The sequence below is a fragment of the Homo sapiens genome, chromosome 7, assembly GCF_000001405.40.
Source record: "Homo sapiens chromosome 7, GRCh38.p14 Primary Assembly".
NCBI classification, from domain to species: Eukaryota; Metazoa; Chordata; class Mammalia; order Primates; family Hominidae; genus Homo; species Homo sapiens.
In genome coordinates, this window is record NC_000007.14 from 46,992,602 (window position 1) to 47,136,780 (window position 144,179).

General features: G+C 40.2%; 2 long non-coding RNA genes and 2 pseudogenes across 2 annotated transcripts, besides 3 other annotated features; 2 read left to right on the forward strand and 2 right to left on the reverse strand.

The window, feature by feature from the left end:
- Positions 1-8,018: 8,018 nt before the first annotated feature.
- LOC105375268 (uncharacterized) lies at positions 8,019-87,208 on the reverse strand. The gene is made up of 4 exons (XR_927249.1): positions 87,165-87,208; positions 86,476-86,552; positions 8,701-8,760; positions 8,019-8,170 (listed from the first exon to the last, which is right to left on the reverse strand). It is a non-coding gene; the product is annotated as an uncharacterized LOC105375268 (long non-coding RNA).
- On the reverse strand, positions 33,521-33,871 carry MRPL42P4 (mitochondrial ribosomal protein L42 pseudogene 4; annotated as a pseudogene).
- Positions 33,536-34,827, forward strand: LOC124901627 (uncharacterized). The gene is made up of 2 exons (XR_007060317.1): positions 33,536-33,645; positions 34,592-34,827. It is a non-coding gene; the product is annotated as an uncharacterized LOC124901627 (long non-coding RNA).
- Positions 46,495-47,277: an enhancer, noted in NCBI's record as "NANOG hESC enhancer chr7:47078694-47079476 (GRCh37/hg19 assembly coordinates)". NCBI's record gives its function as "activates a minimal SCP1, AML or CMV promoter by ChIP-STARR-seq in primed H9 embryonic stem cells {active_cell/tissue: H9 hESC(primed)}" and the evidence as "EXISTENCE:reporter gene assay evidence [ECO:0000049][PMID:30033119]".
- Positions 59,843-62,432, forward strand: SRSF8CP (serine and arginine rich splicing factor 8C, pseudogene; annotated as a pseudogene).
- Positions 82,317-82,517: a silencer, noted in NCBI's record as "peak6510 fragment used in MPRA reporter construct". NCBI's record gives its function as "represses an SCP1 promoter by STARR-seq MPRAs in K562 erythroleukemia cells {active_cell/tissue: K562}" and the evidence as "EXISTENCE:reporter gene assay evidence [ECO:0000049][PMID:32103011]".
- Positions 129,816-130,315: an enhancer, noted in NCBI's record as "H3K27ac hESC enhancer chr7:47162015-47162514 (GRCh37/hg19 assembly coordinates)". NCBI's record gives its function as "activates a minimal SCP1, AML or CMV promoter by ChIP-STARR-seq in naive H9 embryonic stem cells {active_cell/tissue: H9 hESC(naive)}" and the evidence as "EXISTENCE:reporter gene assay evidence [ECO:0000049][PMID:30033119]".

Genomic DNA, 144,179 nt, shown 5'->3' on the forward strand with positions numbered 1-144,179 from the left:
GTGGGATGGGTGTAGTGGAAATCTACGGTTAGGAGAGACTGAGAGGCTCTTTAACGTAAAATAAGCTTTAAAAGGTCAGTTGACCCAGTTAAACAACATCAGTCATTAGATGGAAGCAATTATTTTGAGTTCCTATGGGGTAGCTGCTACACAGGTATGACCATAGCCTGGATACCCTTGCCAAAATGGTTTATGTTTGGATGTCAAGGAGAGGGCGAGTGTGGTTCTGAACTCAAAGAACTTATGGTGACTTTCTTGAGCCCTCTGGCACATTAGGCCACCCATCAGCAGTGCCTTTGGAACCCAGAATGATGAAGCTCTAACATGTAAAGGGGGAATGGATGCTTTCTTGACCCTGAAGTAAACGCAGCTCTGGCGTCTAGAAGGTTCCAGCACACAAGAAAACAGCAACCGAGAGGAGCAACATCCTCCAGTGGATGCCACAATGATGTCCAAGGAGTGCCCAAGTGGTATCCTAAAAATAAAGGCCCATTTGCCAGATGACACTGCTGTGACACCTGGTAGAAATGGTCACGGTGCCTAGTAAAGTTATTCCCAGGATGAGCCAGGAGCCAGGTAGTGCCCAGTGGAAACCCTGGGGCTGGGGAGTGGGGAAGCAGTGAGAGGTTATCCAGAGTAGACGACGTGAGAGCAGGTCGCTCACATTCACGTAACCTGTTCCCTCCTTTGTAACGTGGGACTGCTAACACCACCAGGTTGTCAGGGACGAAATGAAGCCGCACACTTCATTCACGTGACAACATGGATTCCTGGGTAGTCTGGTGAGGGCCACAGATTCTCTATGCTCAAATATATCCTGAATCATGTTGTTCCCACCTTTTGCAGCCTCTCTTTTTATACATTCATCTCTCTTTAGGTAGAAGTATTTCCAGTCATGTTTAAACAGGCTGTTTTTACTTGGTCAGCTTCCAAGGCTGGGCTGAGCCCACGTTGAGCAATGGTGCTGAGGGCCTCTCTCTGTGCAGGAAAAGCAGGCTCCCAAGCTGAAATGCACAATCAGAATTCCATGTGCAGGAGAAGATGTGCAGCACAGCACGAGAGAGTTCTGGAAGCCTTCATTCCTCAGATCTCCAGGCTTAGGGAGCATATAAATGTCATCGGCCCCTTGGTGTAGATCTAACTTTCTCAGTCAGCAGCAACTTAAAATAGAATGTGGAAGCTACTCCTCCACTTACTTTCTATGCGATCTTCAGCAAAGTTCCCTAACCTCACCAGGGTTAGAGGAAGGAGAATAATGGAGTGCCTGTGAAGACCTGTGTAGGATTTAGCCTGATGGTCAGGAACACATCTGAATACTTTATATCTCTGTTAGCCTATTCCACCCTCTAAAACATCCTCTGAGATTGAGGGTCTAATTAAATTCTACCATTATTCCCATAATAATAATATAATAGTAATAATAGTTATTGGAATATAATAGCATTTATGTCATAGGATTATGGGGAAGATTCTAAAAACACAAACAGCTTACCTGGCAGACAGTAAATGAATATTTGCTCCATTAAGAAGTTGCTGCAATTAGCTTTGTTTATTTTTTCTTTTTTCTTTTCTTTTTTGGAGTCAGAGTCTTACTCTATTGCCCAGAATGGAATGCAGTGGCGCTATCTCAGCTCACTGCAACCTCCGCATCTCCGGTTCAAGAGATTCTCCTGCCTCAGCCTCCCAAGTAGCTGGGATTACAGATGTGTGCCACCATGTCTGGCTAATTTTTGTATTTTAAGTAGAGACAGGGTTTCACCATGTTGGCCAGGCTGGTCTTGAACTCTTGACCTCAGGTGATCCACCCACCTTGGCTTCCCAAAGTTCCGGAATTACAGGCATGAGCCACCATGCCAGGCTAAGCTTTGTTATTTTTTAAAGATGGCTTAAGCTCTTGTTGCTGTTGGCCCTCCCCTGACTATGCCAGTCTACATTCATCCCTCCCTTCTCAACTTCCTTTGATAACTGAAAGCCTTTTTGATTATATGCCTCAGAGATATTGATGCTCCTTGCAGACTGGCCTGACTTTCCAGAGCCCGCCTGGCCCAGTGAAAGCTAAAGACATAAAGCCTTGAGGACACAGCTTCCCTATACCCAGGGCCATGCAGCCCATGGAAGACCTCCTAACTCATATTTGAGAACCCCCCCCCCCTCCATTCCACGCCAGAGTGGAGGGTGTGTGTTCTCGCAGCCTCCTCTTCATCCCAAGTCTTTGCTGGAAAAGTGTATATTCCATTTTCTACTTCCAACTACCAATTCACTTTATTCACTACAGGCTCCCAATACAAGCAGCATTATAATGAAACTAAAGTTTTCACGTCTGATAAATGCTTTACATACGAGTATATAGAGAAATACTCCATATTTTGTTATACATATGAGTATATGGAGAAAAAAGAACCCTTGTACACTGTTGGTAGAAGTGTAAATTTGTGCAGCCATTATGGAAAATAGTATGAAAGTTCCTCATAAAATTAAAAATAGAAATACCATATAATCCAGAAATCTCATTTCTAGCTATATATCTGAAAAAAATGAAACCTGAGTCTCAAAGATATATCTGTACTCCCATGTGCAATACTAAATAGATAAAGAACGTGTGTTATATACACACAATGGGATATTAGCCACCTTTAAAAAAAGGAAATCTTGCTATTTGTGACAACATGGATGAACCTGGAGGGAATTATGCTTAGTGAAATAAGTCAGACACAGAAAAATAAATACTGCATAATCTCACTTATATGTGGAATCTAAAAAAGTTGAAGTCATAGAAACCAAACAGAATGGCGGTTGCTGAACGTTGGTGTGGGGGATTGGCAAGATGTTGGTCAAGGATATAAACTTTCAGTTATAAGATGAATAAGTTCTGGAGATTAGGGTGACCATAGTTAAGAATCATGTAGGCCAGGTGCAGTGGCTCATGACTGTAATCCCAACGCTTTGGGAGGCCAAGGCAGGAGGATTGCTTAAGGCCGGGAGTTCGAGACAAGTGTGAGCAGCATAGTGAAACTCCAACTTTACAAAAAAAATTTTTTTGTTAATTATTCACGTGTGGTCGCACACATCTGTGGGCTCAGCTACTCAGGATACTGAGGCAGGTGGACTGCTGGAGCCCAGGAGGTTGAGGCTGCAGTAAGCCATGATTGTACCACTGCCTTCCAGATGGGATGACAGAGCGAGACCTTGTCTCAAAAAAAAAAAAAAAAAAAGAAAGAAAAATGTATTTTATACTTGAATTTGTCTGAGAATAGATCTTAAATAGTCTCACAACACACAAAAATATGAAACTGTGAGATGTGAGATGATGGATATGTCAATTAGCTTGATGGTGGTAATCATTTCACAACAAATACCTGTATTGCAATATCATGCTGCGTACCTTAAAAATTATTCATTAGCTATACCTCAATAAAGCCAGAAAAAATAAAATCAGTTGGTAGAGAAACAATAAAAAAAAAGAACCAGGAATTCTTGCATGCAGAAATCTCTGAATAGAGATGAAGAAGGAGGAAGAAACCCTGCTGCTTCAGGTTCCCAGGGTTCTGTCCCTGATTCGGAGACTTGGGGAACACCTGCCTTCCTCCACAGACCACTGGGCCCAGGGAACGACTAACGCCTGAAGCTCTTGTTCCAGCTGGAACCCAACCTTAAGATCTTAAAAACATCGGTGAAAAGGTCAAAGTAGGAACTAAAAGCTGACATTTCTAAGATGGTTCCCTACTTAAGATGTGTCTTTTGAAAAATAAGGAGAGAAATTCTAGCTGTGGTGTAGCCTTCTCCTTGGTTCTGGGAAATGTCACACAAATGGATCATAGTTATCTAATATAGAAATGTCAAGGCCAGTGTGTTCCACTCACAAGTCTGATCTCTATTCTGAGATTCTTTCTTGTTTGGGGGCTAAAAGGTGTCCTTTCTTTTACTATCTTTTTAAATACTTTGGTAATTTGATCATACATTGGTGGAGGCAGATGACAAGTATTAATAATTGGTTGGGTGCCTGGAATATGAAGGGAGAATGACAAGCACTTGGAGATGAGAGTATTAAATTAGTCTTGGGAGTTAAACTATTATATCCACATGTGTGGCTTGAGGCCGAACACCTCCATAGGAACCGATCTAAAAAAAAAATCATATAACTAGAAATAATCCTTCAGCATGAGCTGAATTAGGCACTCTGTTATGCTTCATCTCATTTAATCCTCCTATCAACCTTAGGAAAAAGGGAATATCAACAAATCTATTTTCTGCATGGGGAACGTAGCCACTAAGAGGTTAAGAATTCCAAGAAAATGTGTGACCCATCAGAGGTCATTGTCAGCAAAAGCACATAAAAAGGGCAACTAAAGATGGCAATTTAAGCATCTTTATATCTCCCTTCACTGTTTAGGAGAAACAAAATTGTATGTAGAAGATCACGGCATCTTGGGTATGGGACAGTTGTTCTCTATTCTGACTATCTCCAAGGTCACCATGACATGGCGAGTCACCTCCCAGTTCACTTCCTTCTACAACCTCATTAATCCAACAAGTTTCTGGGCCCTGTAGTCTGAGTGGGGAAGGGCAGGAAAACTAGGAAGCTGGAGTGGACCCAGGGGACCAACCAGGAGATGACTGCCAAAGTCCAGATAAGAGGTGGCTGATGCGAGGCCTGTTTGAAAAGCTTGCTTGCAGGAGAGACCAAGTGTGGCATTGAGGCTGTGGGCCTCAGCAACCAGGTGACTTGTGTTACTCTCATGAATAAGTTTGGAGCTTGCTAAATGTGGATGTCTATTGGAGAACCAAACAGAAGTATTAAATGAGAATTTGGGAATGTAACACTAGGCCTCAAAGGAGAGGTTAGAGCTTCAGATATAAATATGAGAGCTATGTGGATTGCTGGTATTTACAGGCTCTGAGTGGAGGAGCATAACTAGAAAGAGTGTTGATTTAAAAAAAAAAAAGAGAAATAGCAAAAATAAAGACTACTGTGGCTCATAAACCAAATGAAAAAGAAAAGCATTTTTTAAAAGTAGGGAATGGGCATCTCTGTTGCTGAGAGTCTAAGTAATAGAATTGACCAAGGATTTGATAGGTCATATGATTTGCAATTACTTTGGAAATTATACTGATTGGCAGAAAGAATCAGGATCGTTTTTCATCTTTTCTAATGCTTTATGCTTTTCATAACTTTCAAATGTTTTGGCTTGGCATTGGTGACTTTTCCTGTTTTGACTTTATGGCCCCATTTAATTTTCAGAACATTTTCTAAATTTCAAAATATGCTAACCATTGAAGGATTTTAACATTGAGCAATGAGAAAACAAAGCTAGAATTATATATTCTCACTCTTATACATGTTTTATTACTGTGAGATAACCACATCTCTCTTCTAATTATATAGTATACAACCTGAGTTAAAAAAGAATTTTGACTGATAACGTGTATTTGGGGTTTAATAATTAAAATTCAGTTTCTTACTATAGTTTAGAATACCATTGCAATTCTATTTTTATTGCCTGTATTATTCTTTATCCTGCCTCATTTGAGAAATGACATTGGGCTACTTATGTTTCCATTTGCTAAGCTACCAGGCTGCCGTTGAATTAGTTCTCTTTGGCATTATTAGTGCTATGCACTGAATTGTGCACTCTGCCAAATTCATACACTGAAGCCCTAACTCTCTAACTGATTGCATTTGGTGACAGGGCCTATCGAGAAGTAATTAAGGTTAAATGAGGTCATAAAGGCAGAGCCTGGATATGATAGGATTTGTGTTCTTATAAAAGGCACCACACTTCTTCCTGAAAACCAAGAAAAGAGTTCTCGCCAGAAACCAAACTCTTCAAGAGCCTTGATCTTGAATTTTACAGCCTCCAGAACTGTAAGAAATAAATTTCTGTTGTTAAAGCTACCTATTCTGTGGGATTTTGTTATAGTAGCCCAAGCAGGCTACATGTGAAAATAAGATAATTATGTTCTAATTCCACCACCACTTACCCCCATATTTATAAGATATTTTATATTCACCGAATCTTTTTACTTTGTAAATCTTGTGCTGTTTCACCCATTCAACAAATGTATTAACAAATATTTATTGTGCGCTTATTATGTGCCAGGCACTTTTCTGGTGCTAGAGGTATAGAAGTGAGCAAAACTTATGTGGCATTTATGTTGTAACACACATAGAAAACAAATGAGGAAACAAAGGCAACGATTTAATTAAGGTCACACATCACTACCTACAGAACCAGAATTCAAACCTGGGATTTTGATTTCTAGTCCAGTGTTCTTTCAGTTTCAATCAGTCTTTCTTTCATGCTTAGGGAAGATTTTCCACAAATGATTGCTCAAACTTCACCCTCCAATAAACACAACAACCAAAAATTCCTTCACTAGGGCTACATTTGCTCAACTTCTTTTTACTTTATCTTATATTCTGTCAGAGTCCAATATAAAAATCACTTAATAATTTTTTAGAAATTTTGTTTAGAAATTAGAAGAGTATGTTTTTGTCTCCTTTCATCATTTGGCATACTTTCTTATTTCAGATACTTACAAACATATATGTTGGTAGTCAGGCCTTTTTTTGATTTTCATAAAGCTTGAAACCAAGTTTTAGAATCACTTATGGCAAATACTGTCACCCTATATAGTGTGTATAATTTCATTGTTCCTATTTTGACCTGATTTTCTTCTTGTGCTTTAATTTCCTCTGGTCCAGGGTATTTATTTCCATGTGTTGAGGCACCTTTATTTAGAATCTTGTAACTGGTACTGTCACCCCTGCTTGGAATAGTGGTGATAAAAGTCCAATCTTCTCCATTATAATAGAATGTTATAGTTCTCATGTTTACAGAGTTGACACACTTACAAATGAAATTTTTATATTGTCTAATCTATCAATGCTGGTAGAGGAACTAACAGTGCCATTGCAGTCAAGATGATGAATAAAGACAACATTCGTGTTTGCAGACAGAGAGTAGACCAAATAAAAAAGAAATGCTAAAAGCTTTCAAGGAGGAGCATGGAGGAGATGATCTCTCAGGGTAATCATCCAGCCTCATATGACTGAGTTTTCATATGTCTTTTAGAAACATTGCTCCAAACCAAGCCATTTGGTGTGGATTTGTAGGTATCTGGAGGCAGAGAGTGGGGTGAACTATTGAAGAGATTGCAAAATTTTGCACTAGGGGAAGGGGCTTTCTTTCTTGTCCAGATCTCTACTTTGGAGTTGAAGTGGAGACAGCTACGCCCTAGTTCCACACACTCTAGCCAAACCTCACAGCCACAGTGAAATTTCCCAAGTTTCTACAAGTCAGTGCCATCTTGATTTTATTAAAGTTGCCTCAGGACCAATAGTGCCATGGCAACAAATAAGAACATCTCAGCAAGATCACAGGGTTGTCTTGATTACATGTTGAGTTGTTGAGTAAACCTATACTGGGCTGCTATGGCAGGGTAACAGGTGCTCACCAAGAAGACACCTGGAGGGCCAGCCATCTGTTCTTTGGAATTGGCCCTTTCCCTTTTACAGTCCTTTCATTTGCTTTTCCCAGGCACTCTCTCCCCACCAGAAGGATGTTGAATCAGTTAAGAGCAGTCCCTAAGAGTTAGTAGGCATCTTTAAAAGAGGAAGGATAATATTTATCCCCTTGAATTATAGTAAGGATAAAGATGGAAAGCAAATGAGGTTGTTTTTTGGCAAACAGTAAGTGTCTGATAAGTGGCTATGGCTTATGAATCCAATTGCCCTTTCCATTTGCAAACCAAAATTCCCTTTCAGACTAGAGCTAGAAAAGTGAGTTCTGGGCTCAAGCATCCATCTGAACTGGAACTGAGGAAAGGCTGGAGAATAGCAGCAGTTGAGAATAGCACAGATTTCCCCAGTGCACATACTGTTTTCCTTTGGACCAATAATTATCTCTTGATTTATAAGCCTCAGGGCAAACACAGGCACAGATACAGACACAAGTATATCCAATCTGTGACTAAGGCACTAATGAGCTCCCAAATAAAAATGCATTTATTATATTCAATTTTTATGAATAAAAATTGTGGTCTTTTATTATTTTAGTTACTGTACAGAGGAAATACTCTAACTCTTGAAACTTCTCTACAACTCACTAGGGCTCTGAGATATGGGCGTGGCAGCTGCTTGCAGAAGACTTCTATGTTTTGCAACAGAAGCCTGCAGGGGAACAGAAATTAGAAAAATTATTAAGAGCCTTTATGTGGTTTTAGGCCTGACATTTTGTACTTGGCTTTTCTCATTGAGTTTACATATTGCAACCCATTATAAACATTGGGGAGGATGGTCAATATAATTAATGTTGTGAAACAGTTTCCACTATAAGCTTTAATTTGAAGACACTTGAATTTTATGAATAATTTTCCTTTGGTTGAAATTTTCCATTGTCAGTTTTTACTCAAAGGCGATTTCTTTGTTTGTTTGTTTTTGTTTGTTTGTTTTGGAAAAATTTGACATTTAACTGTTTACAGATCAGGACATGAAAATATTCATTCTCTAATTGATTTTGTTGGATACTTTTATAAATATGTTCCAAAGGATTTAAACTGCCTGAATTTAAAATTACAAACTTAGAAAGTAAAGCAAGCTTTAGTGAGAAATCTTAGAAACTAAACATTATTAATGAATGATTAAGATCTTAGAGAAACAAATATATAGAAAGCATTTAGAAAAAAATAATTTCAACTCACATTCTCTCTTTTGCATCTATGAAATTTAACGAACATGTTGTCTTGGGTTATGTCAAACTTCTGTAAGTGAAAGACAAGTTAATTCTATGCTATTGCAATTTCCCTACCTGCTTATATTCAGATGGAAAATAGACCTGATCTTCTGAAATATTAGTTCTTGATTTTCAAAAACAAAATAACAACAACAAAAAAAAAATTCTTTCATCCCTCCTTTTATCAATGTAACTTGTAGAGAAATTGGTGACATGAACATTTTTTAAAGGAAACTATAGAAGACTTCCGGTTTCAGTTCCTATAAAATGCTTGAATTTAATCACCCTAATCCTTACAATTAAAAAAATCAGAACAAATTAAACATCAATAACTTTTCTTGTTACCATCAACAAAATGAGCTGTAGAGCAAACTGCCCCCCCAAAATCCAAAGAAACAGGGGAATCCAGAGAATCATGGCTGAGGCCTGTTGGCCAAGATCTGAAATCTCTGAAGCCACTGAAAGCGCTGGAGCCAAAACTGGTAGGAATATCTCAATAACAATTTTGACAAATTGCTGGAGGCTTTGTGGACTACTGGAGAGTGATTAAAGTCCTGGATGTTGCAGCGTGACGGCTCCTTCAAGCTTTCTTGAGTTTTACCTCCAAGCATCTCATGAGGTTCCCATAGTAAAGATTAAAAAGAAAAAAAGACTCCTCATGTCTCTGACAGGAGAAAGTGATCTGTAAAATTATTGTGAAATAACCCCAGAGCATTCTCCATAACAATAGACTGCTCCCCAAGGTGAAAAACTTTGCTAAAGCATCATCCCAGGTGGAGCAGGGGCATTGCTCCCACTCTAGCCCCCTCCAGCCTTGCTGTCTCAGCTAGGAAGACAAAAAAGACTGTGAAGGTCACAGCCCAGGGACACGGACACAGTAAAAGGCTGAGACTCAGTCATAGGATTATAGATTCCAATGCTTGCCCATCTCTACTCCTCACCACTGCACCAACAGGGTTCCTGTGTAATAACAGTGGACTACAGCTTGAAGAGCTACAGACTCCCCCTAAGAAAAGCATCCAGGAGAGCCCAGAGTCAGGAGGGGAGAAAAAGATAAGGACAGAGGAGCAATTTAAAGCCTCTAGCGTCTGCAGTTAAAAGGTAAATACACTGGGGTGGATTTAACTGTTACAGCCTTCTTCTTGGGAGGCCAAAGAGATTAACACAAATCCTTACACTAATAGCCTGTGTTCTTTAGTGACTATTACTCAATACAACATGTCTAGTGTTCAGTGAAAAAGGTACAAGACATGCCAAAAATTAATGAAAAAAATTAAGAACACAAATGAACATCCAAGAATTATAGGATAATATCCAAATATGTGAGATAGACATACCAGGAATATCTGGAATACCAGGAGGAAAAAGTAGAGAACAGAGCAGGAAAAATATTAAATTATAATGCCAAGAATTTTCATTAAATTTTTCTTTGAGACAGGGTCTCACTCTGTCACCCAGGCTGCAGTGCTATGGAACCATCATAGCTCACTGCACCCTTGAACTCCTAGGCTCAGGCAATCCTTCCATCTCAGCCTCCCTAGCAGGTCCAACTAAACGTGGGCACCACCATGTCTCTCTAATTGTTTTTTTTTTAGATGGGGTCTCACAATGTTGCCCAGGCTGGTCTCAAATTTCTGGCCTTAAGTGATTCTTCTGTCTTGGCCTCCAAAAGTTCTAGGATTACAGGCATGAGCCACCATGCCCAGCCAAGAGTTTTCCAAAGTTACAATAGACATCAAACCACAGGTCGAGCTAACTCAGAAAGCATCAAACAGATTAAATACTGAAAACCTTCATTTAGAAGTATCATAATCAAACTACATAAAATCAAAGGCAAAGAAAATAAATCTCAAAAGAAGCCAGAAAAAATAAATACCCTATCTATAGAGGAATAAAGAAAAGAATTACAGTAGGTTTTCTGTCAAAATCCATGCAAGAAAGAGGAATGCAGTCAAACATTTAAAATGTTGAAATAAAAAAATTCAGCCTGGAATTTTATACCTATCTGTACTAGAATGGAATAATAACTCCCCACTAAACATAGTGACCCACCAGCTCTACATGAGGGCCCCCATGTTACTATACCTTTACAATCCTCCTAACACTTTTATTATGCCTGGAAAGTTGATTTAAAAAATTGTGTTTGTTTTTATTTAGTTAGTTATGGATAAGGCTGAGTATCTTTTCACATGTATGTAAGCTGTCTATGTGCCTTTTTCCATTAAGTTATTTGTGAGTTTGTGTATCTATTTTGCTTTAAAATTCTCTCCCATGCTAAGATTATTTATGTAAGTATATGTATAAGCATATTTAAAATGTTTTATTATAGTAATTTAGTTTTTTAAATATTTATATTATGAAGTCTTTTAGCATACAAAAATGTTTAGACCTTCACTGTCTAATACAGTAACCTCAAGCCATGTATGACTACTGAGCACTTGAAATACAGGTAGTATAAATTAACATGGGTTGTGAGTGTAAAATAAACAACAGATGTCAAAGAACTAATATCAATAAAAGAAATATAATATACTATATAATTTATAATTCTATATTGATTACATGGTAAAATGATAATATTTAAATATATTGAGTCAAACTATATTACTAAAATTAATTTTACTTTTAAATATTTAATTGACAAGTAAAAATTGTATATATTCAAGCTGTACAATGTGATGATTTGATATGCATATATATTGTGCACTGATTACCACTGTCAAATTAACTAATATAGACATAATCACCCATATTTACCATTACTTTTAGCTTTTTAAACATGGGAATTAAAACATTTAAAATTACATATAGTCCACATTACATTTCTATTGGATAACTCTACGCTTACCATTTAATTTACAAATTTTAATTTTCTGTGAAATTTATTTCATATCTTTATAGAATGCTCAAAAAACATCAAGCAGGATAAATGTCAGAATGTCTACACCTAAACATATCATATTCAAATCATGAAAAATCAAAGATAAAGAAATCCTCAAAGAAGCCAGAGGGGAAAAAAATTTACCTATATAGGAACAGGGGCAAAAATTATATCAGACTTTGTCTCAAAAATTATACAAGCAAGAAGAGAATGCAATAAAATATTTAAGATGTTGAGAGAAAAAAACCACCAACCTAAAATCCCATATCCAGTAAAATTATCTTTCAAACATGAAAAAGAAATAAAGACTTTCAGACAACAAAAACTTAAGGGAATTTATTGCCGATAGAGTCTTCCTGAGGGATATGTTAAAGGAAATTATTTGAGAAAAGGATAGATAGAGAAAAGGATAGAAAATCAGATCTATATAAAGAAAGGAAGAGTATTAAGGAAGGAATAAGCAAAAGTAAAATTTTGAAAATTTGCTTTTTTAAATTCTTAATCTGACAGATAATAGTTTGTTAAAAATAATAGTAGTAACAATGCATTCACTGATTATAGTTTAAGAATAAGTAAAATTAATGCCAGCAATGATACAAAGGACAAGCAAGAGATATTAGAAAAGCTTTATTATAGGAACTTTTACTACCTAGAAAGTAGTATAGTGTTATGTGAAGATGGAGTTGGATTAGTTGTAAATATGTATTGCAAACACTAGGGTAACCACTAAAAGAATGGGGGGAGGGGAGAGGTATAATTGATGTGCGAAGAAAGGAAAGAAAATAAAGTCATATAAAATGCCCAATTTAAACCACAGAAAGCAGAAACAAAGACAAAGAGAGTCAATAGAAAAGAGTAACAAATAGGGTAGATATTAATTCAACTACATCAATAATCACCGTAAATCCTACTGGTCTAAATATACAATCAAAAGACAGAGACTGTCAGAGTGAAACAACAGCCAACTATATGTCATCTAAAAGAAATCAACTTCAAATATAAAAATACAGATAGATTGAAAATAAGGGGATGGAGGAAGATACATCATGCTAACACTAATCAAATGAAAGGTGGAGTTGTTATATTGATGTCAGACAGAGCCGACTTCAGAGCAAGGAAAATTGGCAAAGATAAAGAAGGGCATCACATAACGATAAATTAGTCAAGTCTCCAAGAAGACATAGCAATCCTTAATGTGTATGTACCTTGCAACAGAGTGTCAATACATGTGAGCCACAAAGTGAAATAACTTCAATGGGAAACAGATAAATTTACTATTACACTGGAGAATTCAACACCCCTCCATCCGTTAGACCAGCAGGCAGAAAATCAGTAAGGCCACAGTTGAACTCAATAGCATCATTAATTAATTCACTTTAATTAACATGTATAAAATTATGCACATTGTCTTCAAGCCTACATGAAATACTAACCAAGATAAACTGTATTCTGAAAAAAAAAAAAACCACTTAACAAATTTAAAAGAATAGCAATCATGCAATGTTTGCTCTCAGGCCATTAAGGCCACAGAGGAATTAAACTGGAAATCAACAATAGGAAGATAGTGGAAAATCCCAACCTGGAAGTTAAACAGCACATTTCTAGGAAACACATGGGAAATCTTAAGAGAAATTTAAAAATTTTTGAAATAAATAAAAATTCAACTTTTCAAAATTTGTGGAAGGCATTGAAAGCAGAGGAAAATTTATAGCACTGAATGCATATATTAAAGAAGAAAATCTGAACTCAATAACCTAAGTTTCCACTTAGGAAACTAGAAAAAGAAGAGCAAATTAAATTTGAAGTAAGCAGAAGAAAACAAGTAATAAAAATTGGAACTGAAATCAATAAAACTGAAAATAGGATACCAGTTAAAAAAATCAGTGAAACCAAAAGATGACTCTTTTAAAAATTCAATAAAATTAGTAACACTCTAGCCAGAGTAACTAAGAAAAATAGAGATATAACAAATTACTAATATCAGAAATGAAAGAGGTCATCACCACATATTCTGTGGATATTAAAACGATAACAATGAGCTACTCAGGATGCTGAGGCAGGAGAATCGCTTGAACCCAAGGAAGCGGAGGTTGTGGTGAGCCGAGATCACGCCACTGCACTCCAGCCTGGGCAACAGAGCAAGACTCTGTCTCAAAAAAAAATAAATAAATAAATAAATATATATATATATATATGTAGAACAATCTTATGCTCACAAATTCAAAAACCTAGATGAAATTGAACAATTTTTGAAAGACACAATCTGCCAAAACTCACACAAGAAGAAATAGACAATCTGAATAGTCATATATATTTTATATATATACATATATATATATACATACATTTAATCAAATCAATTTCAGCAAAGAATAATGGGATTTTGAGAAAAAAACAAAATATCATTTATAATAGCACCCCCAAAATAAAATAGTTATAAATTTAACAAAGTATTTATAAGATTTAGCTGAGGAAAACTATTAAACTCTGGTGAAAGAAATCAAAGAACTAAATAAATGGAGATATGATCAATTTCTGGAAAGACTCAGCATTAGTAAGATGTCAGCTCTTCCCAACTCGACCTATAGATTCAATGCCATCCCAATGAAACTCCCAGAAATTTATTTTGAGGATATAGGCAAACTTGTTCTAAAGTTTATTTGAAGAGACAAAAGACCAAGAACAGCCAATACAATACTGAAGCTACAGTAATCAAGACAGTGTGGCATAAGATAAATAGATTAAAGGAACAGACTAGAAACCAGAGATAGAACCACAAACATGAAGTCAACTGATCTTTGATGAAGGAGAAAAGACAATACAGTGGAGAAAGAATTATTTTTACAACAAATGATGCTAGAACAACTAGACACCCACATATAGAAAAGTGAACCTAGACACTGAACTTACATCCTTAATTCAAAATGAGTCATAGGCCTAAATGCAAAATGCAAAATTATGAAACTTACAGAAGATAACATAGAAAAAAGTTAGATGACCTTAAGCTTGATCATGATTTTTAACTCTACACCAAAAACATGATCCATGAAATAAATAATTTATAAACTGGAGTTCACTAAAATTACAAAATTTTTTCTCTAAAAGACAGTATCAAGAGAATAAAAAGATAAGCCACAGACTGGGAGAATATATTTGCAAATACATACCTTGTATCTCATAAATAACCCACATAATGCAAAATATGTTTTTAAAAAAACTTAAAATTCAACAAGGAGCAAAAAATGGAATCGATTTGAAGACATCTCATCAAAGAAGATATATAGACGACAAACAAGAATGTGAAAACATACTCAACATCATATGTCATTTGAGAATTGCAAATTAAAACAATGACAGGCGTGCATGTGGTTAAAATAAAAAACCCTAACACCATCAAAAGCTGTAGAGAATGGGAAACGAGCAAATGCTCGTGGGAATGCAAAATGGTGCAGCTGTTAAGCTATTTCTTACAAAACTAAACATATGTTATCATATGGTCCAGAAATTGCATCCGTTGCTATTTACTGAAATGAATTGAAAATGTATGTCCACATAATAACTTATACATAGATATCTGTTACAGCTTTATTCATAATTGCCAGAATTTGGAAGCAACTTAGATGTCTTTCCATAGCAGAGTAGGTAAATGATCTGGCACATCTAAATAATGGGATGTTACTTAGGGCTAAAAAGAAATGAGCCATCAAGCCATGGGAAGACGTAGAGAAAAATTAAATGTGTATGAGAGGGAAGCCAATCTGAAAACAGTAATATACTGTATGATTTTAGTTATATGCATTCCAGAAAAGGAAAAACTATGGACACAGTAAAAAGATCAGGTTGCCAGGGGTTTGGATATAGGGAACAAAAAATAGGTTGAGCACAGGGGATTTTTAGGCCAGTGAAACTACTCTGTATGATACTGCAATGATGGATACTAGACATTATGCATTTGTCACAACCCATAGGACTGTACTGCACTAAGTGTGAACCCTAATGTAAACTATATAGTTAATAATAATAATGTGTCAATGTTGATTCATCAAATGTAACAAATGCTCCCTACTAATTCAAGACGAAAACTGTCAGGTGGGAGAGGTTGATGCATGAGAATTCTTTGTACTTTTGCACCATTTTGCTGTGAACCTAAAACTGCTCTAAAAAAATCATATTTTTTAAAAAATAAAATAGTTCATTACAAATTATGATAGATTAGATTATTTTTCAAAAATATTTGTCTTTCCTGCATGGGTAGAGAATAATTTGCCCTCACTTACCTGACTTTGGACTTGGACGAATGACTTGCTTTGGCCAATGGAATGTTAGCAGGCACTGCTTTTTAAGGCTTAAAAAGCACTCATATGATTGGGCTTTTACTCTTACACTTCTGTCATTGTCATGAGAAAAATATGCCCTGACTATTCTCAGCAGGGGATGAGCATGAAACAGAGTTGCCCTGGCCAAGTCAGTCCAGCTGAGCCTAACCACTCACATCTGACCTGCAGATGTATGAATAAGCCCAAGATCCACAGAACCACCTAGGTGAACCCAGTCTAGACCAACTGGCACTCAGCTGACCCACAGATTTGTGAACTAAATAAGTTTATATTGTTGTATGCCACTGCAATATTCTCATTTTTCATTATGTAGCAATATTTAATAAAGACAAATAGGTACATGGAAGTGGGATGATACCATAATAAAACCTCGAAGATGTAAGTTTGGTTTGAGAACCAGAAAATGGGTAGTGAGAAAACTATTATAGGAGGCTGAAAATGGTGTTACGTAGCCATGAAATATTTAGTAAAGCTATTGCCTGAAGTAAATTGGAAGAAATATTTATTTGCATTTACACCAAATTTTAGAAATACTGTGTCAATTTCTGCACATGCACACACACAACAAAACTTGTCTAGAGTTCGACCAATATTGCATTAAACTATGATAATTTTAAAAGAATTGAGTTCTGTACAATAATGTGTCTCCCATTTCACGAACATAGTACGTTCTTTCATTTATTTTGGTCTTTTAAAAATATTTTTTTTCTCAAGGCCAGGCACACTGGCTCACACCTATAATGGCAGCACCTTGGGAGGCTGAGATGGGTGGATCAGATTGGCCCAGGAATTTGAGAACAGCTGGGCAACATGGCAAACCCTGCCTCTACATAAAATGCAAAAAATTAGTCGGGCATAGTGGCACATGCCTGTAGGCCCCACTGTGGCAGGCCAGGTCTCACTAATGCAGGCTTCCATAACAACTGTTTCAGTACTGACTGGGTGGTTAAGTTAAATATTAAAAGCCAGCCCCCTTATACAAAGGCTGGGATGTAACAAAAGCCCACCGAGAGTTTTGCCAAGGCCTTTCCTGGGCCTTAAAGCATGACAAAATAATGAAGGAATTCTTAGCAGGACCCATTTAGAATTAAACAAGCTTATTGTGGGTCTGAAGAAACTCCCCAGGCCTCCACAAACAAGTTTATTGAGGGTCTGAAGGAAATCCCCAAACCTCTGTGATTTAGCAGGAGACAAGATAAGGGTAATCACCCCAGCACCTGGATCCATTTAGATTAAGTAAATTTACTGAGGCACCAGAGGAAGATCTTCAGGACTCAGACCTTAGTTACAGATTAAAAGAAGTTAATCACTTATGCCTTTAGATGAATGCACACTTATATGTAGACATATAGCTTAGAAGGTATGTAAGTTCTGGAAAACTTTGTAATTTTGAGTTGGTCTGGTGATAATTTCCAGGCCTTCTCCCTGTAACCAGTTGCAGAAATAAAAACTATCTTCCTCCCCAGTTCATCTGCATCTTATTTTGGGGCCACGAGAAATAGCAGCCTGACCCTCAGTTTGGTCCGGGACACCACTACTTGGGAGGCTGAGGTGGAGGTTTGCTCGAGCCCGGCAGGTTAAGGCCGCAGTGAGTCATGATTGCGCCACTGCAATCTAGCCTGGGCAACAGAGCAAGACCTTGTCTCAAATAGAAATTAGTATACATATTTATAAAACATATATATTCTCAACTATCTTTTATACTTTTCGGTATAAATATTTTACATCTTTTTTATAGATTTATTCTTAGTTATTTGATTTTTTAATGTTAAATTACATATTTTTAAATTTTCATTTTCTTTTTGTTTGCCACTGATGTATCAAATACAACGGGTTTTTATATGATGGTGTTGAACCAGGTGGCCTTGCTAAATTCACTTACCTAATAGTTTATCTGTAATGCTGAAAAGATTTTTTATAATTACAATTATGTTGAATTAGAATAATTACACTTTTACTTTTTCTGTTATAATCTTTTTACCTTTATTTTCTTGTCTTCCCTTATTGTACTAGCTCCAGTAAAATGGCCCTCAACAAACAAGAGATTGAGAAGATCACACAATTCAAAATTCATGTAAAAGTCTAACTAGCTCTAAGCCAATGCTTTCTTTTATATGTTTTTTTAAAGTTCAGTTTAACTTCGCAGCACATTTTTCATAACTTTGTCTGCTATACAAATTGTTCTGAGTCTCACTGAAATGAACAGCTATGTGAACATCAAACACAAACTGTTTTATTGGAAATTACCAATTACATCATTAGGAAAACCAAGAGACCAAAGAAAGACTTGGGAGTAATGAAACAAATGCACTTCTAGCCAGCTTCTATGTTAGATTTTTTTGGCCAAATCCATGGGCAAATCATAAAGATTGACACCAAAATGCTGCAACAATCAATTACAAGTTCTCTTGAAACAAATGGAAAAATTTTAAAAAAAACTGCAAATAAATAGTTTCTAAAAAAAAAAAAAGAACCAAGTGGAAATTATAGAAGTAAAAAATACAATAATATAATATTTTTTGTTTTCAGTTGACACCATGCTCCTACTAGTAAAGACAGGGGATACAATGAGTGAATTTGAAGACAGAACAATTTAATTTACCTAACCTGAACAACCAAAAGAAAATAGTCTGGAAAGAAAAAACAAGAGTGAACAGAGCCTAAGAAACCTCAGCGACAACAACAAAAGTTGCAACACCCATAAACTAAGAGTCCAGATGTAGGCCCTAACATATCAATAATTACCTTAAATACACCAATTAAAAGATTGGTGAGGTGGTAAAAACAAATACAGATAGTCCAACTGCGTGCTACTTACAAGAAACTCACTTCAAATTCCACAACATAGGTTAGTTGAAAGTAAAAGGATGGAGAAAGATATGCTGGTAAATTTTATAACTTAGAAAGTATAGACCAACTCCTCAAAACCCCAAACTACCAAAACTCACCTGAGATGAAATGATAATCTTAATAAACCTATAACCACCAAATTCATAATTTAAAAGCTCCCTAAAAGGAAATGTCCAGGCCCAAAAGGTTGACCTGAAGAGCTCTTCAAAACATTTTTTACAAAACATAATAGCCATTTTACACAGTGTCTGGCAGAAAATAGGAAACAGGGAAATCTTGTCAACTCATTTTATGAGGCCAACATTACCTTTCTATCAACACTGGACACAGTCAATGCTAGAAATACTGCTACAGGTCAATATTTCTTATGGACTTAGACACAAAAGCTATCTACAACATATTAGCAAACTAAATTCTGCAGTGTCCAATCAAACCACCATAACCAAGTAAGATTTATTCCAAGTACACAAGCCTGGTTTGACATCTGAAAATCAATCCACATAATTTACCATACAAACAAGAGGAAGACAAGTCATATGATCTTATCAATTGATGCAGGAAAAGCATTTCAAGAAAATATAACACCCATTCCTAATAAAAACTCTCAACAAGATAGAAACAGAAGAGAATTACTTCAAATTTATAAGAGTATCTACAAAAAAAAACACCTACCTCTAACATCATAGTTAATGGTGAAAGACTGAAGGTTTTCTCCCTAAGAAGGGAGCAGGCAGAGATGTCCACTCTCACCACTCGTATTCAACACAGTGCTGGAAGTTCTTGCCATTGCATGAAGGCAAGAAAAATAAAGACATACAGATTGGAAAGGAAGAAACAAAATTATCTCTATTTGCAGAAGAAAATTGTCCACGTAGAAATTCCCAAGGAATTTACTTAAAATAAAAAATCCAAAAACCTCCCAGTAATAATAAATGAGTTGAGTAAAGTCACAGGACACAGAATCAATTATCTCATCTCTATCTACTAACAATGAACATGTAGAAATGGAAATTTAACCAAAGGTTACCTACTGTATGATTTCATTTATATAACATTTTCAAGTTGACAAAATTTTAAGAATAGAGAACAGATCAGTGATTGCCAGAGTGGGGCATTGGGTGAAGGGAAGGAGGTGTGCAGGTGTGGTTGTAAAAGGGTAACACAGGGATCCTTTTGGTGTTGGAACTATTCAGATATTGACTATGTTGAATACATGAGCCTACACAAGTGACAAAATATACAGAACTTAATACACACATACAGAATGAATACAGGTAAAACTGGGGAAATCTTAATAAGATTAGTGGATTATGTCAATACCTATATCCTGGCTGTAATACTAGAGTTTTGCAAAAATGCTACCTTTGTGGGGAACAGGACAATGAGTGCAATGGATCTCTCCATATAAATTTTTTTTAAATGTTTCTTTTTTAATTTTTTTAATTGACAGATAAAATTATATGTATTTCCGATGTACAACATGATGTTTTGTAGTGGTTATACATTGTGGAATGACTAAATCTAGCCAATTAACATATGCAATATCTCACATAGTTATCATTTTTGTGAGAATACTTTATATCCACCCAGCATTTTTCAAGAATGTAATTTATTATAAACTACAGTAACCATGTTGTATGATAGATGTCTCTATTAATTCTTACAATTGCATGTGAATCTACAATTATCCCAATTTAATAATTGATCATGTTATACTTCTACACTTTCTTATTCACAATTCTAGTATCCGGAATTTTTTAAAAACAAACAAAAAATTATAATTTATTCAGTCTTAAGGTTTGACTTGATTTGAAAACATTTAGCTGTGAATGCTAAACTGAAGAGAGGATATTTATAGTCTTTATCCCACATAATAGGTATACATTATATACATATCTTATAAGGTTCTGAAAATTTGTAAATTCTGAAATAGAGCTTTGTCTCAAAATTTTCAATGAAGGACTGTGTGGTCTTTGTTGATTACTGAGCTGTAATCAACCCAAATCAATAGCTATTGAGTACAGTAGGGTTTGGCTGTTGACCAGGGTTAGAACCCCGTAAAGTCCATTCAAACCTTTTTATGACCAAGATACAGAAAGACTAAAAGTATCAAAATTGCATGTTTCCTTTAAAAAAGCAATAAAAAACTTTATTCATTCTTCTCTATTCACTCACGCACTCATTTATTCATTCAACAAGGATTCACTGAATGTTGATTGTGTTCGGTTATGAGCTGTGTCCTTTGATGAACATTAAATTATTTCATATTCTTAGCAGAAGTCCTCAAAATGAGCATCACGCCTCCATTTTATAGAAGAGGAGACTGAAACCTAGACAATTTAAATATCACCCTAGGTCAGATAGCAGATACTTAAAGCCAGGACTCTATCTCATGTCTGTCTGGCTCTAAAGCCTGCTTTTTTTATCTTCACCAAAGGGAAAATTCAGACATGTAAGACTAATCTTGTATCTCTAACTCTTACCTGTTTCAAAAGGTCTAGAATGATACACAAAGGCACCAAGTAGCAATTTTACAAGAATTGAATTAATCTTGAAAAAGAATGTAACTCAATGCAGGTTAGAAATTTGAATACACATTTTTCAAAAAGTAGAAAACTTAAAATGAATACCTTAGATGAAAGTGAATATTTTTAGGAAAAAGAAATATAAGTGAAGTTGAGACTAAAAGAAATTTCTAGCAAATAAGAAAGAGTCTACAGTAAAATTACTATCTGATTTGGGTAATTTTTCAGTAACAGTGTGATTATTACTTAAAAGGCAAGATTTTCTTCGTTCTGTAGAGAAGGCTATTATCCACCTCTTCTTTGAATTGGCAGGATATCAGTATAGCTTGACATATGAAAGGTAGCATCCTATCAGTTAACATAACGCAATGTGATTCAATGCACTGCAATGAAAATAAAGTTAAGGTCCAGGTATTTGTATCTATTCCTCTTTTTTCTTCTCAGGATCCTTCTCTTTGGTGTTTGTTGGGCTGCCCAGCATTTATTTAACTGTGCAGGTAACCTCACTCAAGAAACTGAGGAAAGCTAAACCCCTCCACAGTGGCAAAAATGAGGGACACACTCTGAGAAAAAGAACCAGGATTGTGAAAGAGGCCACAGGATGATCCAGTAAGATAGGAGGGGAGCATGAGGAAGAAGGCTCCCTGAGGGCTGGGGTGAGGGTGAAACAGTTGTGGGCAGGACCCCTGGTAGCCGCCTTCAAGGCTGGAACACGAGGGAGGCGGCGGTACACTATGGTAGGGTTTCTGAAGGTTTCTTTCAGATACATTATATAACCCATTCTTCAGTGACCCAGAACTTCTCTCAGGACCCGTAATGCTATTGCTTGTATCTGGCAATAAGTAAGTGTTTACTTGTCTACGGAAATTTTTTTTGGATGGATTTTCTAGATCATATGTGTTGTTTTTTTGAAGCTGTGATGTGCTGCTATTGGCCATAAAGCAAAAGAACAAATTTTTGGTTTTATATGGGTCTCTAAAGATCTGCCATTGAAAGAATCATCTCCTACAAAAGTTTCAAACAATGATTATTCTGTTTAATACGAATTTTCAAGGCACAACCTTTAGAGTAGACAGTTTATTCTAACCCCTCCCTCAGTCTATTTCCCAAAGTATTGCTTGATTGAATGAACACTAATTGTGTAATAGAAACAACACTTTGAGAAGTTCTAGTAGTCGGGTTATAAGAAATGGTTAGGAAAGGAAGTCAGTAACCGTGTGCACAAGAACAATAATTAGCTGGATAGCAGGAAGCTGCCGGGTTCTCACACAAAAGCTTTCAGGCTCATCTTTTCCCTCTTACTTCCTCTCTTAAGGTGTCACCAACATACATATAGTCTCCTTTAAAAAGATTTGGCATCCTAAAGTGAGTTATTATTTTTAAAGTCAAGTAAAAATACAGTAACCCAGAATGAGAAAGACTCTGTAATAAGTCATTCAGGCATTTACATACAGACTAAGCATAATAGGATGACATCTATAATCTTACGAAGAGTGTGAATCTGCTGGGTGCAGTGGCTCATGCCTGTAATCCCAGCACTTTGAGAGGGTGAGGCGGGTGGATTGCTTGAGGTCAGGAGTTCGAAACCAGCCTGGCCAACATGGCAAAACACTGTCTCTACTAAAAATACAAAAAAAAAAGTAACCAGGCATGGTGGTGCCTGTAGTCCCAGCTACTCAAGAGGTTGAGGCAGGAGAATCTCTTGAACCCAGGAGACGAGGTTGCAGTGAGCTGAGATCACGCCTCTGCACTCCAGCCTGGGTGACAGAGTGAGACTCTGTTTCAAAGAAAAAAAGAGTGTGAATCTTTTCTCCCCTTGCTTTATAGCATAAGAGAAAGGCCATCAAGTTGGGGGCACATTTCTCATTCTGAGTGAGGCTGACTTTGCCTTCACAATGTAAATCATGGACACACATGGGAGATGAGGTCTTCCCATACAACTGTATGTAGTTTTCAATCTCACAACAATAATCAGGCAACATCCTAGAGAATAATTATAAGTGGATTTGTTGGAAGTAGGAGGGAGAATGAAGCTTCATCATGCATACAACCAGTTTGTCTTGTGTAATGTAAGATGCATCCTAGTTATTCTGAAACAGTATTTAAAGCAAAAGGTTTGCTCAAGATAGAAAAAAATAGATAAAGCTTAGTCTCATGGAATGATCTATGGGTTACTCATCCAAGCTCTCACTTTCTCCCCTTCTCTATCCATATTAACTACACATGTGGGCTTGATAGTGCACAAGATAGCCTCAATTCACAAGATAACTTTCTTTCTTTTAGCAAACACTCAGCCTTCTCACACTATTCTCATATCTAGAAGATTGACCTAAAATCTCAGTTAATCAACTTATGCCTAAAAGCAGATATCAGTGCAAAAACCTTAGCAATGTCTAGGAGGAAATAATCAATGAGATGACAATGGAAAGAAAGCCTATATATCCTATTGTAAACTAAAAAGTACCTGAGACAAGTCTCAATCAGTTTAAAAGCTTATTTTGCCAAAGCTAAGGAAATGCCTGTGACACAGCCTCAGGAGGTCCTGATGACATGTGCCTAAGGTGATTGGGTTACAACTAGGTTTTATACATTTCAGGGAGACAAGACATTAATCAATACATGCAAGATGTACATTGCTTTGGTCCAGAAACGTGGGAAAACTGGAAACGGGGGCTTCCACGTCATAGATGGATTCAAAGATTTTCTTATTGACAATTGGTTGAAAGAGTTATTATCTAAAGACCTGGAATCAGGCCAGGTGCAGTGGCTCATGCCTGTAATCCAAACACTTCGGGAGGCCGAGGCAGGAGAATCAGTTGAGGTCAGGAGTTCAAGACCTGCCCAGCTAATATAATGAAATCCCATCTCTACTAGAATTACAAAAATTAGCTGGGCATGGTGGTGCACACCTGTAGTCCCAGCTACTTGGGAGGCTGAGGCAGGAGAATTGCTTAAACTCAGGAGGCAGGGGTAGTAGTGAACCAAGATTGCACCACTGCACTCCAGCCTGGGTGACGAGTGAGACGCTGTGTCAAAAATAAAGTAAAATAAAATAAGACCTGGAATTAATAGAAAGAATAGTCTGGGCTACAATAAGGGGTTGTGGAGGTCAATGTTTTATCATGCAGATGAAGCCTTCAGATAGCAGGCTTCAGAGAGAATGGATTGTAAATGTTTCTTATCAGACTTAAAGAGTCTGTTCTATCAGTCTTCAGGCTTGTGTTGATTTTAATGCTTGTCAGCTGTGCCTGAATAACAAAAGGGAAGATGGTATAATGAGACATGCCCAACTTCCCCTTTCCATCATGGCCTGAACAAGTTTTTCTGGTTACCTTTGGAATGCTCTTGGCTAAGAGGAGGGGTCTGATCCATTCAGATGGTTAGAGGCTTAAAATTTTATTTTTGGTTTTTACTACCAAGAGTTGCCTTATTCTTTCAGACAAGAAAACAAAGACCCAAGGATAAAATGAAACATGATAGTGGTCAAATAAATATCTGTATTGAAAAAAATGTAACTTATGACATCAGTAAGAAGATATTATAGAAGTATTATAGATATAAATATGAAAGATGAAATAATAAACTTGCAGATAATACGTAGGAGACTAGCTTCATGACCTTGGTGAGGTGAAAACATACTAAGCAGGGGAAAAAGAGCAATACATAGGAAAAGAGAAATAATTTTGACCATATTAAATTAAGAGCTTCTATTCATCAAAAGACACCAAAAAGAGTATGGAAAAGGAAGCCACAAACTGGGATAATTTCTTCTTGTTAAGCCATATAACCAGCAATGATAACAATTTCTAAAACACAAAGCAAACTCCTATGAGTCAATAATAAAAGAGAGGAAAAGAAAAATGAGCAGGAGACCTAAACTAACATGTCAAATGAAGAAGATGATCAGCTCAAAAATGAACTTCCTAGCACAAACCCAAACTCATTAGTCATTAGGAAATGCAGATTAAAATTGTATGGGATACAGATACAGCCAAAACAATGGTTAAATCTAAAGATGGAAAATATAAGTGTTGACAAGGACTTGGAACAGTGCGAGTTTTATTATAATCTTTAAGGAAGTGTGGCATGGTGTAGCCACTTTGAAAAGTCTTTGGAATTATCTGCTGTCATGAACGATGTGCTTCATTTTCTGGGCCATGGACCCCAACACAACGTTGGATAGAAGAGATAATTTTAGGTATCATTTTTGGTTTCCTAATTTTAGGAAAATTTTTATACCTTTAAGGATGATGTGTGCTGTAGAATTTTTGTGAATACATTTTTTATGTTAAAAATATTTTGTTTTTTTAATTTTTAATTCACCACAAGTTTTTATCCTTAACACATGTATTAGTCTATTCTCACGCTGCTAATAAAAACATACCTGAGACTGTGTAATTTATAAAGAAAAAAGGTTTAACTGACTCACAGTTCCACATGGCTGGGGAGGCCTCACAACCATGGCAGAAGGCAAATGAGGAGCAAAGTCATGTCTTACATGGTAACAGGTAAGAGAAAGCATGTGCAGGGCAACTTCCCTTTATAAAACCATCATATGTCGTGAGACTTATTCGCTATCATGAGAATAGCATGGGAAAGACCTGCCCCCATGATTCAATTACCTTCCACCAGGTCCCTCCCATGACACATGGGAATTATGGGAGCTACAATTCAAGGTGAGATTTGGGTGGGGACACAGCCAAACCATATCAATACACAGTGTATATTGATTTTTATCAAATGCCTTTTATTCCTTTTTTGAGATCATATTTTTTCTCCTTTTTCTCTTAATGTTTGAATCAGATTGATTGATTTTTGAATGTCAATTCCAAACTTCAATTCCTAGAATGACTTCAATTCGGTTATGACATTTTGTTATTTGTGTATATTTGCCATGGTAATATTTTCTTTCATGTTTTTTATATGTTTCTTGCATTGTCTTTGTCAAGAGTATTCTTGTCCTCAAAATACAAGTTGGTTTTATTTCAATTAATACAAAAATTTGCATTTTTATACAAAAGTTTAAATAGCTAAGAGTTCCATGGTTTTATCATTTGGAATTGTTTTTAATGTCTTTTTTAAAAAGTACTCAAAAATAATGATACCTGAGTTGATACTAAAAAATACATAGATGTGTTATAAGCACAGATATGTGAAAGGTAAAAGATAATGGGACATGAATAATGCTGGGGTGAGGTGTTAATATTTCCACCAAAAGGGATAAGAGCTCCATGGGATACTACTTTTCACTATTTATTGAAATAAGACTAAGTCTAACATGATCTTATAATATCTGGTAGTTTCCAAAAAGCAAATTTTTTTTTTACTATTTCTGAAATAGTTTTGAAATAATACAGGACCTGCATTTTCAAGTTTGACAATTTTACGTTAAAAACAGGTAAATAGTTAATTGAGCCAATTCCACCCCCACTCTGAATCTTAGATTCAGCCATCTGAAAAGAGTAAAATGCTCTCTACTGTGTCAGAGTCTGTGTGTCCAGGGAAGGTATAGAAATAGGACAGAATAGGATGCTAACTCAAATTAAACCCATAGAATTAATGCTTTTGAGTTGCATTGATTAACAGGTAAATTCCCAATCAATACTACCATTCATGTGTGGTTTTTTTCTTATTCAAGGTGAGTGAAGTGTTTATGAGAATCTAACCATGTTGCTGGGTCTCCCTCCATTTTTTGATGTTGGACTGCTGCTGACATCTATTAAGCCCCAACCTTTCTTCTTCTCCTTGTGCCCCACATCTGGGCAAGATAAGATGCCTGGGCGCTCCTTCCTTTGGCACCAGTGCAAGATTAAAACCATGCAAGTGCCTGTCTGCTTGAGAGAACTTTCATCCCAGCCCCAGCCCTGGCCACAGCCCTACACAGCAGGAGCCATGTAGGACCTGCTTGAGAAACCTGCTCTGCTCTCCCCAGAGATCTCGATTTTGACTTTTTCATACTCTCTTGGTGTATGTGTGTGTGTGTGTGTATTCAATTACCTTCCACCAGGTCCCTCCTATGACACATGGGAATTATGGGAGCTACAATTCAAGGTGAGATTTGGGTGGGGACACAGCCAAACCATATCAATACACAATGTATATTGATTTTTATCAAATGCCTTTTATTCCTTTTTTGAGATCATATGTGTGTGTAGTACCAACAGTCTTGACATCCAAACCAAATTTTGGATGGAGTCCATCTGCCTCTGAAAGTGGCCATAACACTGACAAAATAGAAAACCTGTTATTTAAATTCTTGGTTATAATTTGAAATGTTTAATAGAAACTGACATCACAGAATGGTACTGCAATTTAAAAATGTGACTGAATACAATTGTATTATAAACAGTGTCTAAATGCTTAGTCCAGTATTGTTGTTATAATTGTAAGCTCAGGTGCACTAGGCTGGTAACAGTGTTACTGGTAGAAGGTGTCCAGGTTCTTGGCATCTCGAACAAAGAATTGGAAAAAATGCACAAACAAAGCAAGGACAGCAAATACAGGGATTTATTGAGAATGAAAGTACACTCCACAATGTGGGGGTGGGCCTGAGCATAGAGGCTCACGGGCCCGCTTACAGAATTTTCTGGGGTTTCAATACTCTAGAGGTTTCCCATTGGTTACTTGGTGTACATTCTACGTACATGAAGAGAATGAAGTGAAGTCACAGAGTCGTTTACTTGGAATGCACCCTATTGTAAATGGAGAGGACATTACTTGGTTTGTGTGATCTAGGTAAATGGAGAGGATGAATGTGAAGTTACAAAGTGTAAATGGAGAGGACGTTACTTGGTGTGTGTGGTCTACTTCAATGGAGAGGATGAAGTGAAGTTACAAAGCTATTCACGTTCCTGTCATGGCTGAGGGGCTTTCACTTGATTTAGTTCTAGGAAGTCAGCGTGCATCGGCCTTATGTTCTCTACCTCCAAGCCCTATTCTCCTGCCTCAGTAGCACTGCAACCTAGAGAGCATTTGTCTGTTTGACTGTTAAGGCTTCCATGTTCGAGATGTGTGGTGAGTCGACCAGAAACATTGTTGTAATTTCAGTTTGATAAAGTTGAAGAAGTACATATGCTTGCAGATGAAGGTAAATTTTTAGGGGTTCAATCTGTAATTGAATATTAAACAAATAACACAAAATTGACTAGATTCATATGTAAAGTAAAATATGCCCTAAAAAATAAGAAATGCTGTTTTTAAAACTGTAGGCTAGCTAATAAACTGGATATTATTTTAAACTCAAATACCTATAAACAGTCTCATCTATAAACATCCTCCCCACCCTAACTGAAACCCAACTGACATAAGGAAGAGCCTAGAGAGGGAGGAGAGGAGGAAGAAGCTTGAGAGAGAAGAAGCTGTAGGGAAGACAAGCTTGAGAGAAGAGAAGTTTGAGAAAGAAGAAGCTGAGGGAGGAGAAACTTGAGAGTGGGCGGAAGATCACTGAGATGGTGGAGAGTCACAGGTGTGTGAGTAAGGAGAAGATAGGGAGACAGTGGGCAAAGGAGACTTGTGAATCAAGGAGGTTGCAAACATGATAAAAAAGACCTGTGGAGCATCTTCATGAGCAACAGAAACAGCAGTCGTGCTGTCCATGTATGTCTAGAAAGAGAGGGAGTTGAACCATCCTCAAGGTTTCCAGTAGCCTTAGGCAGTATACAAGAGCATTTGAGAATATTCTTGTCTTGAAAGAGACAAGCAAGTTACTGATACTGCTCGAACTAAGGAGCTCTGACATTGGAAGAGATGGCAAGACCCCTGGGAAGACCTGATGATAGGGACAAAGAAGGCACCAAAAACACCAAAAGAGACTCCCAACCAATGCCAGCACAGATGAGTTACACCTCAGCCGGTGATAGTAGAAGACAGAGGGTGCCCACAAAAATATCTCCAATGCCTTAATACTCCACCAGCAGCCCGATGACACCTTTCAGAGAAGAAAAGGCAATTCTAAAGTGTTGAAGAAATCCCTGTTGTATCTGAGATTAGCCTGAATTGGTAAGATCAGGTAATTGGCCACTAGGTTGTTTGGGACTCTAAATAGGTTAGTCGTATAAACAACAGAAAGTTTATTTGACCTTTATGCCCATCTGAAAAGCCAAAGCCCACATATAATTCTTGGCAATGAGTTATGACTTAATAAAAGTTATTTCCATTATACTGATCATAAAAGTCTTTTTCCAGTGTGAAGTACTAAGTACCATAAAGTATTAAGCAGCTTTGTCATCAACAGCAGCATTCTGAATTTCCAGGCTCTTGATAAGTTGTGGTTACACACCTTGAAACAATCACATCTGGAACCTGTCCTAGGAGTTAGGGCAGTTGGACTTATCTCCAATAATAATCCTTCCTGAATTAATTCAACATCCACAATGTTTGTCATCAATTAATAAAAGGAAACATAGAATTAAACAAATCCCACATGGCAATTATGAGAAAGGCCATAAAAGGGAAACATATTATTTTCTAAGAAACAAAGAAATACAGAACGCCTCTTATGTTATAAGCACAGATATGTGAAAGATAAAAGATAATGGGACATGAATAGTGCTGGGGTGAGGTGTTAACATTTCTACCAAAGGGATAAGAGCTCCATGGGGGTACTACTTTTCACTATTTATTGAAATAAGACAGTCTAAGATGATCTTATAATATATGGTAGTTTCCAAAAAGCAATTTTTTTTTTTTACTATTTCTGAAATAGCTTTGAAATAATATAGGACGAGACTGAATGGCCACTGGCTGGTTGGGAAGGAATTCCTCTCTCCTGCAATGTTCTCAGATACAGATGCTTTTACATTTCTTTATCCACAGCCTGGCCACAGTGGATAAAGAAATGCAAAAGCATCTGTATCTGAGCACATCGCAGGAGAGAGGAATTCCTTCCCAACCAGCTAGTGGCCCTACAGTCTTGTCCCTTACGTCCCCAGGAGAGCTCATCTGGTGAACTCGGCTTATGCACGTTTCAAGCTTCCCCAAGAAAGGGAAAGGTCAAGAATATTCTTGAGGCAAAAGATCCTGATTAGGAGCAAGTATTTCAGAAAAAGCTGTGAGGTCTGAAATACACTGACAGAAAGTATAAGAAGTTTGTGTCCTGTTTCTATCACTGACAAGCTATGTAAGTTTGTACAATTCTCTTAGGTCATTCAAACCTCAGTTTCCCCATCTGTAAAACGGAAAAAAATGATAATGGTCCCTTCCTGGCAGACATGGCTTATTGGCTCATTCTCTGATGAAGCACTTCCTACCATCGTCATTTTGTCACTGTCCACTCTCCAGAAAATAAAAGCAGATATTCACTTCACAGCTGAGAGTGGCCAAGAAATATGGAGGAAAAGTGCATGGGTGCTTCTGATAGGCTTTAAACTGAGCCTTTTCTCCCTTTTACCCATCTTGTGCCCAGTAATTATTTCAAAATCCAAAGCAATCACATTGCAACCGTGAGTGAGGCATCAGTGTGAGCACAATTGGCCAATGTGATAAGAACGGTTTAGAAAGTCCAGCTTCTGAATGGCACTGCTGAGCAGCTCCAGCAACAGCAGGCACTGCAATTCTTCAGATTTCCTGTTGTAGATTAAAAATGAATCCATATTTGTTTAAGTCACTATAAAGTAAATTTTTGATTACTTGCAGCTAAAAGCATTCCTAACCACCAAGCCATGTTAAAATTGTTTTTAATTAATAAGCATTTTAGAAATATTATTTATTCTTTTTATACTTAAAAATACATACCACATGATAGCATGTACATTTTATTTAATTTTTACTGAATGAAATTAAATGGTATTTATTCACTCATCAGATGAATCACATATATTAGAAATAAAGGAGAATCATGTAAAAATTGCATTGCTAAAAAGAATAAAAAGATGAATTTCTCCCAAAGTTTTTGAACCACAGGCAGTAGTACATCAGCAAAATGATTATTTTATTTAAAATGTATAATTTATTATTTATTATTAAGTAAATTATTTATTTTTATTTAAAATTTTTAAAAAATTAGTCTTGTTGGAGCCATGGAGTAGAAAAAATGATATTTTGTACTGTCACTATATCTTTTCTCAGGGAACTTGCCCTGAAAAAACAAAGGCCCACCTTAGGAGAAGAACACGGGCCAGAGGCACCCTGTTTCTGAGCTACCCTCAACCAGCCACCTCTGGAAGCACTGGCAACTCATCCCCAGGGGCTGTTGCCCAGCGACTGGGTTTGGCACACCAAGTGAAATCCACTAGAGGCTGGCTCAGCTGACCTATCCACTCCATTTTCTGTCATTTCCCTCAGCACTACCTGTACTCCAGCCACAGAGAACTATGCAATCATCTCTGAACAGATAGTTCAGCTGTCTGCTTATTTTCCCTACAGATCACCCTTCCTCTGTGTCTGCCAGGAATACCCCTCTTACCCAGCAAGGTCCTACTAGAACATTTACTCCTCACTGACGCTCTTACCCGCAAAATATATGGACCCACCTATGGTTTCCTCATGATGGTCAGCACATATCTCTGTTGTAGGCACTGGCCAAAATGTTACTTTTTATCTGATTGTGTAGCTTTTTCCCCATTTAAATGTGAATCCAGACCCTATCCCCTTGGTATCCTGAAAATCAGGTGGATCATGATCCTCTAGTTGACTGGGATTGGCTTTCAAGTGGATAGATTTAGGTTTATCCAAGTGCTAATGGATGGCAGGTTGCAAAGAGGTCATAGGGGGAGCATTTGGAAGATTGGGGCAGAGGTTTCAAACACTTTTTTTAACAATTATTTTGACCTGTCTGCACGCTGGTTTTATTTACCACTTATGTATACTTTACTTCACTGAAGAAAGAACTTTTGTCTGTTCACTATGGATGGAGAGCAAAGATTTGATTCAGCTGAACAACAGCCCCCAGTATTTGCACATATACAATCTCCTGAGAAGAGATTCAGGAACTGTCTTCCATATTTAGAAACAGCTCAAAGGTTCAATTGATCTTGGATGCCCAGTGGGCTCCAGGATAAATAAAAACCTTTGATTCCCCTAGGGCTTTCTGGTTTCCATTTTTATCCCTTAGTGTTTGACTAAACACCACATGAAAATGAAAAACGTATACCAACTTTCCTAATTGAAGCTGTGTCTGATTATGGAAACACTTAAAACATAAAAATGGGTTGCACATGGCTTGCTCCTGGCGCTGAGCTCAGGAACTACTTCCTGCTGTCAATCCAATGAATTCAACACTGCACTATGGATGGTAACAATATTCATCTTCAACTGACAATACTTCACAATATTCAGTTTAAAATCATTTTCCTGGCTAGGTCACTTTAACTTTGTAAGTAAACACTGCCAAAATTCCCACGGTCTAGCTAAGACTTTGAGTTTATATATAAACTGAATTTGTACAAGAGGCTGAAGGATATGGTCACAGACTCTTTTTTCTACTAGCAGAAGGAAGTCGGCTTCAGCCTGAAGCTTTCTCAATAATAAGAACTATAGGACTATCATGTCCTATTTTCTACAATTTTCAAGTACGGAAACCTAAAGTCTAAAAACAAAACAAAACACAAGGATAACAAGGCTGGGTTAGGCCATACCCGTACTTTGTACTCATATCCAGACCATACTTCATTTGGAGGGTCATGGGAAGCTGTTTTTGTTCATATTGATGTTCTACTGGAAATTAAAATTTTATGAAAATTACAGTTCAAGGTACTGACTCTGATAAGGCTAATGAAGATAATCAGAAAAAATCAACTTTAGAACCCTAAACGGCTTAGTTAATCTTAAATTACCCATAAGAGGTAAGGGAAGGTATTTCAGCCACAATGGGGATCTGTGGAATCATGCTTTCTATGCATGTCAGTCGGCTAATACTATTGAAAGTCTTCCCAGTACCGGGGAAACACTTCTCCTGCCTTTGCATCCTGGGCCAGCATCTCCCTGGTCTCAGCCTGTGAAGAGCAGAGGCAAAATGTGTGCTCCATAATACAGAGAATAAGCCCTTTAGAAGCGCCCAAATGGGTTTCAAATCTCAGCTCTGCTGCTTACTAGAATTTTGCATCTGGAATTTGCATCTTCTTTTTTTAAAATATATGAAAATACATTTTATTATTATTTCAGTGTATAATATATTAGTGAATACACCAGATTGCATTTTCTCAAATGGCCCATAAATTACACGATAACATTTCTCTTTGATTCCTGAGATCTTCAATATTGTTTGTCTTTCAGACCATCTACATTCTTACCATGACTGTGAGACTGATACTGCCCACAACGATACCAGTACTGAGTGATGAAGAACATTTTGCTAAGTTGTTCTATCGTGGTCCTTGCTTAAGGTACTGACCTTTTTTTTGCTAATCTATTTTTCAGCACTTGAGCATGTGTTTCTTCATTGTCACGTACAGGATCTGGTTGAGGGAGAGGTTTTATGTGTTCATCTGCAATGTCCACAGAAGCGGTGCAGCTTACTATTGTGCTGCCATCAGATGTCAAGAAAAGCTCTACTTTGTGGCCTAACAGTGAAGAATACATAGATTTATAAAAAACAATACAGAGCTCCATCATAATTTATCTATCCCTTTTGATTGGCATCCAAGTTTTCTCCCCTTTTCCACTATTGCAATCTCCTTTTGGTTTGGAAATACACGTTTCAAGATAGTTTGCTATCACTTGTTTTACTGCTGCTGATCACTGACACTTACACAGAAGTTAATGTGTGTCAGATAATGTTCTATGTGCTGATGTATATCACCCCTAAATCTTCACAAAACCCCATCAAGTACATATTTTTATTACCGCTGTTTCATGCCTGTGAAAACAGGTGCAGAGAGGTCCAATGGTGTGAGCAAGGTCACAAAACAGGTTACGGTGGAGTGGAGCAAAAGCTGCAGCTTCTGCTCCAGAGCCAGGCTCTTAACAAGGGCACCTGCTGTCCCTGCCTCGAGCAGGTTCCAAGGTTTTGCTGTTGTTGGGGTGTTTTGTTTGTTGTGCTGTTCCAGCATCGTAATAATATCAGACACAAGAGCTGCCTGGCTGTCTTCCCGGGATTAGAGGTAAACACTGAGGCTACATTTTGTGAGTGAAGATAACTAGTCCTTTGGGGAGAAGGCAAGCCAATGGCCCTGGCCTCATTTGTTAGCCATCTAATTTTCGAGCATGAGTTTGCTTGAGTAGGACCACCTGGTATTAGAACATTTCCTGTGTTCATAGAAATTTAAAATTGTGTATTTATAAAACATTTATCAAACTGAGTGACATCATTCAACAATTTGGTACTTTCAGGGGATTGTTGGACGGATGTTGTGGGAACTGAACTTGAAGAAGGAAGAGCCCATCATTTGGACACATCTTAGGGCTTCCCAGCTGCACCAGGTTATGGACAAGGGACCTGGAACCCCAACCCTTCCAGTCACTAACCACATGGCCTGAGATGTCATTTCATGCAGCTGGGCTCTTTGTGCTCATCAGCAAGTGATGTAAATAAAGCATGTGAGGTTAGCACACCGTATATTCTCAAATCCTGGAGCTACTGGTCCTCTTGTGACTATTATTATTATTAATATTATAATGAACTTTTGAAAAAATTATTTAGTGTGTTGCAAAGTTTCTCTACACCTGGAAGTAAATGCAGTCAAATTTGGGTGAGGCAGGAATTTCCAATCTTGAGTCTGCCCCTTTGCAGACCCTTCCTAGAGGCTGAGACCCTGTAGCTGTGGCCTGAGCCCACCGGATATGCAGCCAAGTATGGGCATCTGTCAACTACAGCAATGCATAAGGGATGCCACCCAAATAGCTGCACTTTTCTGAAAATCATCACTTCTGTTCTGCAAAGAGCTACACATTCCTCTCCCTTTTTCCCTACTTTTGAGTTCTTTATTTTCCAATATGCATGACGCCAAGGGGCCATGAGGATTTGTGAGCATGCAACACCCCTGGGAGAAGGTAGTCTTTTGTGCCACAATCAGTCGAAGGACCAGACCTGGAACCACTGATTCCCAAGCTGTTGACTGCAGAGTCACCACCAGCTCCTTGAGAATCTGATGGTTGATTCAGCTCCTCTTGGATGGGTTGATGGAAAATGCATTTATATTTGGCAAATGCCAATATAATTGGGCTTTTTAAAATTCCAGAAGATTTTAATTGCAGAAAATTACTTAAGTCCTTTATTGTCTTTTTTTTTTTTTTTGCTCTTAAAGCTGAGCAATGAAGTGAGACCAAACTAGAGTTTAATAAAAACTAATTCCCACTAGAATTTAGAGCACATCTTTAAACCTTAAATCTTCTGTTCATGACACTTTGCCCAGTTAACTGCTAGAGCCTGCAGGCTGTTTTTAATTTACAGTTTTTACTCCCATCAGAAGATGGAAGGAAAAATAACCGAAAATAATGTCTGCAGAATAGTCCCAGTGCCTAGCTGTCCTGCACAACTGCCAGGCTCTGTTCAACTTGTGAGAGAGGAGAAATTTCTCTCTGAAAGAAGGGCATTAGGATCCCCAAGGGCTTCTGTGCAAAAAAGGAGAACTGCCTGGTTAGGCCCCTCCTATATGCCCAGGATGCATAAACATGATCTCCCTCAGACCTCAGGGCAGCATCTTGATACATGAGCAAGCATCCCTGTGCTGCTGAGAAGACATTTAGAGAGGTGCGGCCATCACACACTAATAAAGTGCAAATCCAATGCATTGTGCAATTCAAATTGGATCTGCCTCTTTCCCGAATCAATTATTTTGCCTTGAGGGGTTGCCAGATAAAATACTGAATGCTGAGTTCTGTTTAAGTTTCAGGTAACCAAGAGTCATGTTTCCATGTAAGTATGTCCTAGATATTGCATGGAACTTAGATATACTGAAAAATTATTGATTTTTTTAATCTGAAATTTTGATTGAAGTGGGCTTTCTATAATTTTATTGTTAAATCTGGAACACTAGGCGATTTCTCTTCATAAGAACCAAATGTTGACTATCTGTTCTTTTATTGGTGTAGATCCCAATTCAATTTTCATTAAAATTAATGTATATTTGCAAAAAATTAGCCAGGAGTGGTGGTGGGCACCTGTGGTCCCAGCTGCTCGGGAGGCTGAAGCAGAAGAATGGTGTGAACCGGGGAGGCGGAGCTTGCATGAGCCGAGATGGCGCCACTGCACTCCAGCCCGGGTGACAGAGTGAGACTCTGTCTCAAAAAAAAAAAAAATTAATGTATATTCGGCAGGATGTTTGGGACATTGATGCCTAGCCTTTTATTTCAGGCCTATGAGAAGAAAGGGGAAAAGGATGGAAGAGGATAAAGAAGGAGGGAGAGCAGGAGGGAAGAGTGGGAATGAAGGAAGAAGGAAAGAAAAACTTAAAGTAGAAGAAAAAGGAAGAAATCAATATTTTTCTGAACATTTTCTATTTTTATTTTTTATTTTTTTTTTATTTTTTATTTTTTATTTTTGGAGATGGAGTTTCACTCTTGTTGCCCAGGTTGGAGTGCAATGGCACGATCTTAGCTCACTGCAACCTCCCCTCCTGGGTTCAAGCAGTTCTCCTACCTTGGCCTCCCGAGTAGCTGAGATTACAGGCACCTGCCACCATGCCTAGCTAATTTTGACATTTTTAGTAGAGACAGGGTTTCACCATGTTGGCCAGGCTGGTCTCAAACTCCTGACCTCAGGTGATCCACCTGCCTCAACCTCCCAAAGTCCTGGGATTGCAGGGCATGAGCCATGGCACCTGGCCCATTTTCTATTTTTAAAAAAGAGCACCCCTGCTATATCAGAATCACAGGCAATTATAAAGTAATTTAACTTAAAACTGAAATGAATAATAATTCCCTACAGGGGACATCTCTTTAGGAAGACAACTTGTAAAATATTACATTATTACACTTCAATTTGCATATGCGTACATTTCATTAACTAAATTATAACTATTAATGTCAGGTTTATCAACCAATTATCAGCCAATTATTATCACCAAGGAGATCTAGAATAATTAGATGACAGTTAACCAACTAAATCATATGCAAATAAATTCAGTTTTTATCCACTGAAAATCAGATCCTGCAAGACTCAAAACATCTGGATATCTGTAAGCATCTAAAACTTTGGCATTTTTATAGGCAAAATAATTCACTGGTTTATTTTTATTTGTAATATTTACTCAGAGGTTTTATCTCTATACACACACAGTCACATTTCTCATTAATTTAAAAAAGTCATCTGACCTCTTCAGACCCTGGCTGTTGCCCACACTTGGGCCACAGGACCCTGACAGATCTTCTCACTCTGAGGTTGAATGACTCTCAGAATCAGCCATTAAATGGGTAACTGCAAGTAAGAGATTTAAACATTGCCTTTCTCTGTTGAAAGGTAGGCACAGAATACAAATATACACTTCCTTCTTTCTTATTTAGGCTTCCAGGAATATAATACACGGTATTTTATACCCCACATATGTGACGACTAATCCCAAGTAAGCACAAGGTGAGAGAGTTTTAACTGACATGGGGCTAGGAGACAGTAAGATCACACTACAGTCTTCTCTGGTTACTTAAAGCTTCTTGCATTTATTTGAAAATACTAAGATATATTCCAATGGGAACAGGGACTTGGGAAAATAAAATTGCACATCAGGGCTGACTTCACAAAGAATTAACGATAAAATCTCTTCCTTGTCATCTTTTAATTCTTGATCTGTGTGCCTCTGTGCTTAAGAGGAATGGCTGTATGACAGGGGTGGATAGCATTCCTACATCCCAGGGACATTTGCTGGCTCTGGGGCCCTCACGTCTGGAAAGACATAGTTCCTACCTTCAATCAGTAGGGTACACATGAGCATACCCAAGCACTGCACAACACAGCTGGTTTTATAATAGCCATCATGGAGAGGCAGAAGACAGAGAGGGAAAATCCTTCCAAGGACCTGGTTAGGATCCTCAGAGGAGGAGGTAAAAGAGCTTGGGAACATCAGAGATGGTGGCAAAGCAAAACTGGCGCGAGGGTAGTGTTGCTTCAGGGACCATGCACCATGGGGCTCTGCTGCTGTGTCTAGGGCGAGCGTGTTTGAAAATGCAGTGTATTGATAGAAAATGTGATGCATGGTGAAGCCAACAGATCAGGAAATGATTGCCTTTGAAAAGACAGCTTGAGAGGAGTGGGGATCCTCAGACCACGGGGAGCCACACAAGGCAGTACCAGGGTCGCCAGGAGGCAGAGGGAGAATAGGAAATGTGGGCAAGAGCCTTTACCATCGCTTCTGCAGAAATGCATGGGAGAGGCCAGGTAGGCAGGTTCAGGATCGGCTGGTCCGAATAATTTCCGGGCTCTGGGGCAGAAGGGCTGTCTCTAATTGTCTGATATCTGGCCCTGAGGGTGATAGCCCCATAAGTGGAGGGGCTTGGAGCTGTGGGATGCAGAGACACACACAGAGGGAAGACTATGAGAAAAGACACAGGGAGAAGATGGCCATCCACAAGCCAAGGAGAGAGGCCTCAGAAGACGCCAACCCTGACAACACCTTGCTCTCAGACTCTGGGCCTCCAGGACAGTGAAGTAATCAGTTCCTATGGCTTATGCCACCCAGTTTGTGGTTCCTTGTCACAGCAGCCCTAGCAAACGGACACAGACACATATCCAACATATGAGGCACTGTTTTACATCCACTACTCACTTATACTGTATCTCACCCAAAGCTGTGAAGTGTGGTCGGTGGGCACAGCATAGTAGGAGACAAATTTGTCCTATGAGAAAAAAATGTTTCTAAATGTATAGTGAGCAAACAGGTTAGATTTCATAGCCTTCAATTAAAGCATTATGATGTTAATCAAGCATGACATTGTTTATATAGCCACACAAAATAAAAATTCAAGTGATTTTTCATCTATTGACAAGTATTCATCTAAATATTTGAGACTGCATAAATAGGTTTTACCTAAGTAGAATATTCCATATTCTGTTATCATCTTAGGCTTACTTATTATTGAGAAAGGAGTATACAGGGGATAAAGAGCTGGGGGAGTAAACCAGTTAAGTTCCTCATTACTTCATAAAACGTACAGATGTGAAAACTGATGTACATCCAAGAGACCCGACCCTTGCTTTACCCTCGGGAACCCACCAGTGGTACAATATCAGGATTACAAGTTTGTATTTTTGCACTATTATGAAGCTATTCTTTAACACACGCCCTTCTTATGAAAAAGCAAAATAAAAATCTGAAGGTGTACCAGTATAATTCCTCTACTTACTGACTTTTACTCTAATATTTTTCATTTGGAGTGAGAAGAATAACTTTTATAAGATGTTCTATGGCAAAAGTTCTTCCCTGGAATCTTTTCAGAATGAAGCATTGAGAAAGAATCCGCCGGGGGACCTCCTCTTTCAGCTTTGGAGCCCCCCTCCCTCTGTCTCTGTAAGGGGGAGCTTCTTCCTTCTGTCTTCTCCCTTCACTTCTTGCCTATTAAACTCTCCACTCCTTAAAACCAAAAAAAAAACAAAAACAAAAAAAAGAGAATCTGCCAAACAAACAGCTGTAAGGTTTACACAGTAGAGCAATATGGATATTTTTGGAAGGAAACACATGGGAACCATCTCTGAAGCACTTCTGGAGAGTGATTCACATTAAAACAATAAAATATTAACCATAAAAACTTAAGAAGGTACAAATCATGGGGATAAAAAATCTCTTTAGTTCGGCCACACACTTTAAGAGAGGGTGTTAGGTAGATTATGAGGCACTGGATTCCCATTCCATAAAATCTAGGACACAGTTTGGGACAAAAAAGAGTGTATTTGACTGATGGAGGTTAGAGGGTTGGCTTGCAAGCAAGCAGATCCTAACGCTCAGAGCACAGCAGCCGTCACGTGTGCTTTATCCAGATCCATCAGTTCTACAGAAAGAGGTTGGTGATGGAGACCAAAACCAAAAATCTTACAAAGCCAAGCTACAACAAAGATCATGAAAATAATGATGAGAGCTACCACTAGGCATCAGTCACAACTCCCCTCTCCCCTAACAAAGCATAGCTGGCTTTTGAAAAGTAACTTTGATCTGTATCTTATTCCAACTAAGATTTTTTTTTTTCTTTTTGAAACAGAGTCTTGCTCTGTCGCCCAGGCTAGAAAGCAGTGGCAGGATCATAGCTCACTGCAGCCTGAAACTCCTGGCCTCAAGCAATCTTACCACTCCAGCCTCTGAAGTAGCTGAGATTATAGGCATATGCTGCCACCACACTTAGCTAATTTTTTTTTTTTTTTTTTTGAGACAGAGTTTCACTTTTGTTGCCCAGGCTGGAGTGCAATGGCTCGATCTTGGCTCACTGCAACCTCCACCTCCTCTGTTCAAGCGATTCTCCTGCCTCAGCCTCCTGAGTAGTTGGGATTACAAGCATGGACCACCATGCCCGGTTAATTTTTTTGTATTTTTAGTAGAGATGGGATTTCTCCATGTTGGTCAGGCTGGTCTCAAACTCCCGACCTCAGGTGATCCGCCCGCCTCGGCCTCCCAAAGTGATGGGATTACAGGCGTGAGCCATCGTGCCTGGTCAATTTTTATTTTTATTTTTTGTACGGTCAGGGTTTTGCTGTGTTGCTCAGGCTGGTCTCGAACTCCTGACTTCAAGAGCTCCTCTTGCGTTGGCTTCCCAAAGCACTGGGATTACAGACGTGAGCCATCACACCCAACCAGATGTTTTCTAAAGATCACAAATTGTTGTATTTGCTCATCTGCTGGGAAGATTGGGCTCAAACTATGGCATGATAATGGTTAACAATATAACTCCCCTATGTAACAATTCCCTTACGACTTCCTCTTGACCTTGGGCAAGGCTCAAAGCCCTTAGCCTAGCTGTTAAGGCACTTTGAAACCTGACCTTGAAGGCCCAGGGTACAGGAGAGAGAAGGAACTTGAAGAGGACACACTTGGGCTGAAGTGTACATTTTGAATCATAGAATTTGTGTTCTAAATCCCGGAAATCAGAACCAGAAATCTTAGGCAGTATCTCAGCTGGATCAATAAAAGAATAGATGAATGAGCATATTACTTCGAGCTATGGAGTTGCTGAAAAACTAAACCAGATTGTTAAGAGAATAAAACTTGCTTCCCTCTGCAGAGTGAAACTGTAAGTGGAAAGAATGAGGCAGAAATTTTGCTTTTTATTACTAGCTCTTCATTACTATCTTTAAAATCATAAATATGTATTACCTTGACAAATTTCTAAAATACGGCACAAAAAGCAAACCGAAAACAGGTTTTTGAGCATTTTATGATATGTGAGACTCTCAAGTCTTTGTGCCATGTACAACCTTAAATGATTATAAAAGAACCTCAAAAAGCAGCGCAGTGGCAGATGCCACTTCTCAGATTAGGACACTCAACAACTGGCATAAAGTCCCAGAGTTCAGCAACTGTCCAAGCCCAAAGCTGAGGCAGCTGCACTAGGCCACACTGAATCCTCATATGTGGCCTTTTCCTGGGGCTCTCACACTCATCCTGCCTCCATCACACCCAGCCCCAGACATTCACTGCCACAAGGATGAATCACTCACTACTGTGTCCTGGGCTGGTAGGACATGGACACTGGGAAACAGGGATGGAAGGAATGCCACCCCCATGTCAGGGGGCCTTAGTTCTCCCTGCACGCCTGGTTCCAGGGCACTCCCAACCCAGACTCCACCCTGACTTTAGGTGATGTTGCTGTGAATAACTCCATAGCGGGTTTGAACCATTTTCAGATGACTTCCAGCAAGTGTGGCTCCTATAAGATAAAGCTCACACTTCCACATGAGTACCATCTGCAGCCCCCAAACACGTATACCCTCATGTGGGAGCAACTCAGGAAAGTGCTGGAGGGATGCAGCAAATCAGCATTTATTTATTTAATTTTAATTTTTGAGTTAGAGTTTTGCTCTGTCACCCAGGCTGGAGTGTAGTGGCACAATCTCGGCTCACTGCAACCTCTGCCTCCTGGGTTCAAGCGATTCTCCTGCCTCAGACTCCTGAGTAGCTGGGATTACAGGTGCCCGCCACCACACCCAGCTAATTTCGGTATTTTTAGTAGAGATGGGTTTTCACCATGTTGGCCAGGCTGGTCTCAAACTCCTGACCTCAGGTGATCTGCCCACCTCTGCCTCCCAAAGTGCTGGGATTACAGTCGTGAGCCACCAGGTCCAGCCATTTATTAAATAACCTCTATGTGCCAGGCACTGAACCCAATTTTCACCTGCATTAATTCATTTCATCTCACAACAACTTTATTCACTAGATTCTTATTACTATTCATAGTTTTACTGGTAAGAAAAGAGAGCCTCAGAGAAACTAAGGAAAATGGCCAGAGTCCCAGAGCCACTTCGTTGGAGGATTGGACTTTAATTCTAGATTATTCTAATCTCAAGTTTATTCTACCACGTCAGATGACATCTAAAAAGAGACACTTTGGAAAGATAGGCTCTTCTATACGGCTCTGGAGAACTGACTGTTCTTTTTTCATTTGAAAACTTGTCTTCCCAAGAGTCGGAGGTTCCCCGTGAATACAGAGAATTCCCTTAGATGTGTGACCCTTGGTGATCTCTAGCTAAGCACCAATGCACGGGAAAGTGAACTGCCCGAACTCTGATGCCTTGTGTTGGGTTTATGCAACAGAATGCTTTTGTTCTGTAATCTGCACTCCCAGGAGAAAAAAAAGACCGAACAAAATCCTGTCTTCTTTAACCTGCAAAAGCCATGACTTGCAGCAGTATTCCATCTACAATATGAGACCTTGAAATGCAGGCTTTAGAAAAATGTGTTTTCCATTCTTCTTCATAGCCAAGTCATTACAACATGTCCATTCTCTAAATGAGATGAAACAGGAAACTTCCTGTTGGAAAATTTTCTGCATCCTTGACCCTGCCCCTGGATTTCAGAGTTTACAGAAGGCTAAAGCTGGCGGAAGCCATGAAGATGTCCCATTGCCCCTCTCACTTCTCACTGGCCTTCATCATTTATGTCTTCATTTGACAGTTTGTGTTGTCTCTGCATTTGTTCATATCCCAGGATATACCGCTACACACCTCCAGGTATGTCATCCTAGGAAACAAACGGGCTCAAGCCATTTCCAAACCTTCAACACCCCAAGGCAATTAAAACAAGACAAAACGAAGTCCCTGGTAACTTCTGCATGGTACAGGGCCGGTTGTTTCCAGCATGGTTCACAAGCCCTTAACATATGACCACAGTATTGCTACCTTACACACCTCCGCTTTCCCCCTGGCCTCAAAATTTTTGGTTCTAACTTCTTGCCCTTCACCAAGTACTGTGTCATTTTTCACGTGCCTAAGTCCTTACATGCGCTCTTTTCTCTGCCTAGATTGTCCTTCCCCTTATATTGTGCTCAAGAAATAACAAAATGCATGAATGAGTCAGAGCACAGGGTATCTAAGAGCTTCCCCAATAGTTGGCTCCAGGCTTCCTACGTGTGCCCATTGGAGGCCAACCATACATCATTCTGCAGAACTCACACACTGTGTGCTACTTCCCCTGACTTGCTGTGTCATCCATCCCTGCTGGACCCTGAAGTACAGAAGGGCCACCAATCTTTAATCAAACACATATATTGAAATGTGCTCCTGTTTATTAATGGGAGAGCTTTGATTCTGATGATGGGCTCTGACTTGTATCAGCTGGACGAGCTTAGGCTAGTTGCCTAACAATATCTGCCTTCATGTTCTCCTCTATGAACCAGGAACAATAACACACCTGGCAAAGGGCTGTAGTGAGGATTGATATTTGTAAATACTTAGCACTGTCTGTCATAAAGAAACTCTTCCATGAGTGAGTGATCAAAGGGTATGGCCCTGGGGTTAGAGCACAATTGAACTAACTGGAGGCCCTACTGCTTAGTGACTGGATAAACTTGTCAAAGTAAACCATTTAAGCCTCAGTTTCCCCACCTATTAAATAGGAGTGAGGTGGTTGCATTTTCCTTGGGATTATGCATATTAGACACATAGCACTTACAAGGTACTTTGAGTGGAAGCTAACATGCAACAATAATAGCAGCTGCAGCATGCACCATGCTTATCAGCATAGGAGCTGCTCCATGCAGTCTCACTTCAGTCTGTGCTCAGGAATGCTTACTCTTAGTAGCACCAATTCTGCTGTCATCACCGTCATTGTCATCATTATTCCTTTCCTAATCATCGTCACTGTCATCAGCAGCAGCATCATTATCACCATTGCCATCATCATCTTCATCATCATCGTTGTCATCGTCAACATCAACATCCTCATCATCACACATTCACCCTGACTCCTCAGTCTTCTCATCTTCGTTCCTCACCTCATTACTACACTTTGGTAATGTGTGGTAGGCCCCAGAGAATCCAGCCTTGGCCCCTCCAGCCGTGATAAGCACAGTTTGAAGGATCCTGGCCACTCTGCACCACAATTTATGACACCATTCCTTCGAATCAGGATAGGTGGTTGGGCTCGTCACATCTAGCTCACTCTCCTCTAATTCTCCCACAAAATACTAGTCTTATGAGATGCTTTAAAAATTAAAAAATAATACCCTTTGGACATAGTATGAACTATATATTATATCTTTTCCTTGAGATATGTTAATTCCTTTTAGCATATTAAAGGACTGGAGAAATCCCACAGTAAAGAAATATATTTAACTAGTTAATCTATTTAACTGAAATAAAACAAATAACCTTTATCATCAATGATTTCCTAAACCGACTATGAACCTTTCCCCGTGTTTGTGTACATGTGTGTAAAATGCAACAAGAAGGGCTGTGTGCATGCTCTCCCCTTTCTATGTAGACATATGTGTGTGTGTGCATATGTGTGGGGTGCTTCATGCCTTTTTTCTCAGTGTGTGCATGCATGTAATTATGTACTAAGACATACCGAGTGTGTGCCACGTGCTTTCTTTCTGTACATGTGCATGCACATATATACATGTGCTAAGCCATGGGAAGGAGGTATTACACGCCTTTTTCGTTCTGTGCAGTCATGTGGGTGTGTGTAAGTGCATGTGTGCTATACTCCATGCCGTTTGCTTTATAACATTTCTTCCACCCTCACCTCTTTGCCTTCTGTGCTTAGAGTTTCTTTCTTGTTTCAAATGGTTGAATATCAATGTTTCTGTTCTTTCTGACTCTTTCCATCTTTTTCTTCTATTCTATTAGCAAAAGAAAAGTTACCACAAGGGATGGGAACAAGAAAGATAACATTGTGTGCCAAATTGTTTTCCTGCTCTGTTTTTACTCTGTGGGCTCATCTGGATGTCAGTTTTGTTGTTGAACTCATAGGGTTAATTACCTTCCCCTGTCCCTCTTATCTCTTTAAAATCTCCTGAAATCTTTCCATTCTTGGAAAATGCACACACACACATACACGCACTCACTCTTACTCACATACATGTCCTTAGATGTCATGTCCATGGGCCCCAGGTTAAGTGAGATGCTTCACAAGTACAGCGGCTGCCACATTGGTCCCTGAATCCTCAATGCCAGCACAGGGCCAGGCAGACAGTAGGTGAATGTGGAATGAATATGTGAATTAATCAGGAGGGCCAGTGGGGGTCCATTTATCTTTAAGATCATGTGTTGTGTTACTTGGTCAGCAACATGTTTAGGTGGAAAAAGTTAATCTGCTTCAGGTTTCTTGAAACATCCAGGAATACTTTCCCTCAGTCTCTTTTAAAAATGTTTGTTATTATTCACATAAATTCATCCTGCTTCTTTTAATAATTCAGGCTTCTACCACCTAAGGTCAGTATGTACAGTTGCATAGGCTGTGCACTGTTTTTGTTCAGGGTGTCTGGCCAAAGAGAGGAGAGAGAGCTAAAATTCAAGCTTCTTTGCTGGGGCAGGGTAGGTCTGCCTTGAGGAGGAAGCACCTGCCTGCAGTGCTGTGCTTCCCCAGGGGGATGCTTGCTGTAATCTGCACAAAGAAGCAGGGTGGATTCGCCGTGAGCCGCCTACAGGTTACGTAAATCCCTGGGCTACCGTTCTCCAAACTCTAGGTCAAGTTGAGGAAGATGGACACATGCCACCTTTTCATTATGACTTGCTGCGTAGATCAGAATGGGAAAATATTCTGGAAAGAACATCAGCAACAGACACTAGATTTAAGTAGACTATTTCAATCTCCTTTGGTGCTTTCCTACCTGAGCACAGAGTGGGTGAGATGTGGATTTGTGTTGAGGACAGAGAGCCTGAGAGCAATGAAAAGGAAATCAGGAACAGAGGCTGAGCCAGCCACGGGTGGCCCCAGGGGACATCATCATGAACATGAAGCTTTCTGGAAGGCTAGAAGTCGCACTCAGTGGGTGTTTGGGTCTTTATTGCACATCTGTAGTTCCAACCCTTTTCCCTCCCAGGAACTCATGGTGTCCTGTAGTTCTTGTTTACTTTTTCCAAGTGAGAAATCATTCTGCCTTTCTGCCTGCTAACTCCTTTCCTGATGTGAAAGCTCTTTCCCCAATATCAGATTCTCGCTGGCCTTTGTCTTAAAGCAGCCACCATGGAGAACAGGTAGGAACTCGGCTCCCATTCACATGGCCCCTAGCCTCAAAGAAGTAAATTATATCTGTGGGAATCCCTGCTCAGGAGCCCTGCTGACCACACATCTCGCATCTCAGGGCTCTGTTGTGGAAAGGTCCCTCGCAGGCATGACCCACCAAGAATGTTGCCTTTGTTAATTACACCAGTTAACATTGTTAAATGTTTACCATGCCCCAGGCATTGAAATGGGCATTTTACCTTCATTCTTTCATTTGTCACCACAACCCTCTCAGAAGTTACTTAGCATCAGTCTACCTCAGCTTTCTCTTTTATAAAAGAAGAAAACAACACCTGTATTGTGTGGCAAGATTGCTATGATAATAAGAACACCACATTAAAAATACCCAGCAGGGCACCTGGGGTGCACCCAGCTCTCAGCGAGCTGTAGGAACTTCTTTGCTATGACTGGGGCCCTCTGTAAAGTCACATAAGAACAAAATGCAGACATCTGGGCTATATTCAAACAACAGCAAAAGATTGTTCAACATTGGAAGAGCTGGGTTTAGGTGATTTTTTGATATTTTCCTCTTGTGGCCAAATCATATTTGCTGGGTTAATTTTCAAAACTTAGAACAAATTGTCATCTAGTAACTTTTAATGATCTCAGCTTGAGTGTGTTTCCTGCTGTTAGTTCACTCGGAATGTTCTGGGCTGTGTATCAAATGCATTCTCATTGTGTGGTTGCCAGAGAGGAAAAATGCCCATTGTCTTGGCTGTGGCTATTTTTATTTAAATTGCAGTCCAACTTTTAGAAAGTCTTAAGGGTCATAAATGTGAAATGGTGGACAAAGTGCTTTTGAAAAAAAATACATTGTTTTTATTTAAAACAAAAAGTAATGCATGCTCATAAGAGCAAATTTAGGAGACACATAGTATAAAAGAAAAAAAATTAGTTCCATATAGGCCTTTTTCTAAACACAACCACTATTAACTTTTTGGTGAGTTTTTTAATGCAGTTATATAGACAGATATATAGATAGACAACCGATATACAAACAGATTAGATATATATATATATGTGCATGGGTATATGCATATAAATGACAATATATCTCTGGGTAGCTAGTTAGTTATAAATTACTTGCTATGTATAACTGGGGATATGCATATACGTGTGTTGTCAGTGTCATCTGTGTATATATGCTCCTTACAGAAGGTAGTTAGGCATGAGAAGGGCAGGAGAGGCCCCCCACCACCACCCACCAGGAATGTCAGGTGATAGGCGGTTGTTAAACTATCTTTCTAAAATCATAATTGGCCGAAGCCAATGCTCTGTGGTTGTTAAAACTGTTTCTCTAAAATAACAATTGGTCGAAGCCAATGCCAGGGAAAGGCAGTCTCCTAATAGATAGAAAACACCTGAAACAGGTGATCAGCAGCTTCCCGATAAGATCTCAGGAGTTGGGCGAGCGTGCTCAAGCATGTGCATTAAGAGGCAGAATGGCAGACTTTAACTGGAATATGACCTTCCTCTGGGAACTCTCGACTGGTGAGGGAAAGACGCCTCAAGTGAGCATGTGCATAACTTCAGTAAACACACTGCACATGCGCCCCCTCCCAAGTGCTGGCAGGCCACTGCACGTGCAGACAGTCCACGCAGGGGAAGAATCAGGGGAGAAGTAATGCAACCCCAGAAGAATTGCTAACATATAAGACCCCAAGTCAAAGGTCAAACCATGCTTTTAAATCTCTCAAGTCATCCACTTGGCCCTCTTCCAAGGGTACTTCCTTCCGTTCCAGCTCTAAAACTTTTTAGTAAACTTTCACTCTTGCTCTAAAACTTGCCTGGGTCTCTAACTCTGCCTTATGCCCCTTAAGTTGAATTCTTTTTTCTGAGGAGGCAAGAATTGAGATTGCTGCAGACTCATACAGATTCGCAACTGCTAACATGCACACACACACAAATATAAATAATATAAATGACTGGATGTTTGGAGATAGAGACGTAGAGCTAGATGTGTTGAATTACCTTATGAACCTATGTTTTTAAACCTAAAGTTCTAGCAAAAGCATTATTTTATATATTATAATGCTTTTCACGATTGTCATTTCAACATCTGCAATAATAAATGCAATACCCAAAATAATAATATTTCATAGTTTGGAAAAATCACAATTCCAATGACACCTTTTTCTACAATTGGAACTTGAAGTATTTCTCTGGCCAATATTTCTTTAAAGTGCAGAAATAACATCTCTTGCACAAAGGTTTTTAAACTATTTCTTCTTTAGTACCTAAGTTGCTGGATGAAAGAACATGGTCACTTTGGGGGATCCTAGATACATCATAATAAACACTGATTAATCATTGATTTCATTGTTTCTAATATTGTTTGACTATTCTCGTCAGTACACTGACACTTCATTTCCTGCATTCTCCCAAATGCAATTCCTATAATTTTCAAATGAGAATGCTTTTGTGTTTACAATATTAATATATATTCAGTAGGGTTTAAATGCATTAAAGTAGAGTCAAGCAGTCGAGAAAGATTTACTGATAATCTATGTCATGCAAGCCACTTTGCACCTTAAGAAAGAATTCAAGGAAGTGTTGCAGACATACCTCTTCCACTCAAGATTACGGTCTTGTGAGAAGTTTGCCACATAGCCATACCCCATGACGGAAGGGCATTCACAGTACTTACCAGCATCACAGTCTCTTCAAGTTTTCAGAGTCAGAGAATATTCCCTGAAAGACCCCAAACCCAAATGGTGGGTTTTCAAAGACTGGAGAATGTGACAAGAAAAATTGCCTACAGAAGTTCATGGAGAGCGACCATGAACTTCATGAGGAGTGACCTCATGAGCTGAGGATTGACAGGAAGGTTTAAACAGCAATGGATGAGGACAGGTGGCCGAGGGATCAGCACACCCAGGAAGGGTGTAGACTCTATCATTTGGGCTGCAGGGAAGGATGGGGAGCAGCATCTTGAGGGGCTTCCTGAGGGTACTGGGAGCCTGAGAACTTCTGTGGGGCTGCGATGTCAGGGGACTGTCAGAGCAGGAGCTACAGAACAGGCTTTAGCTCAAAGAGCACCACTGGTCATAGTCCACAAGTCCCCAGTTAGGAACATGGAGGGAGGAACCAGTGTGGTAAGTGACACATCCAGGACAGGAGGAAAGAGAAGGCTAGAGAGGCAAAGTGTAGAGCACAAGGGAGTTGAGCTTCCCTGGGCCGCAGCATGAGGAGGCATCCAGCATGGGTCCCAACATGGACATGCCAGAACACAGTCCACCGGCAGATGATCTGGTGAGTTTCCTGAAGTGATTTTCCCTCACAGACTTAACTACAGGGTATTTAAGAACTCACAGAAACTCTTGGCCTCCTGCTTCCCTGTTACCAGCTGAGCCCTGAATCACTGGGCTCATGAACCTGCTTGGTCAGAATCACATCTGGGTGATGCAGAACAGCAGTCCCCAACCCGGAAAATTAGACCTTAGCCTCTTTAGTCACTGCATTGCAAGCCATCCTACAGGCCACCCCTGTTTGTCCAGAACGAGCAGGTCCCTGGTGTGGAGGACTTGGAGGACTGACCTGTCCTGAGCACCATTACCAGGATGAGGTGGCTGTATCCCCAGTTTCTCATCTAGGTAAATGGACTATGGGACTTACTATACAGGGTTATGGTGAGCATTAAAGCATAGAAGGTTTGAAGTGGCTCAGAGTGGAGCTAAATGGAAGTCCATTCCTTTCTTTATCTTTCACAGAAATCTGTTGTTATTTTAGTCATAGCAGCAAGGAATAAAAGCATCTTTTTTCCCACCCTGTCTGGGAAGAAAAATTAAATGTGGCTGAAGAAAAGAGGCCAAGAGTGGATAACTAAAATGATTGTCACAGTTACTTCTTTCCTGAGCAATTCTCCTAGTTCTGCTTAGGAAGTTAATTGTATCCCAACCACCTAAAAACCTCTTGCATATTCAAGTTGCAACAAGGTTGCCGTAAGCAACATGTTTTTTGAGACTGTCAAGTGTGTGACCCATTGGCCACTAGGATTCTCAAAGAGCTTGTTGGAGACACCAGAGGGATGGCAGGAGAGGCTGCTGCAATCTACATCTGAGTGCATAGAAGAGTTCAGTAGAGTCACTCCCTAACTGCAACAAGGAAACCAGAGAGCATGCATTATTCGTGGGAGAATATGAATACAGTTGTAGGAGGAGTCACAGCAATGTAAAATATTTGTGAATGATAAAGGAGTCACTTTGAGTTATTCCCAGGACAAAGCAAGTTTTCTTCCTATCCAAATCCTGTCAGATGTGCCCCATCCTCTGGTGTTGGTGCCCGCCTGGACCTAAGGTGCATTACGCTGATGCCACCTGTGCACTTTCTTCTTCACTGGACCTACGGTAGAAAGGCTGTGCTTGTCCACTGATGTGCCCTCCAGGCCACGCACCCTGCACTCTTCCAAAGACGGGTCCCATGAATCTTTGTTGAGAGAAGGAGCAAACAGATAGCCTGGCAATACATCCTGAGTCTCTTTCTCTGCTGCACAGAAAAGTTGGGGAGTCAAGGAGGAAAGGGGAAATGTACTAGGCATTTCATAGACTATATGAGAGAGGAGGTGGGTGTCTGCAAGACACAAGGATGTAGCCTTTAGCAAATCAGAGAAGGAAGAGCTAAAGATATAGACTCTTCTATGAGCAATGATGGAGAAGTTGAGATTATGCTATAGGTAAGAAATTAATCTGTCCAGTGGGAACCACTATACTCCTGCCTGGAATGCTCCATACAAGCAGACCTGGTGAGATACAAAAGAAAAAAATAATAACATAGAGAATCTGCAAAGAAACACCAAAGCAAATATATCTGTTCCTCTTGTAGGTACACATGTATGCACACACACATACTCACGAACATACATGCATACAAACACACATAAAAACATACCCACAAACATGCACAAAAATATACAGAAATTCAAAAACACAGGCATACACGTACACACTCACATATGCACATATCTGTGAACACACACATGTGCATGCATACATACATATACAAATATATGGTTTATCCTACAGTTTGCCTTCTGTTCTTTTCAGCTAATTTTTTTATTGTTGTTTAAGAAAAACAAAGGGTAAACAACAAATACTAATTTAATTTAAAACACTTAGAAGTGTTACGAAGAAAAAGGACCCTAGTTTGGGGCACCAAGTGAAAGGTAGGAAAAGTTCACTGTTTCCCTGAGTGGGAAGACCAGGTGAGCTGCCTCACTCACAGTCAGGCCTGCGGATGTCCTCTTCTATTAAAAGGGTCAAGATAATTGTTGTTACTTAGCAATAAGCCAGGGATGATCATGTTAATGGATTTGCACTTTCAAGTCTTTCACTGTGGTCTGTGGTTTAACTCCTAGGCCAGGACCAGCGGTGGCTGTGACTTAGCAAGGGCCTCTGATGCAGAAGACAGCACCAGCTGGCTCCATTAGACCTTAGACCACCTGCCAGCCATGTTTCTGTGCAGCAAACGTTCAGTTGTTATGTGGAATTAGTTTTGCTTTTTTCACTTGGCTGTTGTGAACATCAAGTAAGATCATCCACAAAATGGTCCAATAAAACATAATGATGCTGAACAATCATTTTGAACAATGTATGCATATTTGATGCATCAACATGCATTGGCCAGGTATGTGTAAAGTGCTGTGTCACTTATTTTTAAATGAATAATCACAAAAAGAAAACTTCTGGAATAAAATATCATGATACAAAATAAATATCTAGAACAAAATATGGGATAGGATAAAGTCTGCTTTATCATCAAATGTCCAATTTCTTGGGAAAATGAGAGACAGAAAGCCTGCAGCCAGGGCAGGATGTCACATGTATAATTAGTGCTCGGCCCAAGTTCCAGAGCCTCTGCCCTTTGACACAGGGGCCAGTGCTCTCTTGAGCGACTCTCCAGCTTTCTGCTTCCCAGAAACAAGCCTGGGAGGCAGAAGCAGATACAGAAGGTCACAGAAGAACATATGAGAAAGTAAACACAGCGAGATTCTCTGCCAGGCCCTGGCAGCCGGACTTGCAGCCTTCTTGGCTCCAAGGGATTAATTCTGAAGGGCAGGGGGAAGGAGGAGAGTAGACTGCATAAAATCACATTATCTCTGTCCCTTTTCCTTCAATTCCTGTGAGGAATAAACCTCAATTATATATTACAAGTAGGGCATCGTATTATCTAAGTGGATGCAATGGTGCAGCATTTACTAGGGCTTCTGTTTATCCATGCACCATGACACAGGGCCCTGACATGCCAGAGCCCTCGAAGTGCTTGCTGATTGTTAGTAGGATAGAAAATGGAATCCAGGCAGACACAGCTTCCGAGCACAGCTCTGACTTCTGCACCCAAGTTTGGATTCTGAATTCCACCTCGTACTTGGTGCCTGAGATTACTTCACCTTCTCAAGCCTGTTTCCTCACTTGCAAAATGAGGATGGTAACCGCAGTGCCCTGGGGATTAAATAAGATAATACAGGAAAACGCCTTAACCCCTGTAGCACTCAGTGTATGAGCTGTCACTCTTGTGACTCCATGCTGTCTGCCTAGGAAAAATGCAGAGCTGGCTGGAAAAAACCGATTATCAGAGAAACCAAATGCAATTTCTAAACACAGGGGCCAGTGCAAGGTTGAGTTTAGGAGTCATAGAAACAGAGGGTTAGGCTGAGGAAGTCATGGACAGAGAGAGAGAATTTTGCATGCATTTGAGAACATGTAAGTTTCTGGGGCTGGAGGAAAATCTTCCCTACCTTTAACCCATTTTCAATCGTACTTGATCATTGAAAGTAATCCCATTACAGAAAATGGTTGTTAAGATGCTTATAATCAATCAGAAAGAAAACTATATACCAAAACTTGGGGTAGATGACACCCTACCCTGCTAACTGGTAAAGTTTCAGCTAATTTGGAGTGAGGAGGAAGAAAGTTGCAATGAAAAAAACAGGGAACCCAAACGCTCTTGCTGATGAAAGAGCCTCAGTCATTGACTGCAGCACATCAAAGAGCACAAGATGGGTTCTGCATCTTTGTCTCCCATTTTGTTTTGTGCTGATTTCTCACAGGGCCTGTGTCTGACAAGTTTTGCACACTTAGCTGACAAAGGGGAAGGCCAGTCAGAGCCAAGAATTTTGGGCAAAAATAGGCATAATAATGAGACGGACACCTCAAGTCCTTCCAGGTATCAAGAAAAGTATCAAATCCATTTTAAAATATATTTTCAGACAGATAAAATATTAAGTCCAGATGTGGAAGCTGCAGTAGAGGGTGCAAGGAGCTGAGGCAGGGCAGGCTGATTACAGGTCAGGAAAACATGATTTCTTGCTTCATTTTTATGCCCTTGTTTAAAAAAAAAAGAAAAAGAAAGCAGGGTCTCAAGTCTTGTGAAATCAGCCATCCTACTCAAGGAATACACAGCTACTGGGTGCTTTTGTCATTTGCAGAATGGTACACATATGCGCTGATAATATTTTATTTTTAAATATCAATAAACTAAATGTTGAATATTCTTACAATAATTCTGTAAGAAAGGTGATTCTCAAGACGTGAAATAAATGAGGAGCTGAGGCTCACAGGTTGTGTGACCTTTCTGGAGTCTCAAAAAGAGCCAGGATCTGGCAGGGAAGGAGGCTCTGCAGCCAGAATCCTTGAGAAGCACAAAGTATGAACTTGGCGTCAGAGGCTGAGTGGGAACATGGGCAGGAGCTGTGGGCTGGGCAGAAGAGGCAGTCACACTGGAAAGGCTGGATCGCGAGAGCACACTGCCACACGGGGACCAGGCAGGAGAAGCCGCTGCACCTAGCTCACCTGCTTCACGCTCAGCACCAGGACTTGTCCCGGAGGGGCCAACCCCCAGCAGAAACACTCAAGTGCCCTTTACGAAAAACATCAGAAGGGGCTAATCTCCCATGAAGGCAATTTGCAAACAAACAAACAAGCAAACAAACAAAAACAAGGTTTCAAAATATACTCAGAGACCATCGGTAAGATTATCTCTGCTGCACAGCTAAATAATTTCTTACTGTTTCTCCTGTCTCAGCCTGTGTGCCTCCAGAGATAGCTATAGAGTCTTGGCTGAGCTAAGACTGAACTGATAGGAGCTTGCTGCCAAAAAATTAATAAAATACTTACACTCATCCCACAGGGGAACCTCAACAAGGAAGGTTAGGCAAATGATTTATTTGGCTTTCTGGACTGAGCCCCAGGAAAGCACATAAAAATGCTAATTAGAAGCTGAGAGAACATAATGAGTTCTTGAGAAACCAGGAAGGTGTCACCCTGCTTAGGCAAGACTTAGCTCTAAACCATCAGAGGCAAAAAATGACCCTTCTTTTTAAAAAGGACCCAGAGAAAGGGATTCCGCAGGTACCTCTTGGTGCCTCGTCATTGTATACATTTATAGTACAAGCGTTATTTTGTTACATGCAAATACTGTGTAGTGGTCAAGTCGTGGCTTTTAGGGCATCCATCATCTGAACAACATACATTGTACCCACTGAGTCATTTCTCAACACCCATTCCCCACCCCCTCAATACCTGGCTTTTTTCGGCTAACTTAGCCCATCTGTCTCTCTCTCTTTTTTTTTTTTTTTTGTTGTTGTTGTCGTTGTCGTTGCTGTTGTTGAGACGGAGTCTCGCCCTGTCGCCCAGGCTGGAGTGCAATGGCGGGATCTCGGCTCACCACGACCTCTGCCTCCCAGGTTCAAGGGATTTTCCTGCCTCAGCTTCCCGAGTAGCTGGGATTACAGTCACGCATCTCCACGCCCAGCTAATTTTTGTATCATTAGTAGAGACGGGGTTTCACCATGTTGGCCAGGCTGGTCTCAAACTCCTGACCTCATGATCCACCCGTCTCAGCCTCCCAAAGTGCTGGGACTACAGGCGTGAGTCACACTGCCCGGCCCATCTCTTTCTTGTATGTAACCTTTCTCTTGTATGTAACCCTCATATCAGTTTCTTTCTGTTTCTTTTACAGACTGAAACACCCCACAGGATGAAGGATGGAAGAGCAGGATAAAGTTGTGTTAGAAAACAAGACACAGCCAGGACAGAGCAGTGATAACAGCTCCCCCATGTCTGGTCAAAGCTAGGAGTAACATGAAACCATTCAGAAGCCCATGTGAGGGCAAGGTCACCAAATTCATGTGACCACTGGAAGAAAGGTGAGGTCTTCTTCATCACAGGGAATGCATGGGCTGGGCTATTGGAGGCTGAAGGATGTCTCAAGTGCCCAGCTGACACACTTGCTGGAGCTGTGGGAGCCCAAAGACGTGGCAATTGTGCGTCTGTAGAAATCTGCTCAAACTCCCTTTGGCTTCCTGGCCAGGGTCCCTGCCCTCCCTCCTGTCCCAGACATCCAGTGCCTTCCTTGATCCTCCCCACAGCTTCATTCCCTGACTCTCAGAGTTGCTCCCACCAGGATACTGTACTCATGCCTGACTCTCAAACTTATTTCTACCTTTGGGCTCTTCAGTGTTACAGATTCTTTCAGACACATTTTAGCGCTAACTGCCTATATTTGACACAATGTATGAAAAAGAAGTTTTATTAACTGCAGTAGGGTACAATAAAAGCTACATAGGTTTGAATCCTGGCTCTGACACCATCTGTGCTAGTCAGAACCTCTGAGCATCTGGCCCTCCCTGTGCTCTTCTGTAAAATGTAATAAGCTGACCTCACAGAGTTGGGTTCAGAAAAAGACATACGATTATACCTGAAAAGACTCTGGCATGTAGTAAGCACAGAAACTTGACTAATTCCTTTATTCTTCTTCTTATTCACCTTTCCACGGAAGTGACTTTTCAAGTAGGAGCGAGCCAATTCTCCTGGCAGGGACACCCTGAACACCACAAACCTCCTCTACTATGCCGATCTGAACCTGTTAATTCTAACATCCAGATTTCCCAGGGCCCAGAAAGCCACGCTGATGGTTCCAGAAGTTCTTCTATTAGGCTCTCGGTCACAGGCAAAAACAACAGCACCATCTTAAGTCATGCAAAGATGAGCAGAATGAGTACTTACGCAACCGCAAGAGCAGGACCCCAAAAGGATGGTCCTGAAGTTTACATGAGATCAGTTCGGGAGTCTGGGGTTTGGAGTGGGGCTCGTATCACAGTGAGCGGTGGAGCAAGGAAAGGGCTTGGCAAAGAACTGTGTTTACGAGGACTGGGGTCAGCGAGCTGGCAGAGAACTTCCAAGGGAGTCAGGCTCCACAATTCCTGAGGATTGTCACCCAACCCAGTGCCAGCCTAACACAAACCTCAAGAGCTTGCAACCCCGGACATTCGTTTGCTTCTTCTACTAGTGTTCCAAAGGGTTGTATGACAGCAATAGGAATTACGTTCATACAAAAGATAACACAGCTTCTTAAAGTATCTAAAACCAAGTAGTAGCAGATTAAAATTCTGAGGAAATCTTGAAAAAATATGGGTTATCTTACTACTTAATGCTTAGTCAATATCAGGTACCTTCTAAGTATTTTAACTATATTAACTCATTTAATCTTCAAAATAATTCTGCAGGTAGGCACCACTATACGGAACCATATTACAGAAGAGGAAAGCTTGATAGGTTAAGGAGTTTTCCCAAGGTCACAAAGCCAGTAGTAAGTCATAGAATCTAGAACGAAACCCAAACAGCCTGGCTTCTAAGTCCTTGCTCTTAATCATCTCTTACAGAATATTCACATTTTTAAAAGTGTGCCTTATATTTGGCAATAAAAAAAATTGCAGGTTTCTGCAAAGTTACTTTAGCTTTAAAACATTTCAATGACAATTCAACTTTGAGTTCACCTAATGTTAACTGTTAAAAAAATTATTCAAGGGTCAAACACACTTTAATTCAAATTACTATTATATAATTGTAGATTTAAATGAAGTTATAAGGAACAATACAGAGAGATCCCTAGTAGCTTTTACTTAGTTTCTCCCATACATAACATTTGCAAAACTATAACACAATATCACAGCCAGAATACTGACATTGACATAATCCACCAACCAGAGTTCCCCAGTTTTATTTGCACTCATTTGTGTGTGTATGTGTTTAGTTCTACGCAATTCTATCACATGTATAAATTTGTGTGACTGCCACCACAGTCCAGATACAGAACAGCTCCATCACCACAAAGATCCCGCATTTTGCCATTTAACACCCACACTCATAATCCCTCTTCCCTCATTCAACCCTCATTCATGGCAACAACTAATATATTCTCCATTTCTAAAACTGCCATTTTGAAAACATTATATAAATGCAATGCCCAAAGTGTGTAATCTTTTGAGATTGGCTCTTTTCGCTCAGTATAATTTCCTGGAGATTTACAGAAGTTGTATTCACTCCTCCTATTGCTGAGTGGCATTCTATGATGTGGATGTACTAGAGTTTGTTCAATTATTCACCCACTGAAGGACATCTAGATTGTATCCAGTTCTGGACTATTAAGAATAAAGATGCTATAAAGATTTGTACACAAGTTTTTATGTGAACATAAGTTTTTCTCACTCTGGAATAAATGCCCAAGGGTAAAATAGCTGGGTTATATGATAGTCAAATGTTCACTTTTATAAGCAAGTATCAAACTGTTTTCTAGGGTTTCTACACCAGTATACATTACCACTACTAATAAATGAATGATCCAGTCTCTCTACATCCTCATCAGCATTTGGTGCTATCACTATTTTTTATTTTAATAATTCTAATGGATGTGCAGTGATATCCCATTGTGGTTTTAATTTGCATTTTTAATAATTAATGATGTTGAACACTTTTCACTTGCTGTCTGTGTATCCTCTTTGGTGAAATATCTCTTTGTGTATTTTGCCCATTTTCTAATTGAATAGTTTGGGGTTTTTTACTGTTGAGTTTTGAGATTTTTAACATATTCTAGATACTAGTCCTACATTGAACACATGATTTGTGAATATTTTTCCCAGTCTGTATCTTGTATCTTTATCCTCTTTTTATCAGCTTCTGCAGAGCAAAAGTTTTAGGTTTTAATGAGGTCCAAAATATAAATTTTCACTTTCATGAATTGTACTTTTTGTGACAACTCTAAGAATTCTGCCTAGCTGTGAACCCTGAAGATTTGTTCCTATTTTTTCATAAAAAGTATCCTAATTTTATGTTTTAAAGCTAAGTACATGATCCAATTTGAGGGTTTTTAAAAATAAATTATGGGCTGGGCGCGGTGGCTCACGCTTGTAATTCCAGCACTGTGGAAGGCTGAGGCGGGCAGATCACGAAGTCAGGAGTTCAAGACCAGCCTGGCTAACATGGTGAAACCCCATCTCTACTAAAAATACAAAAATTAGCCGGGCGTGGTGGCACGTGCCTGTAATCCCAGCTACTTGGGAGGCTGAGGCAGGAGAATCACTTGAACCCAGGAGGCGGAGATTGCAGTGAGCCGAGACCGTGCCACTGCACTCCAGCCTGGCAACAGAGCGAGACTCTGTCTCAATAAATAAATAAATAAATAAATAAATAAATAAATAAATAAATAAAGACGTTTACATCAAGGTTCATTCTCTTTGCCAGTGAATGTTCAGTAGCTCAAGAACCACTTCTTGAAAAGTCCCTTCCTCATTGAGTTGGTTTTGCACCTTTGTCAAAAATCTGTTGAGCACATTTGTGTGGGTTTATTTTTGTATCCTTAATTCTGTCCAAGTAGACTGTGTGTCTGTTCCTCCACCACCATAAAACTATCTTGAAAAACCAACATCTCCTATGATGATTGCAGACTTTTCAGTTTTACCATCTAAGTCTGAGTCTTGGCTCTCTATGTGTCAGTGCCATGTGGTTAGGTGCATAAAGTTCATTACTGTAATATTGTAATATTTTCCTATGAAATTTCATTAACTATAAAATGTGCTTCTTTGATCCTATCAATACACTGGATATTAGTATTGCTACCCTAGGTTTCTTTTGTTTAATATTTGTCTGGATTGCCTGTTCCCATAAATTGACTTTTAATCACTTAGCGTTGTTCTAAGATTGATTTAAAATGTAGAATAAAAGGGAAGGTTATGGGAGGGTGGAACGTCTAATGTAAACCCAGCCCAGTGATTACATTAGCTGGGCGCTGATTAGGTTAGGATGTTGCCCAGGTATAAAGCCAGGATCTTCGGGACCTGGCTTCATTTGGAGTTCAGCTACCAAAAGGAAACCTTCCTCTGGGTCCTGGAGTATTTGGCCTGAAATTGGGAATTTGGGAATTGCTGCTCTAGAGCGCTCCCTGCGGAGTCGGCCGCCCGCCTCTCCCCCAGGTCTCTCCCGACGTCCCCACGCGGGGCGCAACCGCGAGAGAGGAACGCAGGTCGCCCCGCCAGCGCCCAGTGCAGCGCCAGTTTCCGGGCCGGGGCTGCTCTCGGAGCCATGAGCTGCGGCCGCCCCCCTCCCGACGTGGATGGCATGATCACCCTCAAGGTGGACAACCTGACCTACCGCACCTCTCCCGACTGCTTGAGGCGCGTGTTCGAGAAGTACGGGCGCGTGGGCGACGTGTACATCCCGCGGGAGCCCCACACCAAGGCGCCCCGGGGCTTCGCCTTCGTCCGGTTTCACTACCGGAGCGACGCGCAAGACGCCGAGGCCGCCATGGACTGGGCGGTGCTGGACGGACGCGAGCTGCGGGTGCAGATGGCGCGCTATGGCCGCCGGGACCTGCCTCGCAGCAGCCAGGAAGAGCCAAGCGGCAGGTCCTGGGGCGGCCGCTACGGACGGCGGAGCCGCAGCCCCAGGGAGCGACACCGCAGCCAATCCCGGGGTCCCAGCTACTCTAGGTCCCGCAGCAGATCTCACTATGGGGGGTCTCGCTATAGCCCGTCTCCCTACAGGAGATCTCGCTACAGCCGATCTCCCTACAGACGATCTCATTACAGGGGATCTCGCTACGGCCCATCTCCCTACAGTCGATCTTACAGCTGGCATCACTACAGCCGATCTCCCTACAGGGAATCTCACTACAGGGAATCTCGCTACAGGAGGTCTCCCTACATCCGGTCTTCCCGCAACAGGTCTCCCTACCGCCGCTCTCACTCGAAGTCTGGGTCTCGCTCTCGATCTCCATCAATCTCCAAATCCAGCTCTCCACGAAGATCCAAGTCCTCCTCCGTCTCCAGATCCTGCTCACGGTCCATGTCTAGATCTACGTCCGGGAGTCCTCCCCCCACATCCAAGAGGGAATCCAAGTCCAGGTCGCGATCCAAGAGTCCTCCCAAGTCTCCTGAAGGGGAAAAAGGACAAGTGCCCTCCTAGGAAAATGATCATCAGCTAACGCGTGATGGAGGACTTGGAAAAGGACTACATACTCAGTCCATGGAAGCAGAGTCACTGGAAGAAGCGACTGCCTAATGAAACGGTTGGGTGACATTTGTCTACCTTTTTTACCAGTTTGAAGCGTTGCATCAGATGGCAAGATTCATTTTATGTGCCATTTTGTTGTTTTCAAATTTTCTTGTAATTTAGTGAGGTGAACGACTTTAGATTGGATATGGATATTTGAGGGGAAAATTTATATTTGTCTTTTTTGTTTGTTTTTTATTTTTGAAATGTAGTCTAGCTCTGCTGCCCATGCTGGAGTGCAGCGGCGCCATCTGCATCTTTCACCTCCTGGGTTCAAGCAATTCTCAGGCCTCAGTCTCTGGAGTAGGTGGAATTACAGACGCCAGCCACCACGGAGGGCTAATTTTTGGATTTTTGGATTTTTGGTAGAGACGGGGTTTCGCCATGTTGGCCAGCCTACCCTCAAACTCCTGGGCTCAAGTGATCTGCTCACCTTGGCCTCCTAAAGTTCTGCGATTACAGGTGTGAGCCCCTTCGCCCAGCGTATATTTGATTCTATAGTGCTGATATTTTTGGTTTGAAATGAACAGGTTGGTAACCTAATTTGTGGCCTCCTGTCTCTTAAGAAATGTGTGCAGCCATTACACACAGCCCAACGCTGTCATGACATTGCCTCAAAACTGCCTTCATTCCTTAAAGTTAAAAACTTACAAAAGGTGGTATAAATGTATATGTGTAATATTATTACCTTTAAATCTAACTGGTAATATGACCCAAATTTGTATAAAGATTTTTCAGGTGAAAAGACCGGGTTTTGAGCAAACACAATTCTAATCTCTTCTGTGTTTTTGTGTACCAGGCCCGGCTGCATAGCAGTTGAGTGATGCTGGTTAGCTGTTAAGGTGGCCTGTTGCAGTGCAGAGTGCTGAGCTGTTTCCTGTTTTCTTCTGATTGCTCCTGAAAAAAGAAGCCCTGTCCTGAAGAACAAATGGCTTTTCAGTTTATTAAAATGCCTGTCAACTGCCCTTCCAGTCACCCAGGCCTGGAAGAGAAATAATAGAGCATGCAGTGAGCACATCTAGCTGATATGATAATCACACCTCTTCCCCCTCCCTATTCTGTTAAATGGCAAATCTGATCATGTCAACATACATGAACTTAAAATATGGGGAATGTTATTGAAGAAATGGTTTGTAAGTGTAGGTACTTATAACATGGTGTATGTTTTTGATTATGAATATTTCTTACTATAACCATGTTTCTATCATTGAATTAAAATGTTTTCTTGGTGTTACCTTTTCTCAAAATAAAACTAGAAATATTTTGTAGAAAAAAACTATCTTGACTACTGTAGTTATATAGTAAGCCTTAGTAATGTATAAATTTATTTTTTCCTCTTTACTCTTCCTTATCAAGAATGTTTTAGCTATTTTAGGACCTGTGCCTTTCCACATACATTTTAGAATAATCTTATCTATGTTTACAAAAAAACTTTGCTAGGATATTGGCAGGAACTGCATTCAACTTATAGATTAATTTGAAGTGAATTGACCTTTATAATAAGTTGAGGTTTTGATTCATGAACATGGTATGTCTATTTATTATAGTTAGGTCTTCTTTGATTTATTTCTCTCTTTCTTCTTCTTCTACTCCTCTCTCTTGCTGCCCCTCCTCCTCCTCCTCCTTCTCCTTCCCCTTCTCCTACTCCTTCATCTTCATCTTCTTCTTTTTACAAGACCAGGTCTCCTTCTGCCACCCAGGCTGGAGTGCAGTGGTGCAATCATGACTTACTGTGGCTGCCTCAAATCCCTGAGCTCAACGGATCCTCCTGCCTCAGCCTCCTGAGTAGCTGAGACTACAGGCACATGCCACTGTGCCCAGCTAACTTATTTATTTGCTTTTTTGATAGAGGCAGAGTCTTGCTATGTTGCCCAGGCTGGACTTCCTGGCTTCAAGTCATCCTCCCACCTCGGGCTTCCAAAGTGCTGAGATTACAGGTTGATTTCTTTCATCAACATTTTATAATTTTCACCACACAGATGCTATATATTACATATTTTGTCAAGTGTATAGCTAAGTATTTCATTCTATTTGGAGTGATTATAGATTATATTTTGTTTTAAATTTCCATTGCCAGTTATTGTCAGTAAAGTGTGATTTAATTTGTGTGTGTGTGTGGATCTTGCATCTCACAACCTTGTTGAACTCATTTATTACTTCTAAGAATTTTTTAGTAGACCCTTTGGGATTTTCTGTTGACAACCCTGTCATCTGTAAATAGAGTCACTTTTCTTATTTTCTTTCCAACACATATGCCTTTTTTTCTTATCCTTCTCTTATTGACGTATTACCTTATTACTAAAACTTCCAATACTTTATTTAGTAAGAGTTGTGAGAGCAGATATCTTTGTCTCATTCCAGATCTTAAAGGTAAATCATTGTTTTCATTAGCAAGTATGATGTTAGCTGTAGGTATTGTATAGATGCTCTTTTTCAAGTTGAGAGTTCCCTGTATTCCTAGCTTGCTGAGAGATTTTATCATGATGGATGTTGGACATTTTTAAGTGATTTTTCTGAATTATATGATTTTTTTATGTTGGACTTTCTTGCATACTTCAAATAAATTCCACTTGATCACAGTGCATAATTCTCTTTACACACTATTAAACTCAATTTGCTAATAGTTCATTGATAATTTTTGTGCCTAAGTTCATGAAAGATACTGTTGTGGAGTTTAGGTGTGTGTGTGTGTGTGTGCTGTCTTTGTCAGGTTTTCACTTCATAAAGTAACTTGTGAGTGTTTATGCCTCTTCTATTTTTGGAAAAGAATGTATTAAATCATTGGTTATTCTTCCTTAAATATTTCATAAAATTCTCCTGTACACATTTCTGAGCCAGGAAGTTTCTTCTTCGGGAGATTTGGGCAGGAGTCTGTGGGCAGGAGTGGGGAAATCTCCCCTGTCCCTTTTTATTTGCTTGATGTAGTCTACAGGGTTCCCATTTAGTCAGAGATAAGAGTGGGCTTCACTGGCCCCCCTCCACTGCTAGGCTGTGTTTTAAGAAACACCAGACCTGGATCCTCTTCTTCTGTTGGCTGAGGAGACATAAGATGCCCTTTCACTATGTCTTTAGTCAGGGCCCCAGACCAGTTTGCCTTCTTCTTACTACCTTTCAGAGCCCTCTTTTGGTTATCTTTGCTATGATTTTCAGTGTTTATCGTTGTACTTAGTTGGGGTGGAGGGAGCAGGGAGAAACAGGTCTAGCAACTTATCCATTGAAAGCCTCCAGAACACACTTTTGACTTTATAATGTTTTACCATGCAGGACAAAAACGAGAAACTTGGCTATAATTTAATGAAATAACCAATAACATGTTCAGACAGTGGGATCTATTTGCCCCATTTTCTTCAGCAATTATTTTCTGAGTACCCAATGTGTGCCAATAACAGGTCTAGGAATCTGTGTGTGCAGCTATGAACAAGACAGACAGTGTGCCCTTTGGAGCTAATACTTTAGTGGAGAAGCCAGCCAATAAGCAAGCACAAAATATATGTAAAAGATGAATTTTGGGTCATACTGAATGTCATTATGAAAAAAAAAAGCAATTTCAGAAGCTGGTATAAGGCAGGAGCAAGGGGTGAGCAACTGGGTACAAATTTTATATTCTGCCATTTCTCACTGATGAGGCCCATGGATACATCTCACTGTCTCACCATGCTTCAGAAAATGTGATATCCAGCTGGACGCAGTGGCTCACACTTGTAATCCCAGCACTTTGGGAGGCCGAGGCGGGCGGATCACGAGGTCAGGAGATCGAGACCACGGTGAAACCCCGTCTCTACTAAAAATATAAAAAATTAGCCGGGCGTGGCGGCGGGCGCCTGTAGTCCCAGCTATTCGGAAAGGCTGAGGCAGGAGAATGGCGTGAACCTGGGAGGCGGAGCTTGCAGTGAGCTGAGGTCGCGCCACTGCACTCCAGCCTGGGCGACACAGCGAGACTCCGTCTCAAAAAAAAAAAACAAAAAAAAAAAAAAAGAAGAAGAAGAAAATGTGATATCCTTGGGAACTGTACTATGACAGAAATATAAATCCTAAGGTAGCAAAGGTTTGGGTGTCTAATCCTGGCCTTGCCATTTAACAACTATGGAGCTTAGGCAAATCACTTCCTTAACTACAGTTTTCTCTGTAATATGAGTATAATCATGAAACATGATGTGAATATTTCCGTAAGTTCTAAAGAATGAGATACAGATTATATTCATTTGAAGCAAGCTGGTAAAAGATCATATTGGTATTGGATAGAAAATGTTTAATTCAACACTCTGTGATTTGTTCTAATTAAATATCATCCAATATTTCAGCCATTATACTCCACAGGAATCCTATACATTACCCTAAGGCCAAAGGGTACAGTTATCAAAAAAAAAAGTCAGTTTACTTCAATAAAATAATCAAACCTGTATTATTTTGAATGCTTCGTTAAAGAAAGACAAATTACACATATAGAATTAATAATATCAAGAAGAAAACTCTATGGGAAGAGCAGGGTCTCAAACATCCTATGTGCAGAACATATGCTCGGTTGGTGTGAATATAAGAGTGAGTGAGGCTTAATGCCTCCCTCAAAGAAGGGGAAAAAAGGGGGAAAAGGGGAAAAAGGGTAATTCGTATTCCTTAAGTTAGGGTTCAGGAAGAAAGACTGGCCTTCGGGAGCCCACAGTGGAAAGGTAAGGTAGGAGTAAACAGAGAGACTAAGGCCAACACAGGCTACATTATCATAGCTTGACCAATGGGTGAAATGTCTCACCTGGGGATACACAAATGGGAAACAGAAAGGATGAAATCCAAATGCATGTCTGCCAGAAGCCAAGAACTGTATTCTTTCTCCTTGCAGCTCAATAGAAGAGAAAAGAACAAGCAAAACTATCCGTATAAGTAAAAATAATGTAAGATGTAGTGGTTGGTGGCGTAAGAAAGTGATGCTATTACACTTTACCTACGTCTGCTCCTGGAAAACTGCAAATGTGGTACATATACACCATGGAATACTAGGCAGCCATAAAAAAAAGAATGAGGTCATGTCCGTTGCAGGGATATGGATGAAGCCAGAGGCCATTATCCTTAGCAAACTAATGGAGGATCAGAAAACCAAATACCGCATGTTCTCATTTATAAGTGGGAGCTAAATGATGAGAACACCTGAACATATAGAGGGGAACAACACACACTGGGGCCTATCAGAGAGTGGAGGGTGGGACAAGGGAGAGGATCAGGAAAAATAACTAATAGGTAATAGACTTAATACCCAGGTAATGAAATAATCTGCACACCAATCCCCCCATGACACACGTTTACCTATGCAACAAACCTGCACATGTACCCCTGAACTTAAAACTTAAATAGATAAATAAATAAATAAATAAAATTGTCATCATGGAAAGAAATTCCTCCATCCATCCTTTTTGTTCCAGAAAATGGCTCATTGTGTTCCTGGAAATGAACATTCTTCTGTGACCCCACTGACCAAACTAGACACAATGCCTGCTAAAGTGACTTAACCAACTTTAGTCAGGACCTCCTTCCCCAGGTCCCTAAACTTTGGCCCATTCAGCTTTGAACATTGGAATGAGAAACAGACCCTCTTTCTTTAATAACCTCTCCCAACAATTGGCTGATCTCAGGGAAATACATTCCCCGATCAACTGTTCAATCACTTGCTCATCCTACGTACCCACGTCAGGTTCTTTCAAGCCTTATTAATCCTCCCTGTAAAAGACAGCTCCCTTCTGCCTGACCTTTAAGACTCTTGCAGACCTTATAATCAAAATCTTTCCTATTCAAATGGCTCCCCACTCCTACCACAATTGCTCACTCCCCCTATTGTAACAGTTCCCTTCTCCCATTACAATAGTCCCTCCACCTATTTTAATAATCCCCTTTCTCTTTTGCAACAATCCTCTTGAATATGGTTTTTTGTTGTCTAAGACTGGATTTAATTTTTATTTGATGAAAGTTATAAGGTAGAGCTAAGAACACACCCAGCCAGCAGGGCCAGGAAGGTGAAAGGAAGCACTTGAATTTTAGCGAGAACTGAAGACATTTCACTGGAGAAACCAAAGGAAAATGCTTTGGCAGATAGGCGTGATTGTACATGGGGATGAGTTTTGAAGCTGTTGTAAATGGTTAGTGAGAACGTTCAGGAGGCTTGATTTTCAGGTTTGTAAGGGAGCAGTAAGGGCTGACCACTGCAGTGATAAAGGGCCAGGACATCTTGGCAGAACCAGTCTTTACTAAAAATTAGAAATAAGTAAGAATCAGTTAAATGCTTGAAATATCCAACAGTACATCTAATGATGCAGCAGCACTGCAAACAATGTAGTGGAGTCTACTGGAAATTTTCCCCACTAGGTAAATGTTTTCAGTAGTTAAATGAACACATGCAGAGAAAGAGATGCATGAAAAGAAACGAACAAATATTGACAAATAAGGTAATTCAATACCACAATAACAAAAAACACATTTGTACTTAAACGTAAAATGGATATTGCCTGGCCTAAATGTTTGTGTAACCCTAAAATTCATATGTTAAAATTCTAACTGTTTAGCTGATGATATTAGGTGGTGGGGTGTTTTAGAGGTGACTAGTTCGTAAGGGCTTTGCCTAGATACGTAAATATCTAAAAAGTGGAAGCAGTTTTGAAAGGGAGTAATTGGCAGAGGCTGGAAGCCTTTTCAGGTGTATGCTAGAAAAGCCTGTATTGCTGTAAATGACACAGCACAGGCCATGGTCTCATCCGACCAGGGAGCACAAGTGGTAAACATAGGTGTCATTATGTGGGGCCATCTCCACCAGTACACATCGTGCATGAGTCATAAGATCATAGTGGCCTCCACCCAGATTTTGAAGATGGAACTTCCGGGAGCTTTGGGTGGATGATCCAGGCAGAGGGACACCACGAGGATGGGGTTACCAGAGAGAGCCCCCACTAGAGCAATGCCCAATGGAGCCGTAGGGGCAGGACCAACCTCACAGTGGGATTAGTCCCCTTCTAAAAGAGACTTCAGAGAGCTGCCTTGCCTTTTCCACCATATGAGGGCACAGGGAGAATACTCAGTCTATGAACCTGGAAGCAGGCCCTCATTAGACATCAAATCTGTCTGTGTCTTCACCTAGGACTTCCCAGGCTCCAGAACTGTGGGAAATAGGGAAATAAGGCTCTGTTGTTTGTAAGCCACCCAGTCTATGGTATTTTCTTATAGTAGCCCAAACAAATTAAAAAGAAAATTGGTGCCAAGAAGTGGGCATGCTGCTGCAACAAATACCTAAAACATGGACGCAGTTTTGGAACTGGGTAATAGGTAGAAGCTGGAAGAGTTTTGAAGCATATGCTAGAAAAGCCTGTATTGCTGTTAATGAACTGTAAAGGGCAATTTTGGTGAGGGTGCAGAAGAGGAGTGCTGTAGAGAAAGCCTCAGCCTTCTTAGAGATTACTGAAGTGGTTAAGAATGGAATGTTAGTAGAAATATGGTCAGTAAAGATCATTCTGATGAGGTCTCAGACGGAAAAGAGAAACATATTATTGGGAACTGGAGGAAAGGCGATCCTTGCTATGAAGCCACAGATAATTTGGTTTACTCGTGTTTGTGTCCTTGTGTTTTGTAGAAGATAGAACTTTGAAGCAATGATATAGGATATTTGGCTGAAGAAATGTCTAAACAAAGTGTTCAAGGTATGGCTTAGCTTCTCTTAAGGTCTTCTAATAAAATGTGAGAAGTGAGAAATGATTTAAGAATGAAATTTTAATTAATTTAGTTATTTTACTTTTAATGTTTTAGAGACAGGGTCTCACTCTTTCACTCACCAGAGTGTGGTTCCAGCCTGGAAGAGTCACAGGCACCCAGCTGCAACCAATGAGAGTTGTGGCTTGGGCTGCACCAGCAAAGGTCTGAGGGTGGGGATGCCTGGAGCCTTCAGGGCCAATGCCAACCCCAGTGCATCCAGAAGATGGGATATTGAGTCAAAGAAGTTTATTCTTGAGCTTTACGATTTCATGTTGTTTGCCCTGTTGGATTTTGGACTTGGAACTTGTTAACCCTTTATTTTTTTCTCTCTTTTGGAATGAGAATGCCTATCCGATGTCCACCCCACCATTGTATTTTGGAAGCACATAACTTGTTTGATTTCACAGATTCGCAGCTGGAGAGCAGCTTAACTCAGGAAGAATAGTTCCTGGAGTCTCACCCGTATCTGATTTAGATGACGCTTCACTGAGAATTTGGACTTAGACTTTAAAGTTGTTGCTGGAATGAGTTATGACATGGGGGCTATCAGGATGAAATAAATGCATTTTGCATGTAAAAAGAACATGCATACTGGGGAGCCAGGGATGGAATGCTATGATTTGACTATTTGTATCCCCTAAAAATTCACCAATCACCAATATGAAATATTAGAAGTTGGGGCCTTTGGGAGGTAATTAGGTCATGAAGGCAGAGCCCTCATGAATGGAAGATGAATTAGCACCTTTATAAAAGCAGCCCCAGAGAGTTGCCTTGCCCCTTCCACCACGTGAGTACATCGCGAGAAGGTGCTGCCTATGAACCCTCACCAGGGGAAATGAGCCCTCACCAGACACCCAAACCAAACTGCTGGCATCTTGATCTTGGACTTCCCAGCCTCCAGAACTCTGAGAAGTAAATTTCTGTTGTTTATAAGCTACTTAGTTTACGGTATTTTCTTAGAGACACCCAAATGGACTAAGGCAGATATATTTGTGAAGAAGGGAAACATTTAAAAACGATAATAAAATAAATGAAAAATAATTTTTAAAATAATAGGTTTTTTTAAAACAAGAAAAGAATCAAATATTAAGAATGGAGCAAATAGCAGCAAGTCTTAAAGAGAAGAATGTAGCTTCTAAAAGAAAGAGTTTTAGGAAGGCAAGGAGGAATTTGCTCCATATTTGTCATCCAGACTGTCATCCAAATACACATTCTTTCTTTTCAGTGTAACCCTCTTTAATTTGGAATAAAATTTTAAAAAAAAAACATATTTTGCCAAAAAACATTTCACCAATTAATTTTTGCTTCTGAAATCTTGAATAAAATCTGGATCTTTTCATATTTAGTTATTTGTTTTTGGCAAAACATAACTTCTATTTAAAATAGAATATTTAAAGAAACATTAAAAAGCTCAAAAAAGTTAAATTTTCCTTAAATTAGTAAGCTCATTCAAGTGCAAATAAATAAGAAAAACATAACTAAAGTTTTGCTTTATGTCACATTTCTTTAAAATTTCAGGGAAGGAATGAATTCAGGCATATTGATTAGTGTAACACAAATCCCGAAAATAATGAATCCTCAAAGATTTTAAATGCACCCATATATGCTATTATATTGAGAAGAAGGCTATCTATACTTAAATTACATGTTGTAGATTTTGAAATTTTGTATCTCTAGTTTTCTTTTAACTCTTCAAAATGAGTACCAGTAGGATGAAATAAAATAAATATGAATTAATGGAGATAGAGGGCATGGGAAATATCTTATTTCTAAATATTCTATGTTGATCTTTTTAAAATCTGCCTTAACATGTGTGTCTCTGCTCATCATCATATTTTCAATATCCATAATTTGTTTAGCCAAACACATTTATTTCATATTCTGTATTTAAAAATGACAAAATCTGACTTTTCCACAGCTATCATTCTATGAATTGATGTTTCTCTTGACACTTGCTTATGGTGATTTCTTTCTTCCTCCTTATAATTTTTTTAATTGTAAAACCATATTCTTTAGAATTCTATGTGTAAAAATCCTGTGAATCTTGTAAGGCCAATGTCTTCCTTCGAAGAGAATATGTTTTTTACCAAGAAACTACTAGCACAGGACAATCTTAAATTGAATTTTAGCTTAGTTTTCAGGGTGCACAGAGAATGAATGTAGGCACTAGCCTACACAAAATCAGAATGGAATTTCTTGATGACTTATTTTTTTCCCCACCCGGTTTGAAAGTCAAGACCAAATCAAGCATGCATCCCATATCTCCATCTGAAGGGTGGACCATTTCTATAACTTGACCCCTGCAACTGTTACTCTTCTGGCAGCCTGGCCTGTACAGGGTATCTGGTTTCTCATTCTACTCAGGCAAGTCTTGGGTTTTTCTTGCCTCCCTCCCCCTCCTCCTCTCCCTCCACCTCCTCCTCCTCTTCCTCTACTCCTCCTCTCCCTCCACCTCTTCCTCCTCCTCCTCTACTCCTCCTTTCCCTCCACCTCCTCCTCCTCCTCTACTCCTTCTCTCCCTCCACCTCCTCCTCCTCCTCTACTCCTCCTCTCCCTCCCCCTCCTCCTCCCCCTCTACTCCTCCTCTTCCTCCACCTCCTCCTCCTCTACTTCTCCTCTCTTTACTCCTCTCCTCCTCCTCTCCCTCCTCTCCTCCTCTTCCTCCTCCACCTCTTCGTCTGCTTCTTCTTCTCTCTCTCTCTGTCTCTCTTTCTCTCTCTCTCTCTCTCCACCCCCCCATTCTTGAATGATTATATTCCTTCTCATGGCTTTGGAGATAGGGCCATGTGTATAGCAAGTTAACCCAGAATCAAGAGTTCTTACTAAAGTAAACTCCCAGCACTGTTCACATTTCACCACCCTAGATCTTATTTTTCTCATCGCCTTTAGCATCTGAGGATTTACTTAACATTCCCACCTATTCAGACATTATTTTAAAATAAGCATGTGTATTTCACAAGTATTTTAGGTATTCTGTACTAGCAGTGTTTTCACATGTCCAGTCTACCATATCTTTGCACAATGTTCATCCTTTTAATCTTTTTGTGTCCACTGTCCTATAGGAAGTGTTCTTGCCAAAGCAGCAATTACTTCCATGCTACTAAATCCATGAAACTTTTCTAGACTTCCTGGCAGAATTTGACACAGTTGTCCAATAGCACTTTCTCAGAGCATTCTCTTGGATTTCTCTGAGGCTTCTCTTGCACTTCACGGCACAACATTTCCGCTTGTCTACCTTCTATATCTCTGGTTGTTCCTCTTTTGTCTGTGAGTGGAGACCCTCTTTCTTTACCTGATAGTAAAGTTCATAAAGAATGATAAATAATGCTCATAAAGATCATAATTATATTATAAGGGCATAAGTAAACTCTTGGAGTTTTCCTTCTCCTCCTCCTCCTCCTCTACTCCTCCTCTCCCTCCACCTCCTCCTCCTCCTCTACTTCTCTTCTCCTTACTCCTCTCCTCCTCTCCCTCCTCCTCCTCTTCTTCTTCTCCTCCTCCTCCTCTTCTTCTTCTTCTCTCTCTCTTTCTCTCTCTGTCTCTCTCTCTCTCTCTCCACCCCCCATTCTTGAATGATTATATTCCTTCTCATGGCTTTGGAGATAGGGCCTTTAAGGATGAGACTAACTTAAAATGAGGTTGTTAGGGTGGGCCCTAATCTAATATCACCGGTATCCTTATAACAAGAGGAGATTTGGGCACACATAGAGACACAGAAATGGGCGAGCAAAGAGGAATGACCATGTGAAGACACAGAGAAAAGATGACCATCTGCATTCCATGGCCAGAGGCCTCAGAAGGAGCCAACACTGCCCACACCTTGATCTCAGAATTCCAGCCTCCAGAACTATGCGAAAATAAATTTATGTTGTTTAAGCCACACAGTCTGTGCTATTTTGTTATGGCAGCCTGAGCTGACTAACACAAGGTCCAACTGTCTATTTGACAACTACATTGGAGATCCCTCCGGCATCTCAAAACAAACTTGCCTCAAACTGAGCTTCTCCCAAACCTGTTCTTTCTCAATCTTTGGCAGAGGAGTAGATAATGGAAGAGTGATATTATTCCGCCTTTAAAAAAAGGTATATCCTGCCATTTGACACAGCATGGATGGTCCTGGAGGACATTATGCTAAGTGAAATAAGCCAGACACAGAAAGAAAAATACCACATAATTGCACTTACGTGTGGAATCTAACAGAGTTGATCTCAGAGACAGAGAGTAGAATAGAGGTTACCACAGGTAAGGAGGTAGGAGAAGGTGAGATGCATGTTGAAGAGCATAGAGTTGCAGCTGTGTAGGAGGAATAAGTCTAGGAATCTGATGTACAGGAGGACTATAGTTCATAATACTGTATTGCATTCTGGCGCTCTTACCACACTCACATACAAAGGGTAACTCTGTGAGAAGATGGAGAAGTTAATTTGCTTAACTGTAGTAATCATTTCAGTGTGTCTAGGTATTTTAAAACATCATGTTGTGAACCTTAAAAATATACGGTAAATTAGAAGTAAAAAAAGATCCTCTCCCTATTAAATGTCCCCACCATTCAACTGTGTGACCAAAATTAAAAATCAGGAGTAATTCTTACTCTGCTTACTCTCCATTCAGTGTTAGCAAACCCTGACAATTATTTCTCAAATATTTATTTTCATTGCTACCATTATGGTTCAAGTCACTGTTATTTCTTGCCTGGCCTAGTAAATAAGCCCATACATTACCACTTTGCTTCCATTCTTCTTTCACTACAGCATGTTCTCCACTCAGCAGCTGGAGTGACCTGGTTAAGGATTTTGTGCAGCCTTTCTATTGTCCTCCAAGGGAAAGTTGGTCCAAATTTTCTATCCTGACATCATGTTCAAATCCAGAGTCCCAACATAATGACTTTTTACCTCTTTTCCTTCTGTCTTTTGACTTTGCCTCTGTCTTCATCTCCTCCTTATCTCTTTCCAGTGATATACTTCTTAGAAATTTAATTTCCCCATTACACCAAATTCCTGGGCTGAGGATGTTCCTGATCAGCACTCTTGGCGATGGGGATGGGTTAGTCTTGGTCATGGATCCGTCAGCCTCAAAAGTGAGCATGAGCTTCAGTACTTCCGGAAGCAACAGGGGACTTGTCCCTGAAGTATTCTCCCCTAGTATTCAAGTCCTGGATACTTTGAAGTCTGACACATGGACTTCACAGGTACGGGGACCTTGTAATTGAAGGCAAAGGGAGAGGAGGAAACATGCTTTTCTGCCCCTGTTCTCCTCTTCCTCTTTTGTCTTCCTATGTTTTACCCCCACTACACTTCCTGACTGCTACCCCTTTCTATAACATTCCTACATGGAAATAATGCTTCCCTTGCCTACCTTTGCACTACACTAGGAGGCAAGGGAGGGTTAGAAATATGCCTCGATCATCCAGTTGTCCTCAGGCTTCAGCACTGAGCACAGACCTTGATGATAAGCACCACAACATGTGCTTAAGGATTTTTTGTTCACTTGAAAACGATGCCTTGACAAAATTTAAGGATTTCTGCAAGATTAAAAATACTGCCAGGCATGAAGTCAAGCTCACAACGCGGTGCCAGATTAGAGAAGAAGAGCAGTCTTCTGAGCATGCAAACCACAGGGCTGCACACAGAGCCCAGCTTACCCTTCTTACCCTTCCATGGTCCAGCCCCTGCATGAATGGGGACCCTCCCTGCCTGTGCCTCGAGCCGCTTGCAGGGCCAAGTGGCTGTGGGATTTAACACTCATAGAGCACTCTTTATACAAAGGGGCCTTTTACTTAACAACTCCTGGAAGCTGCTCGGGGGCCCCATAAAACTCCTTGCACAAAGGAAGAAACTGAGAAAGAGGATGAGTAACATGTCACAATCACACTGCTGATAAGGGGTTGATCACAAATTCAAGCTCTGGCCATCTGGCTCCTGTGACTATGCTGTCAGCCACTATTCTAGGGGGTGTCATAAATCCACCAACTCACAGCCCCAGGAGTGGAGCTTCGAGCTCCCCTGGCCTCACTCGCCTCAGCACTGCTGAGCGAGGAGATCAAGATCTTAATTGATCCAGGCACTTAATTAACTCTTCTGTTACTTGCCTTTCAAGACAGGCTTACAGATGGAATGACTGCACTATTATTACCAGCTGACCCATTCTATAAGACAAGGGCAGGCCCGAGGTCATTTCCCATCTCATGCCCCTTGCTGTACACGTCACACATTCTTTGTCCAGAGAAGGTTATGAGAGTAAATCAGAATAGGATTTATAAATAGTAATAAATAAGTAAATGAAATATCTTTAAAATATTAGGATGTTCACCTAGAAGCAAAACTATTTTAACTTTTATTTATAGAATAAGTTAATCTAGAAAAAAACAATATGGAAAAATGGCTGATCTATCAGAAAGTTTAAAAAATATATTTGAAAATTTTTTCTATTTTTTCTAGATTGTCTATGAAACGAGAAAATTAAATTACATATAACTCTTCTGAAATTCGTTAACCCCCCTGCAACTGAGTTAGATGGAAGGAAAGAACCCTTGAGCACTTCACAGCTCATGCTGTGTAAGGATCTCAATGTGTAAATAAATTCCCGACAAACCCTCATATCAGCAATCAAGTCTTTGTTCACATATCAATAAACTGAAGTGTACAATTGAGTTTGCACTCCACATATAAACCGTATCCAGGACACAATTAACAAAATAACAAGAAGTAAACCATAGAGTTCTTGAAGTGTTTAAGAATTACAGGAACTTCCTAAGAAAGAAACAAAAATATTATGCTTTGTAAAACATCACTAAAAGTTGCTTTTAGAGTTGTTTTGTTTGGTGCGTAAATGTGATAATATTTTAATTCTGAAGACGTTGGCTCAAATCCTAAGTGTGACTGAGTTGCAAAATTTTTAATGAAGAGGTTCTGCATAAGGCTGCCTACCCTGTACCTGTGAGAACCACAATGAAAATGGGGAGAGAGGGTGCATGCAGCTCATAGGTGCTGGGCGCTTACTACAGGCCAACCGTTGAAAACTTGTCCCCACATAAGTAAGTCAAAAGAAATGTCTTGGTTGCACTATTTACATTAACGTCAATATGAACAAGAAGGCAGAGATCATGAGTATGGGGATTAGGCACTCCCTAAAGCATCCTGTCTTGCTCCCGCTTCTTTAGCATGGTAAGCATTTGTGCCAGGACTGCTGGAGTTTTTGTTTTGAGTGATTTTAACAAGCACTCCATGAGGCATACTTTTTTTCATTCATCAACTCATGTTGAGTACCAGCGGGTGTTGTGCACAGTGCGCTTATAAATAAGCTGGTGCTCAAAGACCTTGTATGATCTTCTGAAGGTCACACAGCTAGCGGAGCAATGAGAAACTGATCTCAGATGGTATTGACTGACTGTGTCTCCCTCCTCAATTTCGTATGCGGAAATCCTAACCCCCAATATGATTGCATTAGGAGGTGAGGCTTTTGGGAGGTGATTAGGTCATTAGGATGGAGCCCGACTAATGGTATTAGCACCTTTATAAAAGGGGCCCCAGAAAGCCCTCTCACCTTCTTTCCACCACATAAGGACACAGCCAGAAGATGGCAGTCTACAAAGTGGAAGAAAACCCTCACCAGAAACCGACCCTGCGGACTCCCTGATCTCGGATTTCCAGCCTCCAGAACTGTGAGAAACAAACATCTGTGGTTTATAAGCCACCCTGTCTAGATTACTTTATTACAACAGCTTGAACTGGTTGAGATCATCTGACTTCAAATTATGTGCTCTTTAGGCTACTACAGAGAACCGTTAAGCAATGTCAACTTTAAATGAGTGCATGTGATAGAAGTCATTGATCATGGTATTAGGAAAAGCTGCTCAAGAAGCTGTGAAAGACTCTGGTACCCCCAAAAAGGTCTCCCTGGCATGTAGGATTGGGCAGCACAGGAAGCCATTCAAGAAGACAAGGCTTTCTGGGAGGGATGACCCCCTTGCCGGAGTCTCTGCTGACCAATATGCACAGGCATTGCTTTCCATTATGGCATTTCCAATCCGCAAAGCTTCCCCTGCCTTTGCCCGACCTCGGCCCATGTTCAGCAGTGATGCGCCATGAGAAAACAATGGCCTTGCCCAGGAAATTTCTGGTCGCGACCCTTAGGGAGAGTTGTGAAAAGCTGTCTGACCACAGTGGTTTTCTATGGCAAGTAAAAACTAGAATGCTGTGGAAAATGCCAAGAGAAGAAATCCAGAAAAAGTTGCAGACAGAACTTCTGACTTAGGGGAAAAATATTGGGAATTGCCAACAACATATCTGGGAAATGGGCCACTTAGTTTGAAGCCTCAGACACAACAAATGCCTGGGAGAACTTAGACCAACCCCATGAAACAGGACCAGATCGTTCACACGGGAACAAGCCTGCGGCCACCGCTCCTGGGAGCTGTGCTTACTCGTGGCAACATCAGGGAAACATTCTGCACGATTCAGAAAGGCTTGGAAGGAAACTTCACTACGATCAAGAATGTACTGTTCTTTGAGCTATTTCCTTTAACAACTTGGAAGAAATAATAATTAATATAAACAGTAGCCACTGGACTGGGCTGGATGCAGGAGAAACGAGGGCAGGTTTTGCAGTCAAAAGATTCAGCTTCATGCACCAGTTTTCCTCAACTGTTCTCTATGAACAAGTCATTAATGAACAAGTCATTAAAGCTCTCTCAGCCTCAGTTTTCTCATCTGTAACATAAGCAGATACTTGCATTGCAGGGCTATGAATCAGCTTAAATTCCCTATGGGTATAGAAATAATGCTTGTGCTTCCTCATTATTCTAAATAGCTTTATAATTTGCAATTATATGATTCTCAAAGACCTAGAAGAAATAATAATCGAAACTAAGAAGGGGGACCAAGGAGAAATTTCTAGTCTCCAAAGTGATTTTAGTCACTAGGAGTTCAAAACATTAAATTCACCTATATTTTTTAAAAACATAAAAACTCTTCCATAATATAACATCAAAAAACACTTATTTTTCCAAGCAAACTTAACCCTGATATCAAACTATAACCAATGTAGACCAGAAAGGAAAACCTGTAGAACCAGTCTCACAAAATAGTGATTGAGATGCTAAATTAATAGTAAATAGAATTCAAACGTCAAGACTAGGAACAAAATGACATTTTGCCTAACACAAAGAAGAATACCCATTTCAAAGCCGTTGCTCTTAACTTGGAAACATTAGATGATTCTCACTAATGTGAAGAATATGACAGAAAGAGAGACATGCCCAATGCCACCATGATGATTCAACACTGTTGAGGAAGTTATTGTCATATAGTGGGACATTAAATATCAATGTTTGACTGGAAAAAAATAAAACAATTTATCTGTATATTTGATTATATAGATAAAAATACAAAGATAAGAACTGAAAACATTTTGGGGACAGATCAGAATCACAGGAAACAGCAGCAATGACAAGTTCTTGGATTTCCTGGAGGCCCCCTAAGAACACATCCAGTGGGACTCGACAGCAAACCTAAAAACCACAGACTATGTGCCCAGCAAAACAGATAAGCCCTGACACAGAAGCAGGAGAGGACACTGCCCAACATAGCAAAGCCCTGAGCCAGGGAAACAAGAGAGGAGAGGGGGTTCTTGAAGGGCCTGGGAAGCAGAGAACCCACCATCTATCAGTTTCTCTTTGGAGAAACGGGGTGCAGGCCTGCCAAGAGCAGTCCAAAGGAATGAGGTTCCCTGCTCGGATATGTGGGTGAAATGAGAGACGTCCCTACCATTCAGATGGGCTACTGCAGTCCCTGCCTGTGAATCCTGCAATCTCACAAATCAGTGACACTCAGGACAATGCCAGAAGACACTGAGCCAAGGCCTCTGGGAGTAGGAGCCCAGTGGAGCCCAGCAGGGAAAGTGGCGGACAAGAAAGTCTAGATTAAAACAAAATTGACTAGCACTGAATGATCATGAAAATGGAGAGGAGAGTACAGAGTGCTCTGAGCTCTAGCAACTCTCATAAACGGGGGGCTCATGGGAGGGCTCCGGGAAGGTCAAACTGGCTCTCAGATGCCTTGTGGCATTCACTGAGAATAAAAGGAAGGGAGCCAAGACGCGAGGAGGTAGAAGCACTAGTTATTTTCAACACTGTTCATAGTAGAAAATTATAGTCATCCCCAGATAAACCATGACAGAGAGAGCTCAGAGATAGCAGACCCACCTAGAAGGAACACTAAATGAAGTCCTTCAAGTGAAAAGGAAAGGACCCCAGAAAGACAGCAGTCCAAACCACAAACAGAAGAAGTGCACCATCAGGAGTTATGCAGGTACATCCAACGGACTGAAAAAATGTATAGATTTTTTTCTCTTCATAAGTATGTGCTTTAGAAAGCATAAGATTGCTTAAAATATTCCTAATGATTATTACATGGTATTGTTGGGTTTATAACACATAGGTGTATTGTATATACATCTATCACTATAATAGAGCATTGAGGGAAAGGAAATGGAATGCATTGAGCATCCTCATTCAGCATAGAGCACATCAGATGCAGACTCTCACAGCCGCACGTGGCAGAAGGCAGCAGTAGCAGATGTCACTGCCCTAGCATCAGTACACCACCAAGAGCAGCAGCAAGAACAGAAGCCAAGCCAGTGCCCCTGAGCCCCAAGAGGCAAGTAGGCATCTCCCACGATTGGAAAGCTTTTCCTTTTAGCCAAAAACATATGGCAGGCATTAAATGAGAAGTGACTGATAGCAGGTACCACCCTCTTATTATTGACAATTTGTCCACATTTGAATTACTGTAGCAACTGTTGATGTTTCCCAGATATAAGAAGCTAATAGCATCTCAGAATGATTGCACAAGCTTGGGGTTGTCAGGCACATACCTGGACCACAACAGAAGCTGATCTCTGGTTCACACAGGAAAAGGGCTCCCACAGGGCCTCAAGGAGGGCCAGGGTATCGAGGCCCTCTTCTTATCATGAGGTATTCATTGATTCGGCCTGGGCTGACCATATTGTGCAGATAAACATTTAAGACTCAAGATCATGGGGTTCCACTGAGGTCATTCTTTTCTTTCTTTCTTTCTTTCTTTCTTTCTTTCTTTCTTTCTTTCTTTCTTTCTTCTTTCTCTTTCTTCTTTTTTTCTTCCTTCCTTCCTTTCTTCCTTTCTTTCTTTCTTTCTATTTTTCTTGTCTTCATTAAGTCTTAAATTAAACCCTCTTCCAATTGTGGTTATGGGTAGACATGTGGGCCCAGAGGTTGCTTCGTGATGCCTAAATCATAAGTTCAGAAAGAGCCTGATCTTTTTTTTTTTTTTTTTTTAAGATGGAGTTTCGCTCTTGTCACCCAGTCTGCAGTGCAATGGTGCAATCTCGGCTCACTGCAACCTCCGCCTCCTCAGTTAAAGCAATTGTCCTGCCTCAGCCTCCCTAGTAGCTAGGATTACAGACATGCCCCACCACGCCCAGCTAATTTTTTGTATTTTTAGCAGAGATAGGGTTTTGCCATGTTGGCCAGGCTGGTCTCAAACTCCTAACCTCAGGTGATCTGCCCACCTCGGCCTCCCAAATTGCTGGGATTACAGGCATGAGCCACTGCACCTGGCCAAGAGCCTGACCTTTACCTGGGCCATGCAGGGACCCACAATGAGGCCCAAGATCTCCCCGGTAAAGAGCCTGATCTTTACGGGGGGGATCCTGGGCCTTGCTGTGTGTTCCTATTTTTAGTTTCGTTATGATGCCAGGCATCATAAAGTACATGAAATGGACATATCTTCATTGAAAGATTTGTAAAAATTTGGTTATTTTTTATTTTGGTCTTTTGGTTCTGTTTCACTTAAAATCCAATAAAAATGATACTAAAGTCTAGTTTGATATTTTATGCTCCCCCAAGTGTTTTCCTTGATAGCTCATGGGAAGCATGTTCTGTGGTATGGCACACCGGCCGCTCCTGACACTCAGTGCTGGGGAGGGGCTGCTGTGTCGGGGGCTGCCTCATCCTCTCTTCTCCACCACCCCTGACACTTGCAGACACAGGGAAGTCACAGGCTCCCTGATTCCCCTGGGGTGTCACCGAGGCCCAGCATGGGTAACGTACGTGGATCTATAAGTCAAGTGGCAGATCGTGTTGTTTCTACTCTCAGTCCAGCACTTGTCTTCCCTCTCACATTTAAACTGAGCATTTGATTTGAGAGGTTACACAATTTTAAAACTTATCTGAAGACATAGACAAAGTCTCATAAATATTTTCTCCTATTTTTAATTGGCAAATTAAAAGTTTAGATTTTCTTTTTAGTTCTATGACTGCCATGGACGAAAAGTGCCCTCACATCCTGAGAGAGTTAACTTGCCTTGCTGATCAGGAAACCACCTGCAGTGGGCTTGCGGCAGATGAGAAACTGGCTTTGATCCCCACAGAGGGCTGCCTTACTACATGCAAATGTTGGATGTTGGCAGGATACTGGGCTTGGAGCATGGGCAGGATCTTGGAACCCTAACTCTGAGATCTGTGGAGCCCCTAACTTCCTGACTCCATACTCAGTGATCTAACAGCCTGACCTGGGCAGCTTTGGGGAAAGTACTAGAGGACTTCACGCTCTGAAGAATAAGGTAAGCATGCAATGTCCTTTCTTCTGCCTGAGGAATGAATATTGCCAGATGTGACGGATTCACCCAAAGGCAGCTTCTTCAACTAGTCTTCTTGGAAAAAGAAAGATATGACTGTAGGTGAGCTATTTCTTCAATTAAGACTTAAAAAAATAAACAGTCTGAATTAGTGCATTTTAATGGAAACTGGTAGATTCTATTATTTGGGCAGAGTGATAATTGGCATCATATTGTAGGAAAGTAAAAAGGCATCACTCAAGTTCATTTTCAAACATGAAAAACCAGGTTAATTTGTCAACGGCATAATGCTTAGCCACTTAGAGATTCAGATTGCAGCTCCTGCATTTTATGGTCATTTTACTTTAATTAAAAACTGAATATGAGAGGATAGAACAATTTTCCTTGGATTTTTTCCTATCTGGTGTTAGCTTCCCAATCACTGGCTCTGTGCTAATGTGGCTGATTCCAGGCCTGTTGACCACCAATGCACCTCTGATATCTCTCCTCATCTGTAAAGTGGACATTCTATTAGAACCTACTTCACAAGGGTGCTCTAAAAATTAAATTGAAGAACTACATGATGAACATTTGCTGAGGGCTTGCACACCATAAGCAGTTGCCAAATTTCAGTCCTCATTCTCTCCTCTCTACACTCCTGGCACTTAAAGACACAGGGAAGTCAGAGGCTCTCTGGTTCTCCTGGGGAGTCACCAAGGCCCAGCGTGGGTGAAGGACTTGCTAACAGCCACCTGAAGCCCACACTTTATCTCCTATGCTCTGTGATCAGGCCTCTTGCAATGATATTACAGCTGCTTTGTATGCCCTCCCCCACACACACACAAAAAATTGTTTGAGAAAAGACAGAGGCAACTTTGTATGACTCTAATCTTTGCTCCACTTAAAAATCCCAGCTAGTCTCTGTGTGTTAAGATAAACTCTCCTGGAAGGCGTCTGAAGGAAAAGCAAATATTTTGACCATTAAAAGAACCTCTAAATAACAAATGTCAAAGACAGGGCATGTGTTAGGCAACTTCACTTATCTCAGGGTTTGCAGGCTACTTTGCTTCACTTTTTCAGTCTGTTTGTAAGTGATTATATTATAGGAATCTTTGACAATAAGATTTGGTCAGCTAAGAGGCAATAATAAGATGCATATGAAAGTCTCCCTTAAATAGAATTGATGTCTGGCTAAAATTAACTGCAATGTTTTAAATGTGTCTTCTGTTGGAACCTTTATACAGGGTAGGTTGTGTAAAGGAAAGGGCAGTTTAGTGTGGGAGAAGCCTATTTTAAGGACAATATTCTGCAGGTAATTTGAGATAGTCCTGAGCATGTTTACCATCTTCATCACTCAGGTCTATATTTTCAGAGGGTTTTGGCTGCCTCGTATAAACAGCTATTGAAATTTTAAATGAATATTTATAGAATTCAGCTTAATTGCCTACTTAGAATGATAGAATTTAGTCATTCCACAAAGATAATGAGGGTTTAATGTACTGCAGGAATTGACCACATTAATTCATTCAAGCCATTCTCTGAACACTTCCTCGCTCCTGCTATGTGCCAGGCATTCCTCTATGAATTGGAAGATGCCCAACAGAATAATCTATGTCCCTGATACCTGAATCTAATTTTAATATAAGCTGTAGCTAAGAGTTTTTAAATGTGTACTATGTGTGAGGCACTGTGCTAATTTATTTCTCAACACATCCCTGTGAAGTTGATGTATATGTTTTTCTGTATTACAGATAAGGAAACTGAGTCACAAAGTGTTTGTCTCCTGGCCCTCATCACCCAGCTCATGATTGGGTTATACTTTTAGGCTGCCTTGAATGTCAACACCACAACAGGAAGTGCAGAGGTGAGCACTTCCATCTACACTTCTCATGTATTTCTTAGAAAACATAGATGCCAATTAACGTCATGTCATCTGTCCTAGATGAGTTACAGTACGTTGGTATGATTTCTGTGCATTTTCTAAGATTTTTGCCACTTCCTAGTTGTTTATGTTATTTAGTTCCAATTTCATTTTTTAAAAAACTGGAGTTTTACCTACTTTTGTCTCGCAGGTGGTGGCGCTTCTCTTTTGCCCACCAAAAAAAAAAAAGAAGGAGAGAGAGGGGAAAGACAGAAAGAGAGGGAGAGAGATACAGAAAGAGAGAGAGGGAGAGAATGAGCACACACACTTAAACCTGAGTACTAGATATCCCTGTGTTTTTTGTTCCTTTCCTCACATCAAGAATGGAATGTCTCTTGGGCTACTATGGTGCTTAATCCTCTTCTATCCCTCATTTCATTACTGTCTACGTCCAAATCTGTATTTATTTATTATGCAGGTCAGGATATAGATAATTTTATTTTGCTTTCTCCTTTTAAACCAGGCCCTATGGGCTTTGTCTTTCATTTATAAAATGGCACATCAAAGCACTATGATGAACACATGGATTTCTATTTCAAAGTGGAAGGAAGTCTGCCAAGGAGGATGGAAGCACCAATAATTAGTTACATGTCAAACAGAATTTGTGTTGTTCTGGTTCCACTGAGGTAAATATTAATCCCCACCTTAGACTCAGTGCCTTGCCCAGGATCCAGCCAGGAGGAGGGAAAGGCAAGACCTGAGTCCACATATTCCCACTCCTAGCACAGGCCTCCTTACAGCTCCTCCTCCCCACTAAGATGCCCATCTTTGAGTGTACAAAAAACAGAATGAATAATGGTGCAAATCCACAAAACACATAGAAACAGAAATAAAAATGCAATTTATAAATGCTAAGAAAAAGGAAATACTTAGGTGTAAACCTAGCAAACATGTACGGGACTAGTAGGTTGAAAACTACAAAATGCTGATGAAATAAATCAAAAAAAACCTAAATGAATGAAGACCATACCATGTTCATGGATTGGAAAATTCAGTATAGTAAAGATGAAAATTCCCCCAAAATCAGCTTATAGTCTTAATGCAATTTCTATTAAAATCTTTGCAAAGTGTTTTATACATATAGACAAGTTTATTCTAAAATGTATATGGGCCAGGCACGGTGGCTCACACCTGTAATCCCAGCACTTTTGGAGGCCGAGGCAGGTGGATCACAAATTCAAGAGATCAAGACCATCCTGACCAACATGGTGAAACCCCATCTCTACTAAAAACACAAAAATTAGCTGGGCATGGTGGCACACTCCTGTAGTCCCAGCTACTTGGGAGGCTAAGGCAGGAGAATCTCTTTAACCAGGGAGGTAGAGGTTGCAGGGAGCCAAGATCGTGCCATTGCACTCCAGCCTGGCAACAGAGTAAGACTCCGGCAAAAAAACAAAAAAAACACACACAAAAAAAACCTGTATATGAACAGGTACAGACCCTGAAAGTTAAAACAATCTTGACAAAGAATAATAAAGTGAAGGAAGCTTTCTTCCTGATATTAAGGTTTATCATACCATTACATAATCAAGACAGTGTGGTATTGGTAGCGGAATTAACACAGATCAATAGAACATGATGTTCAACATCATTAGCTTTTGGAAAATGCAAATCAAAATCACAAAGATATATCACTACACACCCATTAGGATGGCTATAATTAAAAAGATGGATTATGACAAGTATTAGTGAGGATATAGAGAAACTGAAGCTCTTAAACATTGCTGGTGGGAATAAAAAATGGTGCAACCACAAGGAAAAAGAGTTTACAATTTTTTTTAAACATTAAACATAAATTTAGGATCTAGCAATTGTACTCCACACCAAAAAGAAATGAAAACATGAACACACAAAACTTGTATGCAAACAATCAGAGTAGCATTAGTCATAATAGCTAAAAAGGGAAACAATCCAAATGTCCATTAACTGGTGAATAGATAAACAAAATAAGATAAGGTATATCCATTCAATGAAATGTAATGGAATACTATTTAACAACAAAATAGAAATGGGTTACTGATGCCTGTAACAACATGGATGATCCTCTAAAACATTTTGCTAGATGTCAAACACAAAACCACATGTTATATAATTCTTTTTACAACAAATGACAAGAAAAGGTGAATAGAGATATACTGTCACCAAGCACAGGGTTTATTTATAAGGTATCAGAAGTACTATAAAATAGTTGTGTTTAGATTGTTCTGATGGTTGCACAACTCCATGAATTCACTAAAATCATCACGTTGTACACTTGGATGTACAAAATGGGTGAATTTTTTGGCAAGTAAATTATGTCTCAACAAATCTATTTTTTAAATCAACTTATTACAGTTTTCTGTCAAAAGGTAGTACAATATCTTGAGGAAAAAGTGCCTTTTCTAATTCTCAGAAGGGTTGGATGAATCATTGGAATGTGAGGGTGAAAGAGTCAGTTAAGAACCAGATCACGAAGGGCCCTGTTGGCCACATTGTATCATATGGGCTTCCTTCTTCAGGCCATGGGAAACAATTCATGGTTTTTAGGCCAAGGATGGGCCTGATGAGAGCATTGATTTAAAAAACTAATTTGAGCATACATACAAACACGAAGGATGGATTCAAAGATAAATTTAGAAATGTAAGCCCCATAAAAAATGGTTTATTATAAATTATTGACAATGCATCTAATATGCACACAAGCACACACACAGACACATGCACACACACACACACACACACACACACACACACACACTACCCTAACACTTTTTTTAGTTTCTGAAAGTTCACTGGATTGCTGGATTTGAAGCCAAAGGACATACAATTGAATCTTCTCCTTCTATGATTACCAGCTGCAGGGCCTTGGAAATGTTCCTCAATCTTACTGTAAAATGAAGATAAGAGTTGTGCATTTGTGGAGAGAATATCAGATCATGAAAAACAGAGGTTTTAAGTAGAAGCGTCCTTCCATGTATGTCCCCTACATCTTGTGCTTCTGTCCTGGCATGCCTCATCTCAAAGGTCAGTGTCTTCCTGCCCCAGGCTGATCCTTACACAGCTTCTGTGTCCTTGGGACTTTGACCCTACCCAACCACTCACCCGTCTCACTTTGTCAACAGTTACTTCCTTGCTTCTGGTGCATCCCCTCAAGATATGAAAATGTTCAAAATAGCCACCTTAAAAAAATAAAATAAATAAAGCTGTTAAACACTTCTATTAACCTTAGTTGTTGTCTAGTGATTCAACTTCTTTTGCTTCAGAGAAAAGCTTTACATTAACTCTTCATGACCTCACTCCTCACCCAGCTCTCCACCTACTGCATCTTTTTCTCCACTTCTCCAATGAAATGATCCTTACTTGGTGAAACATGACTCTTTCCCTTTCTGGGTCTGGTTTCCCAGCTACCCCTTCCACCTCTGAGCTACCTGAGATTTTGCATCCAATTCCGTTGATGCTTGTAACTTAGGGGATCAAGAAAACCAAACTGACCCATTATTCCCTCGGCCTTTGAAAGTGTCTTCCCTTATTTTTCTCTTATTTCCTAGACTGTTTCTTGACAGATTTTTAGGGATGCTCCAATTTTCCTGCTTACTCCTAAGTCTACAACTTCCACCCACTTCTTAGTCTGAGCTATTTTCTTTCATGCTTTCCTCTCCAGATTTGCCTACAAATACCACCCCATGTTAGAGGTTCCTCATTTCTGATCTCCAAAACAGAGATCAGTAAGTCCTACCCCCGCTGCACTTTCAACTCTATGTTTTCTCACATTATTTTATTTCCCAGCATACCTGATCTTCATATATTTTCTGCAGCTGATATTCCTTGATTCCTGCAACAAATTCTAAGTTCCAACTGTGAGCCAAGCATTATGATGGAACAAGGGCCCCAAGGGTTGACAAAACTGTCCTTGTTCTCCAAGCACTTCACTGTGCAACAGACCATGAACCAGGGATCTAGACAGGATCACTGCCTGACCCAATCAGCCTTCCATTGAGTTGAGTCAACGTAGCACTCTCAGGATCTCTCAAATTTGCCCTTTTCCTATTTTCTTTCTACCTTCACCCTAGTTCAAGCACGTCTCGTTTTTTGGTCGATACTGCAATATGAATGCTCCTCCTTCATAAAATGCATGTCCTAAAATGCATTGGCCTATTTGAAATTCTACAAATTCTACAGCTAGATCTTCCATCACTCTCAGGATAAACTTAAAGTTCTTTGGCATGATAGTCAATATTTTATGATGCTTCTTGGCATGGAAATCCTCTCCAAATGTACTGTGTTCCTTGGATACCAGGGTCCCAAACATCCCTGAACTTGCCTTACTCCATGGTCTCAAATCCCTGTGCATTTGTACCTGCCCTTCTTCTAATATCCTCACCTCTTCCTCTTTCCTCACTTATCTAATGCCTACTGTTCTTTGAAACTCAGTCCTTGAGTTCTATTTGGGAGCTTCCCCAAACCCTGGGCAGTTGGTAGTTTTGTGTTTTAGACATATCATGCCTTTCAAATGCAGCACTATCTGCTACGTCTGTCTTACACACCATCATTGGAGCTACTTAAGGAGAGAGACATTGAATCTCCTGCCTGCAGCCTGGGGTCCGGCACGTAGGAGATACACAAGAAGAGTGGGCTAAGTCAGAGGACTGATTATTCGTATAAAAGGGCTTTTTGAAATCTAAATCTTGAAGGTAAAGAAAGTAAAATTATCAGATAAGTTTATGCTGTCCATCTATGTAAGAAATCTTAAAAATGTAGTTAATCTTAGTTGCAACATGATTTTTCCTTCTGTTTAAAGACATGACTCTATTTTATTCTGGTATAAAAGGTCTTTTTGGCCAAAAAACATCCTTCTCCTTATGAGGAATTGGAAATAGGGCTGAGTGTCCTGGTTAGAGCAGAGGAAAAGGCAGGAAAAGCCCCAACCAGCTGCTGCCTGTCTTGGTCCCCTCATCAAGTGCCGCCAATGCTGTAAAAGTAAATAAACACTGGAGGAGCCGAGCATTCATCTAGCGAGGTTTGACCTTTCCTGAACCTCAGCATCTTACCCTGCAGTCTTGCTTATATCCATCTCCATCTGTTTGGTCTGGGGCTGGAGCTGGATGACTCCTGACTCCAGAGGATCATGATGACACATGAGCTTGGGCTCTTGCAGAGGGGACAGGACAGCTCTGGTGTGGCTCAGCCTGGAGCTATGCTCCCAAGCAGCATCCTAGCCATTTTTGTTTTCAGTCCATGAAGCATAGCTTCCCTATTTGACTTTGGAGCCCAAAACTCAAGGTGCTCCATGATATAGAGCCTGAAAAAAAGAATGTTAAAAATGCAAAAATCACTACTAAAGGGTTGGTGTATTACACTGTGAGGGCAAAGTGCCCCTGCCGCAACTCTGCTGCTGATGTGGGCCCTCCTCAGTGGAGGACTGCACCAGGGCAGTCGGGTGAGAGCAACACAGAAGATGGTCCTCTAGAGAAATAGCACGATACCACACAGCCTGGGTGACAGGCGCCTCTGAAGCCTGCGGGCTGCAGGACCAAGGGGATAATTATTTAAATTTCATATTCACTGTATATCAGACCCTGAGCTAGATGCTCCCACCTACCTAATTTTGTACCCATATTGGTACAGGAAGAAATCATGGAAGGCTTAGAATGTGGGAATGACTTGCTCAAAATCACAGGCCAGGGAGAGGCAGAGCTGCATGGCAGTGTAGCATTTCCCTCCTGTCATTACTTCACCTAATCTTAAGGATAAAACTGGCCCTGGATTTACAAACATTGGAATTCCAGTTTAAATTTTCAAAAAAATATAACTACTCCTCACCCTAACCCTCTGTGCATGCACACAGAGACTGGAGGGAATGAAGAGAGTGCAGAGGGGAGACACTGGGAGGAAGGTAGTCTGGAACATGACGGGAAGACTCAGGGATCAGGGGCCAGTGGTGAGGTAGGTCGAGCAGTGAGGAAGGCCAAGAAATAGCAGGAGCAATATGCAAACTTCAAATGGCTCTCAGTTATTCATTGTATGTTCCCTTCTGAGGAAGGCAGCAAGAATAAAACATTAAAATGCTCTATGTTAACATCTTAAGTTTTAAAAAATGAAGCTGAGCTTGAGTTTACCACACTTGGCTTTAAGGACCTTACAGTGATCTTGCATTCTCAACCCCATTAGTTCCCCTGTGTCTCAGGCTTTCTACCCTGAGTGGGTTTATTACTGAAATAATTGTCATGAAGATGCCCTACCGGACACATCATGAGCTTTGGTTACTATTTCCTGTTATCATCATGAGTGTTATTTTCTACAGATCCACATCAACTAATATCAATTAGCCTCGGGCTCAGAGGTGGTTTTCCTGGGTCCTGCCGCCCCTAAATGAAATTCAACCTCCTCATTCTAAAAAAATCAACATTAGGGAGAAAAAACAGCCTAGCTCTTTTTGAAATTTGTTATTGACCTGCAAAAGAAGAGTCCCTCATTTGATCTACAGAGCTTGGGCAGTGGGGCCGGGTGGCAAAGGGGATGCACATTTGAGGAAGCAAGGAGGCTGCAGGGACAGAAAGCAGATAGGAGACAGGGAGCGAGGGCTTCAACAGGTCTCTAAGCTAAGGCATGGGGCCTTAGACAAACCACGTTTCCCTCTTCAGTGGGGGGCTATGTTCTCAGAGAGTTATGCCTTTTTTTCATCTTGCAGAACCTGACTCATTAGTGAGTTGTAAATTCAATATAATGGGTTGTAACTCATATTTTAAAATAGAATAAACAGAAGACGAGAGGTCAAGTTGGGATAGGATGTGGAGGAGAAGTGATGGGAAAACATCAGAATGTACTGCATGGAGCAAAGGTAAATCCTCTTCCATGATGATTTTACTTCTATTGTATGTGTGGCAACAGAAGCACTGGATTGTGGTATAAAATATATTTCCTGTAAAATTATACACCGTGTTTTATGGTAAACAGGATTTTTGAAGTTGCTGGTTCGGCACACACATTGCCAACCAAGTATTCACCTCAGAAAAGTGCAACATGTTTATCCTCTCTCGCAGAATGTCAGCTCCAGAGAAGACTGAACTTGATAATCTGAACATGCGCAGCCACTACTGTGGATTGAATGTTTTGTCCCCTCCAAAACTCATGTTGAAATTTACTCCCCAGTGCAACAGTCTTTGGGAGGTGGGGCCTGATGGGAGGTGTGTAGGTGGTGAGGGCTCCACTCAGGCATGGGCCTGTGGCATCATAACAGGGCTGGCAGGAGTGCTTAGCTTTTTTCAGCTCTTCTGCCATGCAACAAAGAGTGCTCCTCCCCTCCAGAGGATGTCACGGTCAAGGTGCCATCCTGGAAACAGACAGCAGCCCTCGCCAGACACCCAAACTGCCAGTGCCTAATCTTGGACTTTCCAGCCTCCAGAACTGTGAAAAATAAGTGTATATGCTTTATAAATTACCCAGTCTCAGGTATTCTCTTATAGCATCACAGAACAGACTAAGGCAGCCAACTTCCTTCCCACCTAAAAAGCTCATTATGAAAGAAAAATATTTTTAAAGCTCTACTAGCACTGGGAAATAAAAGCTAAAAGCCTTTAGCCAAGCAGAACATTTACAGCACTCCTGGAAGTCAACAACAAACAGATCTACGGAGAAACAAGTCCAGAGCAATCACAGGCCAACAGCCAGGCCACGTAGTGGTGTTGCGTATTTGACACACTCAAAACTCAGGCTCAACAGACATTGGCAGTGGGGTTGTGGGGACAGTTTTAATGGGTAAGGATTGGGAATAAGTGTTTAGGAGAGATATACTATCATTTCGTTACCCCTACCACTTAAGGCCAACCACATTTATTCCCACACTAAACCAGCAAAGTGGGCACGGAAGCCAGCTAGGCATAGCCACACCCCAGGTAACTTGCAAAACTCAAAAGGGACAAGAGCACAGTCCCTCTTCCTAGAGGACAAGCTATCATGGAAATTATTGGCAGATACACAAACACAAAAAATAAAGTGAAAATATTTGCTGCAAATGTGACAAAGGAGTAAGCTCTAGAGGAGCCTGATTCACCGTGAAACATTTAATGACACTAAAGCTCTGGGCCACCCACTTGTGTGGTTCATCCTAGGGTGGTGGCAAAGGCCTAACAAAGAATGGTCACATTCTTATTTAATTTTGCATTATTTCTCCTGCAGCTGACGCCTCAAATTTTATAAGCTTCAAAGACCACAAAAGATAATTCATCCTAGATATTCAGAGTTAAGATAAAATAGTTAAGAGTTAAGATAATATAAATCACTCAGAAAAAATACATACAGTACAATATATGGGGAAAAGATATAAACAATTTATAGAAGAAAATATATAAATGGTAAATAAGCATAAAACATAATCTCTATCTTGTTTATAATTAGAAATATGTAGATTAAAATAAAAACGAAAATTTTTCCCTCAGATATGCAAAAAAATAATTTTTTTTTGAGATGGAGTTTCACTCTGTAGCCAGGCTAGAGTGCAGTAGTGCAATCTCGGTTCACTGCAACCTCCGCCTCCCGGGTTCAAGCAATTCTCCTGCCTCAGCCTCCCGAGTAGCTCGGACTACAGGCGCACCCCACCACACCCAGCTAATTTTTGTATTTTTGGTAGAGATAGGGTTTCACCATGTTGGCCAGAATGATCTCAATCTCTTGACCTCGTGATCCACCCGCCTCAGCCTCCCAAAGTGCTGGGATTACAGGCATGAGCCACCGCACCTGGCCACAAAAATTTAAGTGATTGATAATATTAATCCATGGTGGGAATGTATACTTATATATTTTAATTAAAGTAGAAATTATCAAAAATTACTAGAACAGCAAATTGGCAAGACCTATCAAAATACACATTATCATTAACTCAATAATTGAGCTTCTAGGCATTAGGTCCAACACAAACACGCATTCCCTGTTAGAGATATGCACAAGGAGGTTATATTATGGAAGTCAAACTATAAGAAACCTCAGTGTCCATCAGTAGTGTAGGTATGTCCACACATACTGTCTCTAAAAAGAATGAAAAGATTTACATGGCCTACTAAGACAAAGACTCCCAAGTTAGAATATATTTTACAGGTAAAATTCAGAAGTTAAAAAACATAACCAACTGCCATCTTCTATGTTGGAACCTTGTGGGAAGAGTGTGGAGCTCGACAAAATTACAAGATTCATGAAAGATTAAACATTTTCATATATCTTAGACTGTAAATGTCAATCCCTCCCTTTGGCACACCTACAGTGGAATTCCAGTTTCTTCTGGGCCCTTATTCAAAGTTAGTTTTCTGAACTCATTTTTATATGGTCTTCCTTTTTCCTTTGGCCTATACTGCCCTTTTGGCTAAAAGGATTTTATTTTTCCCATGTCCTGAAGTTTCCCCATATCCTGAATACTGGCATTTAGTACAAGTGATGGTTTGTTGTTCATCATGCAACATGATTTCACTTTTCAGTATGTTTCTTTACAAGAGACTCTCTGGTTGTTTGATTTACAATCTAGTCCTGCTGTGTATAGCATGGTCTTTGTTCAATTTCATGAACACCATGAGAGTCTGTTTTTTCATGTGGATCCCATTCTTCTCAAGAAGTGCTTGCTCTTCACAGATAGATTTTCACACCTCCCTATAGCTGCTTCCATGAACATGGAAAATATTCAAATTACTCTTTGAGATAGAGGCACTTTGAGTTCAAGCCCCATTTCCTCCCCACTGACTCATCTACTTCTTGTGTTACAATAAATAAGTTAGTGAGTCCTTGAGAAGTAGTCAGTGCACAAAAGCTGTGGTTGTTTAAATTGATATTTTTGTTAGAATTACCTTCTCTGTGCAGATAACAAACTGATGCTTGGTACATTTTCCAAGAGTACTTACATAGTAAAGGTAGAGTGAAACTGGACTTCACAGCCTTAATCCCAAATCCCTCCACTCCATGAGAGCCTCCTCAGTCCTTCCTGATTGCCACGAGCCCTGTGAATTCTGCTTGCCTGCAGAAACTCCTCTTGGGTTATGTGCAATGATTCCTTGACTCATTCATACAAATTGTGTTTGTACATAGCACAAGCTTGCAGTTATTTTTACTAAGTCTATTAAAATTAAAACTATGTAAAGTAGAACCTGAAATCCTGAACATGACCAACATAGGGATTTTTCCATCTCAGGGGAGAAGGTAGAATGAAGGGATTAGATATTAACAAGGCCTGTAGAGGTTCTAGCACCTACTCCTGCAAGACTGGCTGCATATTTTCATTGAACAAAAAGGAGTAACAGTGGAAACCTGCTGCTTGAACTTTCTTTATTTACAAGTCTTGCTTGTTTGTCCTTTTGGATATAGGTGCCTCCATAGAAAGATTACAGAAAAACTCATCACTTCATATTTCAAATAGGGCAAAAGAAATGTGTAACGAGATTTCCCCAGGGTCCCACAATTTCCTTTCTTGAGAAAGGATTTAAAACGCTGCCTTGAAACAGTCCACCGGAATCCCTCAGAGAACTCATCCGTTAGCTGTGGGCAAGACCCTCTGTGTTTTTCCACCTACCCAGGGAGTGATGCCTATTCTGGGGATGGTCCAAGCTCTTCTGGCAATTAGGAATGTCCCACTTTTGAGCAGAAAACTTGCAATCATGAGCACTTTGATGCTGCCTCACATTACATTTGGTAGGTGCTGTGGTCTGAATGTTCATATCCCCAAAATTCATACATTGAAATAACCCCCAAAGTGACAGTATTAGAGGTGGGGCCTTTGGGAGGTGATCAGATCGGGGTAGGGGACAGGAGAGGCCTCATGATGGGATCAGCGCCCTTATCAAGGAGCCCCAGGGAGCTCCCTCATCTCTTCCACCATGTGAAGACACCAAGGTAAGGCACCCTCTGTGAACCAGGAAGTGAGCTCCCACCAGACACCAAATCTGCCAGGGCTTTGATCTTGGATTTTGCAGCCTCCTGATCTGTAAAAAATATATTTTCTATTGTTTAGAAGCCACTCAGTCTATGGTATTTTATAGCAGCCTAAACAAACTGAGACACTAGAGATAGAGTGCAGGGAAAACAAAACAAAGCAAAACAGAACCAGACATTTGAGAGATCTCTTCCCATTAGGATTCTTTAATTGTCATCTAATTGCTGTTCAAAAGAATTGATACAGAGTCAGAACAGAAAACAAAAGCATGTGAAGATCCTTTAACAGCTTCGTAACCGTCAGCCATCCAACAAAACACTGAAGTTCATGCCTATCTAATTAATTTTCTGGCCATCTAAAAATTTAAAAGGTTTGAACTCAAGACTACAAACAAATACAAATTTTCTTTGAAATTGCATACTATATAAAAGAAGAAAGAATGATTTGCCAAGTAGACTATTAGACTCATAACATGCTGACATTCATAGAGAGAAGGCGGAGCAAAGAGACAGGCTTTATTTTATTAGATTTTGTCTTCCCAGCCCTCGCTGGAGCCATTGGAGAGAACTCCATCTAGCTGAAAGACCTGAAACTTAGAACCAAAGCAGCCAATGACTACACAGCCCGACTCCTTCCCAACCCATAGCTAGATCCTGGATTACCCATATGTGAACCAAGGCCAGTGTGGGAAGGGCACTGTGGAAAGCGAACGTACCAGGTTCCCAGGGAACAGCCAGATGAGGCTACCTGCTCCAGGCCAAAGAGAGGGAGCAATGCCACACCTCCTCCCAAGGGGAAGTAGCTCAGGCCTCATGTAAGTGAAGAAAGACCTAGACATTTGCCTAAGGACCAGGTTTCTGGATCTCCTCACACTCAGGAGGAGCACAGCCCCACCCTTCTCAATCCAACTTCTGTAGAAGGAGGTAGGCCCCACAAGCCAGAAGAAATTCTGAAGAAGGAGAAAGAGGGGGTGCGTGGACCTTCTCTCAAGCCTGGTGGATGCCTGTAGGTCCTTCTATCTACCAAATTGCACCTTTCCCCAAGTCCCAGATGGAGCAATCATCCTCCCTCTGCCTCCCCACCTCCCGTGGACTTCAACCCTTATATTCATGTTAGAATCTCTCTGCCTCTTCCTCTGACTTGATTGTTTGCCCTGGAAGGCATGAATCAGACATTCACATCACATAGCCAGGATGTGGTGCAGTCTCTGGAACAGTGAGCCACTGAGGGAGTGGGTACTGGAAAGGTTCATAGACTAACAAACACCTCAACGACTGCTGCTAACTTGGGTGCTTCAAGGCATGTGCCTGAATCCCACCCAGAGATCCCAGCTGCAGAGTCCAAGGCCCTGAGCCCAGCCACACAGCTCAGGAGTGATTTCTTCAGGGCAGAAAGGCCAGGGAGACTCCTCCAGCAGCTGTGCCAAATGCTGTGCCCAACTGTGAGGAAACAGTGGCAAAGAGGTATAGGTTAAATGTGTCTGGTAGTGGGCAGGCAAGGAATGAATTGAGGTGGGGAGAAGGCCAGCAGCTCAGCATGCCGGGGAAGGCACGCTGCCACCTGCTTGAAGCAATCCATTTGGTTGACCCTCTGGATGTCTGCACTCAGCCAAAAGCACACGGATAAATGTCCTACATGGCTCACAAGCTCTGTGGATGAGTCTGTGTCTGTGGACAGAATCCTCAGTCGTCCAGGGTGCTGGCCAGCTGTCCTGCTCAGTGGCTCTATGGCCATGAGCAATACCCCTCTACCAGGCTGGCTGGCCAGCTCTGATGGGCCTGGACACACCACACTCCCCAACACAGGGCACAGAAAAAGTCAAGAAATAAGGATTGATCAAATCTCTATCTGGGGACGATAGGTGACATTAGTCTTTGGAGGGAGCCATTGCTAGTTTTTCAAGCAGGGTGGAATGCGAGGAGAGCTGGGCTTCAGAGGTGTATAGAACCAATTAGGAGTTTTGACCCGCCATGGTTTATTTTAGGATCAGGGAACAGGTGCTTGCTGGCTGGCTGGCCCAACCTTCTGAGGCGCCATCCCAGGCCGCATGTCAGGCGCCCTGTGGAATGTTGGTGCCCACCGCGCTGAGCCTGAACTCTACGCTCAGATGTTGCCATCTAGTGGTGACAAGGTGCAAATCTCACCCTTCGCCCTAATGCATAAAGGATCAGGAATTTTAAAAGAAATACTTTTCTAATAAAGCAAATTAAGGAATACTTTTTATTCACTTTTAAACAATACATAGAAAAGATTGCATTTTTGGTTTTGGCCTCTTTAGCCTCCTAAATATATACAAAAATCACATCAAGAATGTAAACTACCAGAAGTCAAGGAGTTGGAGTTGCCCAAGTGCCTTTATTGAGACTACAGTTTCCCCATGGAGTAAATCTCAGTTCGTTACTTTAATTAAACACATGTCAAGAGATATTTGTGATATGAAGGAATGAAATTTAAATTTTCCCTGCATTTCCTCATTCTGATTCCAACTTGGTTACTTACCAGGTAAATGGCACATAAATTCTCTGAGGCTCATACTCTTCACTGGCAAAATGGGAACGCATGACACGATAATAGGAAAAAGTGATGTGAAAAGACGATAAAACCCTGAAGGCACAACTCTGGGTGTGTCCTGACTGCTCAGGTGTCTCCCAGGGCGGCCCATTTGATGACACAGCCATGGTTTCCTCTCTTGAACAGGGGGTCTGTGTCCGCTTACTTTACCTAAGAGCACACTCACCAGCAGCCCCTGCCAAGAGTGTTCAGTTCGTGTTCTGCGCAGTGTCTAAGATATTCCTAATACTTAACAGATGTCAAAAATGGAATATTCATGATAAAAATACTCTTTAGTTTTCCATAAGCTCCAGTGACTAGAATGAGCCTTTCAACCCATGAAAGGATCCAGTCCTGGCTGGATCCAGAATTCAGGGAGTTCTGAATTTTGTGATTTCAAAGTGCTGATTGGTTAAGATACAGGTTACGTTCCTCCTGCACTACCTACCCAGGCACCTTCCTCAGTGATGAGACTTTACTCCTACAGCCCATCTCTTCCTAAATGGATGGCCAGCTCACCTAGAATCTCTCAGGGATTTTGCACTTAGTCTTACTTCCCGCTCCTAATTTTTAGTTTCTCTCTCTCCTTTTCCACTATGAGCAAACACCCTTTTGTCCCTTGGCTGAAGTCGATCATTCTGTGAGAGTGCTGCCCCTTTGGGTTATGGTTCTACTTGAAATTGATCCGTAACAAACACCTCTATGTCCTCATTGTCATTTCCTGAAAGGAGGTGTAAGTCAGGTGCAGGAGACTGAGAAGAGTAAGGCTGAGCCTCACTCACAGGCACACACTGTGGTGGGACAGAGACATCCCACAGTATAGCCGCAGGCCAAGAGCGAGTCCCCTCAGGGCCCCAGAAAAAGGCAGAGTGGAAATGCCTTCAGCAGGCTTACCCCAGCCCCACATCTTCTCCCAGCCCCTTCTTGCCCATCCCCTGGCTGGGGCTCCCACACCTGTTCCTTTCATATAATGGCCCTCTCTTGGTTCCCCAGACATGCAATGGTTCTGGATGTCCCTGAACCTCTGGCCACAAACTGCTCACTGCCCTTTATTGTTGTTTTTCCTCCTCCTCTCCCAAACCATGACAGTTTCCCAGGGCTGTATAATCTTTCCTCTCCTTCCCTTCTCTTCTCCATGGCCCACTCACCAAACCTATATTTTGAACTGTAGCCACCCATCGCTGGCCCTCCTTGGTGGCCAGGCATGACACCTCACATTTGCAGTAAACACTGTTCCTGACTTCTCCATGGCAGTGGCACCCTCAGCTCAGGCTACCCCATTGTTGTCTTTCATCAATAAGTCCCAAACCCAGGAGTTTCTCTCCTGAGAAATGGGCCCTGGATCCCCACTTCCTCCAGATCCCCCCAGCTGCCCACACTTGCTCTGAATTCTCCTGGAGTTAACACCCACTGCCACCTTCATCTTCCTTGGAGAACAATCATGCCAGGAAGGTCACAGGAGCCGGAGCTGAAATCCCAGCTCTGACATGACACTTCTCTAACCTGTTTCTCATCTACAAAGTGGAGACAATCTCCCAGAGCTGTGGTTCCAATGAAAGATACTGTGGGAGAGCAAACCCCCAATGTGGAATGAATGGGAGACTTCCCTAGAAAAGAGGTCTAGGCATCAGCTCACCTCTACTTATTCTCTTTGTAACCAGAACAAGGGTTTAAACCTTCAGGCCTCAGTTTTCCCATCTGTGAAGTGATCACCTCAGCACCTGCCTCACTCAAGGGTGGTGAGGATTAAACCTAATTCTACACATAAAGGTCTCTGGGATAAACTCCCCAGACCATGTATGTTATTATTATTTCCAATTCTTCTTCATCTGAACTCCTCACCCCAGCATCAAACGTCTACCATACTTTAAATTCTTTCTTCCCTGGCCCTGTCTCTCAACACAGCAAGCATTTCAACACCCATGCAATCATTTGACAAATATTCACACTTTGCCTCTCCTCTGCCTGCATGACTTGGTGCTCTGTGGCACGGAACGCTGTGGGTAGTGACTTCTGCACTGGGCCTGTGATAGGAGGGGTCTGGGCATCAAGCACAGCATCACTAATCCTTCAGTGGGGTCTTCTCCTTCCAGGCTTGGCTGAAAGGTAGCCTCAGCCCTGATCTCTCCCTCAATATCCCCAGGAGGAGACACCAGTCCTTCTTCACTTCCAAGGTTTGCAACTAATGTGTATAGGTAAACAGAGGTTTATAAAAACTCCAAAAGCTCCTCACTCCCATTTTGATCTTAGAGCTGCAATTAGGGGCTGCAGCTCTGATCTTCTCAAGATGGCACCTAGAATGTCACTGGGCCCCAGTCACCTCCTACATTCTGCATTGTTGGGTTTGGGGGAGTTAGCCAGAGCTCCTGATGCACCCACTTCTCTGAGAGGCAACTGAGGAGTGAACACAGCATCACAGCAGGTTCACCATGAGCCACCTGTTTCTAAACAATCCATTTGGTTGACCCCCTGAACGTCTGCACTCAGTCAAGAGCACACTGATGAATGTCCTACATGGCTCATGAGCTCTATGAATGAGTTTGTGCTGGGAAAACTGGATATTCATATGCAGAATGACATTAGACCCCCACCTCTCTCCATATACAAAAATCAGCTAAAAATGGAAGACATAAATGCAAGACCTGAAACAATAAACCTACTAGAAGAAAACATAGGAAAATACTTCAGGACATTGGTCTAGGAAATTATACGAATAAGACCTCAAAAGCACAAGCAACAAAAACAAAAATAAACAGATGAGTTTATTTCAAACTAAAAAGCTTCTGTCCAGCAAGGAAATAATCAACAGAGTGAAAATACAACCTACAAAATGGGAGAAAATATTTGCAAACTACTTATTCAACTGAGGATTAATAGCCAAGGTATACAAGGAACTCAAACACCTCAATGGCAAAAAAAAAAAAAAAAAAAAATCTAATTTTAAACTGGGAAAATGATCTTGAAGAGATATTTATCAAAAGAAGACATACAAATGGCCAAGAAATATATGAAAAAAGGCTTAACATTACTAATCATTAGAAAAATGCAAATCAAAACCACAATGAGGTATCATCTCATTCCAGTTAGCATGACCATTATCAAAAATACAAAAACTAGCAAATGCTGGTGAGGATGCAGACAAAACAGAACTCTTACACACTATTGGTGGCAATGTAAATTAGTACAGCCATAATAGAGAACCACATGGAGAGTCCTCAAAAAACTACAAATAGAACCACCATATAATCCAGCAATCCCACCACTGGTAATTTTTTATCCAAAGGAAAGGAAATCATGGTATCAAAGAGACATCTGCACCCCCACATTTACTGCAGCACTATTTGCAATAGCCAAGATATGGAATCAACTTTTGTGTCCAACAACAGATAAATTGATTTTTAAAATATGGTATATATCACAAGGGAATACTATTCAGCTATAAAAAAGAATTACTGTTATTCACAGCAATAACGATATGGAACTGGAAGGCATTATGCTAAGTGAAAAAAGCCAGGAACAGAAATTTAAACACCATATATTCTCATTCTCATTCATATGTGGAAGCTAAAAAAAAAATGATCTTATAGAAGTAAAAAAAAGAACACAGGATACTAGAAGCTGGGAAGGGTAGGAGGAAAGGAGGGATAGGGAGATATTTGGTGACAGACACAAAATTGCAGCTAGGTAGGTGGAATAAGTTCTAGTGCTCTATAGCACTGTAGGATGACTATAGTTAATAATAGTATTTTATAGTGTTACAAAGAGCTAAAAGGAGGATATTGAAAGTTTCCAAAACAAAGAAATAATAAATGTTTCAGATGATGAGTATACTAAGTACTCTGACCTGATCACTATACATTGTATGTATCAAAACATCACTCTGTAACCCATGAACATGTACAACTATTATTTGTCAATTAAACAATAAAATTTTAAAAACGCAAGTGGACACTCACTGGGGATTCTGGAATGTTCTAAGCTTTACAGTGAGCATACCTAAGGCACCGCTCAGAAGATTGTTTATGTAACAATTCCAGAACTATAAGTACATTAAATATGTGATGATAAATTGAGTGATGAGAGGCTACACATTTTTAACTGTAGGCATGGAGATTTGCTCTTGAATAATTCAGCTTGAGATCTCCTCTCTCCTCTCAACAGTAGCAATTTGCTGTTGACAAACTCCCTGGACATGCATTATACCCTTGACTCCTACAACATTCCTAAAAATGAAGATGGCAAGTACTATGAAATCCATGTTACAAATGAGTAAGTGGAGATTTGGTGAAATTAAGGGACTTGCTCCCAGTCACGCAGCTGGTAAAGGTTCACAGATCTTGGCTTAGAAATTCAAAGAACAGGGCTCTGGCTCCTCTCCCCAAGATAGACACTGAAACTTTCTGTCCAACCATCTCTCAGTGATGTCCATGATATATTCAACTTTGGTTCATTTTGAATTTTCAGAGTTCTCTTTCCCCATGAAATCACTTTTCTGTTTTATTGCAAACATATGACTGGAAGGTCCTTGGAAAGATAGAGTTTAAAATAGAAACATCTGATGAAAACTGTCGCTTGATTATTACTTCTAAAAGAGCTGAGCTGACAAAATACAAAAAAAAAAAAACACATGTATTTGAAAAACTCATAACAGTGGAAATGGGATGCCTGGTCTCCGCCTGACTTTTGACAGTGACTGTGTCTTGTGTGTGTGTGTCCTGACTTCTGACAGTGACCGTGTTATGTGTGTGTGTGTGTGTGTGTGTATGAGAGAGAGAGAATGTGCGAGAATGTGTATGAGTAAGCTTTTATGATTGTGTGTGTTGTGTGAGTATATAGGAGTGTACTGAGTGTGTATAAAAGTGTGTGAGTATGTGTGCATGTCATGCACATATGTGTGAGTGTGCACAAGTGCGCAATATGTATACATGTAAGTATTTTTGTGAGTGCATTGTGTGCATGTGTGAGCATGCATATGACTGTGCATATGTATGTTCTGAGCAAATGTGTGTGTTGGTATGTGTAAGTGTTTGAGTTTGTGTGAGAGTGTGTGAGTTTATACTTGTGAATGTGTGTGAGTGTATGTGTAAGTATGTGTGTGTTAGATTTGTATATGTATGTGTGTGTGAGAGCAAATTTGTGAATGTGAATGTGTGTGAACGAGTGTGCATGTATGAATGTGTATGTATATGCGAAAGAGTATGTATATTTGTGTGAGTGTCTCTGTGTGTTTGTGTGAACTGTGTATATGTATACACATTTGCACACCTGGGTAGCATCCGGCAAATGATACTTACAATCAGGAGTCTTCCTGCCGTTTATCCAGTGTATCTACGTAAGAAACAACTAACTCGAGCACTTTTCAGCACATTATTTCATACACCCTCTACCATTTAAGTCTACGAAAGAAAATGTCACTATGCCTGGTGGCCATGAGGCACCACAAACTAGCACACTTCAAAGAAAGTCTAAAATAGACTCAGACTTACGTGAAAAATGACCTGGGGCAGTTTCATTTCAAAGCATCCCTAATTAACTAATTAGTGAATTAGATAATTCATCAGAATAGCAAAAGTTATTTCTCCCTTAGGGCTTCAGAATTTCTCTTAAACCAGGCACACAGGCATACACACAGGCACAAGCACACATGCACACATGGTTTGCTGGTCAAATCCTGGGTGCTAAGCATAGATAACCACTTTCTATTGTGAACAATACTGACTACCTCTCTTCTCTGGTTTCTGCTGCCTCCAGTTCTTTCTTTGGTGACCAAGTAGGCTTCATTTTTTCAGAGAAAAACCATGATTCCTTTTGAAGCAGTCACAGGTCTTCCCCCCCTTACTTCAAGACACCCCAAAAGGTAACCATGGGGCCTCAGAAGCCTGAAGGCTGAAGATGTCAAGTGCATGGGTTTATAGGGCACCAACATTGGTGGGGGCACCTAAGCCCTGCCTGTATTCACACTAGGTGACATGGCCTTGCCACCATCTCCAGCAAGTATAAAGGGAAATTCTTGACTACCCAGAAATTCAGTGGCCAAATGTTGGATCTTCCAATGAGCAAACTGCTTCACAGAACATAGAGGATGCGTACCCTCAAATTGAACACAGAGCTGCTGGGATTGTGCAAAGCACGAGATTGTGGTCAGAAGACCTGGGTGTTAAGAACCTCTTTTACCTGGTAAAAATGTGGGCACCTGGGCAAGCCACAACTGCTCCAGGCCCAGGTCTCTTCACCCCTAAGATAAAAGAGTCAATAATACCTAAGGTCCTTTAAGGATATAATGTACGGGATTACACAAGTAAATAGGAATTACAATAATTCATGTTAAAATATATATATATATACACACACACACACACACACTATGTTAGGAAGAGGAAACATTCTGTAAAGGAAAATTAAAGCAACTAAGAACAAAATCTTAAATTTTGACAACATTTCTGCGTTTAGATCATCATCCCAAATTTCTAAAAATGTCAAGTGATCAGGAAAGAGAGTTTGCAGGAAGTAAAAGCAAAGGAGTCCTATGGGGAGTTACTGTAAAAACACGATTTAAGTGGTCCATCTCTGTTGCCCAGAGCCCTGTGGGGTGGTGAGGACCACATGGTAGTGCAAGAGGCAGAAAACATGGAGTGTTGGGGTTTGTGAGTCAAGAATAAAGGGGAAGTGAGCAAATTTCTGGTGGAGTCTCTCTCTGTGGAATGTGAGAATCCTTTCTGGCACTCTGGCAAAATGCTGACTTACACCAGGAATTGTGTATGCTCCTTGGGGCCTTAATAAAAAAGAAAAGCAGATGCTGGAGGGGCTGGTTATCATATGGATCTTGGCAGGCATATGGAATTTAACAGCTAAATAGAGAACTCAACAGTTTAAAATGGATATGGCTCTCACCAGCAGGCTTCCATATTAGGCACACACACACACACACACACACACACACACTCTCTCTCTCTCTCTCTCTCTCTCTCTTTCTCTCTCTCTCTCCAAAAGGACGCAAAAGGAGAAATTTCAGCCAGGCATGGTGCCTCACGCCTGTAATCCCAGCACTTTGGGAAGCCGAGGCGAGTGGATCACTTGAGGTCAGGAGGTTGAGACCAGCCTGGCCTACATGGTGAAACTCTGTCTCTACTAAAAATACAAAATTAGCTGGACGTGGTGGCGGGCACCTATAATCCCAACTACTCAGGAGGCTGAGGCAGTAGAATCATGTGAACCCAGGAGGCGGAGGCTGCAGTGAGCCAAGATCATGCCACTGTACTCCAGACTGGGTGACAGAGTGAGACTCTGTCTCAAAAGAAAAAAAAAAAGGGAAATTTCAAAGTATGTCTAACCACAAGGTTAGAACCCACCTTGTGCCCCCTGGGCTTCCTTCTCACCTTCATGAAATTCCTCACCAATTTCTGTTAATGGCGCCTTCTTAGTTTCCAACACTTGAAACCCATATGGCCACACCTATTCACTGACTCCTGCAGCCATGATTCTTACTTCTAGACTCTCTTTAATTTAGTTCCTTTCTCTGCTGCAAAGAGATCCTTGTAAAATACACACCAGAGAGTCTGTCTGCCAGATTAAAATCCCTAATGTCTCCCTGTGTCTGGCACTGGTTCTCCAGCTTAGGTGCACCTTGGAATCACTAGCTGAATTACAGAAAGTATTTACATCTCAGTCCCACTTGGAGATTCTGATTGAATTAGTGTGGGTGTGACCTGGCAGCTGAGGGTGTGGGTATAAAAGTGACCAGGTTATTCTAACATGCAACAAAGTGGGAGGACCCCAGGTCTCCAGTATTCTAAGGGCTTTACCCTCTGCCTGCTACTCAGCCTCATATTCCACACCTCCAACCCTGGGAGTAGCCAGAGTATTCCATATTTTTAAGGTTTCTGTTTTTGTCTATACCGTTCCCTATTTATAGATACAAATATAAATATAGATTATACAGATATAGATAGATGCAATATGCATCATTTATAATAGCAAAAATCTACACAAAGCCTAAATGTCCAAAAAGAGGACACACTAGCCTATTGTAATATCTCCAACTTGTTGACCATTCTATCCATGTTTTGCAACTCGCTTCAGATGCAAATACTTCAGGGTGGAAGCTCTGAAACATTTGTGGCAGAATCAGATGCTTTTCCTCCCAACACTGCTCAAATATATTTATGCATTTCTTATAGAACTTGCCATGTTCTGCCAAAATGTGTTTGGCTCCTCCCCACATAGGACCATAAGCTTTTTGGAAAAAGAACTACATCTTAGTAAGTCATGTGCCAGCATATATGATCAGAATGCCTTTTACAAAACAGAAGATTTGTCATTGCTTGTGGGATAAATGAGCAAATTAAAACCTACTCCTCCCGGGTTCAAGTGATTCTCCTTTCTCAGCCTCCCAAGTAGCTGGGATTACAGGCATGTGCCACCATACCCTCTGGTATTGTATTTGTAAATACAAAATTACATACCCAGCTAATTTTGTATTTTTAGTAGAGACAAGGGTTTCTCCATGTTGGTCAGGCTGGTCTTGAACTCCCAACCTCAGGTGATCCACCCTCCTCAGCCTCCCCAAATCCTGGGATTACAGGTGTGAGCCACCGCACCTGCCCAATCCCCACACTTTCAAACACAGAAGCTGAGGGTCTGAGAGATGTAGTGACTCACGAGGTGTCAGCACCATCCCCTGAGCCTTGCCCAGCCCCTTCCTTCTGTTCTAGGAGTGGGGCATTCACACTTTTTATTGCACAGGAGACACTGATGGATGAGAGCCTGCATCCATCCTCAGAGGGGATGAGGGATGGTCCTAGAGCCCATGAGGTGAGAGGTGAGGGCAGTCCTGCCAAGGTCACGGGGCAAAGGTCACCCACTGCTCATTGTCGTGCTTTTCCCTGTCACACACCTTCTGTCAAAAACTAGTTATCTAAGACTATAAAAACTCTGGAAGAGGCCGGGCTGTAATCCCAACACTTTGGAAGACCAAGGCAGGAAGATCACTTGAGCCCAGGAGTTTGAGATCAGTCTGGGCAACAGAGTGAGACCTTGTCTCTACAAATAATCAAAAATTAGCCTGGTGTGGTGATGTACACCTGTAATTCCCAGTTACTCAGAAGGCTGAGGCAGGAGAATTTCTTGAGCCCAGGAAGTTGTGGCTGCAGTGAGCCATGATCATGCCACAGCACTCAGCTTGGGCAACAGAGCAAGACCCTGTCTCAAAATACAAACAAACAAACTCCGGAAGACAACCTAGGTAATACCATTCAGGACACAGGCACAATCAAAGAGTTCATGATGAAGATCCCAAAAGCAATTGCAACAAAAGCAAAAATTGACAAGTGGGATCTAATTAAACTAAAAAGCTTCTGCACAGCAAAATAAACTATCGACAAAGTAAACAGACAACCTACAAAATGGGAGAAAATTCTTGGAAACTATGCATCCAACAAAGATCTAATATTTACCATCTATAAGGAACTTAACAAATTTACAAGCAAAAACGAACAACTTCATTTTTAAAAAGTGGGCAAAGGACATGAACAGACACTTTTCAAAAGACATACATATGACAAACAATCATAAGAAGAAAAACTCAATATCACTGATCGTTAGGGAAATGCAAATCAAAACCACAATGAGACAACATCTCACACCAGTCAGAATGGCTATTATTTAAAAAGTCAAAAAATAACAGACACTGACAAGGTTATGGAGAAAAAGAAACACTTATACTCTGTTCGTGGGAGTGTAAATTAGTTCAACCATTGTGGAAGACAGTGTGGTGATTCCACAAAGACCTAAAGAGAGAAATACCATTTGACCCAGCAATCCCATTACTGGACATATACCCAAAGGAATATAAATCATTCTATTATAAAGATACATGCACGGATATGTTCATTGCAGCACTATTCACAATAGCAAAGACACGGAATCAACCTAAATCCCATCAGTGATAGACTGGATAAAAAAAATGTAGCATATACACCATGGAATACTATGCAGCTGTAAAAAAGAATGAGATAATGTCCCTTGCAGGAACATGGATGGAGCCGGAGGCCGTTGTCTTTAGCAAACTAACACAGAAACAGAAAAATATATACCATATGTTCTCACTTTTAAGTGGGAGCTAAATGATGAGAACACGTGGACACACAGAGGGGAACAACACACACTGGGGCCTTTTGGAGGTTGGGGGTGGGAGCAGCGAAAAGATCAGGAAAAATAACTAATGGGTATTAGGCTTAATACCAGGGTGTTGAAATAAACTGTACAACAAACTCCCATGACACACGTTTACCCATGTAAACCTGCACTTGCACTCCTGAACTTAAAATAAATGTTTGAAAAAGAGGAGCCCATGGGTTCAGGAAGCAAAAATATGTACAAGATAAAATAAAGGAGAAGAATTGCTCTGTTTTCATAGGAGTGCTAATTTCCAGGAGAAGGCACAACACAGAATTTTTCCTAAAACATAGCCCTGTGAAATGCAGCAAACAACTGCCAACCGCAGTGCGGTCTGAGTTCCCCAGATCTCCCTCAAAAGAGGTTTTTTTGAGCAAAAATAAATATTGAAGCAAATGTGGTAATGCTTGCATTGAAGGACTTCTCCAAGAGCACTATTTTTGCACCTTGATTTCTTTGTTCTAGCCATGACATTTCTGATGTGGGTATTTATGTACGTTCTCAATGTAAGGGCTAAACATTTCAAAGACTGCTAAATCAATTCCAGAAAGCCCATGCAGTTGCCTTGAAAATGAGATCAGGTTTTTGATACTATTTCAAGCTGTTTTATAGGAAATTTATTGTTCATCACAGTTCGACATGCCACGTTTCCATTTATATTTTAAGCTAAAGTAGCTTTTTTCCTCAAAACTCCATAAGCAAATCACCAAATTTTAAAACGTGTTTTGTGTCAAATATGCTGACAACCACAATATAATTTGATGCAGTGATTAAAGGGTATGAAATAAAAATAACATCTCAAGATTATTTGTAGAAAATGTTTAAGTACATAACAGGTTCCTTTGATAGGTGGCCAATAACTAGACTTCAAAATTTTAGTTTCATAAAAGCCTTTCTTTAAATTTAGTAATCAATGATTTATACTTAGTTTACTGACTAAATTAAAAAAACGCTCTAAAAATGGAATACTCGCAGCTGACAAGGGTATGGTGGAAGTGGCACTTCATACATTGCAGAGTGGATGGCAGGGTAAATTGGCACCAACTACCCTGAAAGCAACTGGGCAATAACTCTGAAGGATGACACAATTTAACCATCTTCTGGGGCTCTATTCTAAGACAAGCAAAATGTGGAAAATGTATATGCACAAAGATGTTTACTCACAACATTATGGTTAATGTAGAAGAATCTGTAGTAAAAGCAACTTAAGAACCTAATATAAAATTACTTAGAATGATGATTATAAGACTATATACCTCAGGAAAACACTTATTTATTCAAGAACAGCTTTGACTTTATGTATAGCCAAGACAAAATAAAAATCCTTGTTTCACTTTGCAAGGAAACGATCTCCCTGTCTTTCTGCCAATTCAGCGTGTCTCTAGAGGGTAGTCCACTTCTGAGCGCCCTCTGCAGGGCACCGCCTCATGTTACAGTGGAAACTGGCTCTGCTTTGAGGAAGCTCAGTAGGTCTTGGAGATGGGAATGGGGCAGGGCCTGCAGTGGTGGAAGCAGGAGATGTGCCCTGAGCACCTGGGACCTCCTGATTTAAGGACAGGGAGGAGGAAGATCTGATGCAGGCCCAGGTCTATGACAAAAGAGAGGGTATGAGGAGCACACTGGCCCAACCTCAGAGGCTGCATCTAAGCTCTCAGGTGCACTCAGAGTGTTGGGGTGGGCCCCAAGCCAGGGAAGGATGTGCCCTAGAGCCAGTGTTAGGCTCCCAAGCACATAGGAGGACAAGCAGCACTTAGCAAGGACCTTCCCAGCACCAGGAACCAGGTCTGTCGGCAGCAGGCCCTTGAAGGCCTCTAGCTCCATCCATGTTCCTGTAAAGGACATGATCTCATTCTTTTTTATGGCTGCATAGTATTCCATGGTGTATATGTACCACATTTTCTTTATCCAGTCTATCACTGATGGGCATTTAGGTTGATTCCATGTCTTTGATATTGTGAATAATGCTGCAATGAACATGTCCTTGAGGAGAGGAGGAAGCACAAACGGGTGTTCTGACTCTCCTGGCTCACACAGATGCAGGCCAGGTGAGGCAGAGCCCATGGAAGCAGGTAGTGAGCTGGCACACGGTGGAGTTGGGGCATACCACAGGAGGGCTGCCGGGACTGCGTGCCATGGGCTCATGTCTTATTGATCACAGTGAATATGACTGTGGTGGTGACATTCACAGCAGGGCACCAGCCTCCCTGGGCCTGTCCCTTACACGAAGCCTGGGCTGGGGACCCTCCAGGCCAGGTCCTTGCCTGCAGTGCCAGTGGCCAGCAGCAGGGACAAGCCCACCTGTATTCTGAAGAGGCTTGAATCTGCAAGCTGTGACAACCTTCGTAACGTTCACAACTTGATTCCCATCACAGCGTTGGTAAGGTTCTATCCTAGGATACTTCCTGAGCAAAGAAAAAGAAAACATTTACATGCATAATAGTGAACGATTGAAAAAGCATAAATGTTCCACATAAGAGGAAAGGTTCAACCCACTGTAGTCCATATAACAATGTGCCGCTGTTACATGGCAGGCAAAATATATTCTAGCAAATATTTTATAATAATGTGAAAAATGAATAATACCATGTATTTGTAGAAAATTAGAATATAGATTATATATGTGATAAAACATATAGAAATGTGTTTTACATAATTTTAACTAACTATATAGTTCACATTTGTAGATAAATGTGGAATAAAACTATATAGATATATAAATAACTATTCCAAAACATTCATAGCAGAGATACTAGAAGAAGGTTCACCAAAAGGTACTTATTTATGAGTTATTTACGAGTTACTACTAGAGTAATTTTTAAGCTACATATTTTTTAAAAAGAGGAAGAAAGTGATAAATAACCGGCTTGCAATTCCTCTTTTCCCTGGTAGAAATGAAGCAAGCAGCATTAAACACAAGCAAATTTTAAAAACCCCACCTGGCTCCATTCCAGCACTTGGTTTCCATCTCATCTCCTGCAGCTCCGTGGCCTGGCCAGACCCACCTCAGATGCCACTGGCTCCTCTTTTGCTCATGGTCTCTGTGCCCAGGCTCAGCTCTGTGCCCCAAGCCTGACACCCCTTGAGTGTGGACCCTGCAGTCCACAGCCTCTAGACAGGTCACTCAGCTACCACCAATAACTCAGAGCCTCCTTAGGACCTAACAAGTGTGTCTCTTATGAATAAAATTACCTATTTCTGGCTGGGCACAGTGGTTCATACCTGTAATCCCAGGACTTTCGGAAGCTGAGGCGGGTGGATCACCTGAGGTCAGGTGTTCGAGACCAGCTTGGCCAACATGGTGAAATCCCATCTCCACTAAAAATACAAAAATTAGCCGGATGTGGTGGCACATGCCTGTAGACCCATCTACTTGGGAGGCTGAGGCAAGACAATTGCTTGAACCCGGGAGGCAGAGGTTGCAGTGAGCCGAGATTGCTCCATAGCACTCCAGCGTGGGCAACAGAGTGAGACTCCATCTCAAAAAAAAAAAAATTACCTATTTCTGCTACACATAAATAAAGGTGTGGGTTTTTCTTGGTTTTTTTTTTTGGCTTTTTTTTTTGAGATGGAGTCTCACTCTGTCTGTCACCCAGGCTGGAGTGCAGTGACCCAATCTCGGCTCACTGCAAGATCCACCTCCCGGGTTCACACCATTCTCCTGCCTCAGCCTCCCGAGTAGCTGGGACTACAGGCGTCTACCACCACGCCCGGCTAATTTTTTGTATTTTTAGTACAGATGGGGCTTCACCGTGTTAGCCAGGATGGTCTTGATCTCCTGACCTCGTGATCTGCCTGCCTCGGCCTCCCAAAGTGCTGGGATTACAGGTGCGAGCCACCGTGCCCAGCCAAACATAGGTATTTAATTCAAATTTTGGTGAGATACATTCTCGTCAAATATTTAATAGGTGTTAACCCTGTTAAATATTCGGAAGCAATTATAAAAATAATATTGTGCACCTACCATTTTAAAATTCAGCACACATTTTACATCTATTAAAATGCACAGGTATTGATAACAGCAATAGCTACTGACGTGAACTGAGTACCTCACCTGTGCCCATACTGAGGGTTAGGGCAGGGATTCCCTCATCCTCATGCTCCCCATGAACTGCGCGCTGCCCACGACTGAGGCTCAGGGCTGCGGGCTTGCGTGCATTCACTCACACAGCCTCCAAACAACCCCAGCAACCTCTGATGCCAGGATCGCTGAGATGCCGGAGGGCTGGTCTTTACCAGGGTCATACCTCTGATGAGGGAGGACCAGGACTAAACACAAGCAGGTTGCCTCCCGAGCTTCACCAATGGGCCACACCACTCCACAGAGCCCTCAGTGGAAGGAGTTTCTGCTCTCCTGCCTGCAGGGTTGTGTGGTGGGTGGAGCGAGTATCCATCTTCCTCATCTTGGTCACGCCCCTAGAGGAAGAGCAGCAGCCAATGAGATTGATGAGCCCATGACACCCACAGGCCACGGCTGCTACCTCTGTGGACAGCCTCAGTCAGAGGTCGCTCCTTAACCGGGGTGCCCTGGGGATCAGGGTGTGCTTTCTCCCTCTTGTCTCCCCACGCGGAAGGGGAGAGGGCAGCAGAAGGAAGCCCACCCTCTCCTACATCTGCCCACAGCCGAGACCCCGCATCCAGGGAAAGGGGCTGTAGGACTTTACTCTGCCTCTTGCTCACACCTCTGGTTGGAGGAGGGAGGGAGCCTAGATCCCTGGGAGCCTACCGGCAGCAGTCAGGAGCTCTGCCTCCCTCCCCCAGCACTCTGCCGTGTGAACACTGCCAGCTCCACTGTCAGGATGAAGCAATGGAGACCCAGAGTGAAAAATCATGCTGAGCACATGGCAGATCAACCTGGGTCCTCATGACTCCAATGCCTTTGATACACATTTACCCTCTGGAATAACAGAATTATAAAACCTAACACAATTTGCTATAAATAGATTAATTTTTCCCCTTTCTCCTGATAGACAAGACTATTGATAATAAGTCATTTTTAAAACCAATAAAAATTTTTATCTTTAAAATATATTCTAAAAATTGAATTAAAACCAAAACAAATCTTTAAGAAAAATCAGTATTTTCTTTTCTGGAATCTCCTGGCTACTCCCACATATCACCTCCAATTGCACACACAGACTCAGATTCTTTTGTTTTGTTTTTGTTTTTGTTTTTGTTTTTGTTTTTGAGCCGGGGTCTCACTCTATGGCTCAGGCTGGAGTGCAGTGGCATGATCATGGCTCACCGCAGTCTCCATTTTCTGGGCTCAGGTGATTCTCCCTCCTCAGTCTTCTGAGTAGCTGGGAGTACAGGCACACACAACCATGCCCTGCTAATTTTTTTTTTTTTTTAGACACAGCGTCTCACTATGTTGCCCAGACTGGTCTCAAACTCCTGGTCTCAAGTGATCCACCCACCTTGGCCTCCCAAAGTGCTAGGATTACAGGCATGAGCCACTGCTCATGGCCTCAGATTCATTTATGTGAAGTTCAGCTCAGAGACCTAAGGTACAGCGTACAGTCTTGGAGCCTCATGGAACACATCCTCTTTCAATATCAAATTAAGGCTGTGGAGCTCACGTTCACCTGAACAGTTTATTTCACGGTGCTAAATTTCTATCTGTGTTACAAAACCTTGCAATTATTAAATTACCTGCTCTAATTTTGTTGAAGTAAAATAAATCCACATCATTTTTAGCCTGTGCCAACCTTTCAGTTGTTTTAAAATCCTGCACTTAAACGTTCATTTCTACTTTTCTCTAAAAGAAAACAATTGCGAATGTCTTTTATGAAGAATTCAGCTCAATATTTCAAATAAAAATATAAAATTTCCCCATTTAATTATTTTAGAAATTGCATTGTGATAAAAAAGCTAATGATTTGGGCAGAGACTTTAAAATTATAAGTAATGTTTATGCATGAATAGTGATGTATGATTTAAAAAATTATAACTCTAACAAGAAACATTTAACTTTGAATATGCCTCTATTTTCTTTTCTTATTCATATTCTTTTATCAAACACATGCATTGAACACCTCCTACATCGAGAACAAATAAAAATGAACTAGACTTATTTCTAGACTCCAGAACATTCACTGGCTAGTTCTTCCTTTCCTAGAGAATGTAGGAGCCTCATTCTACCAGGAGAAGGAGAGGGATGCTTGCATTGAAATAGACATTTGCTGAGTCTTATAAACCGAATGAGGAAGCATCCCCGGCAATTGTGTACAAAGATGTGTGAGCATTGCTAGTCTGGGAACATAATGAGTGTGTCATTTCTGCATAGTGGGTGGGTGCAGAGTGGCTGAAGCTGGAGCAGAGGCGGAAAGGTGGTGGCTCTCTAAGGCCATGAATCTCCTACGGAGGATGTGGCCAGACCATCAGCTCCCTCCCTCCAGCTCTCCTGCAACGACCCTGGACGTTTTTGCACCCTGTGGCTGACAGGGTGAGCAGTGCTCACACAGCTGGTATTGTGACTGCTGCCGGGTTTGTCTACTCTTTGGCTCCCTAATTCATTTCCTGCTGAAGCCACCTGATACACAACATCTCTTTGCTGAGGCTACTGTTTCAGGTTTATTGAATTCTAGGGAGTCTAAGAAGGGTCCTCATTCCAGAAATGCCCTATGAACTCGTGATTCTCTAGTAGACATCAGTTTGTTATAACTCTACGGCCTGATCTCCCATCATGCTTCATGGTTCGCTAACCATGAACTCTGTGTTTCATGCCTTCCATGAACCAGACACAGGCTCTTTTGGGCAGCCCCATAGCTCCACCACTCCGATGGTAGACGTTAGCAAGTTGCCCTGTGTTGTGTGAAAATTGCATGACTGAGTCACCAAAGGAATGGCCAGAGGAATATGAAAGTTCCCAGGGAAATTTCAGACCACATGAAGACCCTTGCCACTTTTAGGCCCCTAAATACGGACCTATCTTTTTAGCCTATTAATTTTATTTAAATATTTCGAAGAAAGGCATATTTTTCTTCTTTATTGAAATATAACATGTAACAGAAAACAATAGCCTTTCTAGACTATCAGCAGCACCCCAAAAGGCCTCTCCACAGCCCCTCCCTGTCATTAGCTCCATGTTCCCAAAGAGAACCACCCTCCTGACTTCTAGCACCACACATTGCCTTACTGCTTTCTGAGCTTTCTACAAAATGAATCAATATGTTTTTTTTGATGTCTGGCTTCCTTCCTCAGCATCATATGAGGTTCAACCATGTGGTTCAACCTTACAAGTAGACCAGAAGTTACTTATTAATCCTCCATATGAAGATGGCTTCTTTCCAATTTTTGACTGTAAACATTCCATCCATGTCTTTTGTTGAACATATGCACACATCTCTGTGCTTATATACCTAGCAGTGGAACTTCTGGCCCGTAGGGTATACAAATACCCCATTTAAGTAGATGTTTCCAAGCAATTTTCCAGTGTGTTCCTGCTAATTTACACTCCCACCAGCCATACAGGAGAGTTCCAGTTGCTCCACATCTCCATCAATGCTTAGTTTTTTTTTTCATCTTTTTTATTTTGGTATTCTGGTTTTGTGAATGGATTCCACATTTTACTTTAATTATGAATTTTTTGATAAATTATAAAGGATTCATATCATGTGCTTATTGAATATTTGAATATCCTCTTATATAAAATGTGTACTTGTCTATTCTCTAGTTTTCTATTTATGTGTCTTCCTTATTAATTTGCAGATATACTTTATATATTTTGAATATAAACCATTTATTGTACCTCTTCACTTACTTATAGATGTCTTTTGGTACACAAACATTCTTAATTTTAATGTACTCAATTTTTATATTTTTATCATTTATACGTAGCAAAATGTATTTATCAAGAAATTTTTCCTTGCCCAAAGAACATGAAGATACTTTGCTATATTGCCTTCTAGAAGCCTTTATTTTTAACCATTCACATAGACCTGCAGTCCACCTGGAATTTATTTTCATGTAATGTAAGAAGAGAGTTTCCTTATTTTCAATGTGGATATAAAATTGAATCTAGTTCTTTGTTTTTTGTTTTTTAAAAGAAAAACATGTTTTTCTCCACTGTTCTTTAGGCTCACTTTTGTTATAAACAACAAAAAGCATCTGCAAAACAAAACACACACACACATTCTTATGTATGTGCATTTTGTCTTTTCTGCTGTAATATCAGGAATGCAACATTGCTGAAACTACTGCAACTGTATGTTGTAAATCTGCATGTTTATGGAGTAAGTCCTCCTGATGCGCTGGCTCTTTTTAATATTCTCTTGACAGCTCTAGGCCTTGTGTATTTCTATTCAAATTATAAAATCATTTTGTCAGTTTATACCCCAAAAAGACCTACTGAGATATTGAATCTGCATATCAACTTGTGGATAACTTCAAAATATTCCAATATTTCAATCTTTAAAATAATCCAATTCATAAATATAGACCATCCCTATTTTGTTTAGTATGCATTAGTTAATAGCAATCACATTTTATAGTTTTCTGTGTAGAGACATTTATATCACCGATTTTTTTCCTGGGAAAGTGGTATGTTTATGGTGTTATGTAGGTTATCTAAATTTTAATTTGTCTTTTTGTAGTTGATTTTCTTATATTGACTTCTATCCAGTGATGTGAAGCAAATATTCCTAAGTTCACTTATTAATTCTCATAATTTACCTGAAGATTCCTCTAGAGTTTCTATGTCCATAATTGTGTTATCTCAGAATAAGAATTGCTTTGTTTCTTCCTTTTCAATCCATGCACCTATCGTTTCTTTTACTTGCCTTACTACAGTTGTTAGAGGCCCCAGTAAAATGTTGAGAAGTTCAGTGCTAGAAGGCAGCCTTGTCTCCCTCCCTGTACCCAAGGGAAAGCTTTGAACATTTCACCAGTAACTTTGATGGTTGCTGTAAAATTTTTGTAAGCTTCTTTTATCAAATAAAGTTTCATTTTTTCTCTAGTTTCTAAGATTTTTATCATAAACAATTATTGAATTTTATGAAAATTTTTTCTCCATTGATAAAAATGATAATACATAATTCCTCCTTTATTACGTTAATATGGTGAATCACTGATTTTCTAATATAGAATTGTCTTTTATTGTAATGAATCAAACGGGTATGGCGTATTAACTACATCGGTAGTTATCAATGTTTTCTTTATGAAAATCGCCTCAAATTACCTAATTTGAATCTACAATCCATTTCCAAGTATTCAACAAGACTGCAGCATTTTTCATTTTTTTACTTGCAATCTTAGAAGAAAGCAGCATATAGTTAGGTTTCATCTAAGCATAGATAGGCATTTTAAAGATTTAGAGTATTTATAATTAGTGTGTTTACTGATATGGTTGATTTTACATCTGCCATCTTACTATTTGCTTTATATTACTATTTCCACCCACTCTGTCTTACTTTCAGTTTCTCTTCTTGCCTTATTTTGAATTGATGGAGTGGTTTTTATCCCATTTTCACCTCTACTATTTTTGTAATTAGATATCCTTTTCTATCTTTTTAGTGGTTACCCTAGAGATTGTAGCAGGTATTCTTGACTTGGTAAAAGTCTCATAGTAATTTGTACCTCACCACTTGCCAGATAGTGCAAGAGACCTTTGCACAATTTAAGGACATTTATCATCTCCTGACATCTTTTTTTTCCATAGGTTTTTTGGGGAACAGATGGTGTTTGGTTACATGAGTAAGCTTTTTAGTGGTGATTTGTGAGATTCTGGTGCTCCCATCACCCAAGCAGTATACACTGTACCCAATGTGTAGCCTTTTATCCCTCACCACACCCCCCCAGTCACCCTTTCCCCCAAGTCCCCAAAGTCCATTGTATCATTCCTATGCCTTTTCATCCTCATAGCTTAGCTCCCATTTATGAGTGACCATGGAATACTATTCAGCCATAAAAATGAACACGTTCACAGCAACCTCTCCTGACTTCTATGTCATTGTTGAAGAGAAATTTACTTCCTGTCTGTAACTTTTTAACTTTAAAAATAATTTCAGGCCGGGCGCGGTGGCTCACGCCTGTAATCCCAGCACTTTGGGAGGCCGAGGCGGGCGGATCACGAGGTCAGGAGATCGAGACCATCCCGGCTAAAACGGTGAAACCCCGTCTCTACTAAAAATACAAAAAATTAGCCGGGCGTAGTGGCGGGCGCCTGTAGTCCCAGCTACTTGGGAGGCTGAGGCAGGAGAATGGCGTGAACCCGGGAGGCGGAGCTTGCAGTGAGCCGAGATCGCGCCACTGCACTCCAGCCTGGGCGACAGAGCGAGACTCCGTCTCAAAAAAAAAAAAAAAAAAAAAAAAAATTTCAAACATACATACTAAAAAGTTGCATACTAGTACAGAGAAATATTGTATTCCTTTTACTTTAAACATTTTTGCCACATTAGTTTTATCATTATTTGTTTCCTTGTCTTTGTAGATATTTTTTCATGAGCAATTTAAAGGTACTTGCATTCATTATGCCCCTCAACTCAATACCTCAGTATATATTTTTAATGAGGATGTTTTCTTACATAGCTAAAATAAAGTTTACAAATTCAGGAAATTTATCACAGATATACAATTTTAAATAATCTACATTTAATATTTTAATATTGTCAATTATCCTTTATAGCATATTTTCCCCCACCACAGGATTCAGTCTGCAATGCCATATCCCATTTATCTTTTGTCTTTGGTCTTCTTTAATCTAGAATAGTTTCTTGTCATAAGATTGACAATTTGAACAATACAGATAAGATATTTCATATCTTCTCAGGGTATCCTGATCCAAAGATGCATGATATCCATCTGCCCTTGGCCAATTTTGAGCAATTTATAATGAGAACTCTGACTCCCAAAAATATTAACACTTGTAATCATTTGCTCTAATCTACATTAAAATAGTTTCAGAATTGCTATAAACACGTCATGCAAAACATAAACCTACTACTGAGAGCGCAAGATTTGATTAAAGGTTTTATTCTGAAGAATACAGTCTTGTAATCAAACTACCATCTTTGAGTTATTTGCAATTGATGTTTCTCCTTTACTGAGATTATGAAGTAGAGTTGCATTCATTTATTTCTATTTGCATTCATTTTTATTTTTTCTTAAAATTGTCAATTTAATGTACTTTTGGAATATATGGAATATTAACATATTTCCCAAACTCAAAACTCGATGACATACCTAGAAAATTAACTCTACTCTGGCCCTTCAACACCATTGATCCTACATCTTTTAATAATCAATTGTCTTGTTTTCTGGTTTATCCTTCCAGTGTTTTGTTAAAATTGGAATATATCGTATATTTTATAATTTCTCTCTCTTTCTTTACAAAGGTAGCATACTATATGTAGTCTTTGACACTTTGCCTATTTTAATTAACAGTATCTCTCAGAAAACACTATGAAGTCATTCATAGAGATCATTCTTATTCTCTTATCCAACTGCGTATTTTTCTTTTTGTGTAAGTGCCATTTTTTAGCTACTCTTCTATATTTGGACATTTAGGTAATTTCCAGTATTTTGCAATACAAGCAATGCTTTTAATAATCTGTTCATATGTACTTTTGTATTGTTAAAGGTATGTTTTTAGGGTGCATTTCTAGAAATCGGAGTGCTGGATCAAAGGATAAATACATATTTTTTCTTTTTTACATATTGCCAAATCCCCCTCCATAAGCGTTGTTCACTTAGCTTTTCCACCAGTAAAGTATAAGAGTACCCACTTCACTAGAGACTTGCTAACAATTTATTGTCAAGCTTTTGAAATCTTGCCTATCTGTGCAGTTGTGCATTGGTATTGTTATAATGTACATTTCTCTTAATATGCATGAAGTTTGAGCATCTTCTCATGTTTTAAAAAATCTAGTTTTACATCAACTGTATATATACATATACATATATATGTATATCTATATAACTATAGATATATATGTATGTATGTATATGTATGGATCTATATATCTATAGATATATATGTATATCTATATATCTATAGATATATATGTATATCTATATATCTATAGATATATATGTATATCTATATATCTATAGATATATATGTATATCTATATATCTATAGATATATATGTATATCTATATATCTATAGATATATATGTATATCTATATATCTATAGATATATATGTATATCTATATATCTATAGAGATATGTATATCTATATATCTATAGAGAGATGTGTATATCTATATATCTATAGAGAGATGTGTATATCTATATATCTATAGAGAGATGTGTATATCTATATATCTATAGAGAGATGTGTATATCTATATATCTATAGAGAGATGTGTATATCTATATATCTATAGAGAGATGTGTATATCTATATATCTATAGAGAGATGTGTATATCTATATATCTATAGAGAGATGTGTATATCTATATATCTATAGAGAGATGTGTATATCTATATATCTATAGAGAGATGTGTATATCTATATATCTATAGAGAGATGTGTATATCTATATATCTATAGAGAGATGTGTATATCTATATATCTATAGAGAGATGTGTATATCTATATATCTATAGAGAGATGTGTATATCTATATATCTATAGAGAGATGTGTATATCTATATATCTATAGAGATATGTGTATATCTATATATCTATAGAGATATGTGTATATCTATATATACATATATACATATAAATATATATGTGTATATATACACACACACACACACACACACACACACATACAAGACTATCCAGGCCTGATGTTTTTATGCAAAATATTCCTTGATAATTTTCTCTAGTTTACTGTGGAGATAGGCCTGTTTAAACATTCCATTACTGTTGGAATTGATTTTGGTAAACTCTGTTTTCCAAAAAATGATCAAATTCACCAAAATTTCCAATTGTACTTGCATAGATGCAAGCAAAGTAGTCTCTTGTGATGTGATATATATATATATATATCTTGCCCATTTTATAGGACTTTTAGATTTTTTTCACAATTTTAAAATGTCCTTTATACATCAGGGATATTAGTTTCCTTATCTGTGATATATATTATAAAGATTGATTCAAGAGTATTCTTGATATCATTTGCCATGAACACATTTTTCTTTGTAAGAAGTCAAATTAATTAAACCCTCACTGTTCTGTTGCCTGTGGGTTAAGTTATTGATAGAAAGTCTTTCCCTATGCTGAGGTTTTGAAGTTTTTCACACATTATTTTCTTTTATTGTATCTTTTCACTCATATTATTATCTCTGAAACTTTTGGAGTTCATCTCATATGTATAGAATGAAGAATGGATATAATTTTATCTGTTTCCTAATGACTGTCCTACTGGCCCAGCACCATTAATGAAGTGGTTCAATTTTGTCCAGTAATTTGACATGCCACAATTGTCACATTCTGAATGTCCATGTGTAATTGGACCAGTGTCTACAGTTTTCAGTCTTACCCACCAGTCTGCCACTCTGCATGCACCAGTGTCATGACATTTTCATTCTGTGGCTTTGTAGTAATGTTTGGTGAAGTAATAATCCCTTATAATTCTTCTCTTTCAGTACTTGCCTAGTTATTCAAGTGTATTTATTTTTCAATACAAATGTTAGTATCAACTTGCCTAAGTCCAGGGACAAAAGCTTATTGGTATTTTTGTTGGGATTACATTAAATTTATAAAGAAACAGGGAGTGACATTTTTATGATATTTCCACATCACAGGAAAATACAATGATGTCTGTTTTTCAAATCTGTTTTCTATTTTTCAAGAGCGTTTCCCATTTTTCTTCACAGGGATTTTGAGCATTTCTGGTTTCTACAAGTTTGGTTGAATTCCCCTGAAAGACTATCCAGGCCTGATGTTTTTAGGCAAAATATTCCTTGATAATTTTCTGTAGTTTACTGTGGAGATGAGCCTGTTTAAACATTCCATTACTGTTGGAATTGATTTTGGTAAACTCCGTTTTCCAAAAAATGATCAATTTCACCAAAATTTCCAATTGTACTTGCATAGATGCAAGCAAAGTAGTCTCTTGTGATTCTTACATTTATTGTAGGCATTCTTTCTCTCCCACTCTCCCTCTGGCACTTCCCCTCTCCTATTTATCTTTCCTATCTCTCTCTCCCTTCATTGTGTGAGTCCCATTACAAGTATGTTAGATCTTTTTCACATAACCAGTATGTCTCCCATGTTCTTTTCTCTACTTTTTAGTCCTTTTTTGCTCAAACTGTATCTAACGTATTGCTAAGCTCATCCTTTGAGTTAGTTTTTCTTCTGGATTTGTTAAATAACAGAATGTCCCCTTGGGACTTTCTTCAAATATTCTGTTCTCAGTTTTGTTTTTTATTTTCTTGAGCATATTAGCATAGTTATTTTTAGTCAATATATTAAGATAACATTCCATAAGTTCCCTGTATGACTTTTGCTCTTTTCTGTGATGTCTTTTTTTCTTTTAGATCTCATAGTTTTCTGCCTGCTTATACCTGGTTGTTTATGATTGAGTGACTATCATTGTATATGAAAGACTGTACAATAATCTCCTTTCTCAGATATTATTTGCCTCCACTTCTGGCAGGTGGCCAGCATGCTAGCAACCTGCAGACACTTTTACTTCAATCAAGGATTGAGATGATTCAAAGACGAGTTTCAGTCCCAGGGATAACTGGACCATTTTGAGTTTGCCCTCACCCCTAAGGCCCAGACTTTCAGAGCTCACCCCAAGCTTGGGGTTGGAGGAGTGCCCAGCCATGGTCAGGCTCTTCACCACCTCCACCCTCCAGCCCTTCTAGAATTGACAGAAACTGAAGAGGAAAAACATCCCTAACTCCAGCTCACCTTCCTTGTCTACTTCTTCCCTGGGTGCTGGCTTTCTATTCTCCACTGATTTATTAGTCCTCCAGTGCCTTTCATAAAGTGTTTTTTTGTTTGGTTGGTTGATTTGGTTTGTTTGTTTTGTTTTGTTTTGTTTTGTTGTTTTTTGTTTTTTGTTTTTTTGAGATGGAGTCTTGCCCTGTCACCCAGGCTGGAGTGCAATGGCATGATCTCGGCTCACTGCAACCTCCACCTCCCGGGTTCAAATGATTCTCCTGCTTCAGCCTCCGAGTAGCTGGGATTACAGGTGCCTGCCAACACGCCCAACTAATTTTTGTATTTATAGTAGAGATGGGGTTTCACCATGTTGGCCAGGCTGGTCTCAAACTCATGATCTCATGATCCGCCTGCCTTGGCTTCCCAAAGTTCTGGGATTACAGGCATGAGCCACCGAGCCCGGCCAAGTGTTTCTTATATTTTGCCCAGGAGGACCCATCTGAATTACTTAGTTTCCCAATATTGCAAATAGAAATAAATTTACATTTTGAATCAAACATGCATATGCTTTGTAGTAACATGGGATTTTAAAAATTCAAAACACTGAGCTTCAGAGCAACATAATGCGTGAGGCCCAGACCTTAAGGGTAAAAACCCAAAATGGCACATTATGCCTGCTCACCTCTCAGTGGGGATACTGCTGTAGAAAAGTGTCAGAACCACTGATGTCTCCAGAGGCTGAGGATCACCAGCTGACTCTAGGACTTTTGTCTGAAGTGAGAAGTAGGAGCTTCTGTTGCAGAGACGGCAAAGGCATCATCTTGATCCATCTATGAGGAATGATCTAGGGCTGGCAAGATCAGGGCAGCTGTCTAGGAGTCTAGAGGAGACAACTGGCTGGCCCCTGGACATAGGGTTTCTGGGAGATAATTCTGGAAGCTCAAGTGAACACCATCTCCAAAAGAGTTCAGTTTAGGAAATGTTGAGTCTGCACACACAGGAAGTGCATGGTTGAGAGATCAACTCCTATGACAACAAAACTGTGAGAATGAGTTTGGAGAACGAAACAAGGCTTCCCTGCCTTGGAACTCCCTGTAAGCTCCCTTCAGGTAAAGCTATGGACCTGACGCATTCTAACTTGTGTTACTTTATTTAGGCCAACTGCAAATGTGAGCTGTAGCTCTGGAGAAAGGACACAGACATGAAGAATCAGGGCATGGCAGGTGTGGGCTGGCTCACCCCACACACCTGCCACGGGGCTGCATCACCCTGTTCGGCTCCCCAGCATCATCCTGTCCTGATTCAACACACTTTTCCACTTCTCAGCTCATTAACTAAGCGTACTATGAGCTCAAGAGAATGGAGTTCGTCGCAATGCCAAGCAGTGGCACAGTTTTATAGAGTGCACATGAAAAACACCTCATCAGAACTCAATATCCTCTGCTGCAAACTGGGGATACCTAGAACCCTCCCTCACTTGTCTCACAGAGCTGGTGGGGACTAGGGTGATGGAGCAGAGAAGTGATTGATACTTGGGTCAGGACTGAAAAAGTTACCTAATATTACCAGTGGCATGAAACCATTCGTGACTGAGCTACTTCTCATAAATATTATAAGTAACCTCTTGGTCCACCTAATTTTGTAACAATAAATGCCTTATTATAGCCATTCTTTTCTGGAAATTATCTATTTGAGGTTCAGAAAATATGTATTCAATTTAAAGGAGCCAAATTTTATTATATTCCTAAGTCTGCTCTCTACTTTTCTATTAAATGATTTTTAAGAATGATAAAGAGAGAACAATTGTCATATGATTGGCTCATACACAACTTTGGCCTTGGAAAATCCCTAAAAGTCCCTAAAATAAGCAAACTGCAGTTTGTAACCCAAAATCCAAAGGAACAAAACAACTGTAGTGTTTATACACATTGTGACCCCACTAGCCAATTAAACTCCTGATCGCCAGCAAATCTATTTATTTTTCTTTTTGTATTTGAGTAGAATGTAAACTGTGAAATGGCTTTGCTTTTTCATCTGCATGAAAAAAATGATATGTCCCTTGAAGCGCATGGCATGTGGTGGTTCACCCTCAATCCATCCTGGCCACCTATGTCAATCCAAATCACCCACCCCACATTAAGTGAGGTATTGGGATCACCTCCCCAGCTCCTGCCCGCATTCTAGGGGAATTCAGTATCAGTGCAGGTGACACAGCCAAGATCCCCAGGACATGTCCCTGGATTGTCTCACCTACAATGATCTTTATTCCCCTCCGTTAAGACTTTAGAAACCCCCATGCCTCAGGGCAGAAATTACAATTTGAAGTATCCGCAGCCCAAACAGATTGATTAGTCCCTCCCATTGGGTGAGGAGTGCACTGCAGGTTGAACATAGCCCAGGAGGCAGAAACTGTGATCTCCGGGGAGGGGAGAGTTGTGAGCAAGGACCCTTCTGCCAACTGCTGCCCCATGTGAAGGAGCCCACAAGGACTGATCTTCTGGCTTACTAAAGAAGAGTTATCCAGACTCTTTTGTACACAAAACCTGTTTATTCAAGCCTGGTTCCATTAAAAGGCAAAACAACCTAGACAGCAGTAAAAGTGTGCTGTGGTCCCAACTAAATAAATAGGCCCTGATTCTCAACTTCCAACCTCTGCTTTCAGCCTCTTCTCATCTCAGGGCTGCCCCATTCATGAAATTCAGAACTCTGCCGTCCTTCTTGGGTGGCCACTGCCTGTCCTTCTTGCCCCGTTGCTCTGTTCGTTCTTAAGCCTCATCCAGACAGAGGCTTTGGCTCTGCCTCCTTCCCAGTCTCTCTGCCACCTGTCTCCACCTGGCCCCCCCAGGCCTTACACCTGGAGGCATCACTTCAGTATCTCCTGGGCCCTTCCTCTCTCCCAGATCTGTCCTAACCTGTGTACCTGTCCACTGACAACAGCCTTCCAGGAACCTTACCCTGCTGTGCTCCTTGGCTGGAGCTCTCTCAAGGACAGATATGTATGCTTCAGCGTCTGCCAGGCCCAGGCTCAGGACTTATAGAAGGAATGTACTGTGTTCTGGATGTCTGTGTCCCCCCAGAATTCATATATTAACATCCTTACTCCCCAGGTGATGGCATTAGAAGGTGGGGCCTCTGGGGGTGATTAAGTCGTGAGGATGGAGCCTCATGAATGGGTCAACATCCTTATAAAAGAGACCCCAGAGAGCTTCCTCACCCCTTCCACCATGGGACAACACAGCGAGAAGGCTAGGAGTCCTTGCCAGATGCTAAATCTGCTAGTGTCTTGATCTTGAACTTCTCAGTCTTCAGAGCTGTAAGAAATACATTTCTGTTGTTTATAAACCACCCCATTTATAGTAATTTGTTTTAGCAGCCCAAATGGACTAAAAGCATGAAGGAAGATATTTTCCAATTTTTCTAAAAAATAAGATTTAAGATCAGACCAACCACCCACTAACCTGTTAACCAATGACAAGTTACTTAATCTCTAAACCTCAGTTTTCTCATCTATAAATGGGAGCAATATGACATAGCCCAGAGTTGCTATGAAGAGCAAATGATCTATGGCAGGCCCTAGGCACAGCACATAAAGCATAGAAGCATCCAGCCACTTTTTACTATTATTACTATTGTTGTTGTTATTTTAAATTTAATCAGTGACGGACATCTTGCTTTCCCACCCTGTGATTTCACATTGGCAAACTTCAGTCTGCTACAATCTCTTCTCTCAGTAATGGGCTGTGGATGTGCAATACCAGCAGGAAGCAGCTTCCCTAGGGCTCTCCTACAAGGTGGGCACCAGGGGCACAGCTGGGATGTAGCACTCTTCCTCCCTCAGGTTTTCAGGCTAGTGAGGACCAGCTATCTCACACACAGCCCGTCAGAAAGATACACAAAGTGGCCTGCTGGCCCATTCTCTTGCTGGTCCTGCAAACAAGAGGCTGGGGAACTACTTAAAGAAGATTGGGATTGATTCTCTTGGCCCACACCATAAAATGAGAAGTCATCACTGCGTGGACATCAAAGCACACAGGGGCCAGGTGCTTCTCAACTACATAATTCTCTATGTCCCTCCATGTTTGAAAGAGGTGCAGGAGTGAATCCAAGGATGGATGACCAGGGTCTTTATGAGAGAGGGGAGGGGGTGTGAATGCAAAGACGGGTAAGGCCTGAACCCGCCTTGGGCTCTGGGAGCACAGAGTCCTGGGAGCAGGCAGGATGGCAGGAAAGCATCGCGCCTCTAGAGCCAGACTGCCTGGGTTTGTTTTATTTTTCCCAGCCCAATTGAGATCCAATTGACAGAAGGAAACAGTATATATTGAAGGCATATATGTGATGATTTGATATATGTACACACTGTGAATTGATCACTACGACCAAGCTACTTAACATATCCATAACCTCACACAGTTGCCTTTTGTGTGGGGTGGGGGTTGGTGGGAACACTTAAGATCTACTCTCTTAGCAAATTTCAAGCATACAATACATTATTATTAACCATAGTCACCATGCTGTACATTCGATTCCCCAGCACTTATTCGTCTTATAACTGCAACTTGGTACCCTTTGACCAACATCTCCCCAGCCCCAGCCCCAACCCCAGCCCCTGGCAACTACCATTCTACTATCTGTGTCTGTGAGTTCCATTTATTTCCATTTCAAATATAAGTGAGATCATTGACTGCTTGGGTTTAAATTCTGGCTCTGACCCTTCCATATGTGTGACCCTTGGCAAGTGCATACCTAGCTGTCAATTTCTCCTCTGTCAAGTGGTGACAATGTGGATAGCGCTGCCTGAAAATATTGTTGCAAGAATTAGGTAAAATAATACGAACAATATGCTTAGCACTGCGCCCGGTACATAGCAAGTTCTGGATCGATGTTCTCTATTTTTATTAGTAAAGATGTACATGAATGCAGAATTAGAGCACAAATGATAATGACCATGGGGCTGCACCAAACATTGTATTAATAGAATAAAAAGGGAGCAAGTGCATTGAGGATGAGATGATTCAGTTGGAGATGCAGATGGTGGTGCATAAGAATGAGAATTTGCCAAGTGACAAATAACAGAGAATGTTCCAGGGGGAGAAGGGAGCACACACAAAGTACAGAAATATGAACGGTTGTTCTTCTCCACCTCACCCTGTGAGTTTTAACAAAGGAAACAATCCCCTGACAGCTCGGCAGATGGAAAGCAGCAACTATCAGCCAAGATTAGCCAGGAGTTGGTTACAAGGCCTCTATAAGACTTTAAGAGAGGGATCCAAGCCTTGGCATTTGTGCAGTTGAGCTATTTAAAAAATAGCTACTTTCATAATACGGCATGTGGTGAGGTCACTTCCATTTTTCACTAGCTGAGTTAATGTTCTTTGTTGGATATTAGGCCTGGTTTTCCCCCAAGCCCTGCAGAAAGGAAGACTGAGTCCACACTCAACCCACACTCAAGGGGCCACTGTCTGGCTATGAAAGCAGTCTGAGGCATAGCAGTCTCTCCTAGAATCATTGTGTGTTGGCTCTGTCCTGGTGTGCCCCCGACTGATCAGGGTACCTTCAGCTTCCTTGAAAACACCAGGACACAGACCAAAGCTTTGAGAAAACATATGACTTTTTAATTATCTTGCTTTTATTCTTACTTGCATTTAAACTCCAGGTGCCCTAATCTTATTTTTGTCTTTTTTCTTTCCCCATTATTATGATTCCATAACCCATACTTATTAAACCAACTTATCCATCTCACATCAGACTAGATGTTTTTCCTTTCCCATAAATTTTGCAATGAGTTACTAGAAAGCGCACCTTTGTCAGGTGACATGGAAGGTGTGGGTGGGTGTAACCACAGACTCGCACACGAGTGCCTGCCATGAGAGACATCAGGCCCAGATGCTCTTCTCCCTGGGAGTCCTGGGCCCATAGGAGTTGAGAAATTCTTCTCTCCAGGGGTGAGACTGCAACATATCAAGGTTCAGTCCATTCCCACGCAAGGGATGAGGAGCAGCAAATTTAGGGGTCTTTGGCAATGTCCTCTGTATTCCTATTTCCTTCCAACAGGTTTTCATCAAGGATAGAGCCATTTCAGCCAACCAGTCAGGCCAGATGAGCAGAAGTTCCCAGTGGCTGCATCGTAACTGCTAAACCCAAAGCTGCTCCCTTGTGACAAGCCTGCTCCCCTGTTCAGGCCACCTGCAGGTGTCTCTGACCTCTGCTGGGACTCAGGCAGGGGGGGGCAGCCCTAAGCAAAAGGTTTGAATGCAGAGTCCACCAATTCTTGGCTGTGACCCCTAGAGAAAGTTCATCACTGTGCTGTCAATTTCTTCACTTGAAAGGGGAAATTTTCTGCATTACAGGATTTCTGTAAAAAGCATGTGAAAATACACACCAAGTAGGTGGCACATTTTTATGATTTACAAATTTTATCCAACTACCATATTCAATTAAACTGTGATTCCAGTGGGTGTCTTAGCCAGCTCAGGTTGCTATAACAAAACATCACAGAGTGGGTAACTTCAACGACAGAAATTTATTCTTTACAGTTTGGGAGGCTGGAAGTTCAAGATCAAGGTATTGGATAACTCGGTTCCTAGTGAGGGCTCCCTGCCCAGTTTATAGAAGGCCACCTTTTCACTGAGCCCTCACACAATGGAGAGAGAGATCATGTCTCTTGTGTCTCTTTTTATAAGGGCACTAATCTCATTCATGAGGACTCCACCTTCAGGAAATAATTACTTCCTATAAGCCTCACCTCCTGATATCATCATATTGGTGGGTACGGCTTCAAATGTGAATTTTGTAAGGACACAAACATTTGGTCCATAGCAGTGGCCAGAAAGTAGAAGGGGGTGGGAAAGAACGAGCCTCAAAAAGAATACCAACTCCTGTGAATCTATTCTTGACATTACTTCCTTCTCTCTCAGCAGTATTATTCAACCCCACGACTTCTAAATTGTTTGCCAGCCCAGATTTCCCTCCCAGAGATGAAAATCACATGCTAAAGGGACCCTCAAGCCTCTGGTGAGTGAAACCAGAAACACAGACCATCCTTGGCACTGTTTCCATATGGCCAGCATGGCTATGACCGGAGCCCCCATCCCCAAGCAGTGAAACAAGCCAGGGCAGACAAAGGACACAGCAAGGCATAGGCAGGTCTCATTTCGTATGAGCGCCTCAGGGTCAAGGTTAGGGCTTGCTTCCCATGCACACTGCACTTGGAATCTGGAATATATTTGGTGCTCAGTAAACTTGGATTTTCTATGTGAACGATTTAAATGAGTCCCTGCTGCAAGAGCACAGTGTTTCCATGCTTGCTGTTCTTTTGAACAACCACTGTTCACTTTCACATCTCCCTGGGCTGTCATTGCCTTAGGAGGCCTGCACTGGTCCCTGACATAGAGAGACCCTCACTGTTAGGGTCCTGGAGCACTGGAACCCTCCTCTCATAGGACACAACACACTCTAGTGAAATGGCATAGGACCTCTGTTTCCATTGGGACAGGAACTCCATGGCAGGCTTCCCTTGCGGGATGATGGATCACTGTGGGCTAATGGAATATTATACAAGGGAAGAAGCCACTGATTCTGTTTGAGCTGATCAGGGGAATGTTTGTGGAGACACCCTTGAGGGGCTTATCAAGTCAGAATGAGTTTTCCAAACAGACCAGGAAGATAGGAAAGTCCTGTGGAAGAAAACGCAGGCGTAAAGAGCCAGCGGTGTGCCATGGCCCCTGCATTTGGAGACCAGTGGAAGTTTAATGTGGCTGGAGTAGCAGGCAAATGTGCGAAAGCAGATTTGCACAGGAGGCAGTACAGGACTAGTCACGTTCATCATGCCTAACGTGATTCTGACCCAGGGCCAATCCCAGCAGACACCTGGCAATGACCAGAGACATTCTTGGTCATCACAACTGGGGAAGTGCTACTGGTATCCAGGGAGTGTTTCTCAGGGATGCTGTTAACAGCCTACAATGCACAGGGCAGCCTCCCACAGTAAAGTTACCCTGCCCCAAATGTCCCTGCTGCTGAGGTTGAGAAACCCTCCACTCCTGCAAGGCAGGATTAACACAGGACCGACCTCGCCATGGCCACTTCGGGCCTTCGTGACCCCAGCTGTGAAGGCCAGAGGACAGGAGAAAAAAAATGCAATGGGGACCAGTAGAGCCAAAATAAGGCTTGTGTTTCTGGGCTCTGGCCCAGTGTTGAGCCACTGCGTCCTCTGCCTCACCTGAAGGGGCTGCATCGGGAGCAAGAAGCCTGGCCACAGCCTTCTGGTCAGGTCTTGGCTATGGCTGCAGTCCATTTAAAACATTTTGTGACCCTAACTTTCCTCAGTGCCACTGACCTTCCTGCATCCCTCATGAAGCATAAACTCTGTGTCTGTGCTCTGCTGAGTTCAGTGATGGCCCTGCAGGCACCAAGGGGCCTATTGTGGAGGCCCTGGGGGGCAGGCACAGTGGGGAGGAGAGACGTGATGGCAGGGCCCAGCTCACTCAGAGTGCTGACAGTTAACAGACTCTCCTACAACCCAAGAGGCATCCGTTCCCATTCGGAAGCAAGGATGCTGAGGACTTGGCCACACCAATGGCTGGTTGAGGGTCACCCATGGTAAGGGATGAAGCCAGAGGCCCAAACACCAACACCAATTCAAAGGTGGTCTTTGAATCACTTGGGGCCACTCATGATGCCCTGTAACAGCCTGAGCAAACTCATTCTTCATTTGGTTGGTAGAAAAAGATTCTGAACTGTAGCAAGTTAGAGAATTGTTCTCACACTTGATTAAAATACAATTGCTAGCTGAAATCTGCAGTAGAGTTTTCGAACTCTTATATGGACATGGGAAGAGAAAGAAAGGCCAACAGAATAGTAAAAAGACTCTGGGATGCATGAAAACAAATTGTAAACATATTTAATTTTTATTTAATTTGATAAGCAGTCCTCTAATTCTTGGAACTTCAGAAAGTCACTCCTGGGAGCAATCGTGTTTGCAGAATAGGTAGTAACTCAGCTTTAGTTGTTATTTCTTCTGATAACAAATCACATTTTTGAGTCACAAACCAATATGTTTCTCTAACTCATTAGTGTGTGTTATTTTGTCTTTAAAAGACCCAGAGATCTTCCCTGCATACCCAGTTGGAGTGTCTGCTTATTGATGAGAACATTGATGGTGACTTGGAGGAGTTCATTTTACCTTTGAAGGATTGGACAATAGAAGCAATTTAAATGTGAGTTGTTCTCACTCCATTTAGTTAACACTTGTTTCATAAGGACTAAGATTACAAAGCTGACATTTATTTTATGTCAAATAACCACAGAAACCTGTGCACTAATAGCTGCCTTCACACTGCTACAGTTGAATGATGGTGAAGAATGCCAGCAAAAAAATCTCTCTTGGAGATTATGTGGGGATGTAATGAATGTAAGACTAGGCCCCTGAAAAATAAGATAATTAAGTTGTGGCTTTTTATTGTGCTTTCATTCTGATTGCGGCCTGGATCAATGCCAAAAAATTATGAATAAGCATAATGCCTGGCACATAAAAGGTGTTTAATAAATACCTATGAATAAATAAATAATATAAAGACATGAGGTATTGAAAGCCTTGGATTTGGATGTCCTGGATTTTTACACTAGCTAGCACTGGGACTGGCTGACTAAGTCAATTTAGGGGACCTACTTCACTGTTCTGAGTCTCACTTGTGCAGTTGTGTACCAAGAACTTTAGACTTGGTTAAACCACCATCAAGTTTATTGAGAGCCTCCTACGTGTATGAGCCTGATGGTATCCACTTTAAATATATATAATGGTATCCACTTATTTAAATATAAATATAAGTATCCAAATATTTAAATGGTATCCACTTTAAATATATATAAATACATCCACTTTAAATATATATATTATCTTCACCTTTTCTAATTGTTTGCTACAAAAATAAAAATGTCTTCCTTCTTCTAATACAGTTATGATTCTCAATGAAAGTAGACATCAAGATGCAGCTACTAGCTGTGCCCAATGGAAAAATGTATTCAAACATAAAATTCAGCCATAAGGGTTTGACTTGCAGAAACCTCACCTGAGGATACAAAAATACAAAACTAGAAACAGAAGTTTTTTAGCTGAGAAGTGAATGAACTGAAAGAATCAAGGAATTGCTCCCACCCTTATACACAGACACACACACACACACACACACACACACCTTCAGGGGAAGTATAGTTGTCTCCACTCTCTTCCCACTGCTTTATGCCCTAGCCACTTTGCCATGGTAGTCTTTCTAAAATTATCTTTAAAAACTGTAAAATTACTCCCTAACCACCCCCTAGCATGAGGCTCCTCTTTGCCTCTGCATTTTGGGGAGGGAGTTTTTTTCCTCTTCTTGCCACCTATCAAAACTCCATCAGAAACTTTTTCTCCCCCTATGACTCCCTCTCTCATACTCCCATACACACAGTTTCTGCTGTTCTTTATGAGAAAGCTGTCGTTGCTTTGTAGGAGAGATTTGAGGAGGTCTCAGTGGGAAGGCCGCCACTATTCAGCTTTGTATTCCTTGAACCGAGCAAGAAGCTGGGCTCATGGCAAGTGTTCATGGAATGCATACATTAAGTGGAGTGTGTGGCAAGTCCACACTGGTATTTCCCATGCCTGGTAATAGTTATGGGGTGATTGAAAGGTCTTGGGATTGCCTGTGTGCCCAGTGAGAGTCTGACCCATTTCACAGAGCAAAGAAAATATCCATTATCTGTCCTCCCACCTTCCTCTCTGCAAGATTTTGGAGGGAGGACAGAGGTATAAAGAATATAGATGTTTTAAAACCATGACTTTGAACAGGACAGAGAGAAGAGAGTCTTTTTAAGTCAGAAGCTTGTTAAATTACAGCCGCTGGTTCTCAGTACTGAGCTTTGGATTTCATTCATTCATTCAGCCATTCAGCAAGATTTATTAAGCACAGTCTGGGACAGGGTTTATATTAGTTATTAGGGCGAAGGGATGAGTAAAATATGGTTCGCCAAAAACATATCTACCAGAAGACAAAAAATGAGAATGAGGCAAATGTGCTGAGATTGAGCACGATCAGAGCTTGAGAGGGAATAGTCAGCACTGCAAGCGGAGCAACACAATGGACATATGAGCAACAAAGATCTATCCTACCTGTGTTATTTTTCAACTGTACGAATAGATTATTCTAACATTATCAGGTTTACATAGCATTATTATCTAATATTAAGCAAATTAATTGGCTAAAGAACAAAAGAAATCTTGGCCTCACTGAAAGGAAAAGTTCCCTTGTCCCCCTGGCAAGGCGTGCGACAGCGGGTGTGGCTCGCTTTTTCGGTGCCCGGCTGCTCAAACCTCTAGAGGGGAGCATGCAGACCGGCAGGTTGTGGGGCTCCAACCCCACGGCAGTGTCTAGGGGTGGATGTTTACAGCTCCTGAAGCCCCAGTGGGCGTGTGTTACAGAGTGCTCTTTTAGTTTTGCCGTCGGTGGGCGGCTGGTGTTAACCAGCTCAATTAGACACTCTGGCTTATCGCAAGGACAGAGAGCTTTCTGTATCCCGGGGTTCTTGCCTTGGTGTACCAGGAGAATTAGATCACACATGGGCTTGGAGAATGAGTGCAAGGTTTTATTCAGTGGAAGTAGCCCTCAGCCCATGGGGGAGCCAGAAGGGAGATGGAGTGGGAAGGTGGTTTTCCCCTCGAGTCGGTCCACTCAGGGCCAGGCTCTCCTCCGACCACCCTGGCCAAACTTAGTGTCGTTCTGCCAGTTGATGGCCTGCCAGTCTGCTGGGGCTGTCAATGTGCTCTTACGCCGGTACGTTCCTCTCGACATCCAGCCGCTTGTGTCTTCTTCCGCCGGTGTGTTCCTGTCAATGTCCAGCTGCTTGTGTCTGTGCCCACTAAGGTCTCGGGGTTTTCACAGGTACAGGATGGGGCATGGCGGGCCAGGGTGGTCTTGGGAAATGCAACATTTGGACGCTAAGGCAGGAGTGCCTGTCCTTACCTATGTCCCTGGGCCCAGGCCCAGGGCTGGAGCCCTCACCAGGGACCTTCTCCTCCCAGCACTTCCCTGCCGTCCTCCCGTATCATCATGACACCATCAGATGGTGTTGAACCACACTCAGCACGTCCAGTAGCAGCCCAGCCACCACTTGCAACCAAGAAGTCTAACACCTCCTCAGCTTCTCCTTTGACAACACTGGATCATACGTGGTCATCTGGTATGCTGGTTTCATATGCTGAAGGGCCTAGAGCAGGAAAGAACAGAAGCCCCAGACAGAATTTCTAATAACTATGCTGCCAAACCCAAACCACACCAGAGAAAGGATTTGTTTTTCACATGGAGCTCTAATGCATTTTTCTCAATGCTTATGACTACCCTTTCATCTAAAAGCCTCATTTGGCCACATCAGATGGTGATTCCCGAGTAGTTGAGACTATTGACCCTGGATTGTACTGGGACATCTCCCCGGGAGGTCTTCTGTCCTGGGAGCTTCCTGACTCACCTTCTCAAGAAAACAAGCTCCCATGACTATACCCTCATCTATTTTGGTGCACTGTCTTATGGTGACTATATTCAATGGAGAAAATGCCTGAGGAGTTGGACGATGTCTCAAGATGTCCTCGACACATATCAGTAAGGGAGGTGGGTTATTACTGCAGGTGGAAAAAGACAGGCACTTCCCTCCCCACCTTCCCAGGAGGTGACATGGTCTTTTTCTCTATGGAGAAACTAAAAGTAACCAAAAAATTTCTTGCCTTCCTTGTCCTCATCATTTTATTATTCTTTATGAATATATCTTCTATATAAATTTTAGAATCATCTTATCAATTTAAATAAAGAACACTGAGAATACTGATACATGAATCTAGGGAGAGATCAATATATTGGTAAATATCCTGCATATTTTTGCTAGACGTTTTCCTGGTATTTGATATGATACTAGACTATTATCAATGATGATTTATCTTCACCTTTTCTAATTGTTTGCTACAAATATAAAAATGCAAATAATTGGCTCTCTCTCCTTTCTCTCCTGTTTGCCTCCTTCGCATCTTCAACCCTCACTAGAAAGGGGCCAACTAGTCTCCACCTCTTCTATAACCCATTGACATTTCTCTCTCCCGAATCATTCTTCAGAAACAGCTGTCTGTCTCTACAAGCCCTAATGATATCTCCATCATCAAGTTCAGTGGCCTCATGTCAGCTCATGTCCATGCCTTCCTCACTTTCTCTGACTTATCTGATATTGTTGACTGGTCTCTTCTCTTGTCTTCTGGTAAACCATTCTCAATTTTGCCCCTTATCTCTCTGATTGCCTTTCACGAGTCTTTACTCTCTTTCTTAAGCATAGTTCAACCCAGGAGCTCGTCCTCTCTCCTGTTCTGGTGCTCAAGTCTTGAATGTTGATTGTTATAAATGATTTGGATGAGACTGCAATGGTTTTAACTGGTATTTGTGCTATAACAATGTTTTTACATTCAACCAAGCATATATTATAGAGTGTAAAAGCTGAATTTCAAAATAAGGTCTTCAAGGAGATTTTGCACTTGGAGTAAACATCTGCACTTCATGTTACCAATTCACACTCCAGTTCTATTTAGATATATTTTGGTGGGAAGTTTTCAGAAGCATCCTAGACAATCAAATTTTCATTTTTCAAGTTGTAATAGGAAATCCAGACTCAACACTCCCCTTCTGCAATTCTATTCCTTCTATATTCATGCTACTTTCAATCAAACTGAACTTGGGCATATCCAACATGAGCCTGACTGGAGTCATGAATGTTGAGAAAGAACATAACAGTCTAAACTGGGTGGTCTGAAACATGTCATTCATATGTATGAATACATAGATTTGATTCCCTTTTAGCCGATTTTTGAAACTAAATGAAATGTCAAAGAGCAAGGTCTTGCTGTGGACTCCCATGGGGGTGAAATAAGCATGAGAGAATCAAGCTAGGATAGAATTGGAGAGACACATTCAGTTAATTTTTAAATGGTTTCATTTGCCTATTATACTTGTAAATAACATATTTAAACTCAGAATGCTTATGAGGAAAACTTGCCTTCTAATTAATAACTCACATTGGGATAATATTCATGCTTGGAATTTAAAACTTTCTCTCTTGGACTATTACCAAACATAAGAAATTTTATTCCAAGAGATAATTTTTGCATAATGATCTATTTCCAAAGAAATACAATAATACTCATTACATCTCTTCCAGATGCAATATGCCAGCACCAGCACCATCATTTCAGAGTGATACTGTCACATGCCCATTCAAGCAAAATAAAATTTCCATCTGGGCAGATAATATGGTTAAAATAAGAACTTTACTGATGAGTGCTTGCTTTATGTCTGCAAACTCTTTCCAGAAATCTACAAAGGGGAATGTTACATTTTAGTGCTTATAAATAGAGAGAGCCATCTTCTTTGATTTGTTGCTTGTTTGCAATGTTGTTATGTTTACTTGCTAGAAATGACAGGACTTACTGGACATCCTGGATAGTGTCTGTGCCAGCAATTTCACATCCATTAGTCAGGGCTAAAGAAAGTATGAGATATGTGGGAATGTCTTAATTGAACTCCAACACAATCATTCTATTGCTGTTGTCATTTTAACTTTTTCTTCACTCAAAAATATATGAGTGTTATCATTTTATTACAACCATATTTTTTTCCATTTTATCTGTGATGAGGTCATTAAGGCTGGCTAGCTCTAACCTCATTTTCAACTATGAATTCAATAATATTTTAGAAATTCTAAATTTTTAAATTATTGAACTATAAGCCTTCAAAAATATTTTCAACTTTTTAAATTTTAATCAATTTTCAGAAAATCAAAAGTCAAAAAAATGTTCCAGTATGAGTTCCCAAAGCTGGAATTCCATCCAGACTGGCATAAACTAAAGTAACTAATGAACTTGAATTAGAACAGAGCTGAAAAATACACTGGTTCAACTCCACGGCACAGCTCCTCTATTTTGTTTCGGGCTCTCTGTTATAAAATAAAATAAAATGCTGAATTTGACTTCAGAGTCCATTTTTATTTAGCATTTCACAAACTTACACACACACACACACACACACACACACACACACACACACACACTCTATTGGGCTAGAAATAAAATCCTGCTTCGGTTTGATTTCATGTTGACCAATCCTCACCCATTTATCCCCTAGTCTTTCCCCTATCAGTCTGAAAGAGACATTTTCTCTGTCTCTGTCTCTGTCTCTCTCTCTGTCTCTTTCCCCACCTACTTCCATCAGAATAACCATCACTCCAACCCCCATGTTAATCAATTTTTGTCATTTTTATACTAATTTTATTTATATATTTCATATTATTTATGTAGTATACATTCCTAATTTATCATAGTTTTTAAATATTATCAAGAGAATTTATATTTAATATTTTAGCTTTTTAACTTTCTATGATTCATCCATATTGTATATAGTTTAGTTTATTTATCTTTCTCCTTTTTAAGATTCATTTGTGTGACTATACTAGTTTATTCATTCATTCTTCTAGAAGAACATTTGAGTTATGCCCAACACTTCTCTATGAATTTTCTCATACACTGTATTGTGTACAAGGCTTTCTCTTGGGTAGATATGGAATTCCTATGTGGTAGGATATGTGGATGTCCAGCCCTAGGAAGTGACATTAACCTGTTTTCTAGAAAGTCTCTATGATGTACAAACCTAACAGCAGTGAATAATAGGTCCTCCCCATCCTTCATAAGGAGACACTTTCCAGCTTTGCCAGTCAGATGAATGTGAAATAGGTCACATTGTGGGTTTGACTTGCATTTTCTTTATCAACAGTTATGTTGATTTTTTTCAGACATCTATTAGAAATTGGTACTTTCTCTTCCATGTGTTGAATACTAATGGCTTTTTTGTGTGTGGTTTGTACTTTCTCTAGTGATGCTCAGAATTTTTAAAATTTATTTTCAATACTGACTTTTCATTAGTTATGTGTTTGTTAAGAATATCTTCTCCCAGCTTTTAGAGGGTCTTTTCATGTTTTTTAATTTTAAAAAATCTTATTTTGAGACAGGGTCTCACTATGTTGCCCAGGCTGGCCTTGAACTCCTGGGCTCAAGCGTTCCTCCTGCCTCAGTCCCCATTATAGCTGGGATTACAGGCAGGTAATGCCATACCCAGCAGTCTTCATGTTTTGGGAGTGGTTCATGAAAGTTTTCATTTTCAGTACAGTCAATTTTATTAAGTATTATATAGCCTATATTTAGGTATTTTGTTTAAAATGACTTTTGCTACGTAAGAACTAAAATATCCATATTTTCTTGTGAAACTTTTACAGCTTTACTTCTTCTCTTAACTTTTAATTTTGAAATGACTATAAATTCACAGGAAATTGCAAACTTTATAGATAAGTCCTCTCACCCAGTACCTCTCATCCAATTTCTCCCAATGTTTACTTCTTCCAAAGCTCTAGTACAATATCAAAACCAGGAAATTGGAATTAGTATAGCATAAATATGCTGTTCTGTGTCATTTTATGACATGTGTAAGTTCACATAACCCCACAACATTCAAGGTGCAGGCTGGCCCACCACCAGCAAGGTCTCTGTGCCACCTCTTTATGGCCATACCCATCACGTCTCACCCATCTCTTTCCCCACCTAAGCATCCCTAATTTCTGGCAAATGCTAATTTATTCTTGTTTCTCATCCTGTCACTTTAAAAATGTTACATAAATGCAGTCATACAGTGTATGATATTTTAAGATCAACCTTTTTTACTCTCAGCATAGTGCCCTTTAGTTCCATCCTAACTGTATGTATCAATGATTTGCTGCTTTTTATTTCAAAATAGTATGCTATGCTACTAATGTACACAGTTTCTTTAACTATTGATCTATCATAGGATGTATTGGTTGTTTTCAGGTTTGAGCTATCACAAATACAGCTGCAATGAACATTCATGGACAGGTTTTTGTATGGACATAAGATTTCATTTTTCTAGGATAAATGTACCAGAATGTGAATTCTAGGTTGAATGGTAAGGGCATATACATGTTGGTTTTTTGGGGTTTTTTTGTTGTTGTTGTTGTTGTTGTTGTTTATTTTGAGACTGAGTCTTGCTCTGTCACCAGGCTGTAGTGCAGTGGCGCGATCTTGGCTCACTGCAACCTCCAACTCCCTGGTTCAAGTGATTCTCCTGCCTCAGCCTCCCAAGTAATTGGGATTACAAGCACGCACCAGTACACCCAGCTAATTTTTATATTTTTAGTAGAGATGGGGTTTCACCATGTTGGCCAGGATGGTCTTGATCTCCTGAACTCGTGATCCACCCGCCTCAGCCTCCCAAAGTGCTGGGATTACAGGTGTGAGCCACCGTGCCTGGCCTATACATGTTTTAAAGAAACTGTCAAATTATTTTCCAGAATGGCTGTAGGATTTTAAATTTGCACCAACAATATACTATAGGACCCAGTTTCTAACACATCCTCACCAGTGCTTGGTAACTAGTCTGCTGGTATCAACATTTTAGCACTTGTAGTGAAGTTTGGAACACGTACCATTATGATCCTTTACCCTGCCCCAATTATAATTAACTGAAATATTTCCTCTACATGCATTGAGGACCACATCAGACTGTGGTGAGATGTTTGCTTTAGCTGTCGTAAACAATTTTGAAAACTCAAAAGGAGAGAAAAAGTCCATTATATTGACCCTCTTGCTCTTTCTTATATGCTTTCATCCACTCTAATGTCCCAAGAGTCCTTTTATTAAATCATTTTCTTTCTGTTTAGAGAACTTCATTTAGCCATTGCTTTAGGGCAGGTCTGTTGGCAACAAAGTCTCTTAGATTTCCTCATCAGAGAATGTCTTGATTTCCTCTTTATACCTAAAGTGTATTTTCACTGGGTATAAATTGACAATTCTCTTCCTTCAGCAACTGAAGAATACTGTGTCGCTTTTTTCCTGACTTCCTTGATTTATGATTTTAAAAAATCTGCTTGCCTTTGAGTTGTGTTTCACCTGTAGGTAATGTGTCATTTCTCGCTGATTTTCAAAATTTTTTCTTTGTCTTTAATTTTCAGAAATTTAGTTATGATGGGTCTTGGAGAGGATTTCCTTAGGGTTATCCTGTTTGAGGTGTACTCAGATTATTGAATCTGTAAGTATATGTCCTTTTGCAAAATTTCAGAAATGTTTCGCTGTTACTTTTTCAGTACTTTTTCTAACCATCCTCTTTGTTCTCTCTTTCCAGGGCTCTGATGATACAAATGCCATGTCTTTTGTTAGAGTGAGTCACCAGTCCCTGAGGCTTGGCTCAATGTTTTCAGTGTCTTCTCTCTCTGTTGTTCAGATTGAATAATTTCTGTATTATTCAATCCACTTTCTTATCCACTGAACTGCTTTTTTAAGTAATTGTATGCCCATTTTGGTTTATCTTTATGTCTCTATTTCTTTAATACTTTTTTGTTTGGGGAGAGCCTTTTTAAATTTGTTTCAAGACTGTTCATGATAGCACATTGAAGAATATTTACCACAGCTACTTCAAAATCTGGGTCAGATCATTCTAACATCCTTGTCACCTCATTTTTGTCATATTCATTGTATTTTATTCTCCAGGTTGAGATCTTCCTGGTTTTTTAAATGACCAGTGATTTTTTTGTTGAAACCTAAATATTTTCTTGTTATGGCATGAGAGTCTGGATCTTACTGAAACCTTCTTTTTGGCAGGCTTCCTCCAACACAGCTGCAGCAGAAGTAGAGGGAATTGCTACCTCATTACTGCCAGGTGGAGCTCCATTGACACCTGAGCCAAGCAGGGGGCTCCTTCTTATTGCCGGGCAGGGTTGGAAGTTCCTGCTCCCCTTATGGTCTTCATTGGAATACAGTAGGAATGGTCTGGTTACCACTGGGCAAAAGTTTAAGTCCTGAGCCTCTATTCAGCCTCATCAGATACCACCCTGTGAGTAGAGAAGGGTCCCTCAATCCTGATGGGTTGATGGGGAAGCCCAGGCCCCATGTAGCCTCCACCAACGCCAAGGAGGAGTGTGGCTACTGGCCAGGAGGGTGAAATACTGGCTCCTTATATAGCCTTTTCAGATACCATCCCCGGGGAGCAGGTGTTGAAAGGCCCCAGCACAGCCTCTTGACGGAGAAAGTCTAGGATCCTCCCAGCCTTTGTCGGTGGAGGAGGGGACGGTGCCATAGTTTTTCCTGTGATGTTCAGCTGCAGTCAAGCAGTTATTGCCTTTCCTGATCCTTTGACTAAAGGGGTCAGGATTTTCTTGAGGCCTTTTGTCTGTGATGGTTGGCATTCTGGGTTCCTGGCTTCTTCAACACCCAGTCTGGGTCATATGAGGGGCAAAAAGAGAACCCAGGGAACTCACCAGCAGGCTGTTCTTTGGGGCTCGTGGTCCCCAGCCAGTCTGTCTCTTCTCTCCATCTTTCAGAATCTTCTTATGTTTGTTTTATATATAATGTCTAGAATTGTTAAGTTCCAATAGAAAAATGGTGTCTACTCCATTTTCCCAGAAGTACAGTCTATAACTTTAGATTCAACAATCGAATCCTTATTTTACTAGAGTTAACTTTTGTATTAATATATAAAGTGAGGTAGAGCTCCAATTTTAATTTTTTTATGAATAACATATTTTCCAAGTTTATTTATTGAGCTCTTACTCTTTTATCTACTAATATTTGCAATGTCTATCATATTTTGGGACTCTTTTTCCATTATTAGTTTGTCTATACCTACACCTTTACCAAACCATCTAAATTGCTGCAAAATACTTGGTAAGTTCTGGTTTCTGGAAGTTCAAGTCCTCATGTAGTGTTTTCCTTCACAACTGGCCACTGTAATCTTGGTCCTTTATTCTTCTGTACAAAATTTAGAATCCTATCAATTTGATAGAAGAATACTGACTCTGATAGCTTTCTAATCTATACATAAATTTAGAAATAGTTTAAATATATCATTAGCTATCTTACACATATTGTTAGTTTTTTCCTGAATATTTGATATTTTATGAACCTATTGTAAATGATGACTTCTCTTCATTGTTTTTAATTGTTCACTACAAATATAAAAATCTGTCTTTTATAGTTGTTTTATACACAGCCAATTTGCTCAATACAACTATTATGTTTGATAATGTTTTGTAATTAGATAATTTAGAGGTTTCTATATAAATGTATATCATATGCAAATAACATTCCTTGTTCCTCCTTTCCAATCTCTAAAGCATTTTACTCACATGGTTGCACTGACTAGAAGTTCCAACACAATGTTGAATAAAATTTGTGATATTAGGCATCCTTAACTCATTCTAAAATTCAAAGGGAAGCTTTCTAAAATTTCCTCATTTAGAAATATGTGTGCTTTTTTTTAATATCCTCTACCTGGTTAAGAAAGTTTCCTTACATTTCTAAATTACTAAGATTTAATTTTGATGAAAATCCTACCTTTGATTATTAATTCATGGAGAGTCATATAAAAAAACTTTTTTCCATATATTCAAATTATCATATTGTTTATCTTCTTAAATCTATAAATGGAATGAATTACATTTATAAATGAATTTTTCAATGAATATTAGACAAAATACAATTTGATCATGAGTATTACCTTTTTACAAAAATTGGTGGAAATATCCATATAGATTTATATAAGTATATGCACACACAAAATTATAAAATTTAAGAGAAAAATGATTCTGTGTGACCATTTCTCATAATATTTTTGTCTGGCTTTGATACTAGGATTCATTGGGATCAAAGGATTAGGTAAGTTTTCCATCTTTTCCAGTTGTCTATAAAAATCTGTATAAAAGTGATCTCTACCTTGAAAGCTTCACAGGCCATATGGTCTGATTTATGGAAAGGTTATTGCTTCATATTCTTAGTTATATAAATATTCAAGTCTTTGATACTTCTCAAATAAATTTTGCTAAGTTATATTATTTTAGAACTTCTTCCATTGCCTCTAAGTTTTTGACACTGGTGGCATACATTTATTGTTAAAATTTTTCTTATATGACCTTTGAAATCACTTAAGGTTCTACAGTTCTGTGCTCCTGTTCCTTCCTCTTTCCTTTTCTTCTCTTGGTCTATCTTGTCATAGGTGTTCTGTTTTACAAGTCTTTTCAAATAATCAACTTGTAGCTTTCTTCTTTGTTATAATCTTGGTTTCTATTTTAATTATTTTACTGTTTTATTATTATCTTGTTCCTTCAAATTTTTAGTTTTTTTGTTCTTTCTTTTCTTAAGTTCATCAATTGCTTATTTATTTTTACAATTTCTATTTTTATATATAAATATTTATGAATATAAATCACCTCAAAATGCCACTTTTGCTTTCCCTAAAATATTTGATATGTAGTAACTATATTATTCAGTTATAGGTATTTTTAAATTTCTGATATGATTTATTGTTTAATCCAAGGGGCTTTAGAAGGATGCATGGTTTTTATTTAAATTTGTAAATATAACTGCATCTTTCACTAATACTTAGAGTTAAATTCTTATTTAGTTATGATTTGATGAGAGAATGCAGGAAGTATAATCCTTTTTATTTTTGAATTGAGACTTCTCTGCAATTATATCTGATGAACTTTCTAAATTACCTATATGCCTTAAAGAAAAATTAGACATTTTATAATTTTTGAATTTTTTACTTTAACTATAAAGCTATATTAGTTCTTATGTTTTTATACATGCCATTAAATTTTTTCAAATTAATGAACTTATCATCTATGAATAAAGAATGCTTTCCTTTCTTCCTTTCCAGCATAAATACCTTTTATTTCTTTTTCTTTCCTATTGCACTGGCTAGATCTTTCAATACCATGTTGAAGTGGTAAGAGATATTTATCTTGTTGTTGATCTTTTGATTATTGATCTATAGTCTATAATGTTAGTGGCAGGTTGTTTATAAATCCCCCTTATCAGGTTGAGAAAGATTCCCTTTATACTTGTATTGATGAGAACTATTGTAAAGAACAGATGCTGTGTTTCATAAAAGGCCTTTATAGTGACTGTTAAGATAATTATGTTTTCCTTTTTTAGTGTGCTAGTATACTAAATGATATTGATTTCCCAATGTCAATCCAATCTTCCAGTCCTTAGATAAATCCCACTTAGTTTACACACTATATATCATTGTATTCAATTTCCTAACATTTTTATTAAATTTTTTGCATCTATATTCATGAGAGATATTGATTTGCAGGTTTTTTTCCTGCAATGTTTTTGTTGGTTATCAGGTTAATGATGGACACATAAAATGAGTTGTGACATCATCCTTTCTTTTTAATATTCTGGAAGAGTTTACATAAATTTGTTATTTTTTCTTCCTTAAATTTTGGTACAGTTCACCAGTAAAGCCATATGGACCTGGAGTAGTATT